General features: G+C 37.9%; 12 protein-coding genes and 1 non-coding gene across 25 annotated transcripts; 8 read left to right on the top strand and 5 right to left on the bottom strand.

Moving 5' to 3' along the window:
• The first annotated feature begins 8870 nt into the window (after positions 1-8870).
• LOC131329713 (scarecrow-like protein 18) lies at positions 8871-10579 on the top strand. Its single transcript, XM_058363055.1, has one exon. It carries the CDS (start codon positions 8914-8916, stop codon positions 10228-10230), a length of 1317 nt encoding a protein of 438 aa, XP_058219038.1. The 5' UTR covers positions 8871-8913; the 3' UTR covers positions 10231-10579.
• A 27497-nt stretch (positions 10580-38076) lies between these two features.
• On the top strand, positions 38077-43205 carry LOC131329668 (receptor-like protein kinase BRI1-like 3). Of its 2 annotated transcripts, none has more exons than XM_058362946.1 (2): positions 38077-38371; positions 38954-43205. In XM_058362946.1, the coding sequence occupies exon 2, from the start codon at positions 39161-39163 to the stop codon at positions 42791-42793; it is 3633 nt and encodes a 1210-aa protein (XP_058218929.1). In that variant the 5' UTR covers positions 38077-38371; positions 38954-39160; the 3' UTR covers positions 42794-43205. The 2 variants fall into 2 exon arrangements, with proteins under 2 accessions (XP_058218929.1, XP_058218928.1); XM_058362945.1 differs by lacking the exon at positions 38077-38371 and adding an exon at positions 38441-38720.
• A 7983-nt stretch (positions 43206-51188) lies between these two features.
• Positions 51189-56413, top strand: LOC131329688 (probable WRKY transcription factor 2). 5 transcript variants are annotated; one of them, XM_058362991.1, is made up of 6 exons: positions 51189-51571; positions 52497-53014; positions 53834-54040; positions 54523-55295; positions 55392-55550; positions 55686-56413. In XM_058362991.1, exons 2-6 carry the CDS (start codon positions 52580-52582, stop codon positions 56260-56262), a joined length of 2151 nt encoding a protein of 716 aa, XP_058218974.1. In that variant the 5' UTR covers positions 51189-51571; positions 52497-52579; the 3' UTR covers positions 56263-56413. The 5 variants fall into 5 exon arrangements, with proteins under 5 accessions (XP_058218974.1, XP_058218979.1, XP_058218975.1 ...); XM_058362996.1 differs by having other exon boundaries at positions 51216-51514; positions 53840-54040; XM_058362992.1 differs by having other exon boundaries at positions 51218-51502.
• A 2231-nt stretch (positions 56414-58644) lies between these two features.
• LOC131329682 (uncharacterized protein At4g26450) lies at positions 58645-63713 on the top strand. The gene is made up of 4 exons (XM_058362985.1): positions 58645-61401; positions 61832-62024; positions 62223-62277; positions 63454-63713. The coding sequence occupies exons 1-4, from the start codon at positions 59441-59443 to the stop codon at positions 63504-63506; spliced, it is 2262 nt and encodes a 753-aa protein (XP_058218968.1). The 5' UTR covers positions 58645-59440; the 3' UTR covers positions 63507-63713.
• Positions 63714-76935: 13222 nt separating this feature from the next.
• Positions 76936-84017, top strand: LOC131329666 (uncharacterized). 5 transcript variants are annotated; one of them, XM_058362942.1, is made up of 4 exons: positions 76936-77145; positions 78563-78962; positions 79493-80624; positions 81057-84017. In XM_058362942.1, exons 2-4 carry the CDS (start codon positions 78748-78750, stop codon positions 83646-83648), a joined length of 3939 nt encoding a protein of 1312 aa, XP_058218925.1. In that variant the 5' UTR covers positions 76936-77145; positions 78563-78747; the 3' UTR covers positions 83649-84017. The 5 variants fall into 5 exon arrangements, with proteins under 5 accessions (XP_058218925.1, XP_058218924.1, XP_058218923.1 ...); XM_058362941.1 differs by having other exon boundaries at positions 76997-77067; XM_058362940.1 differs by having other exon boundaries at positions 77005-77293.
• Positions 84018-89044: 5027 nt separating this feature from the next.
• LOC131329765 (PRA1 family protein G2) lies at positions 89045-89824 on the top strand. The gene has a single exon (XM_058363145.1). It carries the CDS (start codon positions 89045-89047, stop codon positions 89648-89650), a length of 606 nt encoding a protein of 201 aa, XP_058219128.1. The 3' UTR covers positions 89651-89824.
• A 516-nt stretch (positions 89825-90340) lies between these two features.
• LOC131329675 (uncharacterized) lies at positions 90341-94382 on the bottom strand. The gene has a single exon (XM_058362975.1). It carries the CDS (start codon positions 93453-93455, stop codon positions 90465-90467), a length of 2991 nt encoding a protein of 996 aa, XP_058218958.1. The 5' UTR covers positions 93456-94382; the 3' UTR covers positions 90341-90464.
• A 4716-nt stretch (positions 94383-99098) lies between these two features.
• Positions 99099-102165, top strand: LOC131329698 (WPP domain-interacting protein 2-like). Of its 2 annotated transcripts, XM_058363017.1 has the most exons (3): positions 99173-99411; positions 99585-100834; positions 101281-102165. In XM_058363017.1, the coding sequence occupies exons 2-3, from the start codon at positions 99778-99780 to the stop codon at positions 101958-101960; spliced, it is 1737 nt and encodes a 578-aa protein (XP_058219000.1). In that variant the 5' UTR covers positions 99173-99411; positions 99585-99777; the 3' UTR covers positions 101961-102165. The 2 variants fall into 2 exon arrangements, with proteins under 2 accessions (XP_058218999.1, XP_058219000.1); XM_058363016.1 differs by having other exon boundaries at positions 99099-100834.
• A 7017-nt stretch (positions 102166-109182) lies between these two features.
• On the bottom strand, positions 109183-111275 carry LOC131329703 (zinc finger protein ZAT4-like). The gene has a single exon (XM_058363029.1). The coding sequence runs from the start codon at positions 110924-110926 to the stop codon at positions 109367-109369; it is 1560 nt and encodes a 519-aa protein (XP_058219012.1). The 5' UTR covers positions 110927-111275; the 3' UTR covers positions 109183-109366.
• Positions 111276-117262: 5987 nt separating this feature from the next.
• On the top strand, positions 117263-117334 carry TRNAW-CCA (transfer RNA tryptophan (anticodon CCA)). Its single transcript has one exon. It is a non-coding gene; the product is annotated as a tRNA-Trp (tRNA).
• Positions 117335-117844: 510 nt separating this feature from the next.
• On the bottom strand, positions 117845-124470 carry LOC131329712 (uncharacterized WD repeat-containing protein C2A9.03-like). 2 transcript variants are annotated; one of them, XM_058363054.1, is made up of 11 exons: positions 124279-124470; positions 124043-124120; positions 122718-122875; positions 122355-122522; positions 122142-122228; positions 121075-121209; positions 120818-120928; positions 120217-120308; positions 119492-119597; positions 118815-118901; positions 117845-118711 (listed from the first exon to the last, which is right to left on the bottom strand). In XM_058363054.1, exons 3-11 carry the CDS (start codon positions 122856-122858, stop codon positions 118298-118300), a joined length of 1341 nt encoding a protein of 446 aa, XP_058219037.1. In that variant the 5' UTR covers positions 122859-122875; positions 124043-124120; positions 124279-124470; the 3' UTR covers positions 117845-118297. The 2 variants fall into 2 exon arrangements, with proteins under 2 accessions (XP_058219037.1, XP_058219036.1); XM_058363053.1 differs by lacking the exon at positions 124043-124120.
• A 2145-nt stretch (positions 124471-126615) lies between these two features.
• On the bottom strand, positions 126616-129353 carry LOC131329768 (GPI-anchored protein LLG1-like). The gene is made up of 3 exons (XM_058363148.1): positions 129105-129353; positions 128919-128975; positions 126616-127275 (listed from the first exon to the last, which is right to left on the bottom strand). Exons 1-3 carry the CDS (start codon positions 129205-129207, stop codon positions 126908-126910), a joined length of 528 nt encoding a protein of 175 aa, XP_058219131.1. The 5' UTR covers positions 129208-129353; the 3' UTR covers positions 126616-126907.
• Positions 129354-131633: 2280 nt separating this feature from the next.
• On the bottom strand, positions 131634-138768 carry LOC131329694 (phosphatidylinositol/phosphatidylcholine transfer protein SFH13). 2 transcript variants are annotated; one of them, XM_058363005.1, is made up of 15 exons: positions 138444-138768; positions 137331-137428; positions 136881-137184; positions 136131-136230; positions 135715-135981; positions 134760-134837; positions 134462-134566; positions 134324-134373; positions 134139-134238; positions 133873-133971; positions 133677-133790; positions 133334-133496; positions 132718-133109; positions 132563-132637; positions 131634-131959 (listed from the first exon to the last, which is right to left on the bottom strand). In XM_058363005.1, the coding sequence occupies exons 2-15, from the start codon at positions 137335-137337 to the stop codon at positions 131939-131941; spliced, it is 1875 nt and encodes a 624-aa protein (XP_058218988.1). In that variant the 5' UTR covers positions 137338-137428; positions 138444-138768; the 3' UTR covers positions 131634-131938. The 2 variants fall into 2 exon arrangements, with proteins under 2 accessions (XP_058218988.1, XP_058218990.1); XM_058363007.1 differs by having other exon boundaries at positions 132718-133103.
• Positions 138769-140651: the final 1883 nt, after the last annotated feature.

Raw genomic sequence — 140651 nt, 5'->3', positions numbered from 1 at the left:
AATGAGGGCTCGTTCCAGAACCGAAATAAGAATTTATTTTTTGTCTAATAAGAAGCCTTGTTCCGAAAAATAAGAAGGTTGGTACTTATTTTGGAAGAATTTATATAGGTACCGATCGGCTGGGGATGAAAATCGTACCGACGGCCGCGTCGGGCCGTCTCCGGCCACCGGACGGCTGATCCGAGCTGTCCAAAAATTCTATAAAAAAAAACCGAGGTGTGTAGGGTGCCTGATCCGAGCATCATTTTTTCGTGTGAAATCATCATATACACGAAAAATGAATGCTCGGATCAAGCACCCTACACACCTCAGATGCCGTTAATTCCCGCGTAAGCCCCCTCAGTTTTTTTTTATAGAATTTTTGGACGGCTTGGATCGGCTGTCCGGTGGCCGGAGACGGCCCGGCGCGGCCGTCGGTATGATTTCCCTCCGCCGGCGCCCATTCTCATAGCAACAGTCTTATTTTTTGTATAAGGCAACTTCAAGCTCAAAAATCATGTGTTTACGCAAATAATTTTCTTATCACTATGGATCTTGTTTGATAGATTTTATTGAGATCTTTAATACGGTGCAAAAAAATTTGAATTTTTTTTTCATTTACATTATTTTTGAGTTTGAAAATGTGAAATGAACTTTTTATTTGGGTTTTGTAAAATGACCCTTCTTATTTTTGAATGAGAAATTCCAAAATAAATACTTATTTTTTAGTCAGATTTTAGTTGAGTCAATGACTGGACAAAATCTAAGATCAACGAACAATAGTTTTCATATAAAATTCCCAGAAACATTTTATAAATTGTATTAAGATTTGGGATCATATAATTTTAATTAATCAAATTGACGTCACAGTGAGCAAAATCGGACTCTATTAATTAGGTAGCTCAAGTAACAACAAGAATAAGCTATAAGTCCAGACACTTTGACACTTTGGGTTCGAACTCAGGCCATAAGCAACAAATCTATTGCAAATTTTCTAGTTCTGGCATGGACGGCCTACTTTGACCAGAGACCCAGAAAAAAATTCTTCAGATTTGCGTAAACTGGTTCGTACATCCCTTACCTTTTCTTTTTTTTCCCTCTCTCTCTACTACTCCCTCCGTCTCTTTTTAAGTGTCCTGTTTCGTAACTCCAACTTATTAAAAAGACATCATCATTACATCTTTCACATCAACTTTTTCCTCTATTTTCCCTACTTACCCATCATCATTACACTTTTACTCACTAACTTTTCAAAATAAAATCTACTTTTAGGAACAAAATAGATAATACACCAACTTTTACTCCCCTAACTTTACAAAATGGACACTTATTAAGGAACAGTCCAAAATAAAATACTGAAAAAAAAAAGGGACGGAGGAAGTATATAACACCCATGATTCAGCAAAGGGGGAAAAGAGAGGTGGACTTTTGAGCAACGTCAAATCACATAAACACATGTGAAGATGTGCAGCTTTTCAATACTTGCACTCCAAATCCTAAGAAGGGGGAAAAAAATGACAAATTTAAGGCACTCCATTTTTTTATAATGGTATTTTCAAATTTATTTTTTATTATAAAAATTATACATGGCTAGACACATAAAAAGAAAAATTTTAAACGACATCATAAAAAAATCGAGTACCAAAATTATTTTCCAAAAAAATTCTCAAAAGGAACAGAAGGTGTCCATAAAAGTATACTATGGTAAATATGGCACTGAAATTGGGATTGCAGCTTTAATAGCAGGATTTTTGGGATCTAAAATATGCTGTAGTACAAGAAAAATTAATGCTGCTAAGTAATTAATGCTAGTACTATAAAACTACAAAAAGAATCAATCGATACGAACATGAGAGTCCTGTTTGGTTTAAATTTTAAGAAAAAAATTTAAAAGAAATAAGTGTAGAGAGATAGATATAAAAAAATTATTAAGAACTATGCACATGAGTTTTGAATACTCCAAACGATCGAACAAGCCCGAAAAAACCAAATTCAGCAGGTATTGACAGGGGGAAAAGAGAGGGGGAGATTCATTTGGTAGCAACAAGACTCAAAACCAACCTGTTGGATTGACTGTGTTGGGTTTGAGACTGTGACTCAATCGGCTCAAATTGCCAGGTCGTTGATTATATGACGGGGTTCAACGTGTCTGGTCGGGTCACGAAGGTCTGTCCAGGGGCAGCGCCCACACGGAAGCTCAGGGCTGCGCCTCCCGAACCTAAATAAGAGTATTACATTAATTGGTTTTGTAAACCCATAGCATAATGTGGTACACGCAACCGATATAATTCATACATTCTTCTTCATTAGATACATAGTGAAAAAATGGTGCGAGTCTTGGATTTACACAATTCTCGTGCGTTTCTCTTTGCGTTCTTGCTTGATTTGTTCTTCATGCAATTGTGTGTGCGCGTTGATTTGGGCGATCCCACAACATGCTTTATTTTATTTTATTTTTTTGATCGAGAAGCAACATACTTAATCAAATTCATGTGTATGAGAATATCATTATTCATAAAATGAAGCGGAAGGAAATGGAATCATATAAACTCGTTGAGTTGAGAAGATCCAGAAATCCTATTGGTACCGACGGTACCCATAGGGAAAATGCACCGACGGCCACCGGACGGCCGTCTCCGGTCACCGGACGGCCGATCCGAGCCGTCCAAAAATTTTAAAAAATAAAACCGAGTGGCCTTACGCGAGAATCAATGGCATCCGAGGTGTGTAGGGTACTTGATCCGAGTACCCCTTTTTCGTGTATATACACGTATATACAAATATACACGAAAAATGGGTGCTCGGATCAAGTACCCTACACACCTCGGATGCCATTGATTCTCGCGTAAGGCCACTCGGTTTTATTTTTTAAAATTTTTGGACGGCTCGGATCGGCCGTCCGGTGACCGGAGACGGCCGTCCGGTGGCCGTCGGTGCATTTTCCCTATGGGTACCGTCGGTACCCATAGCAGTACTCGAGAAGATCTCACTTAGAAGTTAGAATAAAAGAAAATACATATTCCTTGAGGACATCCCCACAGAAACTAAGGAAACCAATAAAATTGTTCAAGTATATAATTTCCCATGGGTCGATTAACCCGAAGGGTTGACTTGGTGGTCAAAATTTAGGACTTAGAGATTTTGTTTTTGTTTTTGGTAACGGAGGAATAGCCGTACAGCCAGGCCACTAAATGGACCTGAATACGCAATCCAAACCTCCGGCGGAGCTAGTGCGGCCACACCAGTCAGGGTACTTCCCATGTGTTACTAATTTTTATGTCCCAGTCGATAATGAATTTTGTCCCGACTTTAGATCTCACTCAAGGTGGGGTGCCAAGTTGGAATCTCGGTCTAACTAAAGATTTTAATTTTATGGTTTCGGAGGATCCAGCTACATTGCACTCTTGGTCCACTGGTACTGGAGTGGTATTGGGTCCCCAGAGATTAATCGAAATGTGTCTAAACTCGTTCAAACACCCAAATTATGAAGAAAAAGGGGTGTGAGCTAGTTTTCATCATTTGTGTTTTGTAGATTGGAAAGTATGGAATTGACAAGTAGCTAGGGTTAACAAAAGTATGAAACACATCGTTTTTCTTGTGAGAGTTGGCAAAGGGATCTTCATTATAACCTGAGATAGCTAGAGAGCTCACCATAACTAATTACCACAAATAGGTAGGAAAGTGGAGGGAGGGGGCTAGGGGGGGTTCTCTCTTTTGGCCCTTTTCCATAACATTCTAATTGTTTTCTTGTGGTTTGCATGCATCAAAGATGGACATACCCTTTTTATCTTTTTGTTCATGATGCCAAGTAACATTGAAAAAGCAATCAAATGGGGATTGAAATGTGGGATTTATTTTCATGATCAATCTCTCTATGATAGATGCTGTTTCTAGTTACTCTTATTCATAAGAAAAGGAAATTTGAAAAGAAAGCAAGCAAAGTAGGAATTGATGTGCCAGCAATGTAAAAACAAAAGAGTGAGTTGATCAAGGGATTGCTTGTTCCAATCAACAACACACACACACACACATATATCCCTGCTTCCACTGTGTGACAGGAGGAGGGTATAGTACTAATTGCATCACCACCCCCAAATTACTTGGTCGCATACATTTAAATATCGGGCGTTGCGTAGGGGTTTTTCGCCCCTCCGATACCAGTACAATTTGGTATACACTGTTAGCCAAAATTCACACCTATAACAACCGATTCCCGATACATATCGGCTTTGAGTTCGATTTTTTGACTGCTTCTTGGCCGCTACAGGTGCTCAAGTGCCAAAAATTACAAAAATAAAATAAAATTCATGATTGCTAACCCGATTGCCGCTAAGTATCATTCGACACTGGCTAGTCTAGTACCACTATTTAAAACCTTGGTTCCAATTTAAGTTAGGAGAATCAAATTAATTTTAGAAGAGAATGTTGGATAATGCTAACTACTTATCACCTCTTTTATCTGTCTATGTTTGATTTGGATGCAAGTCACTAAATTTTTTTTAGTGAAAAATTACGTAATGCTGCCCGCTTAGTTATTATCTCTTCATAGGCGATATTGTGGTTCGGATTCAAGTCACAATAATGAAATTTTTTTTTGGTGCAATGAAAATACTCCGATACAAGAATGATTTATTAAGAGAGAAGAGTTGAGCCTAGCTGAATTTTGAATTATTTTATGCTCGGCTCGTATACGAAACGAGCCCAAAACTCGAGTTGCCTGCAAGCAGTTCGTTTGCAGCCCTATATGACATCCAACATGACTTAATCACAGTGTATGTGAAATCAATTAGGTGATGTGATTAGTATCACATACATTGGCACATCAAATGTAACCACAATGAGGTTACATGCCTATGATTTTCATAGCTCTATTGATTTAATTATCTCAACTATATATAATATCATCGAATTGCTTTTTTCTTTGCCATAGCTTTGGACCAAGCTACAACTTTTTCGGGACCGCTGTTCCTTAAGGACAACAACATTCAGTAGCGCTCGATCAATCTCATTGTTTAAAAGTAGTTTGGACGATTCGAATTTTAAAATAACTCTTATATGGAAGAGTTAGACTCTTCTTCCTCGAATGAGGGAAAAAAAAATTTTAAATTTAAATCATTAATTATCGAGATAGACATAAAATAAAACGCTGCTGAATCCTGCTATTCTTAAAGGACAGCAGACAGCAGCCCCCTGGGTCGAACTTTTTCAGGGTTGGAGTATGGAAGGTCATCAGTGTTTGATGCCAAGTTCCTACCCCCACGTGGGAGAGGCAGTCATATATTTTCCTATGCATATTTTCTATATACTCCTCTGAGATTGTAGTAATGAAAAGCCAAAAAAGAGAATCCAACAATGGGACAAACAAGGCAAAAGTAAATGGGTGGGGGTCGGGGTGGGGTACCCTTTGTTAAAGCCCAAGGTTGGGTTGTGTAGGCTGTAGGAATGCATGTAGTTTTCGACTCATTTAAGGCTTTGCGTGTGATTGCTGTAGTGGGTGAAAAACTGAACAGTACTGCTGTCACTGCACAAACCTATATCTATCCCATGTGATATAAGTATACATATAAATTTATATGAAGAGGAATTTTCAAGTGAGGGATCCCTCATTTTGTTAAAATGAGGGACTTTCATTTTCCGATCAAATTTTGAAAATCCGAACCGTTCAATGTGTGCAGAACGTAATTTTAAGGGTCCTCGCGAGAAATCAGCAAAAAAAATAACCGGGAAGGGCGTCATCTGAGCAATTTTTTTTGAACCGTTCAATGAAAACTGCTCGGATGAAGCCCTTCCCGGTCATTTTTTTTGCTGATTTCTCATGGGGATCCTTAAAATCACGTTCTGATCACTTTGAGCAGCTCGGATCATCGAAATTCAATTGGGAAGGGGAGTCCCACATTTTAATAAAATGAGGGATCCCTCACCGGAACCTAACTCTTTATATGATATATATATATATATATTTATTTATTTATTTATTTATTGTATACATATGTACATATATATGACTAATCTAAGTCGCATAATTAGTATACGACTATATGTGTGGGAGCGTGAACGTGAAAGTATCTTCAAAACAAATCGTAAGCTACTAAAATCCGCAATAGCACGATGCGAGAATTGAGGAAGCGAAGCGACTGTAGGACATTTCGAATTATTATGTGACTAAGAGTCTAACATATATACACTTTCCACATAATGAAGCATGAAGAGAATAATTCAGACATTCTCCGCAGTTCTTTATATTTTTTTGACTCTACTAATTAGAGGCTAATGCTCCATATCAATTAAGTTGGCTCAATTTCAATAGGCTATGTGGTAGGACTAGCTAGTTAATTTATACTGGTATATATAATTTTCAAGAAGCAAGTGAAAGGATGTATTCTGGTGAGATTATCGTTGTTTTTTTTTTTTTCCCTCGGCAAATTATCGTTGTTTTTAACATTTGAAAGGGTTTAACTTTTCAACATTAGAATACTCGGTGTATTTAACTTTTTTTATTTGTATATTCCTGATCAACTACAAGTACTAATTAAAGCAAATGTGTTATCTTTCAAAAGGTTTAAAATCTTTTGTATCGAATTTTGCTGGTACATGTATTTTTGTGCATTTCCAATTATTAGTTAAATTACATGAGAATTATCTCGCTTTCTCGTTATGTGATTCGATGACCGAAAATATACTGGAAAATTTAGGTGAAGAAGAAAAGGTGGATATTGCAGATATAAAATAAAAAATAAAAAAACCCACTTCCCATTGTGGTGTATTGTAGTATTTGTGCTTTGAGATAGACTATATAGATTAGCAGCTGATCTGGGTGTTGTTCCAATTTAGTGGAGACCTAATTTTGCTCTGTTGCTCCTCTTTGCTTTTGGTAGCACCTAACCGACAGTTAATGATAGTTAATTATTTTTTATAGAATGAAGTGACTGTCAACTTCTATATATAGTAGTACAATAGTATATATAAAGAATTTCATGAGAAGGCTAATATGATGAATCCCATTAATTAATTATCTTCATTTAATCTTTGCTTTTGCCTTCAAAAGCCAACTAGGAATCTTTGCTAGAGGTTGTTAAATGTTGCTGTCCTCTTTACAAGGCGAAATCATCAGTATCTTTACTTCCATTCTGAACTTCGTAAAACTGCTTCCCACTTGCGAATATTCTCTCTCTCTCTCTCTCTCTCTCTCTCTCTCTGTGCGTGTGTGTGAGTGTGTTAATGGAACACTAGCATCTTGAACGGACTGAAAGATGAACACATACTGTAACTAAAGAAATTAAAGTGCGCGCCTCATTAAATCATGTATGCGAATACGTATACAGCCATTTATTGCATAAGTATTTACACAAGGAATTTTTTCCTAAGCAGACTAGATTTCCCTCTCTTATTTTTCAAGATTCTGACAATGGAATGTGGGGTAAGTTGAATTTCAACTCATACATAGTACTTAATTTCCTGCATTTTTTGTTTGTTCAATTAGCAGAAAAAATAGAGGTCCAAGTCTTGAACTTTTTCCATTAGAATTAATTTTTCTTCACACCTTGTCTCGAAAAAAAACAAAAGATTACTGGAAAATATTATCACTTTAAATTAATTCCAAATATTATTGAACTACTAATTTCCAATTTTTATTAGGAAATTATTTTGTCAAGTGAACATGTATGGCAAAACACGTTTCGTTTTTTGTTTACATCACTTGACAACATTTTCCCTGAGAATAGCAATTTTTTTTTGCCTCATTCTTGACAACTGAACGGAGAGGTGCGTGCGCTGACACATATATGCATCCATATTAAATCATAATTACATGCTAAAAATTTGGAGAAGTTTTATCCTGAAAAAGACAAAAGTAATATATCATCCTCTCTCAAATCATCAACTAATAACTACTGAGAAGAAAAACATACACCAACTTTGAAGATTCATAGAGACAATAAATTAAATACATTGGGGTCACCCAAGTGGTGATCATGAAGAATTAGTTGGCAGACGTGAGGTCAACTGAGTATGAGTACCCTAACCCTAAAAAGTTTGTATGCTTTTGGGTCCAATTTTTAGATTAGGTGGGGCATACAATTCAAATGTGGACCACACATTAGTAGCTATAATCAAATGATACTTTTACCAATAACAGTTTATGAACAAATTCAAACTATTGCTATTTTCAACAATGAATGATCAAAATTTAAACTGTTTAGATTTAAACTATCCCGTCTCATCCCGTTCAAATTAAGGGGGGAGAGGATCATGGAAGTGTAGAAATGGTTATGTATACATGTGTAGGATATTTGTCTTGTTTAAAAAGGGGTTTGCCTTTTGTGGGGAAAGTGAACAGGCCAGGGGCAAGGGAATTAATACTGTACTACTGCTACTACAACTACTAGGCATAAATAATAACACTTGGGGATCGCATATGATGAGTGAGTGAATACAAATTATAATGAGCTCAGCAGCGTCTGTGTCTCTCTATTGCAGATCATAATATTGATCATGAGTGAGTCCATATATACCCCTGGCCCTGGCCTGATCTGAATCATCTGATGAAGCCAGCCACCCAATTAATCATCCACCATTATACACTTCCCATTTAATTAATGCTCTATACCAACTGCAAATTCTGTCCAGGCCGCCACTGTGTTCTTGATCTCTCCTCTTCTTCATCTCCATATCCCTTCTTTCTTCCTCATCCATATATATATAAGCATCTCTATTCTAGCCCCCTCCCTCCATATCCCCTTCTCCTATTCCCCCATTGCCCTATATACTCTCTCTCTCTCTCTCTCTCTCTCTCTCTCTCTAGAAAAACAAGCATCTACATACACATAGTGTTCCTTTCTCTCTCTAGGGTTTTTTTTGGGACACATCCACTTTGGGGGTTTTCCCACTTATGCTGCTAGCTAACTAGTGGGTGACATAAACATTAGAGAGAGAGAGATGTTGGGTTCATTTGGTTCACCCCAAGAGGAAGATCAAGAAGGCCCATCTTCATCAGAAACCCACCACTACCCCCACCTACACCACCACCACCAGCAGATCCAACCCCCAACACCACCGCCCCCACGTGGCTTCGCCACCTCCTCAATCCACGCGCGCCAGCTCCTCATCAGCATCGCCGACCTAATCCAACGCTCAGACTTCGCCGCCGCCCACCGCCTCACCGCCATCCTCTCCTCCAACTCCGCCTCCCCCTACGGCGACTCCACGGAACGCCTCGTCCACCAGTTCACCCAATCCCTCTCCCTCCGCCTCTCCGCCACGTATCCCCCCAATCCCTTCCTTTCCCACCCAAACATACCCAATCCCATTACTGCCCCTCCACTCCCTCCAAATAACCTCATTGACATCGAACCAGACCAAAACCTCCTCCACTCGGCCTACCTAATCCTAAACCAGGTAACCCCATTCATCAGATTCGGCCACTTAACGGCCAACCAAGCCATTCTCGAAGCCGTCGACGGAACCCCCTCCGTCCACATCATCGACTTCGACATCATGCACGGCTTCCAATGGCCGCTGTTAATGCAATCGCTAGCGGAGCGCTACCCTCCGCCGACGGTGCGCATCACCGGTACCGGCACGAACCTAGAGCTCCTCAGACGGACCGGCGACCACCTCTCCAAGTTCGCACACTCTTTAGGCCTCAGATTCCAGTTCCACCCCCTCTTACTGCACTGCAACCAGAGCGATCCTGTAACCGCCCTCGTAGCAGCACAAATCCCGATATTGCCTGATGAAACCCTAGCAGTCAACTGTGTGTTGTATTTACACCAGCTGCTCAGCGATCGAGAAAGGATTGGTCTGTTTTTAAGAAGGATCAAGGGGATGAACCCTAGAGTGGTGACGGTTGTGGAGAGAGAAGCCAACCACAACCACCCAGTTTTTCTAAACCGGGTGGTTGAGGCTGTGGAGCACTACGCGGCGGTTTTTGAGTCTTTGGAAGCGACTCTTCCACCGAGTAGCAAGGAGAGGATGGATTTGGAAGTCGTCTGGTTTGGGAGGGAGATTAGGGATATCGTGGTGGGGGAGGGAAGTAATCGGAGAGAGCGGCACGAGAAGTTTCCGGCGTGGGAAATGCTGCTGAGAAGTTCGGGGTTTTCTAATGTTGACCTCAGCCATTTTGCGCTGTCTCAAGCGAAGCTCCTTCTGAGACTCCATTATCCTTCAGAAGGGTACCAGCTTCGGAATCTCGGTGATTGTTTCGTCTTAGGGTGGCAGAATCGACCCCTTTTCTCTGTTTCTTCTTGGCGCTAAATATAAAAATGGAGACTAATATATTTCTAATTTTCTTTATATTTGTATTTATTAAGTCTAATAATTATCCCAGAAACCTCCCTAAACCCTAGTTTCTGCTCTTAAGCTTGCATGTATTTGCATGAGAAAAAGAAAAAGAAAAACGAAACCTGAAACTTCATGGGTTTGCATCAAACTTCAGTAGAGTTTTTCTTAGGGAGCTGAAAGTGAATGTTTTGTTCTTATAGTGTATTTTTATTAGTGCTAGACGGGATGGTTGGTTGATAAAGATTTTAAGATTTGTAAGTGCACGTAATTCTTATTGTAATTTATAGTATGTATGACGAATTGAAGATAAGATACCCACCAAATCCACTTTTGATCAGCCTTTGAGGAGGCAAGATATGTTTTTTGTCGAGAAATATTAATTCGAGCACTAATTTATACTCCATATGGTTCCTTTTTTTAGTATTTATTTAATGCGGGTTCAAACCACATAATCCTAATTCTAGAGGGCTAGCTGTTTGTCATTTTGTATTTGTGGGTTGGTTTTCCTTCTGTTTTTTAATGCTAATGATGCCTCACTACTTTCTGCTTAATGCCAACTTTTGTTCTCTTGATCATGAACGACTTTTTATATTACTAGCAATTAGCAGTACAATAAACATGATTATCACGCACACACGGTATCTTTCAACCCAAATAATCGATCTTTCTTCCTCTATTGAGATGCAATTTTAGCGATAAATTGTATTTCAAGATTAGTTTGGCTTATTGTAGCCATAGATTGTAGGTGCCAGGACCGTTACCATTATGTATCCCGCTAGTTATCTAAAATCTTGTTGGGATTGCCTTGGAACAGATGGAAGACATATAATTATCAAGCACACATTGAGGCCTAAGACTTTGCGTAGATGCGATTATGGCTGGCCAAAAATTCCTTTGTCTCCCTTTAATTTAGTTAATGAGTGGTGTTTTCAAGAAGGGATGCACGAGGGTTCTTGTTTTCTGCACGAATTAAGTAGAGAGCCCTATAATCCTGTTTAGCTGTCTATAGACTCTATACACAATAGCACAACTTGTTACACCATAATTTCAGCGTTTTTGTCCCCCTCAACAAAACCATGAAAGTTCTCAAATAGAGCTTCCTTGATGCCCACCTTGCCCCCCTATAACCCTAGAATTTCCTTCTGGAAACCCCCCCTCCCTCCTATACAACAAATACGCAAAGGATCTCTCTCTCTCTCTTCCCTTTTGTCCCTTGTTCTTGTTGATACTTGATAGCTTAGCTTCTCAAGCCAGCCGAAAATGATCCTTTTTTCCTCACTTTGCGTGGACGTGTTTCTCTCTCTCTCTCTCTCTCTCTCTCTCTCTCTCTCTCTCTCTCTCTCTCTCTGTGCCTGCTGTGCGTGTGCGTGTGGTATAAGGTCAAGTGGTGATGATTTTGTGAAGTCAAATGAAGCCTCATGATGAAATTAACCAGCTTCCCTAAAAAGTTCCATTAATCATAACAGTCCTATAAGCATAAACAATCTCCAACAACTTGTTTAATGATGAGACGCAAACTTGTTTTTCTACTATCCATTATTCATGAGTACTGTAGTACAAACAAACACTGTGTCGTCCCATAACTTGTTATTCAGTCGAAAGATGTAACAGAGGGGGGGTGTGTGTGTGAGAGAGAGAGAGAGAGAGAGAGAGAGAGAGAGAGAGAGAGATTTATAGGGGGTGTAGGCTCTGTAGGGTAGTAGGATAGGGAGTAGCTATATATATATAGCTGACAGTGATAAGATGGTTACTAGTGGAGACGCCCCACGCAAGTAAGCTAGGTCACTCAAGCATGTATCTATACATGTATGTATGAATGTACGTACGTATAACCCCTTGCTAGTTTTTTTTTTTTTTTGAAAAGGTTCCTTGCTAGTGTAGAGTTTTGAGTTATAACTTACAACTTCTTGATTGTATTCTTTTTTTTCTTCTTATAATTAGTTTACACGCTCTTTAACTAGTTTTAGAACATTATAAAATTAACAATCACAAATTTTCAGCAAGTTCAAGGGAATTTTACTCCTGATGTATGTCGAATTTGCTCTATTCAGATAATCTATTCATTTATTCTTATTATGCTCTTATTCTTTTTTTTTCCATGTACTTTGGAATAACCTGTACTTTGGAATATTGCTCTTATTCAACCAATCCCTTAAGATTTCTTGTATACATGTGCACTTGTGCAGTATAGCTATAAGCTCTTGCTCATATCCTTACTCATATATAATTCTTCAAAATTGTCAGTGCTCCTATTCTCAATTTTCCTACCGCACTCGCGATTTCAATTATCGCTCTTGCAAATTTTAATAATCTAGAGTGCTTTAGAAACGTTTTTACGCTCATGCTTTGACATGCAGATTATGTGACTTAGTTAGTATCCATTGAGATATTTTGGTGTATAGAAATGTACTGTATATGATACTACTATACAATACTATTAGGTTAAGGATGATGCATGCTGTCGTGAGAGAATCAACATCAACTCACCCATCCATCTGATTTGGACCTAACTCCTGTGGGCCTAATTAATTCCTTTCTCTTTGAGGAAAGGTTGGATGAATTTTCAAAGTGCTACCATATACATCCTTTGTGCTTAGCAGGAGAATGGAAGTATATCCTTGCTGATTTCATTGATAAATCTTTCAGTCGAATAGAATCATGTGAAAGCAATGATAGTAAACGAAAATGATAGGTCCTGTACAATAATGCACACACTTTATGCCTTTTCAGTTCTATTGGCACAGTGAAACGATCATGTCTTCAACAATGCAACTACTCAAGCTTGGGAGGTGGGAAATTTAATCAAAACAAGGGAGGCGATGTGGATGAAGGCTAAATTCGACATCATAGTCTACACAGTGGAGAATTTTAGTGGTTTTTTAGATGATATTCGAAAAGTGAGATTGTAATGTAATTTTGAGGTATTTTGTCCAATTGTTGGTTGGATGTTTTCTTAGGTTTTCTTTTTCTTTCGATGTACCCTTTTTGAGATTTATAAAATATTTCGTTTGTCGAGAAAAAAGAAAGTACTACTACTTGTCTTAAAATCTCATTAAATGTAAATGAGTAGCAATTGTTTAGGTTCCTACATATTAGAATATATACTGAGGCCCGTTTCGTTAAGGTTCTTAATTTTAAGTACTTCTTTTTTTATTTTACGAGACACGTCATTCTCTCATAATACATTATTTTTAATTTTAGTGGAACACACTCTGATTCTATAGATTCATGTATTTAGTACTTAGCTCCACAGAAATGTATAGCGGTGAAGAGTGTTAGGACATCAAGTGACAGCACCCCAAGACCACCAAATAATTTTTTTTGCTTCAAAGAGCTCTCCCTCTTTCATATCTTGTCAAGTTTCAACTCCATGAAAGTGACAAATATTTGAAGTAATTAAGATTAATTTGATACCAAAAGAAGAAGAAGAAGTAATTAAGATATAGTGAGAATGGATGTTTTTGTCTTTATTTTGTTGACCTAGAGTTTGGTGTGGGAAGGAATCCAGGGGCAATGCTGGAACAATGTTGGGAGTGAGATGCGAGTGGTCCAATAACCCTGTTTCCTTTTAATAAAGCAGTCCCTAATATAATATAATATAATACCCGAGGTTTAGATGACAGGTTTAGGGAATCAAACAAGTTGGAATCTTCCTAATTAGGAGTAAACGATTTTCTTTAATTATAGTACTCCCCTTTCTCACACTTTATTGTTATAATTCATTCATTAATTAAATTAAATTAACATAATGCCCGTTAAAGCAGAAGTTAATGCTCGCAATTGGCTGCCTTTGTCAACTGCACTATCTATCTGGTGATTAGTGGGTATCTTCTTCGATCCCTCTCATAGTATATACTGCCTAGTGCATGCCTCTTGGCTAGCTAGCTAGCTGCTCATAAACCCCACTTGTAGCCTAATATTCATGTTATTCCTATGTGAATTTGTATTTAGATCTTTTTTATAACTCGATCAGCTGTCCAGATAAGCTTACGCGCATGCACTTTGACTAGTCTTTGGGGATCAATCTCATTGTCGACTTGTGGGCTTGGATCTTAATTCAAGCTCCAACAAAACTTGATGTGGATTGGTCCCAAAGGAATTGATAGCACTTGAGAGATTTCGAATGTGCATGAGATCTTAGAAACATATTGGAGTGCTATAGTTAATTCAGTGTATGTGATGGTTGTATGCTGGGAGACTAGCGTCCAAGAACTCAAAGCACCTTGGGAGCTAGAGACGAAAATTAGTCTTAAGGAAAGCGTGGTTTACGTGCCTCGATCGAACCTCTGTGATTTGTTGTCGAAGTACTGTATGTTCATTTACACCTTCTTTCTGATTGCTTTAGACTCTAGTTGATTCTTAATTAACATGTCATTCGTATGTGAAATTGTGTTCGATTCTTTCATTTAATAGTTGAAAAGCAATGCTACGTACCCAGATAAATTAAGTGTTAAGTATTCTGTAGAATGGTTTCGGTGCGTTTAGAAGATGCACACACAATTTCAGCATCGAATATGTACCTTTCTTCCTTAAAAGTGATGTTTAAATTATGTACTGTTTCAATTCCAAGTGGCCTGGATTCAAAAAAAAATGGAGTTTGATTGGTTGGTTTTTCCCCAAAAGAAGGACGTACAGGAGCATAAAGTTACGGAACATTCCAGTACTAATCCCACATCACTTCAATCAAAGGCTTCATATCACAAGGCCCATACATAGGGTACTAGTAATAATTAATGAGCACCTTTGCAGAAAATAAACAAACTTTTTGATCTCTTTGTTGGATAGCCTTATTAATGGAGCACTTATAATTTGTATCAATAATAATCTTTTTAATGCAACTCCAAATGTCGGATCCATCCAACCCCAATGGTTATAGTCTGGTGGTCAAGATCTAAAACTTCGATATTTGCTCCTTTCCAAGATTCCATGCTCGAAGTCTCTCGCCTCTCAAGTACTGCAATCCATGCAAAGTTTTGTTCCAACTTTAACTAAGTCCCATATGTGTCTCATACTACAAATGCAAATCCATATATATAGCGTTAGCCCAAAACCCACATACAGATGTCACCCATAAATGGATACCCAATGAAAGGGTCAACAAACAGATTTAACTGGCAGCCCTCAACAGAAACCAAAAGTCATACTGTGTGGATTGATGTATGCAATTAACGTATTGTTTATTCCCAATAGTACTCAATTGTTTGGAAGGTAATAGTGGGGGTACCAATTAAGTCCTAAACTATCAATACGCACCCTTCTCCCTTGGAAGCTATATAGCATCATTTCCATCTTTATCAGTGCATGTTTGGATACAACATGCTCATTTAAAGGCACCTAGTCACCTGCACTGATTTAAAGGTCTGTACGTCTATTCTCGTACAGTTTTAATTGGAGAATTGCACAAAGAGACTCTTACCGGTCAAAGTCGTCGTTGCATTTTGATACAAGTAATTGAATCAGCTAGCTAGCAAATATGTTACGTACTCATGTCTAAATACCTGAGGAGTATTAGGAATAGCCAAACCATAAATAGATCTCCTCTACGAAAGCATGCATCTTCAAGAGTTACAAATTCAAATATATAAGCCATACATAATATTCATACATTGGAGACTTGGATTTATTGCTTTCAAATGAAATTGCTCATTAGAGAGACTACTATCAAAACGCTATTATCGTATTATTTAGTCTATAAGTTTTGATCCACCATCTTTTTATGTGTATGTCATTGGAACAACATCTCAAATTCCATCCTTTCTGTACGTACTCATAATTGATGTACAAGTGCTTTAAGATAAATTTGTTAGAGATCTCTACGAAGTTATATAATATTACTATCATATAATGCATGCACTTTTTTTTTTATGAAAAATGTACTAACATATTAACAAGTAAACAAAATCCTCAGAAGATGGAAAAATTATTCAATTCCACTGCAGCTATACCGTTAATTAAGCTTTAAATAGATCAGTTTTATTGATTAAATGACACATTGAATAATGTGAATTGTGTGAAACAATACTCTAGAATCTAGCTAGACCACCAAATAACCTACAGATGATAATAATGACCACAGGCTGGTGCAACTTTAGCGTTATTTTTAATGAATGAATGGTTGGGGTGAACTCTCAATTCTTCATAGGATCCATAACCCATCATCTATAAAGCTTTTCAAGACATGAAATAGATTCGCTCGATCTTGAGAGAGAGAGAGAGAGAGAGAGAGAGAGAGAGAGGGGTTGACATGGGGGTAGTGTATATACAATAGTAAAAAGGGAAGAATTGGGATCTGTTAGACTCTGGAAAAGAAAAGAATGGCATGGTAGACAACATTGAGTCTACAATTAATTCAAAAGGAGGAAACCAATTGGGTTTAGCCAAATGAATATGAGAAAGTAGCTAAAAAACATAAATTAAGAAGTTGCATATTCGAATTCAACAAATTCCAAATATTTCAAATTTTAGGCCACTAGAGATTTGTCCGATCATTAAGTTGATCAGAATATCCGGTTGAAATCGAAAGTAGTACTCCCTCCGTCCCAAAATGTTTGTCCGGTCCGCAAAACAGAGTGTTAAAAATAATACAATTTTTGCAAGAAAAAATCAAAAAAATTTTAACAACTTACTAGATATCAATGAGTATTTTTAATTTATAAAAAAAGTTTGAATTTTTTCTTGAAAAAATCGCATTATTTTTATCACTCTATTTTGCGGACCGGACAATCATTTTGGGACGGAGGGAGTATATAATACTCCTATATACTGTATATATATGTTCGTGTAGGAAAAAGTTTTCAAGTACATGATGATACATCTAGGGTATAGGCATGTAGTAGGTATGTATATGTAGAGGTATGACATAGGTAGGGACATGCCAAAAAGGTTTTCTGAAAGAATGCATGTGGCCAGTGGCCGTGCGCGAGAAGTAAAACCAAAACAAAGAAAAAAAAAAAAAAAAAAGCAGAGCAGTACGTGTCTGTATTTATATCACGAATCTTCTCCTAAGGACCCCTTGGAGTGGGTTATTTGTGAACGTCGATTTCAGCAGTTGAATTGTGTTTTGGATGGTTTGGATTTGCATGCAATTTATTCGAGTGAATAGATATCTCTTAGTGCGAATAGATTATCCGTGCATTCGGATCATTCAAAACACAATTCAACGGCTGAAATCGACGTCCGTAAATAACTAAAATAAGAGCGTTCGTATAAGATGCGGACGGGTATTTATATACTCCTACTTCGTTTTTGTTTTTATTTTTATTTTCCTTTTGTTGATGTTATATACTGTAAAAGCTAGTAGTTTGATTGTACATACCACTTTCACCCATCCACAAATGTTATCCGAATACCCACGATTAGAGAGAGAGAGTATAGGTTTGTGTCGACCTAAGTCACATAATTTGCGTATTCGTGCTTGTACGTAAGCGCGTGCGTCAAAATATCTTTGAATTTATTAAAATTTCGCATACGAAAATTAAGAACAAAAGCGCGGAACATTCAAAAGATTACGTGACTAAGTTGTGGATCCAAAACCTTTCGTGGTTTCTGTTTTGCGTCCGTTGTTCAAATAATAATGGAACTCCTGCAGAGTCCCAGACACCCAACCACCCCTCTAAACATGCCTTGTACCAATTGCCATATTTATTACTACACCCCCCACCACCTGGGTACTCTTTGTGCATCATTCCTTCTACAAAACAAAAGATTTTCTAGAAAACGATAGTATTTGGTTTATTTTTCTATAAATAAAAATATGGGGATTGAATTTCGCACTTAATTTTTTTGATATCCTCACTTCTTTTTTTTTAGTGTTGAAAGTGTTTTTTTTTTTTTTTTGACAAAAGACGAGAGGGATTGTAGGTATAAAAAAAAAAGGGGGGGGGGGGGGGGGGGGGGGGGGGGGGGGGGAGGAATGTGAAAATTACTTCCCTAAAAAATATTTGGGTAGTATTTTTTTTTAAATTTTCATTGAACATCAATATATACTTTCTAGTTCCAAAAAAAAAAAGAAGAGAGAGAGAGTATATAATTTGTGTCATTGTTAAAAGAAAAAATGGGCATCTTATCTGCCTCCACTCCACATGTGATGTGATCCCTTTAATTAGGTGATCGAGATGGAAAATATATATATATCCTTCACCTCTCTGAAGGCAGAAGTAATTTTTCCTCTTTTTTTTGGGTAGTGATTCGACCCTTATAATTAAATGAAATGTTGATAATTTATTTTCTCTTTTGCTATACATAGAAACAAATATCCCTGCCCTTCCTCTAATTTGTTTTCATAAATTCGAGTATTCAGACCAGATTACACGCATCTTAGATTACCTTTGCCGACCTTAATTTACTCTTAATTTGCATCTGGATTAGTGGCCAAATCCAATTCTATAGAGAATCCACTAGATTCTGGGAAGTCACGAAAGCCTCCAGCATGTCATTTTGGGGAGCACGGGCCACGTGGTGCCGAGCACGATCTCGGCCGTCTAAACGTGTTTTGAACGGCCCAAATTTGTTTGGGTAATTTTTTAGTGTAAAATTATCAAAACACCCTCTCAAACCCAAGCAGATATGGACTGTTCACAATATATTTGGACGGCCGAGATACATGCTTGGCACCCTTGGCCTGTCCCCACCCGGCACTGAAAATTTTCTCCATTTTGGGAACCAACATGTGATAGCAGCAAGCAAGCCTGCAAAGAGGAGAGAGAAACAAAAGGAGTCATTTCTTGCCACCGATTTCTCTCTTTCTTCTTTTCTTCTTTCGGGGCCCATTACCTTTGGGCTTTGACTTGGATTGGGCCTTCCATTTGGAAAGGGGTTCGTTACAAAGGTGTTATTTGTATTATTGGGTTTTATATTTGGGGCCCCAAAATATATTTCAATTCTTGTAGTTTTGAGAAATCAAGTCTGAACCGTAAAAATGTTACTAATAATAAAATCAGGCTTCATAACATACAGTTGAACCATTGACAATTCAAAGTAGTACCTGAATTACTTATAAAAAAAAAAAAGTCAAGACCCCATGGAACTCCATCTATTTTCAGCAACGGGTCCTTGTATACTGATAAGAACGACCTGTTTCGATATATCAAAACTAGGTGAGGGCTGGTGTTTCCGGTAGACAAAAACTTAAGGATCACTTGATGTTGTTGAAAGTTGTCTCCACTGATCAATAAGTTGTTGAAAAATGTCAAATTATTTCCGTTAACCAATAAGTTGTTGAAAATTTAACGTTTGTTGAGAGAGAGAGTTGTTGAAAAATATCAAATTGTTTCACTAACCAATAAGTTATAGATGGGATGCAAAACTCGTTTCTTAGTATGAATAACAAACTAAAAGGTCATAACTTTTTGCCCAAAATTGTTAATGGAAGCATACTTTCTCCGCTTACACTCAAATTAATCGTAAAGTTTCACAATATATAGAGGTCAAACGATAGACAATAAATGCGAGTAATAAAGCAATATAATAATTTGAAGCTACGTGACTATAAACAGTCCAATGTTTGAAAAAATTGTGATTTGTTTACACATTTATAAATGTACGATGAATGTACCTAACTGCAAGTTCTATGAGATGAGCCGTTCTGATTCTCAATATCGGCTATTCTCCTTACACTCATAAGGAGAATATGAACAAGTATGGAGAGATGGAGTACGGGGGTTGAAATAGCACTGGCCAAGTGCATTCCATGGGGAGAAATAGTATTTGGCCCAAAAAGATAAATTTGTGGACTTCATCTTCTTCTTTTTTTTTGGTAGAAGCTTCTACATCTTCTACATGTTGTTTCTACATCTTTGTGGACATGTTTGGAACATGGGTGTGGGAGCCTATTTAGCTTCTCTTGGAAGCTACTCCCTCCCTCCCAAATTATTTGTCCAGTCTGCAAAACGATAACTTAAAAATAATGTAATTTTGTGAAGAAAAAATTTAAACTTTTTTCACAAATTAGAAGAACTCATTAATATCTTGTACGTAGTTAAAAAACTTTTGAATTTTTCTTGCAAAAATTGTATTATTTTTAAGACTTCGTTTTGTAGACCGGACAAATATTTTGGGACGGAGGAAGTAATAAGGTGGGGAGTCTCCTGGAAAAAGGAAAAACAGAGAGAGCAATGTGTGTGTGCTGCGGCGATAAAGAAAAAGGCACCAAAATTAGGGCACAAAGCCTGTAATCATCGGTTAATGCTCCAGTTTCTTAAAATATGAACTTTTAGAAAAAGAAGCTCAAAAATCATGTATTTACGCAAATAATTTTTCTGTCAATATGGATCTTGTTTGATAGATCTCATTAAGATCTTTTAAACGGTGCAAAAAAAAATTGACATATTATTTTTGATTTTCGTTATATTTAAGTTTGAAATTACCTTCTTTTTGAAAAAGAGGATTTAGGAAGAAAGCGAAACGGGGCCTAACAACACTAACAAAGATCTAGCATAAGTCTTTTGAAAGTAGATAACATAATCTTGTGAGGTTTGTGGTCATTTTGTTCTTTTTCTTATCTCTACTGCTTTTATGGTTTGATTTTCTGTTATCGATCTTGTTTAGATGTAGTCTCAAGCTATTGATGTGCCCTTAACTCTCACTTCTCCTTCCTTAGGTGTACATATATTCCAGCAGCAGCAAATTTGCACGAAGACTCTTCTTTGGCAACAAGGATTATGGGGACTCAAGAAAATACTTGTGTGGATTTTGTGATACTGTAGTGGGGTATTATTATACACTCTTTGAAATCAATTCTCTGCTTCAATATCCTTTTCTATTATCCTTTGATTCACTTCTATTTCATGCAGTAACAAGAAAGAAACAAGCAGTTACATTGTGATCTCAGAATTTTTAGACATTGATAAGCCCTCGGATCGATGTCTTATTTTTATAGCTGCCAATTCAATTATTGCAATTCATTTCAATGTTTTAATTTTGGCTTTTGCGGTTCTCTTTTGCTGATTCATGCCAACGGTAATTTTTTTTTTTTTTGCTCGGCAAAAGAAATTTTTTATTAATCTCGAAGGGGTACATCGAGAAAAAAGCAAAAATTACAAAGCACTATAAGCAAAAAATTATATTCAACCAAAGTTGGATAAAACACCTCAATTAGCCAATCTACACTTCCACTTTTTGAATCCCATCCAAATACCCATTGAAATCCTCCATTGAGTAGATCTTTGATACGGAGTATTAAACTTAGCCGTTATCCATATATCTACTCTTGTTTTAACCATATCCGCCACTTCCGAAGCCTGGGTGGTTGCCCCATTGAATTTATACCCATTCCTCATTAACCAGATGGACCAGAGTGTTGCAAAAAAGCATACTTCCCATATGTCTTTCTCCAAGTTTCGAAACATATTCCCAAACCACCAAAGTGCTAACTCTACTAAAGAGGATGGCCAAACCCACTGGATGTTCCACCAAGCCAAAATTTCTGACCACACCACCCACGAAAATCGACAATGAAGGAACAAATGTTGAGGTGTTTCCATATGCAAATCAAACAGGGGGCACATAGCCAATTAAATCTCATAAATTAAATTTCTATCAAAAAGTACCGACCTTGTAGCAACCTTATTTTGAAGGGTCATCCATGAGAAAATTTCCACTTTTTTTTTTTTTTTGGGGGGGGGGGGGGGAGGGGGGGCGGGGGGGACTCAGATTCTTCCACAATGAGCCGAGTAGAGTATTCTGTGGCTGTGATTGGGCTTCCCATTGCCTATAAACCGATTATACAGAGAAAACTTTGTCGGTTGTCCAAATCTACTGTAATAGATCAGACTTTGAAGGATCTAGTGTCACACCATCCAATCTTTGTTTCAGAACCTCGAACTGCTGATAATTTCCGAGTCCTTAGTGTACCCTTAAACAGCAAATTCCACTCACCATTGCCCCCTAATCCACAAAAACTGCTCAGGACCTTCTCCTGTTGTGTTGACCGCCTATACAACCCGGAAAATTCATCTTTAAGCGCTATTGTACCCAACCATGTATGCTCCCAGAAAAGAGTATCTCGACCGAAGTTTACCTGCACCTTGAACCCCTCCCGAATAGAAAACCCGACGTGAATCTACAATAGGCAGGTTGAAACGAATCACTTTTAATAAATCATTAAGAACGTGAGTTACACCAAAAATTTTGTCGATCAAAAATTTTGTCAATCAAATCAGTGTTGCAAAACAGTTTTATGAGTTTCGAGAAAACTGGCAAAACCATTGCAGTGTAGCGGTAGGTACTAGAGAATGAGTGAGGTGGGTAAGAGCATGGGGCTAGGTGCGGTAACGGCAGTATCTTAGCAAGAAATTAATTATCATCGTTCTCCCCGTAAGTAAAATGTTATGAATGAATCATACAATAGGTGCATATGGTACACTTTTAAGGGATGTGTATTGTAGACTTTTCCCGTAAAAAAATGTCTCAATTCCAATTGCTCAAGCTTTTGAGCACCTTATTTAGCAAAATTGATGCCTTATCTGCATGCTTGAGATTATAGAATTTGGGAATTCCTACTTCCTAGAATGTTAGTATTAGGGTATCCACAATGCTATAATAAAAAATTGATAATCAAAAATTGTCAAATCGGTTTTTGATTATTCATTTAAGAGATTGCTAATGTTAGCAATGTAGATGTTTACAATGGCATAATCAAAATTAGATAATCAAACTTATCACATCATATTTTCAAACTACAAAAAACTAAAAACTATGAACAGTAAAAATAGTTTTTCTAAAAATACTTTTGAAACTAATAAAAACTATTTACTAGAATATAAAATAGTTTTTGAAACTCTTTTTGGAAAAAAAAAAAACTATTTCTAAAAGACTGTTTTCTAAAAAAAAAACATTTTTTAAGTAAAATATTTTTTTTTGAAAATATTGTTTGAGAGAGAGAGAGAGAGAGAGAGAGAGAGAGAGAGAGGAAAAGGGAAAAGAGATAAATCATTTTTGTATAATGATTGGTGTATTTGATTGAGAATATGTAGAGTCTATTAAATTTGGTTATTGTCCAAAGATTGTTAGTTTTGATTATCCAAAGCCTAAAATTTGATTATTTCCAAAGAGGTTATTAAATTTGATTATAGTATTGTGAGTCATATTTTACATCAACATTATTAACTTTAAAAACCTTTTTACTTTTGATTATAGTATTGTGAATACTCTTAGTCTCGCAGTTCAACAATCCCATTCAGTGGATTAATTATATCTATTTAGCTTTTCGTGTTATTGTATCGTGTCATATTCGTGTTCCGTGTCAGAAATAGCCGATCATAACCCGCTAACTTCGTGTCGTGTTATCGTGTCATTTTATTAATTTCCACTCCGCATCGTGTTATGTCCTATTCGTGGCGTGTCATCTCGTGTTATCTCTACATTAACACCGAATTATTGGCCATATTAAATAGAGATTTCCCAACATTTACCTCAGCACATCATAGCGTTTTTCCTCTGTCGATATATGAGAGCTATTGTAAGCATTCAGGAGGATTCAGGAGGATTCTTTTCATTTGGAGTCTCAAAATCATCACCCTTATGTTAATGGATACAAATTTTCTCCAACAACAGTAATTAAGCGAATGCAGCTTCTATGTGCGTTTCAGGTACACTCTGACTTACAACAAGGAATTGCTGGTGCCGTACCAATCCCTTCTAAGTATGCAGGAAAAAGAGGGGCTCATTGCAGCCTTGGTTACTAACGTGCGAGCAATGGTTAGAGCTAACCGGGAGATCACTGCCTTGAAAAAATTGCTGGTGAGAACCATGAAACTTGTAGTGAAAATGTCTTCTCTTATTCTGGCTGCTGACATTTTAAGGATTCAAGTTGATACTGTGGTGACTGGACTCCAGAATCATGAAATAGAGATGCAGGTTTTTCATGATGTACCTAAAGCTCTTAAAAAGTGGCATGCTTCGGGCATCAAGGTCAGTTTTACATTCTTCCTTTTCTTTTATTACTTGTTTCCTCCATGATATATATACTTCCAACCTGTTTACGGTTTACAGCTTTATTTTCTACTAGCTGTGCTTCTGTTCCCTTGCTCCTCATGGAAAAATCTGGAAGATCGCAATCGTTTAGTTTCCTACCATAAAGTACTAATCGAAATGCTTACTCTAATACTCTTAGGTCCAATATTCAGAATCGGCATTACGCATAAATGAATGGAGCTATCCTTTGTTGAATAACTCCTCTTATAAGTTGTCTCTTTAAAGGCACATGTTGCCATTGAAACTGTGCAAGTCTTTGAATTTTTGTTTGGCAATATAAAAGGGTGAGTTTCTTAGTGACGCATTGATCTCCTTCTCCAAAAGTCCCTATAGTGTTCAACTTTTCATGCAGTGTTGGTTTTATTAGCCAAGAGTGCCTTATGATAGTGTCACCTCATGGTTCTAGAACAATTGCTCTCCATTTGATTGATTATCATGTTGACAAGGTTGAATGTCAATTGTTCGATCTGTGGAAGGGGAAAAAAGGACCATCGATAGTTATAGCTTCATTCGACACATTATTTTTTTGTTATGTAGTAAGTAACTACATTATGAAAGGCACCAAAATTAGGGCACAAAGCCTGTAATCATCGGTCATGAATCACACTTAACTCTCACTTCTCCTTCCTCAGGTGTACATATATTCCAGCCAAAGTAGATTTGCACAAAAGCAATTCTTTGCCAACACAGATTGTGGAGACTTGAGGAAATACCTCTGTGGATTTTTTTTATTTTGTAGTTGGGTACAAGCAAGAAACAACCAGTTACCTTCAAATTTCAAAATTTTTAGGTGTTGATAAGCCATCAGACATATTATTTGTGATGGACGAGTACTATGAAGAAGCCATAGCCGCCGAGGCAGGAGGTATTATTCTGCGTTGTTTATATATTAGCTGAAATTCGAACCGTTAGTTGTTCGGCTTAAAATTAACGAAAAATTAACAAATACAAAAAAAAATTGAATAAGGACAAAAAAAAAAAAAACCAGTTGTCTTATTAAGCTGACAAAAGTCAGGTTCAATAATTCCCCAATCGCATTGCTCTCATCTGAATTTTCATCCACTTTTCAAGTTTTGAGGTGATCCTTTCTGTGTGGCTTGGAAATGGACCGCTACCGGAGAATCACTTCAAGACAGTCAACTCTTTCTTAGAAATCTAAACATGTAATTTTTCAGTTGTAAACTTCAGTTGTAATTTTTCATTTCCAGCTTAGTCATTACAGCTTCATATTGGGTTTGTGTCGTGTTGGAAATTTCCACCCTGTCGTCAAAGTATCTCTACAGTACCGAATTATTTTCCATATGGGTCCGTTTGATTAGTGAAATAATGATAGAAAGTGCAAAGAAAAAATTATACTATTTTGGTGTTCTTTAAAAAGTTAGGAAGTGTGCTTGAAATCACCCCCTCTCTCTCTCTCTCTCTCTCTCTCTCTGCATTATTACTCTAATCTATCTATCTCAATTTATTACCCCAAAAATTTTCTTCCAAAATCTTTACCAAACAACCCTGCCACTAGTCATCATCTCCTTTCGGATTTTCAATGGGGATTAAATTTTGGTCTACTTTCCTGCCCTAGATGGAAAGCGAATTTTCCACCCTATTCTCGAATTTGTTTTGCCATTCTAATTTATTTTTATGTTGCTATTTTGGCTTTTCATAGAAAAATTAATAAGCTGATGCAATTTACAAGTAATAAATCACTCATCAATCTTTTAAAAATGCATATCAGAATGAGATATCACCATCAATCATAATTATCGGTAATGTCTAGGGGCGTATGAAAGGATGAATTAATGTTGCTATACAGTTAGTGTTTTTTTTAATCATAGCCATAATTATAAATTCATGATAATTATTCTCTTGCTGGGTTCATGACGTATAATGGTAGGGTGGAGTTGCATGGTACAAACAACCCCAACTCAAAATCCAAACAAAAATATTATTTCTTCCACAAACTCAATTCAAAAATAAAATCTGGAAATCATGCTAATTGGACGAATACATGGTGAAATTGAATTGAGCCGGAACGAAGTAGATCGTCATCCCTAAAATATCACAACAACCATTCTTTTGTAGATTTGATTGTATGTTGATTGGCTATCTGGTTGCTATCGGTTTTTCAGGTTTTTTCTTGAATATTTCACAGATTATGTGTAAAAGTTATAATTTTTTACTTTTCTGATTTCTCTCGTCATAAAAATTTGGTACAAAACTAACAAACGCAGGAAAAAATTGATAAGGACGAAACCAAAAAAAACTGATCTATAACTAATTAGGGGGTGTTTCCGGTAGCGAAAAATTTGTATACTTTTATTTGTGGTTGAGAAGTTGTTAGGTGTTTCTGGTAGTGAATAAGTTGTTGAGAAATGTCAAGTTGTTTCCGTTAATGAATAAGTTGTTGACGGGTTTGTGAGTAGAGTTACTGTAGCAAAAAAAAATTTTATTGACAACTTTTTTGTTAGTGGAAACGATATGGTAAAATGCTAAAAAAATTTTGTTAGTGAAAAGGAAATGGTAAAATGCGTTAAATTTTTTATGATTTTTGTTTTGAGAAACACCCCCTTATTGCTTAATGAAAACGCCCAGTATTTAGAATTAACTTTCCAATATAGAATTCAAAACACAATAACGAAAAAAATTTGTTAGGTGACAAGACTTGCAAATGATATTCAACAGCTACTTGCAGTAGAAAAGAAGCCAATGCGCATAGCAGGGGATGCTTGTGGGCCGAAATGGAGGATTGGAAAATCCTGTCGTGAAGGCCCTGCAAGGTATTCTGTAGAGCGCACATGAGTTATCCATCTTGATAATGAATGGTTGAAATATAATTTTTAATTATGATTGATTTACTGGTCATAATTGATTTTTGGAAGTGGACCAGCCCCATCTATTATTCCGTTTGATTGATTTGTTTGCTCCCCACATAGTTTACTAGAGTTTGATTGTTGGAGTCAGACCGAACGAATTGAAATAGGGTGTTTACGCTAGTGATTAATTTATACAGAATAATTTTTGATTTTGTCTTTACTGAATTTTTTTTTGTATTCGTTAGTTTTACGTCAAACTTTTATGTGATATGAATGAGTAAGGACAAGAGAAATTGAAAAAGTAAAAAAATTTAACTTTTATACAAGTATTTTGAGAAATATCCAAATAAAAGCTCAAAAAGTTAATTTTTGGACTTTTTCTCGAATATTTCTCAAAATACGTGTATAAAAGTCAATTTTTTTTTACTTTTTCAATTCCTCTCGTCCTTACTCACCCATATCATATAAAAATTTGGCGTAACACTAACACTAAAAATTGGTATAACTAATTTCAAGATTCATATGATTCAGACACCCTCAATAAGAAAAAAAGAAAGAAAACGATTCATATAATTTCATTAATTTTTCCATGGATGCCACATGTTCTCCTATTTACAGCCTTAACCGTATTTTCCTAATCCTTTTGAAAATACTAGTTCGGCAATAAATGAGTACTAGTAGTATTCTCGACGAGTTCTAAACATAATCTATAACCAAAACTGTTTAGCAAAATTGAAAAAACAGTTTTGTGAGTTTCAAAAAAATTGGCGAAACCTTTGCAGTGGAGTGGTAGGTACGAGAGAGAGAGGTGTGTAAGGGCATGGGGCTAGCTAGGTGTGGTACTGGCAGTATTTTAGCAAGAAATTAACATTAATTATCATCGTTCTCTTCGTAAAAAAAATGCCTCAACTCCAGTTGCTCAAGCTTTTGAGTACCTGACAAAATTGATGCCTTAGATCTGTATGCTTGAGATTATGGAATTTGGGGCTTCCTAGAATGTTAGTATTAGACTGGCCGGCAGTTCAATAATCCCATTGAGTGGATTAATTACATTTATCAAGCCTGAATATTAATTTGCATGTTTGATAATCCCCGGCCCAAAGAACTTTATTATCTAGGGGGAGGAGATTGGGAGTGATTATTGCCTTTGGGTTATGATTTGGTCGGGGTAGAAATGTCAAAAAGCAGAGATAAAAAGATTTCTCAATAGGGCACATCACATGAGTGGGTTCAAGCCTTCAAGGTAAAAGAGAAATGAGCCAATCCAACTTTTACAAAAGAAAATTAAACGTGGTGGCCATGACTCGTCTAATTAACCTTTTCCAAAAGTGTTTTGTTTGTAGCTCCCCAATGAACACAAATCCCCATTTTCAAAGTTAAATCTCAATAAAGTACACTTTAGCCACACCCAAAAAATAGTTTAAGAAAAAAAAAAAAAACAATTATTCTACGCGACCAGACCACACAAATAATTATTTTAAAATTGTTGAACGCATCAGATTATTTGTATAGAACTCCAAAATAAGCCACACGTGACAATTCATAACCTAAGAGAGAGAGAGGGAGAGCAAAAGGGTAAAGTCGCCGGGTAACTTGGCCCCAAACGGTGTCGCTTTTTGGGGCTGCAAATTGCAACAAGGATACCTCATTGCAAGGACCTAGCCTCCGGAAAAGGGGAGGGATATGAGTGGGCATCATGTCGTGTCGTGTCGTATTTGTTTCAAAATTTTCTCAACTCTAGCCCGATCTATTTAACTTTTCGTGTTATCGTATCGTGTCATATTCATATTTTGTGTCGGAAATAGCTGATCTTAACATATTAACTTCGTATCGTGTCGGAAATTCTCACCACGACGGCGAGGTATCTCTACCACACCGAATTATTGGCCATATTAACTAGAGATTTGTCCACGGCGTGCCGTACGGGAGAGCCGTGTGAGCTAGAGCTATGGGAAACGTCTACTGCAAGTTAAACCAAAAAATTCTCAACTCAACTAACCCCACGGTTTATAAGGGCACGTTCATTGCAAAGTCAAGGTCAGGTGGCTGAAGTCCAAGATTTAGATATATACTACTAGCTAGGGGGGCCCACCCCACTCGTGGGAGGCCCAAGGCCCACCAACCCATCTTCCTTTCCCACACACAACTGGCAAAGAGAGAGATTGAAGAGTTGTTTGTTTTTTACGGAAGTTTCTTTCTTGGGTGATAATAAGTGAAAGAGAGATATACACAGTATATAAATAAATAAAAAGATAGCTGTAAGCCTATGAATAATCCGTGGAAAAAAACCAAATCGAACCTTATGTCCCAATTACTTGATGTTGGCTACATAAATACGGAACATGGCTTTCTTGATCGTTCAAAGTACTCTCTCTCTCTCAAACTCAGGATTTGTAATAAATTTTTTCAATAATTATTACTCTAATCTATCCATCTCCATTTTTATTACCCCAAAATCTCCCTCTAAATCTTTACCAAACAACCCTATCGCTCATCACTCATCATTTCCTTTCGGATCTACAATCGGTATTAAATTTTGGTCTACATTCCCGCCCTTGATAGAAAGTGAAAAATTTCCCCCCATTCTCGAATCCGTTTCGCCATTCTATTTATTTTCATGCTGCTATTTTTGCTTTCCGAAGAAAAATTAATATGCTGATGAATTTACAAGTAACAAATCACTCATCAATCTTTTAAAAATGAAATATCAGAATGAAATATCACCATCAATCATAATTATCGGTAATGTCTAGGGGCGTCTGAAAGGATGAATTATTGTTGCTATACAGTTTTTTTTTTTTATCATTGCTACAATTATAAATTCATGATAAGTATTCTTGCTGGGTTCATGACGGATAATGGCGGGGTGGAGTTGCATGGTACAAACAACCCCAACTCAAAATCGAAACAAAAATATTTATTCGTTTCACAAACTCAATTCACCCTGCACACTCAAAAATAAAGTCTAGAAATAATCCTATTTGGACGAATAAATGGTGAAATTGAGACGGAACGAAATAGATTGTCATCCCCAAATATCACAACCACCATTCTTTTTGTAGATTTGAGTGTATGTTGATTTGCTATTTGGTTGCTCTAAGTTTTTCAGACTTTTTCTTGGATATTTCACAATTACTTGTGTAAAAGTCGTAATTTTTTACTTTTTCGTTTCTTCTCATCGAGACAAACTCATAATATAGAAAAATTTGGCTAAAACTAACAGACACGAACAAAATTTGAATAAAGACAAAATTATAAAAATTTGATCCACGACTTATTGCCTAGACCTTGCTCCAATAGGAACTTTTAGGACTTTGTTCAATTTTGTCCTTATTTGAATTTTTTTTGCGTTTGTTAGTTTTGCGCCTCATTTTTTTACTTTTCCGATTCATCTCAAAAAAGTGAGGCGCAAAACTAACAAACGCGATTTTTTTCGAATAAGGACAAAATCAAAAAATGTAGAAAAAGTGTTAATAGAATGGGGTCTACTGTTAAGAAAAACTTTCCAATATAGGAGTAGAATTCAAAACACGATAAGGAAAAAAATATGTTAAGGTGACAAGACTTGCAAATGATATTCAACGGCTACTTGCAGTAGAAAAGAAGCCAATGCGCATAGCAGGGGATGCTTGTGGGCCGAAATGGAAGTGGGCCAGCCCCATCTATTATTCCGTCTGGTTGGTTTGTTTGCTCCCTAGACAGTTGACAAGAGTTCGATTGTTAGGATCAAATCGAAAGAAATTAATTTATTGTGAATTCTCTTATCTCGGCGTGGTTGGCTTGACTGTGATCGGACTGAAGAGATGATTAGTCAAGATGTGCGTAAGCTGGTCCGGACACCCAAAAGACAAAAAAAAAGAGAGAAGAGAAGTGGGCCCCATTTGTGGTACGAGTCGACTCTTTAGTCCAATAACTTGGTAGGTCCCTTCTTGATCTCCTTGATTAGTGCTTTTATTACAAGTAAATCCTCTTTCTTCAAAAGGTCTCAAAAAAGAAAGAAGACTTGTAAAGGACGGCCAAAATCAGCCCTGGTTTCTTTGCGAGGATTCCGGTGCGATAGAAACAGATCTTAACCCTATATTCAAAATATCTTTTCCCATCAATATCCAGTGGTATAAAGCTGACCATAGAAAAGGACTAGCCCAATTAGTTTCGGCTCACTTTGAGTTTAAAAACCGTTCGCATCTGGCTTTCTTTCGAAAAAATCGTGTATATAAAACTCAGGTTGATCGAATATCGATAGCTATAACGAATAATTCATTTCATGAACGATTGTTGAAGTTTTAGGTCATATCTGTCCGTCCATTTTTCTCGAACAAGTTTGATTTGTTCGCGAATCCATTAACATCAAATGAAGCTTCTGGAGAGGACTATAAAATAAACAGCTTCGGTTGCTATTTATGAGACTAAGGCTCCGTTCCAGAAATCTTCTTAAAAAATAAGCAGCTTATTTCACATTTTCAAATTCAAAATTAATGTAAATAAAAAATATTTTTTCAATTTTTTTTACATCGTATAAAATATCTCAATGAGATCTTTCAAACAAGATCCATATTGCATATTTTTAGATTTTTCTAAGTCCATAATTTTTAAGCTTAAAATTGCCTTTTTAAAAAATAAGGGCTTATTTTGCGTTGCGGAACGGAACCTAATAAAGGTAAAGTCGCAAAGGAAGAAATATGGACGGAATTGAACAATAAAGTCATATTTAGTGTGCAAATTAATTAAAGTAGGTTAATTAATTTGGTGGATAGTAGATTGGGAATCTAGTGTAGTGGTGAAAAGGGCTTTTCGGAGTCCCGTATGGGAATAGGATGCGCTCGTGGATAGTGCATGCTTACAAATTGCATCCCAACACGCAAACAATATTTCGTCAATGATAGTGATACATTTTACATTTGTAGATATCTATTATATTAAAACAAGTACTATCATAACAAAAACTCTACACTTGACCGCTCGGTATACCGCACGCCTGCGTGGGGCTTACTTCGAACCCTATAAAATACATTAAAATATTTATAAATTTTAAAATATTTTTTATGAGATTCTGTAAAAAAAATCGACTAAATCGCATATTGGTGCATATATTTTCTGAATTCGTAGAGGTGAAACTGAGTAGTTGTTATCATAATAAGGAAATACTAGGGGCATCGCAAAAAATTTAGTGAATTTTTGGTGAAGCTCATGTCACATTTTCTTGTCACAAGTCCAAAACAATATGATATTTACTCTGTTATGCAAGTTCCCTAATTATTGTAACTCTTAAAAAATTCCAAATATGGAAAATGACTTGTTATTTTAATTCAAAAAATACAAGAATATAAATTAACACGTCATATCAAGTAGTAGCTTCAAAAAGTCCCACGTTCGGCGTTGGAAGCCCAATTTTGCCAGCCTCATGTTTATCTTTAAATACTTTTTCTTTTTCAACTAACCTTATCTTTGATTAGCAGCTTAGAGCATTTTTGGTAGATATTCCATTATTTATCATCACAAGTTTGTTTAAATATTTTTACTGTCCAATTCAAAGAATAGGAATTTATAATAAACTCAAGCAGACTCTTCAAAGTTTATTCTTATATTGTTCTTTGTTTTATTATTTTACTTGTGTACCCCAGAAAATTGTTTGAATACAAAATCACCTTACTTGTTGGTATTGCATGGGGTGACAAAGATGCCTCTTTGTCTCCCCTCCTTTAATTTCTTTTTTTCTTTTTACATATATAAGAAGGCCTAGGAGCCTAGCTAGGCTTTAAGAAACAAAAATACTTGACACAGTGGCCCGATGAACTCCATGATCATCACTTACCAAAAAAAAAACCATGACCATCGCGGTCATTGCGCAAAGTCTCCAACACAATTGATGGAGCTTAATCAAACACTTGATCTCCTCAGTCTAACTGAAGACCCAAACTTACTAGATTATAATTAAGCGCAATCATTAACCTCTCTCCAACCAAAGATTAATTCACATGTTCAGCCCATATTATGTTACTCATTGATCATCAACATGATCATGTTGTAATTAATATAACTCTAACAAAAAAAATTGGTATAACTAGCTATATAATTTCAAGATTCATATGCATGATTTCGGACACCCTTAATAAGCACCAAAAAAAAAAAATCATATAATTTCATTAATTGTTCCATGGATGCCACGTGTTCCCCTATTTTCAGCCTTAACCTTATTTGTTTCTTGTCCTTTTGAAAAAAGTTCGGCATTAAATGAGTACTGGTTTTGGGTAGCATGTCTTAAGTTATGCAGCTACCTTAACAAATTATGCACACCCATTAAATTGCATGAGAGAGAGAGAGAGAGAGAGAGAGAGAGTTTGTTATGCACACCCATTAAATTGCAAGAGAGAGAGAGAGTGAGAGAGAGAGAGAGAGAGACCACGCCTAAGCTGCAAAGCTCAATGTCCCGCGCCCCGTGCCTAGTGTCATCATGTTTTATACAGTAGGAGTATTTTATTATTATAAGTAAGAAACATTAGTGGCACCCACTTTCCTGGATATTTTAGAATGGCTTTTTACCTTGAAAGGAGTAAAATTGCCTTATTTCCGGCCGGCAGCTTAGGTTGATTTTTCATAATCTACTTTTTCACCGCATTTATGTGTGGGCCTGTGTGGCTTGACTTGGGAGTCCACCAAACTTTAGTGATTTGGTTGCACCATTTTCTCCGTATCATCCCAATTTTATCCGGTGCTCCTGAAGAAACGTTTGCTATCATCCCAATTTTATCGGGTGTTCCTAAATAAACGTTTGCACCAAAAGTCGTAGTGTATTTCGGCGGAACTTTTAATATACAATAATATCACTTTCTTCGCAATTTGCATGGTTCATTTTATATTATTTGTCGAGCGACTGTATTTTGCACAAAAAAGTAATTTGTATGATATTGTAATTTGTTTCACAATCTACATTATCAGATAACCTTTTTTTTTCTTCTCAAAGGAATAGCTAATGTGATTCAAAGAACGAATTTCAAGATAAATCTTTTCAAATCACAGAATTATGAATATAATTAGACTGATTCTATTGATTTTTTTTTTTACCAGCAATGAATAACGTGATGATGATATCTTGAAAAATCACACATAAATCCCATGGTGCATTGAGTGCACGAAAAAAACCATAGATCTGATATATGTAACCATACTTGCCATACATTTTAATCTTAATTTTCGCGCTCCCCAAAGTTAATAATTTGAAGAGTGCGGAAATAACTCAATATTGATTTGTGCACTCCTCTTGGTGAAAGTTTCGATTAACAATTTGGGGGTTACGATTAACAATTTGGGGAGTGTGAAAATCACTCCCGGCCCCTTCTCCAATGGATCGAGTTGCAAATTCATCTTTTCGATCAGAAAATCATTCTAGTAAGAGTTAATTCCGACTGGATCAGAAAATCATTCTAGTAAGAGTTAATTCCGACTGGACCGTAATGCGTTCAAGAAAATTCAATAAATACGTGTAGAAGGCAACAAGAAGCATATAACAAATATCCAGAAGACTCACAATGACGACAGTTCAAACTCCAATCCAAAGCTATTGAAACACCTGTATCACCTTGTCTTTTACTTCTATATATATCTCAGAGCAAAAAAAAAAAAGAAAATCACTTACTATTAGTGCAATATTTTAAAGCGACTGTTGACTATTTTTTTATAACCAGGTTTCCGGACCAGCTCAATGCGCACCTTAACTAATCATGGGTGAGCATCCCCAATGTCCACTAGTGGGAGCAATAGCATAACTAGGATTTCGTAAACGCGGGGCTGAATTATGAACAACAAGATTTTGAAATTTCAAGGTTCAGGAATCTAATGGTTTGTTTGGTTTAGGTTTTGAGGAAGTTTTTTTTGGGTAATTAGTGGAGAAAGATAAAAGGAAAATTTATATTAATTAAGAGAGGAAAAACTTATGAGAGACCGTCTGCTGAGAGAAATTGGGTTTTGGAACCCAAAACGAACACATTCTAGGAATTCTTAACAAACATAAAAACAACTAATTTTAATATTAAATTTTGAAAAAAGAAATCCAGAAACGACGCGGGGGCAGTGGCTCCCACACGCCCATACGTGAATCCGTCTTTGAGCGGGAGCCATTTAAAATCAGAGCAGAACTTTATATAGAATGGCCCAAAATGATTTAATAGCAACAGAGAAGTTTCGATCACCAAACCTTAAGACTCCGTTTAAGGGTTTTGGATTTTAAATTATAATCATTATCATATTTTTTTTCAATTATTACTTTCATTTTTTTCTCTATCGATCGCTCTCCAATTACTATCTTATTTTTTTCTACACTCATTACCTACAAATCTAAATTCAAAATCCCAAAACGAAGGAGAACCATTTGGCACGTACAAAATTCAAGATATTGCGGAGGAAATTCACTAGAGACATTTTTGGGCATGATAGTCACATCACTAGAAATTAAAATGGTGATGATACTGCATGATCATCTTCTTAAAAATCATAGTACTTTAGGTAGGGATTTATTCGGAGACAGGAAAACACATACGCACAAAAAAATATATATATATATCCAACATTTAGCATCATGACATCACATGACTTACTATTAGATTATTCCAAAAGCTGCCACCTAATGTGTAACATATTCATCAATTTTGAATAAAACTTTTATTTAATCCCATCAATATTATTACTAGCTACTTGAGAACATTAGAAATGGATTGAAAAATATTTACATTGTGTAATTTCATCTCATGTTGTGGAGGCTGGATTTCTTTTTAATAAGCTTGTAAAATTTAAAAAGAACGCACGGACCTCATTAAACAAAAGTCCCAGAGTTTGTCAATGTTCCCACATTATATATATATACATAGGGCGGTTCAATGGACAATTATTTAAACATCTAAAAAAACACTTAATAGTTTCCGATCAAATTTTGATGATTTGAGCCGATCAATGTGATCAGAACGTGATTTTAAGGGTACTCGCAAAAAATCAGCTTAAAAAAAGACCGAAAAAGGCTTGATCTGAGCAGTTTTTAGCTTAGATTTAATGAACGGTTCAATTAAAAACTGCTTAAAACAAGCACTTCTCGATCATTTTTTTTTACTAATTTCTCTCGGGCACCCTTAAAATCATATTTTGCACATATTAAACGGTTCGGATCATAAAAATTTGATCCGGAACTATGTGATTGAGATTTGGGGTGTTTTTTTAGGTGTCTAAATAGTTGTCCATTGAACCGCCCGACTAAGAGCATCCACATTGTAATAAACAAATTGGTATGGATAAGTAAACTTAACAACAATGCTAAAAAAAATACCTCACATTGTAATAAGCAAAATTACAAGTCTTTTAGCAAATAATCAAATTCCACCAATTCCATAACCAAATTTAACAACTTTTACCAATAACAAAAACTCAATAATCAAACCCAATAACCAAATTCAAAACTAAAAAAATCGTCTCATCGAGAATAATAATTTGGTGTGGTCGGGTGCGTGATTAGAACTCGTTTGTAATTGGACATAGGTGCATTGCGTATTGTGGGGTTTTTTTTTATAGAGATGCAGAAATAATCAATGTGAAGGTAAAGTTTGTTGAGTTTGATTATGAACTAAATGGATAATCAAATGCTGACGTAGCACATTTTGATTATTGATTTTGATTATTCCCATTGCAGATGCTCTAACAAAAGAGGTGAAAGAGGTAGCGATCATCTATTACTAACATTTTTTTTCAATATGATCATAGAAAGTCGCGTTGCGTCCTGTGACCGTGAGGGATAAATTTCTCATACTATATTTTTACTGTCCGAACGAGAATTACTACTAGTAAAAACTCAAACGCTGTGGTCTTTCATGACCCGACCCCTCCGGTGGTTATCAAGAATTACTGGAGTTGCCTGTCGTGCACTCAAAAACCTTGAAAATGTGGTCACAAAAAAAGTCGCGGAAAGATGTAGACGTTCCGTAACCCGATAATTTTTTTTTGTTAATATTGTATACATCAGCGAAGAGTTAGCGAAAGAATTATTGTGTTAACAACCTAAAGTGTTCGATGCCTCTCCATAGACTCGAATTATAGACCTCTCTTTTGCAAGACGAGGGGTACAATCCGATCCTTACGGATTCAGGAATTTTCTTTGCGTTTAATTGTTGAAAATGTGGGATCTTCATTCTTTAACACCAACTATCCTACTAGAGAAATACTCCATCCGTCCCTGTTTGTTTGTTCTCTTTTCGATTTTTTGAGAGCTTTTGACCTCTCAAAGAATTGTCTATAATTTTCAATTTGTATTGTTTTTAATATGCAATATGAATCTTGTTTGATAGATCTCAATTAATTTTATTATACAAAATCTTAAAAATCATTATAAAATGTAAGATATAAGTATATTTTTAAAATACACGAATTTCGATAATTGAACAAACAAATTGGGACGGAAGGAGTACTTTACTACATACTCCATCATGTTAAAAAGCAGAAATTTTAGGAGTGTTTTGATTTAATAATTAAGCCGGATTACATTTGTTCTTATTCAATTTTTTTGTTATTTTTTGTGCCAATTTTTGTTTTGTATCGACGACAAGAGGAATTAAAATGTTAAAATTATTAACCAAACTATTTTTTTTAAATAAAGACAAAAATAATTTAAAAAGTCTACTTGTTGGATTATTCTTGTCTTTAGTGAACTCTTTAAAAAAATTATTTAGATTCTTATCCTCGAGACAAATCAATAATTCACAAAAAATTGACGCAAAACTACTCTAACAAAAACAAAATTTTTTACTAAAAAACCAAAAGTACTCCCGCAGAATTATAATGCCCAAACGGTCTCCTCCTTTACAAAAATCATTATCAACAGATATACATATAAGAAAAATCAGGATTATTTTTTTTGCTTTCCTTTTTTTCTGTGGGTACAGGCACAGCGCGAGTTGGTTTAGAGAGAGAATCAGATTTCCCCCCAACTTTGACTGGACCCAGAAATTGAGAAAGACGCCCATCTCTCTCTCTCTCTCTCTCTCTCTCTCACTCTCTCTTCCACAGAAGCGCACAAAATTAACCCACACCCACTAATCACTCCTCCTCCTCTCTCTCTAGACTTAAAATTATACTCTACTTGTTTGTTGTTTTCTGTTCTACTTTGCCCCGTACGTCACTTTACTAGCTCCCTTCTCTCCCTTCTTCACAACTTCCTCGCCTTCTTCTCTCTCATTCACATCACACAATCTACTGTAAGTACCGAATCCTTTACCCTGCTGCTGTCCTCTTGATGCCCATCCAGTAAAATCTTTCACCCAGAAGTCCAGATTAGTTTCAGAAGCAATAAAACCCTTTTCACGGTATGCAAAATTTACAGCTTTAATTTTTTTTTTTTTTACAGTACATCATACTAGATGGAGTATTAAACATGCATAGATTCGCTTCACCCGTTTCTTGTGACAAAGCCCGACAAATCTGAACATCGTACCCGTACAAAGTTATTTCCTTTGCAGTGTAGCATTAACGACGAACGAAGTTACTAGTACTTTCTAGTACTCTGTTTGGTTCCCATTAACGGTGTAGTATATACAAACAGCTGCAGCTACTCCCTCCATTGTTGCTTTTTTACTACCTTATTCCACCTAATACATCTAGAGAAAGACTCAAAAGGGAAAACCTGATAGTGATTCTGTTCTTTGATTTTAAATGGTGGGTTTTGCATGTGCTACGTATATTAATTTATTTTTGATTAAGTGAGCAGGTTTTGAAGCTCCTTGTTCTTGGGCCTCAAAGAATCAGGGGCGTCAAAACCTCACTTTATTAATTTAGACTAAGGACATAGAAATTTGGTCTTTAAAGAAGAACTTGGTCTTTAAATAAGATTTTTTTCTTGAAATTTCTTCCCAAATTTAAACTAGTAATTTGTTTTGTTAAATGAGCAGGTTTTGGGACGGCTGAAGTTGCAGTCACGAATGTAGAGAGAGAGAGAGAGAGAGAGGAAGCTGTATGTGGAGACCACGGAGAAAAGATTCTTCAACCCACCAAACAAAACAGGCGCAACAAAAGAAATAGTAATAAAGAGCGTATCTTTAGCCCATTGTGTTTTTATGCAGTTGTTGGGTGGTGTTTAACATCACGATTCGAGGGAAATGAGGAGAGAATGGAGGAGGGCAGTAATGGAACCGATTTCCTCTCTATTTTTCATCATCCCCATCATCACTCTTTCCTGTACAAACGCGGTAGAACTATCTTCCCAAAGCGAAGATGTATCGGGCTTACTCGCATTCAAGAAGTCCTCAGTCGATTCCGACCCATACGGTTCGTTAACCGGTTGGGTCCCCACTTCCTCTGCCCCATGCTCGTGGACCGGTGTGACCTGCGTTAACGGCCGAGCCACCGTGCTTGACCTCACAAACGCAGGTCTCGTTGGCCCCCTTCACCTAGACATACTCGCTGCCTTACCTTACCTAATCCATATCCGTCTTGGTGGCAACTATTTCTCCGGCAATCTTACCTTTCAACCGTTTGTTTGCCGCCTCGAAACCCTCGATTTATCTCTGAACAAGTTCTCATTACCATTGGATTTGTCCCAATCCTGTGACCCCCTTGTGTATCTTAATCTCTCTGGAAATTCAATCCCTGGTGGTAGTCTTAGCATTGGACCTAACCTTTTGCAGCTTGACCTCTCTCGGAATCATATTTCGAAAACATCTCTCTTGGTTGATTCCCTTTCCAACTGTCAGAACTTGAATCTCCTAAATTTCTCAAATAACCAAATGACTGGAAATCTGAGTTCCATTTCATTTTCTTGTAAAAATCTTGGTACTCTAGACCTATCTAGTAATCTCTTGACTGGGGAGATACCACGGTCTTTTCTGGCTCAATCTCTCCAAGTCTTCGATCTCTCGAACAATAGCTTTACTGGAGACTTCTCTAGTCTTGAATTCGGTAGCTGCTTGAATTTGACAATGCTCGACTTGTCCCATAACATCCTGTTTGGAACCGATTTCCCGGTTAGTTTGAGAAACTGCCAGCTTCTTGAGACGGTTGATGTGGGTTACAATGAGATGAAGTTAACGATAGCAGGGTTTTTTTTGGGGAGCTTTAAACGATTGAGGCAGCTGTATTTGCCTCACAATGGGATTTCTGGAGAGATTCCACCGGAATTGGGACAGATTTGTGGGAGTCTAGAGGTTCTTGATCTTTCTGGGAACAATCTTAGTGGTGGGCTGCCTTCAACTATCGCTGCTTGTTCTTCGTTGTTCAGCCTTAACCTCGGCTACAATCAGCTTTCAGGCAATTTCCTTGGACTAATAAGTCGTCTCCCAAGTCTCAAGTATCTATATCTCCCCTTCAACAATATAACTGGTCCTGTGCCGCTGTCATTGGCAAATATCACTCAGCTTCAAGTGTTGGACCTCGGTGCTAATGCTTTAACAGGGAATCTACCTTCTGGGTTTTGCTCGTCTACATCGTCATCCACCACCTTGGAAAGGCTTTACCTTTCAAACAATTATCTAACAGGAAAGGTGCCATCCGAGCTCGGAAAATGCAGGAACTTGAAAACAATTGATCTTAGTTTCAATAACCTTGTTGGTGAAATTCCTTTCGAAATATGGAGTCTGCCAAATCTTTCAGAGTTGGTTATGTGGGCTAATAACCTCGAAGGGGAAATCCCAGAAGTCATTTGCAACATTGGAGGAAATCTCCAGACTCTGATTCTCAACAACAATCTTATTTCGGGAACCCTTCCACTTTCCATTGGCAACTGTACAAACCTACTTTGGGTTTCCCTCTCAAATAACCACTTGACTGGAGAAATACCATCTGGTATTGGAAATCTTGTTAACCTCGCTATCCTTCAAATGGCTATCAATAATCTCACTGGAGAGATCCCAAAGGCATTAGGAAATTGCCGTAGCCTCATCTGGCTGGATTTGTTTAGCAATGACCTAACTGGTCCAATCCCACTAGAGCTTGCGGACAATTCTGGCCTTATTGTCCCTGGATTTGTTTCAGGGAAGCAGTTTGCATTCGTGAGAAATGAAGGTGGGACATCTTGCCTAGGTGCTGGAGGACTAGTTGAATTCAAGGGTATTAGGGCAAACACACTGGAAAACTATCGTGTTGTACATTCTTGCCCATCGACTAGAATCTACACTGGGGTGACGGTTTACACGTTCCAAAGCAATGGCACCATAATGTACCTTGATCTCTCCTACAATTCCCTTTCAGGAACTATACCAGAGAATTTGGGGTCATTGACCTTTCTGCAGGTCTTGAATTTAGGACACAACAAGCTAACTGGAACCATCCCATCCAGCTTAGGAAACTTAAAGGCTGTTGGGGTTCTCGATCTCTCTCATAACCATCTAGAGGGATTCATTCCAGGGTCATTAGGCGGTCTGTCATTTGTAACTGACCTTGATGTATCAAACAACAATCTCACAGGGTCTATCCCTTCAGGCGGTCAGTTAACTACTTTTCCAGCTTCCAGGTATGCCAACAATTCCGGTCTTTGTGGTCTTCCTTTGCCTCTTTGTGGATCCCGAAGTGATACCGACCATCCACCTGGGGTCTCTCACCATCGAGAACACAAGCAAGTAGTGACTGCAGAGATGGTAATTGGAATTGGGGGCTCTGTTTTATGTATCATCGCGCTTCTAGTTGCTCTTTACAGGACAAAGAAGCATCAGAAAGAGAAGGAGAAGAGGGAGAAGTACATCGAAAGCCTTCCAACTTCTGGTAGCAGCAGCTGGAAATTATCAGCTGTTCCTGAGCCACTGAGTATCAATGTTGCGACCTTTGAGAAGCCTTTGAGGAAGTTGACTTTTGCGCATTTGCTTGAAGCTACCAACGGATTCAGTAACGACAGCTTGATTGGTTCTGGAGGGTTTGGTGTGGTGTACAGAGCACAGTTGGGAGACGGCTGTGTTGTTGCAATCAAGAAACTTATTCATGCGACAGATCAAGGAGATCGAGAGTTTATGGCGGAAATGGAAACAATAGGGAAGATCAAACACCGAAATTTGGTACCCTTATTGGGTTACTGCAAAATAGGAGAGGAAAGGCTTCTTGTTTATGAGTACATGAAATGGGGAAGTTTGGAGTCTGTTCTTCACGAGAAGGTGAAAAATGGGGAATCAAAACTTGATTGGGCGGCAAGAAAGAAGATTGCCATTGGGTCCGCTAGAGGATTAGCATTCCTTCACCATAGCTGTATTCCTCACATCATCCACCGCGACATGAAATCTAGCAATGTGCTTTTGGATGAGGATTTTGAAGCCAGGGTGTCTGATTTTGGTATGGCGAGATTGGTGAATGCACTTGACACTCATCTCAGTGTGAGCACTCTCGCGGGGACCCCAGGTTATGTTCCGCCGGAGTACTACCAAAGTTTTAGGTGCACAACTAAGGGAGATGTCTACAGTTATGGTGTCATATTATTGGAACTTCTCTCTGGAAAGAGACCTATCGATCCGTTGGTGTTTGGTGATGACAACAATCTGGTTGGGTGGGCAAAGCAGCTTCATAAAGAGAAGAGAAGTCATGAGATACTGGACCCTGAATTGAATTCACACGAATCTTCTCGTGCTGCTGAATTGTATCAGTGTCTAAGGATTGCTTTTGAGTGTCTAGATGACAGGCCTTTCCGGAGGCCCACAATGATTCAGGTGATGGCCATGTTTAAAGATCTTCAGACCGATTCAGAAAGTGATGTTCTTGATGGTATCTCACTGAAAAATACAGTAATTGAGGAACGCCAAGAGAAACAGCCTTAGTTGATGGCATTTGAGTCTAATTGGACTGAGAAAGTTTTGTTCACGCCAGTTCGGCCGCTCATGAACTGCTATTGCAGCGATGGTTACGGAGATTTGAACATCTGAAATTGAAGATGGGTGTTTTTGTGTTCTTCAGATTTTGTGTACTGTAAATAATAATGCACTGAAGGAGGTAGAAGTAATGGAAAAGGGTAGGGTGAACAAACAATTGGGAGCTTCTCTGTTTCTCAAACTGGATTTGCTTCATCTTTTTACTTTCTCCAGTCATCTTGTCTAGTGGTAAGACTTGGAAAATTTGTTCTGTTTCCATTGGCTTCTGTTTCCTGTCACAATTTTGCTAGCTGTATCCAGAACTTTGTTTGTCAATTGTTTTAGATTGCTAATGTTAGTACAGAGCTGTGAATTTGAGAAATCGTAATACCTCTACTTGTGTAATGTTTTTATTCTTTTAGGCAAGGCAGCCTTTGCAGGTAGATTACTTGTGCAATTTGTGATTGTGCTGATCATTGAAAATCATTGTAAAGGCTTAGGTGATTGGTTCAAGAGTACGATTTTCAACCATGTTCCACAATTTCTGCCATTTTTTAGATTGTAGATTGGCAAATTCCTGCATTAAATTCCTCTTCATGGTTGTGGTTATTAGCCATTGTACGTACTTGGTCACCTATTGTTCTCATGGTAGATTAATCATCTCTGCGAAATATCCTCTCCGAGTTGTTTTTGTGCTTCAATTCCTTTTCCATGATTGTGGTAGTTAGCTATCATGCAGTCATCCCTTGCTCTTGTGGTACAAAAATCATGCTAACAGCAAAGTCTCCTCTCAGTGTCGTGCAATCACAGTAGGCCTCCGTCGACTGCCATGAACACAAGAAGTATGCTCTATGGAATGCAATTTGGCCATCGTAGAACATGGCCGAAATGCCATCGTAGAACATGGCCAAAATGGTGTCATTGAGGTGGACTCAGGTTTGTAATCTCTGTGGAGTTTAGTCATCAATTCAGGTCTGTGATCAGAATGATTCACATTATTTGTTGAAAGCTCTTTTTTCATTTTTCCATTTAGTGATTTCTGCTGTTCGATACCCTAGTGCCAATAAAGTACACTCTGTTGTCCGTCAATAGAAGCGGAAGATGGGGAAACCGTCTTGCAAAAATAAGTTGCGCATAATGTATAACGGTGTGAAGTTTTCTCAAATTTTGATTTTTGCGTACTTGTGGTGGAATGTCTTGCTTGCTAAACCTTGTGTTACGTTAAGAGATGTGTTACGTTAAATGTTACTTTGCGTGTTTTTTCTTTCCTTTCTACTATTTTTCATGATGTTTTTGCGGTAATGATAGGTTATAATTTCGTAGATGATAGGTTATAATTTCGTAGATCGGTAAGATCAGTTTCGTTTACCCTGCTAATTATGCTGATAAGATGGCACAACTTTTTTTTTCTTTTGCGCAATCATAATGTGCTTGGTTTCTTTTTCTTTGTTTTGTAATCATATTCTAGGAATTGTGTAGGCTTTAGCCATTAGTCAAAATCTACATTATCACGAGTGTTCATCATGTTCTTCAATCATAATGTTCTTTTCTGTTATTGACATTTTGTGTTTGCTCATTTGGACTACTACTATCCTGGACACCTTTTTTAGGTGCATAAATGGTTTCATTTACTCCACCATCTAAGCATAATAGGGCATTCATGACATATTGGACCAAATTTTACGGTTGGTGATGAAACGACACGACAAATAATCGTTCTAGCTAGTTGTGTTTTACAGTACTAGATTGCAGAACTATATAGAACTTTTCTTTTCTTTTCTTTTTGTGCTCACTTTGGCGGCCTGTAGTTTGTCTTGCGCTTTCAGTAGATTGGGCCTTCCTTTCTGGACCATTTTCGTATCTTTCGCAGACAATCGGCCTACCTACCTTATTGGGCCGACTTGTAATTTATCCATGACCCAATGCTTGCAACAGGTGCATGCTGTTTTTTTTTTTATTTAATCCGAAAAAAGGGTGGGAGGACGCGACTAGCATAGTAACCCCCTTGGGCGTGACCATAGGGGCTCCCTATCCGCTGTGGAATGTCCAGTTCGAGCCATAGCTACTGTTCATGAGGACAAACCATCATCATAGCACTACCTAGGTCCCCCTTTGGGCGTGACCATAGGAGCTCCCTACCCTGTGTGGAATGTCCAGTTCGAGCCATAACTATTGTCCGTGAGGACAGGCCGTCACCATAGCACTACCTAGGTCCCCCCTTGGGCGTGACCATAGGGGCTTCCTACCCGCTGTGGAATGTTTGGTTTTAGCCATAGCTACTGTCCGTGAGGACAGGCCATCACCACAGCACTACCTAGATACAAGATGGCAAGGGAACAAATGTCTCATTTCCTTGCCATTTGTTCCCTTGCCATCGACAAGACTCAAACTTGAGTCTTGTTTGGGAATGAAGGAGGATTTTGCCGTCACCACAGCACTACCTAGGCACAAGATGACAAGGGAACAAATGTCTCATTTCCTTGCCACTGACAAGACTCGAACTTGAGTCTTGTTTGGGAATGAAGGAGGCTTTTGCCATCCAGGCGCATGCTGTTGGTCACAAACTTGCATTACCGAGTTCACAAACTTGCATTACCGAGTTTTGGCGTAGAGTGCAAATGAGTCGAGCACAGAACCGAGCTTTAGGGTACTTGAGCTCGGCTTGTTTAGAGTTCGATGAACGAACTTGGCTCTTGCTTGAATCAAGCCCAAATATTTGACCTCGATCTTGATATAAGTATTTGAGAGTTCAAGTTCGATTCTATGGGCCAGCCTTGGGCTAAAACCCGAGGTGCGACCGCTTTAAGCCTTAAAATTTGAGCAAAAATTAGGGCCTCATTTTCCATAAAAAAACGTACATATATCATAAATAAAATGTTCCTTGTTTCAACGCAGCAAGGGATCTAAGTAAGTCCTAGAGGGACCTCTTGGTCATGTTATTTTTTGCCTTATTCTACTGTTGGATTACTTACGGTAGATAAAATGAAACTCTTGTACCACTTTCGCATACTATATAAGTTTTTGAGAAATTTTTGTTATTTTCTTTTGTTTGTTGTAATCTTACTTTTAATATCAAATCCACAAATAAATCACTATTGACAATAAATAAACCAAAATAATTTGTTTTCACTCAACAAACTTTGAGAGAGAGAGAGAGAGAGAGAGAGAGAGAGAGAGAGAGAGGGGTTAAAATTAATTATTTTTTATTTCTAAAAATAGTATTATTACAAAAGTAAAATTAATAACATGATTAGCTAGAGAAAACGAACAGTGTAAGTAATACTTCATTGTGTTTGTTTTATTTTTTTCTAATTGTAAAAGAAGTTTAAAGTTTATTTGAGTTAGAAACTAAAAATACCATGTTTTATTTTTTATCTGTATTAGTCACCTGTAATGTTTTTTTTTTTTTTTACAATAACCTAGGGCCTCCATTAAAAATTCGTCTTAGGTTTCGAAAATATCAAGGCCGGTCCTGTCAATTCTAATAACTAACCAGTCAAGTTCATACATCACGAGCCGAGCTTCGAGCTACTAGCAAATATACAATTGATCATCTATGAAACAATTTTTGAATGAATAAACATATCATGAAAAACTTTGTTTTTGATTTCTCTAAAAGTTGTTTTTTTTTTTTTTTGTTTCGAAATGCTTTAAAAGTTGAACACTGGCGTCTTTTTCCTTTACCTTTTCTCTTCTTTTCATTAATCGCTGTTTCAGTTTTGTTTTTTCCGTTAATCAAACGCAGGAAATAAAAAAGACTGGGTCAAGGAAATCTTTTTTGACTGGGTCGGGATCTAACCGAAAATCCTATTGGTACCGATGGTACCGTAGGGAAAATGCACCGACGGTCACCGGACGGCCATCTCCGGCCACCAGACAGCCAATCCGAACCGTCCAAAAATTTTAAAAAATAAAACCGAGGGGGCTTGCATGAAAATCAACGGCATCCGAGGTGTGTAGGGTACTTGATCCGAGCACCCATTTTTCGTTTATATATGTATATACGTGTATATACACGAAAAAGGGGTTCTCAGATCAAGTACTCTATACACCTCGGATGCTGTTGATTCTCACGTAAACCCACTCAATTTTGTTTTTTAAAATTTTTGGACGGTTCGGATCGGCCGTCCGGTGGCCGGAAACGGCCGTCAGTGCATTTTCTCTACGGTACCATCGGTACCAATAGCAGTACTCGGATCTAACCTCTGCTGTGGTAGATGTAGAGGATTGTATACGTACAGATTTTGTCGGCTTCTGTTTTTCGGCCATATGTTAGCTTTTTTGGTAGAGAATAAATTCTTTACACAACATTTGTTTCCTCCAAATCAATTGCATCGCGACACGTGTCAAAACAGTGGTCCCAATTAATAAAACATGGCGACGTGACGCAATGCAATTGATTTGGAGGAAACAAATGTTTACACCGGCAGTGTAAAGAATTTATTCTCTTTTTGGTAATGCAAAGTATCGTGAATCAGCTTGTGCGCACTTGAGATGAATCCTATAGCTCTTCCGAGTCATTTCACATCTTTACGCGTGGATTCTGTTGGGCGGGGATTTTGGCTAGGTCAGGTAGGATTTGCTTAATTTCATGAACCAATAATCAAGCTATCTGATTTAGACTCCTCTTCGCGGATTTTTTATTTTTTATTTTTGGTAGAATAATCTTTAAGGTAAGCAAATCAAATTTGAAAAAACCTTTTACGAGTTCTTGGTTTTTAATATCAGCTTGAGACGTTTACAAATTCTCTGAAATTATATGAGAGCCAAACTCTGTTCTCCTGAAATTCATTTAATAGCTAAAACTACAAGAGTAATCAATCCAAACTCTAGTAGAATTATATATCTTTAGAAATCATTTAACCATAATTCCCATCTCAAACTCAAATTCTTAACCTCCCTAATACCAACGACAAATCTAATAATATAACCCTAACCACTCAAATGTTATAAACTCATTTGAAGCCAATCCATTTATACAGAGGTTTGCTCTCGTTTTAATTGGGACCTCCGCAATTGAGCGGTATAATTAATCCTCTAGGATTAGTCGAGATACATTTAAGATGGGCCCGAAACATTTGAGTTATCAGAAAAAACTGCAAACCTTCCCATTGGAAATATATAGCAGACTTTTTTTGGTAAGTTACAAAAATCATTAGTCAATGATCATACCGGGAATAAGTTTACAGGGTGGGAATCAGGAAAAAACGAAGAAAACAACAGACGAATGGAATAAAATAGTACTCAATGCATGATAAGACTAGTACTCCATTAGAAACGTGGAAGCAACCCATTTTCATCGGCAGAATAACTACATAGAAATTAAACGAATTGGTCCATTTCAAGCTTGTAATTAGATCCCTTAAGATAGAGTAGATTAGGTTTAACAAATAACAAAAAAAACCTTAAAAATGGCCTCAATTGATTTTGTTTCCGGTTACACGTTCTCTCTCTCTCTCTCTCTCTCTCACAACTTTGTTGGTTGTTACAACTTCTTCTACCTCCTCCAAATAGTAAGGTTCAATGAACTACGAACCACCTACATCATCCCAATTCAAGAACTTCACCGGGCCCAAAAAAATGGTTGAAATACTCATAAAAAGACAAGTACTTATCACAGAACTAAACTAAGCAAGACGTGACACGACATGTGCTTGTTACTGAACTAAGCAAGGCATGGCATGACTTTTGCTCACATTGTGTGGAGTCTGTGGACACTTTACACGGCTTTCGTTACTTCCATGAGTCTCTCTCTCTCTCTCTTTCGTTACTTCCATCACACACACACACACTCTCTCTCTCTCTCTCTCTCTCATTATGTGGCAGCCTGGTAGGACTTGGGGACTCCAAATAGTTTAGAAGTTGGAATTTAGCACCATCTAAAGGTTAATGTCAGAGCCCATCCTGAAGATGCTATCATTAAAAGAAGGCGCGTGCTCCGCCTTCAATTGAAATTTATGCTAAATTTCTTTATGCAATTATGCAACCAGTGACTTTTCGAGACAAGCCTAGCTCTGAAATATACAATAGATGTGAATTTCTTCTTATGTATAGCACGATATACCACTCCGGTAGAAATTTGAATTTATGAGAGTTAGAATAAAATAAAATAACTCCGCTAGAGTGTCCATTGGTTTGTTGGAAAATGAAAGGTATTAGTTTAGGTGTAAAAAGGGCAAAGTCCACTTTGACCTCTTGTGGTTATCGTCATGTGCGGATACCCCCCCATGATTTAAAACTGAGCATATAACCTATCCGTGGTTTTGAAAATGTTGGGATAGACCCTCTGCTATCATGTTTTTCATCCATATTAATGAACACAACATTAAAAGACCAACATACCCTCATCATGTCCCTTGATTTCTTTTTTTTTCTAAATCTAACAATATCCTCCCCTATACCAAAATTGAATCAAAACCGTTGATATTGTAAATTTTGACGAGTACTACATCTATGTCAAAATTCAAGTCAATCAAAAAATGAAAAGCTCATGGTCGAATTGATTTTGTTATGAAATTAAAATTTCAAATTTGAATTTACTAAAAATTAGATCACTGGGTTATTAATGCATGATCGAGATGATTTTTTTACGGAGATACTCTATTCTTTATTTAATACATTATGAATGACTCAGATTATATTTTAGAGGCGTGTGAGATATACCTCCGTTAATATGAATGGAAAACATGAGGGCAGGGTGTTTATCCGCACATTTTCAAAACCATAAGTAGATTATGTGTTCAATTTTGAACTATGAGATGGTATTCGCACATTGCGATAACGATAGGGGATGAAAATGGACTTAACCCTAAAAACAAACAAATATTTTTCTTTCAAAGTAACTTTTCTCTTTTTTGAAAAAGTAGCAAGGAATAGACTTGGCACTTGACACCGTTTGTCAAATTTAGATAACATTATTCTAAGATTTGATTTATTATTATGAAATGTTTACTAATAAAACAGCGTAAGAAAATAATATTCTTACCATGTACTCCAACAGGGTCTCGGTTCGGTTTGGGTTTTGAAAGAAGTTTGTAAGAGTAATGAATGGAGAGAGATAGATAGAAAAAAATTATTGAAACGGTCTTGCTATTGTTAGTTCACTGAGCTAATTTTAGAATTTTCCTTATTGAAAATTGTGTCCATAGGCTTTGAAATCCCAAAACGAACAAGGCAGGACCACCACCTATTAGAGGGTGAATAATATGTTTATAATGACAAAAAAGTTAAAATTTCAATACGCATTTCACAAATATCTTTATACTATTCACAAATATCGATATATTTTTATGCATTATCCACTCTGTAAAGGTCTGTGGTAGCATTTTTCAAATTCTAAACTCTAGAATTATTAAATTGGTGAAAAAAACTGATGATATATGGTAATGTATTGATTTAAGAAAATAAAAGTATTTCCTTCAGGCAATGAAGTTTTGGCATTATCATTACTTATAATTAATGCACTAATTAAATCACTTACAAATGGGATTAACACGTATGCCATATATGAAACCAAACTAATTACTCACAAAACCGTTACTAAGACAAAACCACGCTTGTAACTTTGTAAGTCAAACGTTAAGGGACCACATGGCCTGTTCTGGTTGGCCAGTCAAAGTGGGCCTGTGGCCTTTTATGGCCTTTACCTTACTGGCTTTGGTGGATTACTAGCTAAATTGGAGTTAATTATTGGAAATGATAATGCCATAACTCATTTATATACACCTTTTCCATTTCGTAAGGCCAGTTTACAAAAAAGAAAAAGAAAAAGAAAAAGTACCTTTATTTTTGTAATATGAAATGGTTTTGCACTCACATGTTGGAGTTATTGAGAATTAATTATATGCCTTTTCTTTTATATTTTATTTATCATGGAAGATAGTGTTTTAGTTTTTACAACGCCATACAAAATATTTTGCACCCCCATGCGTAAGCATGTAAAACGGTTGTAAGATGGACTGTGAGGATTAGTCCAATGTGCAAGCGAACTAACCCAAAACATTCCTGCATTACCAAAAATAAAAAAAATAAAAATTTTGTATATAGTTTTTCTTTATATTTCTACACGAATTTTAAAAACTATTTTTTCCCACGAAAGTGTTTTATCTTCTGATTGAAATGGGGTAATTACTCAGTGCTCCGAGAGTATAGAGTATACTCCCGGGAGTATTGAATAATTTTCCTTAAAAATGACGATTTTTATAGGCCGTTGATTTTCTCATTCTCTTTTTTATTAATGTCATTTCTCTGCAAGTGTAGTATTTTTGTTACACTTGCAGGAAAATGTAGTTAACAAAAAAGAGAGTGACAAAATAATTTCCCTTTTTATATACACTCAACTACTAAAATTAGGAGGATGAATACAGAAGAACATAATAGACCTCGCGTTCACTATCCCCTACTCTCCTTCAAATACTCTCCGGATACTACATGCATTTCTTCTGCTCCACCATAACAAACTATACGAACCCACTTTTAATTCTCTTTATCCCGCTTATCTGTGATTGATTCTATCTTCTTCAGTCATCATCATCATCATCATCAATTTTGTGATAAGCTGTCTAGAGAGAGTGAAGTGGGAGAGAGGAAATTGACAGCAAGATGAGATGCTTTCACTTTTTACATTCAAATTAGAATCCGAGAGTGAAGAAACTCATTAATCAGAATTTATCAGAGAAGGTCAGAAAAAAGGTCTCCTTCGTACCATCTTCTTTTTAACTGCCCCCAAGTTTTATGCGTGGTTATCAGGTACTTACCTCATAATTGTGCTCATCATTCATTAAAGATTGAATCTTTTGTTGGGTTTTTCTTGATTCCCTTTTTTCTCTCAATTTGGTTCTTAAATTGGGAAATTCTTGTCTGGGTCATCTACAGATAATCTCTCCCATTTTAGGTGCTTCCCTTTCATGCTTCATGGTCTTGTAAAGCCAAATTTGCTTATTTTGATTCTAATTTATTTAGTGAAATCGACTCATTTCCTTGTACTAGATCTTGATGAGCTCTAGGATTAAGATTTGTTTTCCTTAATAAGTGTCGAATAAACTGACAATCGATTTTTTTTTTTTTTTCCAGTTTTCAGATTTTGTTTGATTATTTCCAGTTAAGTATCTATAGAATCGAGAAGATAAATAATTAGTTGTTCTTCATGGGATTGGCCTGAATTAATATATCATGAATCGATCTTGTCCTTCTGAACGGTTCTCATCAGTTTCCCATCGTCGATGATAAGTATTTTTTTATTTTTCTTATTTTTTTTGGGTTAAATTATTCGGTTCTACTAAATACTAATCCACACAAAATGTAAAAAATGCTAAAGTTTCAATGTACTTTTCACCTATATCAATGCACTTTCACGTATATCTATCTATATAAGATGCACATTTTGCACATTTACACTGTCGACGGACTGTGATTATCATTTTCCCAGGTTAGTTTTTAGTTTGCACTTATTGTTGTACGGTTGCTTCTAGAACTTGGGTCATTCTATGATTTACTAGAAATGGAGTTTTGTAAAAGTTCTTGTACGCGGTCTCCTAATGACATGTTTGCAGCTGTCACTATCTCTAAATGAATTTTTTTTTTTCATGTATGCGTATTTAATTTAGACGCGGTTCTTCTATCTCTGGACTCAAAGGATGTGTCAACTTTTTGTTTTGCATATGGTGTAAATCAGGTATTGTTCTATTGCAATCCTGGCCTTCATTCGGACTTGACTTGATTTCAAGCTGATACTAGAAAAGGAGGCTCAGGATTATCATGGGTGCGTTTGATGACAATGTTGCTATTATGGGAGATTGGGTGCCTCCTCCTAGTCCAAGCCCAAGAGCTTTCTTCTCTGCTCTGTTGGGCGATGAGTTCGGCTCACGGTCAATTCCAGAACCCTCTATTCAAAACAAGAGTGGGGGGATCTTTCCATGGTCTCATGGGCAAATCATATCACAGAAAACAGATGACAAGGATCAATTGACCAATTCAAGTTTATCCTCGGCGCAGAAAATGAATTCACGTGGAGGGCTTTTGGAAAGGATGGCTGCTAGAGCTGGCTTTAATGCTCCAAGGTTGAATACTGAAAGCATTAGACCAGCTTGCTTTTCTCAGAACCAAGATGTTCGTTCTCCTTATATTACGATTCCGCCTGGTCTCAGTCCGACGACGCTTTTAGAATCTCCAGTTTTCCTCTCCAATTCACAGGTAAGCCAAAAGCCTGGGTAGAATCTCATTAACTTTTTTTCCAAGTACTTCTCTTTGCTTTTGAGAGGATACAATAACTGTCCCTCGATTGATATCGTGGAACCTTGTTTCAAGTCTCTGTCATGTTGCTTCTGAATGGTTGGCAATAAATATGTTCCATTGTGGTCAATACCATTTTCATCTAGGGAAACAGCGAAAATGCAACTTATTGCCAGATAGGATCAAGAGTTAATGGGCTACGTAAGGTTTTGTTCCTGCTAGCGGTGCATTATCAATATAAAAGCACAAGAAACTGGTGGCATAATCCCTAGTTATTTATTTGTTATTTTGTTTAGTATTATAGAGACATCCTCTTTCAATCTCTTCATTTGATATCCAACTTTCTGTCGGGGGAGAAAGAAATAAGATAAAGGTGTCTAACTTTTACAGTGATTGATTAGTAAGAAAAAGTTGCCGAAGATAACTATATTTATCTTGCTCTTTTCTCTAGAGTATCCTTTTTGCTAAGTGGCATTGATTTTCCATTAGCTTTATGTGGACTAGACAACTTAGATTTGCAAGGTTGAAAGTTATGAGCCAATTATTAGGTGTCTGCTTTGTGGTTTATGACACGACTATAAGTTACTGATGCGTCTAATAATGTTTTCTTGTGTGGTCCTATTCTATAACCTAGACTGTGGCATAGTGCTCCTTAAATCTCGTGTCAACGTGTTTTGCTTGACCTTAGATGAAATTTGCATTAGCTTGAATGTGCTAGTAGTCTTGTAATGTAGCTTCTAGCTACTGTACGTTTTACTTTCCTCACCTGATTAATTTTAGGTTCAGCCATCTCCAACGACCGGAAAGCTTTCATTTGCTCCAAGTGCGAGTGGAAGAAACTTCATGTTGGGTACTGAGGCCCCTAGTAGAAGCAAAGATGATTTCTTTGAAGACATCAGTACCATTACCTCATCATTTGCATTGAAACATGTTGCAGAAACAGGCCCCCATCTTTCACTCAGTAATACAAGCGGTCATTCAAGCAAAGTAAGCATGCTCTGAAAATTCTCTTCTACATTCTAAACTGAGAAAAGGATTTCTTAGTCATCTTAGAAAACTCCTCTCTCTCACACACACATAGGCGTGCATGCATAGAGTACACCATGGTTTACACACTCGAACAGCTTTGGTCTATCGTTTGCAAATCCCTGATGCTTGAATACATGCTTTCCTTTCTCCGTGATCAGGAGGAGCAGAGAGTAAATTAGCATTAACAGCCCCTTTGGATGGAGGGGCTTAGTCAGAAAAGGAAAGAAATGAGATGAGAATCATCTCACTCTTTTGGATGAATAATTGTGGAGAGATGAAGAGAAATTGTATACATGTATATAAGGTCCATTTTGTTTCTAACAAAAAATGGTGAGAATTTGTAAGAATCCATAATGCTCTTTTTACCTCAATGTCTGTCATCATCCAAAGGGTTGTCTAGTTCTGTTCTTTTTTACTATGTCTTGCCTTTCTGCATGCAGATAACTTTGTCAAATCTTCCTCAACAAAATTTTCCTACAATTGAGGTTCCTGCTCAGCCAGAAAACTCTATTTGGTCTCAAAATATTGAACCTGCTGAAGTGGAATCTCTGAATAGAACCACACTCCGCCATCTTCGGGATTCCTCTAGAAAGGATGCAGAACATTCACCACCACCCAGTGAGCAGCAAGACGAGGAATCAGATCAACAAGGTGGTGGAGATGACACCGTGGTTGGTGGTGGCCCAACCGAGGATGGGTATAATTGGAGAAAATACGGACAAAAACAAGTAAAAGGCAGTGAGTATCCACGAAGTTATTTCAAATGCACGCATACAAATTGTCCGGTCAAAAAGAAGGTGGAGCAAGCCCGTGACGGCCAGATCACAAAAATCATATACAAGGGCACCCACAATCATGCCATACCAACACCTAATCGGAGATTAGTCATTGGATCTGACTTGCAACTCGATATTGATGATCAATCAGAAGCACATACTGTTGCTGATGGTAATCCAAGATGGACAACAGTTCAAAATGGAACGACTGGCGGAGCCTGCGAGTGGAGGCAGCCCAACCTTGAGGTGGCATCTTCTGTTTCAAGGGGTGCTGAATATTGCAATACACCAACGAATGGCACTCACTCTGAATCTGGTGAAGCAGTGGATGCTTGTTCTACTTTTTCCAATGATGAAGAAGAAGACGATCGTGGGACACGTGGCAGCACGCCATTGGACTATGATGGGGAGGGAGATGAGTCCGAGTCAAAGAAAAGGTTATTAACATTTCTTCGTCTTAATGATCTATTGATCTCTATGATGTGATTCCGGTGTTTGATCAACGGAATCCCCACTTCTTTTTTTTGTTTTAGGAAAATGGAAGCTTATGCAACAGAAATGAGTGGGGCCACTAGAGCCCTAAGGGAGCCAAGAGTTGTGGTTCAAACAACTAGTGAGGTGGATATTCTTGATGATGGGTATCGTTGGCGAAAGTATGGGCAGAAAGTTGTGAAAGGCAATCCAAATCCAAGGTCATTTTAATCTTCATCTTTGTTGCTTTTATCTTAGCAAACACACACACACATACACAAGAATGTTCATATCAGTTACTCCTACTTGCATTGCTCAAGAAACTGGAGACATTCTCTGTTTCTGTGTTGTTGCAGGAGTTACTATAAGTGCACAAGTACTGGCTGCACGGTGAGGAAGCACGTGGAGAGGGCATCGCATGACCTCAAATCAGTGATCACTACTTACGAGGGGAAGCACAACCACAATGTTCCTGCTGCTCGTAATGGTCACTCCATCGCCCCTAATAATGGACCGGCCCAAGGTGCCACTGCTGCTGCTGGTTCTGGTTATGTTTCTGCCCATCTTCATAGGCCTGAGCCGTCTCAACCTCACAACGGCATGGCCAGATTTGATCGGCCCACTGGGCTGAGTTCACTGGGCCTACCTGCAAGGCAGCAGCTGGGGTTGGGACCTCACAACGGGTTCAGTTTTGGAATGAACCAACTGGGCCTTTCCGATTTGGCAATGGCCGGGTTGGGCCAAGGCCAGGGTAAACTGCATGTTACGCCATATTTAGGGCAACAACTTCTAGGGAGTGAAATGGGGTTCTTGTTGCCAAAAGAAGAACCAAAGGTGGAACCTCATTCAGAACCTCCCCTGAATTTTCCCCGCGGGGGGTCATCAGTTTATCATCAAATTATGAATAGGTTACCTCTTGGACCACAGATGTAAAATTTCCGTTTCCGTTTTTCATTTTCTTTCCTTCTTAATAAAGAAAGTGAAGGTCTAAAGATATAAGGTTCCGTTGGGGTATATGTGGATTTTCAAACGACGGGATTGGACATTCCTATTCAATGAGAATGGAGAAGATTTATATTCGACACATAGATTTCGCCTTAGTCGCGATGGCGATGAAATTTTGGTCTTGATTATTTAGATTTTTATTCTGCAAATGACTTCCATTCTAGTTTGTGAGAAGAATACTGCAACTCTGTCTCATGATATGCAACCAATGCATTCCAAGCATCAAATAGAATCAACAATAAATAAACGTACAACTAAAAATTAAGGCCTCAACCATCACTCACCTACCCTTCTGTTGCTTTTTGAAGCAAAATGACAGCCAGGTGATGTACCTCAAAACTTTCTATTTTTTGGAAGAACAAAAACAGCAAGGCATCTTTTACTGGCAATAATTAAGGAGACCAGAGTTAGCACTAGATGCAAAATAACTCTCCCAACCAATTTTTTTTTTTGCGTAAAGCTACAGTTCCCGACGGCCAAAATCCCGGTCGGAATCCCGACGCTCCACCGGGCACATTCCGGCCACCGGACAGCCGATCCGAGCCGTCCAAAAATTCTAAAAAAAAAACGAGTGGGTCCTAGGGGGAATAAACAACATCCGACGTGTGTAGGTGGCCGATCCAAGTACTCCATTTTTTGCCGATCCAAACACTCCATTTTTGGCCAATCCAAACACAAAAATGGATTGTTTGGATCGGCCATCTACACCAGTCGGATGCCGTTTATTCCCACGAAGGCCCACTCGGTTTTTTTTTGTAGAATTTTTGGACGGCTCGGATCGGCGGTCTGGTGACCGGAGTGTGCCCGGCAGGGCATTGGGATTCCGATCGGGATTTTGGGTCGGTAAGGGTAGACTTTCCGTTTGTTTTTAGTGTAAGTCTCTTCCAATTAATTTTAATTGGCTTCACGCAAGTGGCGGCGGAATTGGCTTCTCAATTAGTCATGGTAAGTGTAAGCCGGCCCCAGCACATGAGTTATAAAACAAAACCCATCAGCCATAAAAGTAAATGACAACCTGTGAGTCCGAGACAGTTCCATATATTGAACCCTAATATAGATTACCAATAATTCTTAGCTCTCTTATCTTTTTTCGAAATCTTTTCCACCGATTGCTTTCACTCCCTTGGCCCACCATATTAGCATCTTCAACTCTCATGGCCAAATTCAGCATCTGGATCACAAATTTTGACCATATTACACTAGCATCTTTTATTCCTTGGTCCTCCACACTGAATTTGCCTTTGAAGGAGAGACAGTTCTGAATGTGAAAATTTGTTTATCCAGACATGTTCAGCCAAGGTTACACGGCTAGTCTTGTTGCCATTGTCATATTTAAAAAAATGTCAGGGAAAAAAAAGTCAGCCAGGATCTTTTTTTCATTAAAATTTACTTTAAATGTTAAAACTTGTCGTGAAAACATAAAAAATGCTAGAAGAACGTCATCTTTAACTATATTTGTTTACAGAATAAAATAACCACATTCAATTTTCTTACGAAATTCTTTTGATTAATAAATACAATAAAATAAAAATTCATGTTTGGTAGAAGTACATTTTAGGAGTTGAGTAACATTATCCTCGTTCCTATAGGTTGAAACTTAAAATAGTGTGAATCCCATCACAAAATGATGTCATGCTTATTAAAAAATGTATTGCACATGTAAGACCTATACTATTTCAACCAATAAGAGAGAGGGTAATATTGGGTGAACAAAATTGTACTCTTTTTTTAGAATCAAGCCCCGTTTTCACTTACAAAAAGCACTAAAAAAAATTTAATGTATTTTACAATCTCGTTTTTCAATAATAAAAAAACACTTAAGAATTAACGCATTTTACCAACTGGTTTCCAATGACAAATTTTTTTTTACCTACTCAATAACTTTTTCACTCACATATCCAGCAAAAACTTTTTCACTGAAAAAAACTTGACATTTCTCAATAACTTATTCATTATCAAAAATACTTAACAATTTTTCAACTACAAATAAAAATTTACAAATTTTTTACTACCAAAAACCACTCTCTCAGACATTTTTGCAATCCAAAGTTGGTCCGTGAACAGTTTCTGTAAATCTCGACCGTTCAAATATGCTTTTTAGGTAGCAGTTCAACTTCTTTGAATTCTAAAGAGAGACGATCAAGATGCGATATTTTAATGTTCTTTTTGGAATATATAAATGGTGCCGGGGACGGAACAAACACAAAAAGCAAGTTTGAAAAAAAAGAAAAAAAGGATACCTAACCCTAAGGAGATGCCACGCGCGCGTGTCACGCAAAACCTAACCTTTGACGTGTAAAAATGTGATTCTTTTTTTGTTGGGTGCGTTTTGGGAGGAGAGAGAGAGAGAGAGAGATGATGAAGAGAATCTGAACTGATGGAAGCACACACATGAGACATACAGCGGCACTTCATTATTCTCTTCTCCCCGAGAAAAATAAACACAAAAGAAAATTGAAAATAAATCCTGTGCTGTACTCTTCGCCGGGAAACGTCTACAAGATCGTGATTGTTGATCACAGATCTTTATCTTGGACCTTAATCTGATCTGATTATTTTGGACAGAACATGTATGAATCTGTATGTATGCACGGAGGGGGTGGTGGATTTATGTGGGTGTTGATTGCTTTGGGAGGTGCAAAGCTTGACTGGATCTGAAACCCTAATGGAACTGGAACAATCATCGTGAATCAGTCGAAGGTAAACTCCTCCTGATTCTGATTAAAATCGCCAGATCTGTTCGAAAAGGCCTTGATTTTCACTGTTTTGAGACTTACCTTGTATTTGGACTCGAAAAGATCGTTTCTTGACTTTAAGATCCGTCGATTTAGGGTTTATCTGGCACAGGAAATAACCCTAGGCTCTCTTGGACTTGTAGTTTTCGTTGGGAATTTTGACTGGAGATTTCGGATATATTTGTGGGATTAATTTTTTTTTTACTTTGTGTTGACTTTTGAGGTATCTGAACGAAGAACATAGAGATCATTTCTAACTTGCAAGAAGTTGTTCTTCAAGGGCAAAAAAGGAGGGTCGTCTTCTTTCTTTTTTTGGGTAGTTTACTGGATTTCTAGTATTATCCTATACTGCTATAGATTGTTGTTGAGAGATGCATCCGAGGCATCGTAGTCCTGGAAATGGATACAGGTCTAGTCCCATGGGAATAGGTGGTGTAGCGGCAGCCTCTCGGATTTCACCGGAAAGTTCGATGAGAGGTCATGGGATGTATAATTCCGATTACAGGGGTTATAATCGAGGTTTTGGGCGAGGCCAACCAAAACCATTCCAAGCGGCACAGCCTCCACCGCGGCCACTGCCTCCGCCACCCCGTAGAACAGACATTTTTATGGAGGCTGGTCGGCTAGCGACTGAATATTTGGTCTCTAAGGGATTGCTTCCCCCAAATGTTGTTTCAGGGAGGTTGCAAAATGGCAGTTTAAAGAACCAGGTAGGTGAGTTTCAGGGTTTTAGGCCACAAGAAGGAGATAGTATGAACCTTACTCCAGATGGTCGCTCTTCGGCTCTTGCTCGTTTGGGGAATGCTTCTGATGCAGGGTCAGGTAGGAGAAGGTTTGGTGATGAATATAATAATCCAACTGGGTCAAGAAGTTATATGCGAGGTAGGAGGAGGACAGGATCCTTCAAAAATTATGGTTCTGATTGGGGTCAAGGAATGGGAAGGAGTGGGCCCTTCCCTGATAAAGCCAGGACTCCTTCAGATGTGGAAGGTGATGTTGATTCTTTGTCGGGATATCCAGAACAACAGTCTGGTAATGGTGTTGTTAATGATGAGCAGATGTCGGAATCAGCACCTAAAATTGATGGTGCAGGTGATTCCGAGTCTGGTTTGGAGAAATCTCAGTTACAGGATGACACAAGTACAAAGGTAAGTTCTGATATTGGGAAAGACCTCCCTCCTGAAAATAATGTGGAACTTGCTAAGATGTCTGATGATGTTTTGAGACTCTCCAATGAAGATACTATTGAGCTTATGGATGCGACTGGTAGTGATCAAGTTGAGAATCGAAGTGAGATGAAGAATGCACCCATTGAGCATTTTGCAGTGGAAGGTGATTGCATAAACAAGAATGGTGGTAGTTTGTTAAGTCTCTGCAGATTTGCCAAAATCCCTACCAAAACCCGGTCTTCCTTGACAGCCAGGGGATTGAAGGTTGATCCAGTTCCAGCTACCGAGGAGATAAAAAATTGTGACAAAGGACAAGAGGAAAACAATTCCGATGTGGGACCTCTGATGGAAACTGAAGTCCCGGTTAAAGATGTTTCGGTTGATGCCTCCTCAGTTGATGCTTCATCAAATCAAATTCCACATCCAAAATACCTTGATTCTGATATTATAGATGCACCTGTTATTATGTCTGTTGAGGATGCAGGAGAATTAGCTCCTGTGTACGATAATCAGGAAAAATTCTTGAGGTCTCAATCTTTTCCAGATGGGTCTTTCGTGAACAAACAAGAGTCAAGTGAGGAGCCTCCTGGGTTTGGAAGCTGCAGCTCCGTGATTATGGTGGAAAGAGGTGAGAAACGAACTGCAGAACAGACTGATAGCAGGGAGGGAACAAAGAAACCAAGAGAATGGGTCCCGTCAGTAGGTACCCAGACTGATGAATATTCGCATCTTCCTCACGCAAAGGGAAAGCAGCTAGTTTCACAAGAAGGAAGGAAATTACCTGATGACGAAATGATATTGGCCGAGGAACAAGAGAGGCCCGTAGATATGTCTCTGTATCAGAGTGGTGATGCTGGACCATGCATTGACTATTCAGAAGAGAAGCAACTCTTCCCCAGTTCATTTAAGATTTGTGACCTTAATCTTATGGAGGTTTCTGAAGTGAGCGAGAGACCTCATTGTGATCCAATGATTATTTTCCCTTCTATTCCAGAAATCAAAGCTGAAGCAACACCGGTAGATGTTGATTTGTCGATTAGCAATACTTGCAATGTAGCTGGTAAATATGGCATACGTGGTGCTGATGGCAAAGAGGTTGAGGTGATAGACTTGGAAAATGATACCCTACAAGAAGATAATGCCTTCAATGATACGGAGAGGAAGTACGTTTCTCTTACTTGTTATTATACCATAAAAAAAGAAGTTTCTCTTATTGTTATTTCCAAGCTAATTCAATGGTTTTCATAGCTTGTAAAATCAGCTGCAATTATCATTTCAAGTTTTTGATCATCTAAATTTTTGTATCGGCAATTTTCATATCAAGTTTGATTGCTTTTTCTATTCCATTTAAGTGCTTTATAGAGCATATAGAGTGATATTAGGAATATGATTGGGAACCAAATGTCCAGACAGAGATGTGTTCAGAGTCGTCCATCATGTGTGGGTCCCCCATGCAACTTATGGGGTCCATGTTGATCGGATGACTTCGAATACAATTGTGTCTAGACATTTGTGTCCGCGTCATTCCTCTTGATATTATTGTTACATTTTTTCCTAAAATCTCACCTAATTTCAAAAATTTCCATGATGCAGGGAAGAAACTGAATTTGCAGGCTTGGAGAGCTTTCCTAATCACGATGCACAGGGTACGAATGACATTTCTGATGCTCAGGATGGTTATGGGCTTATGTTCTCGGAGTTGCTTGGAACAGATATCTCCAATTGTTCTTCTGTACCAGCAGACATTGATTCTCTGCACAATGACATGGCCCTTCATAATGGAGAGGTATCATCACTAACTGCTGGAATGTATGTGGATTTTTTATCATGTGATGTGTAATCCAATGTTGGTGTGTATGTGGGCACCAGAAAGGGCCAAAGTATTACATGCAGTCTCCGTACATGTCTTGAAGTTTTCTAGTACATTTCTCATTTACCTTTACTGTGGTTGATTAATAATGAATTTTTGAATTGATCATTTCAGGGGATTCTCGGTGATGATGAATCAATATATATGTCCCTGGAAGAAATTCCAATAAGTATGCCTAAACTTTAAATTTCACGGTATTATTGTATTTGATTATTCTACTGTTTGAGATTGATCTGCCAAAGGTGGTTGGATAGCACGTTAATGTGCATGCAGGCATGTGATTATGTGTTGTTTTACAGTCGACATAGTACGCAATATTTAACAATTGCTTTTGTGGGGGATTTCTTGTTGTTTTGTTGGTTTATAGGACAAAGAATTGTCTAATACAACTTGTTTGAACTCTAGTATTCCATCTGTTCGAAGTTTGATGAAGTTCCTTTCCTTGGAAAATTTTCGAGGCTTTTGATGTTTTATGCTCACGGAGTACGAGTAACAAATGGAAGCATTGCCTGAAGTAAAAAGAAGCATGGACTCCTCCTCCATTTCTAATTATTTCGTGGTTTGGAAGAATTACTGAATTGAATGTGGTTGGTTACAGAACGGACATAAACAATAGGGAAAATTTGAAAGGGTTGAGATCAGATCTTTTTATTCCTAAAAAAAGGAATCATAAATGAGTGAGAAAGTCCATAGGCAAGGAAGCACGCTATATTGCATGGCAAGGGGCAAAGGGCCACTCCAAACAAGGGGTCAACGCAAATAGCAGCCATTAGACTCGTGTCCTTCTATAATTGTGTTAATAGCGACGCTTTGAGAATAATCAACTATTTAGTTTTTGAAGAGAAGGACAATTTGATCGTGATAAATACCTTTGAGAGTAATCAACTATTTAGTTTTTGGAGATAAGGACAATACGGTAGTGATATATATACCAACTCTTCTAATTTGCATTGGTTCCCTGTAATTGCATTTCTAGGCCATGTAGTTCCTTTCAGGCATTAATTTGAACTGTGATAGAGTTTTGGCTAGCTCTCTTGGGCCACTGACTTTAGCTTCAGTCCTAGGGCTTTTCAGTTACTTTTCAATGTGTTGTACCTAAATGAATGTCTAAGCTCCTCTATGTTGCCAATACATAATGCGGTTTTCGGTTACTGTTGGAATGTGGACTTCTCCAAACTGTGAAAGAATTTTGGTGCATATTATCAAGTGAATGGCATACTGCTCTAGAGTAGTTGTAGCGTTAATGACTATACGAGTTTGATCAGTTAAGGAATTGTATCTTTTACCACACTCTCATTATTTTTTGGTTTTGTATGCTAAGTGTGTTGAGATGGCATTGTTGTAGGCTTTATGCGGGGCTGGGAGCAGCCAGGCCAGGAATATGATAAGCCCTTTTGAACTGTTTTTGTCCAGATATCAAGTCTGTTGGGGGTTGGTATGCTTATTATTCATGATCAAGATTCGTTAGCTAAAACTCTAGCTCTTACTGTATCTCTTTTTTGTTGTTGTTGCTGTTAGCTCTTACTGTATCTTTCTTTCCCCTCTTATGTTTGGTTTGACTGGCTTTGAATTCAAGAAAATGTGCTTCCATTTTGAGGTTTCAAAGTTGTCACGAGTGCTTTCCTTGTTTTTCTTCTTGTTTCTTTTCATCATCGTGTGAGAAGTACGTGAAACTAGTTGAAGCGGAAGAAGTGGCTTAGTGATCCGTTTGTTTCTTGTACCCTCTGTGGACCATACAGCAAAAATAGGAGTACTCCTAAAGATTGTAAGAATGAAGTGGAGAAAATCATGGAACAATGAAGTTGTTTATCACCTTACAGCCAAGGCATAGAATAATTCAGAGAGTAGTTACCCGTTTGTGGAGTATGACATTAGATTTTCAGGCAATAAATCCAGGGGCATAGCTTTAGTTGAAACAAATGCTACATTATCGTCCGTTATCATCTCAACCAGCGTAATGATCGACTATCTTCCTCTTACTTTAGGATTATCATTAATATCGATCATGTAAAGTTTTCTCACTGATGCTGTTGTGGATCTCCTTTGCATATGCGAAACTATTATCTTGTTTCTGTTATCTCTGAGAAGGGCTATTTTACCATCTCCCAAGTTTGGGTCATTTCATTTGTATAGTCGGTGGAAAAACTACACGTTTGGGGAATGTGCGTACCTTTTACTGAAACACTATCAGCGCAAATAGGCACTATGGCAAAAGCATATTCAATCAAACACTGCATTTCTCGTATATAGGAACAACCAAAATGCGGAAAAGTGGCAGTGGCATGAAACCACAGCTGAATGGTCTTTTTGGTTAAAATCCACATTGGCCTCTATTTTCAGCAGTCGAGAGCTTTGGCACCCCATTAAAACTTTCTTTGCAGGGCTGTTGAGTTTTTCTTGTTTGGTTGATAAACTGTGGGAGTGGGAGTGTGAGTTGAGTTTGAAGGTTCTCTAAGGTGGTCACATTTCTGGGGCAAGGTTCATTCCATATACATAGTTTGAAAAACTTGGTGGCAGACCTCAAAATCTTGCATCTTCGAGTTGGTTTATTCTACAATTGGTAGTGGGTGAAACTTGTAGTTGTGCTATATACTACTGTCATCTGTGTGACACTGGATCTTCCCTATCGTGCGGTTGAGAGAAGGCCCTGGACGTGGATTCTCAGGGATTTCCGGGCTGAAGATCCGAGATGAGTGAATCTATGAGCATTACATCCCATCTAGCTGTCTGGCTTTACGATTAGGGGTGATAAACTACCCAAGCAGTTAGGTTTTTTCAAATTTGACAAGCTAACGAGCTTCAAACCATGTTCAAGCTTAAGCTTGTTTTTGAGACAAGTTGATCTCGGATGTGTTTTAATCGAACCGAATATGACCCGATGTCGAGTAGCTTGAATATTTTATGCATCATAAGATGAACAAGCTAAGTAGTAGCTTGACCAAGCTTGATTCGAAAGCCTAGCGAGTTTCAAAAAAAAAATGTTAAAAGCCTGAATTGTTCGTGTAGCAAACCGATCTTGAACGAGCTTTTAACGAAACGAATGAACACGAGCTCGAACACTTTACGATAACCCTTTCTTTGTTTCCAGTTTCTGTTGCGAGTTCTGATATGCATGCCGGCATTGCCTCAAGTTGCGTGGGCCTATTCCAATGTGTGGCAGCCCCAACCCCATTATGTCGACAAGTAAACCCAAGCCCAGCTGCCCCTTTACTGGTTTGCACGGGTATGGTATTTGACTAAATTGCTGGCAATTGAGATTTTACAAGCGAGTAATTATTCTGTGTTCATTTCGGGTTTCAAAACTCAACTCCACAAAACCTCCCCTTAAAATCCAAACTCAACAAACCCAGTGCGTTGACGAAAAAACAAACCCAGTGGTTTTGGGCATGATGCCCCGATATTTTTATCCTCCACACATCCTATTGGAATTCATATAGTACTTAATACTAGACTCGCAAAAATATGTGGTGGATAAAAGCGTTAGGGCACCACATGGCAATCCTTGACGTTACTCTAGAGGCATACTGAATTTTTTTGTAAAGTACATGATTACAATAAGTTCCAAAAACACATGATTACAATCGGTTCAAAAAAACAGTACTAGTACATGATTACAAGGCCATACTTCCTTGTACTATTTCTCGGCCCATTGAATATGAAGAATTTAGCGAAAATAATTTTTGGAATTCACTTTCTTATATTTCACTCTAAAATTTTTTCTTATAAGAAAGTGAAGTGCAAAAATGATCACTCTTTTTTCTTTAAATTACACGTAGAAAACCTAATCTGACTAGTTCAGGAAGGACGACAGGAAAATATTAGAAAAAACACCCTAAATTTTTGAATGTTTTTACAAACTCTCTCACAAGTGGTGATGGAGCCCAAAAAAATAGTAAAAGAAGTCGTCAACAAGAGCATAATCTTGGGGGAACACCTAAGGTATCCCCCTCTTACGGTGTTAATTTCTATATTATGCCTTCAAATGGTTAATGGTTATGCTTTCGAGTAGTTATGTTGCGCCATTTTTAGAGGACACCATAATAATAAAAATATTATTCCATTTTAAAAGTGTTAATAGAGTGGTGATAATACTAAAACTGTTTTTGTTAATGCCAAAATTTCAGTGCATAAAAGTCTTGTATATTGCACATGGTATAATTCTTTTGTGCACTAGAGTTTTGGCACCAACAAAAACAGTTTTGGCATTATCATTTCCCTAATAGTAAAAGTGTTATACCATTTGTGGAAAAGTGTTATGCTTTCGAATGGTTTAATGTTATGTCTTCTAATGATTATGTTATATGGGTGATACGGTGTCCCTCAAACAAGAGGGGATACCCTAGCATTATCCTAATCTTGGAGATGGTTATAGTCAATATTGGAGGGAAATTTTTGCTGATGACTTCTTTAGATGATCCCTGGAACCTTTCAATTGGAAGAACTTAGGAGGGTATAAACTGAGAATTACGAAAATGAAGTCATAACAAAACAGCACCCCACGTGTAGAGGCAGGAAAAAAAGGAGCATATGACATAAGAGAGCATTAACACATGACTACTACGACAAAGGGCGCAACTAGTAAAGACATTTTACGTGCACGCTGAGTTTGAATTTTTGGAAGCTACCCGCAAGGATTGGATTTGACATGCATCACTTATAAAGCGAGAAACCTAAGGAAACTGACCGGGCGCACCGACAAGGATTTCTTATAAAGTGATTAATTGTAGAAATGTAATTTGCATACAAAATCCGGATACAAATGTGTCCAAAAAATATTCTCGATTTGTGTGAACTCCACGTATTCCACGTGCATCGTGTAGGAGTCACATGCATCAAACGATTTTCGAGTATATGTGTTCATAGCATCGTTCTAAGTGATACGACGTCCATTTTGACGTACGTATGCCTAATGACCCATATGAAATTTCCTTTTATAGAGGCACTAGCACTACACGTTAACGTTCCAGCAATCAAAATTAGAGAAACTTACGGCTAGTATCTCGTATGAATTGGCTGGGCAATTTTCAAGTTCGTCCTAAATTCCATTAATGCTTGTTCTCGTGGAAACGCACGTCGTTCTCCACAATAATACATAGGACGAGGCTTTCCTGTAAAAATAGGCTTGGAAGAAAGCAAGTCACCCATGAGAGATATACGTCTCGATCTCGAAAACTGTCGTGCACTTTTTTTTTCCAGGTAATGCAGGGTGTCTCAGGCCAGTTTGCCCGCACCTCGCACTAATTCCTACAGCTTCACCCAGAGCCGTTTCACACATTTACGTGTAGGGGTGAGATAGATCCAAGAGCTGTTAGCAAGGAGAATTGAACATGAGACCTTAAGATGAGCAAACACCTAAATCTCAAGTAAAAACCACTTGGTCAACTCTTGGGTTGCTTTTTTTTTTTGGTTTTGATCAGGACTGTTGTGCGTTTGATCCAACTTTTATTGCAAGTGCATGCATGTACGTTTTTATGATGTTCCACTGGCTACTATACTTAAAACGGTTTTTTTAGCTTTTCTCCTTTTTATGCATGTGCTCGAGTCCGCTGCAAAAGAACCGAGCAACTCAAGACTCGTTTTAGCTCATTTAGCAATTGAGCCAAGCTCGAATTCGAGTTCTAGGCTCATGTACTAAACGAGTTAAGCTTGACACTTTAAAACTCGGTTCGGCTTGAAAAAATTGGGCTCATTGAGTAAGCAATCCGAACTCGAATACTAGAAAGCTCGGCTTGGCTCATTTGGAGCACCACTAGTCATACGCAATACGCCACGAAGCAACCAGGTAACGTTGGTGGATGAGATACGTCTTTAAAATTGGTTGCTAGTGCATTTGTTTCTGACTCATTTTCAACTGCACGACATGACATCATTAGGGTGGGTTTTCTCAAAAAAAAAATGATATATTTGTCTATAGCTTAACAAAAGTGGGTATCAAAAAAATATACCCCGAAAAGATTTTTAAAGATATTTATGACCATTAATAGATTTTTATTAGCGATAAAAAATATCTGTTCGGAATATTTTCGGGGTATATTTTTCGGAGTACCTAGCGGCTAGCATTGCTCATAGCTTAAAGACTTTGGACGAGTTATTTCTGCTAAATAAACTTTTAATTTATGTAGGAGTATGTGAGAAGAATTGGCTGTCTCAATATCTGTGGGATTTTTTTCTTTACCCAGTTTAGATACTAGGGCAAATTTGATAAAATGAGCGGCTCGGACCATTTTTTTGGGATCCGATATGGGTTCAGTATATGTACGCGATGCATGTACCTATGTGTATGTACTCGTAGACTTTTTGGTTTCCGTCCTAGTGTAATTGATCACTGATAATCGAATCATCTTCTCTCGATCAATTATTGATCATTAAAGAAGTAGCTTACACGCACATTTAACTAATTTCCTTTCCGGTTCGGTTAAAAGCAGATCATCCATGCCAGAACTCGAAAACTCACAAGAAATTATTTTCTTAGGACCCCTAACCTCAATAATCGAACCTAATCAATTATGTGACGAACAAACTCATCAATCAACCGGACTAACTCTTGAGATCACTTTAAATAAGTTGGTACTCCTTATACTCCATACAGGGGTAATTAACTTTTTTTCCATTATTACTCGATTTACTTCTTTGCAACAACGCATTCAGCACCTACACAATACGAACTGGGATATATGGCTCTAGTTACTTTCCATTCGGTTCGAGCAAGTACTGATTTGCCCGGTTCCGCTTTTTCCCAAAATCTTCTTTTTAAAAAAAAAGATAATTTCAAATTCAAATATAACGAAAATAAAAAATAATTTTTTTTTGCACCATTTAAAAGATCTCAATGAGATCTATTAAACAAAATCCTTATTGGTAGGAAAATTATTTACGTCAACACATAATTTTTGACCTTGAAATTACCTTCTTTTTTCTAAAACCTTCTTTTTTAAAAAGTGAAACGCCTAAGTCGATCATAATGGGCACACAGACATCTTCACAAAACAAGTTAACAACTATATGTGCAAATTAAAAGGCTCCGTTCGGCTAGGTCTCTCATTTTTGAAGTACTTATTTTTTGTTTTATGAAACAAGTCATTCTGTCACAATGCATTACATTTAATTCAAAAAAAAGTACTTATTTGCACTAAGAGATCCGCGCACTTGTTTCCTTCCCTCATGACATGCCAAAAAAGATGTTTCTCATTTGGACGTAGAAAGCAAGGGTGGGTTTGCCTCAAGAAATTCACTATAGCTTAAGAACAATAGATAAATTGTTTCCGCCGAACGAACTTTCATTTGATGTATCTAAGGAGCTCGAACTTTCATTTGATGTATGTAAGGAGCTCGTTTAAATCCGTTTAGATAATAGGAAAAATCCAACGTCCATAGATAGACAGAAAGAGTAAGTGGGGGTGCAGTTTAGTAGTACCAGTAACTTTTTTACTCCGAATAGATGGCCCGGGTTATTGGGTTAATAGGGTTGCGTAACCCAAACCAAATTGCTCCCCAGTACTGAAATGCCATAAATAAAATTGGGAGGGGATTTAGGTTTTTGTTTGAAAGAAAAAGCAAGAAACGTGAATTATTGGTTTTTTTAGGGATGCGCAATCCGTACAATAATCTAACCTGCAAATATTTGCACACACGTATTTCATGTAAGCGAATAAATTTTATCCACCGTCGGTGTAAAACTTCACTTTTTTACCATCGCCTATTATGGGCATCACTGAGTGCTTCTTATTGTAATCTGAACCGTTCATATTTTAAGACCCACAATATAATATTGTCATGCAAAAAATCAGCTTGATCGAAAGTCGATGAGTATATCAAAATTTGAATTTTGGTTTATAAAATACACGATATGATTTCTGTCAATAATAATAAATATAAACTATCTATTTTACACAGCAAAATTCAATTTTTGATACTCCTATCGATATCCGATCAAGTTTATTTTTTTTGCATGGATACACTATTATGTGTGGTCTATAAAATGAACAGTTCAGATTAACAATAAACACATAATAGGACCGAAAAAAGTGACGGTGAAAAAGTGAAATTTCCAAAACGTAAGTCAAATATCACGCTTGCGTTGTGAACGAAAACAAAAGTGAGAGAGTGGAAGTATTGTTTCGGAGATTTTTTTATACTATGACAATTGATGAAAATAAAGACCAAAAAATGAGTTTTGCACTTCACTTTGTTATAATGCACTGCAAAATTTGTTTTTAGTATTATTATTGCGTATGATTTTAGGTACTGACAACTGTGAGTTTTTTTGTTTTTGTTTTTGAAGGGAAAGACAATATTATAGCAAGAGCAAGAATGCAAAGCGACAATTACGAGTATGTGGAGCTAGGTAGGAAACTTAGTCATGTAATCCTACAAAAGATTTTGCGCTCCTACTCTTAATTCCCGTAATACGCTCGAGCTTCCGAAGAGGATTTGAGTAGTATAATATGTGATGATCCAAAAATGCTTTAACACTTTCGTTTTCACACATTCTCATTAGAATTACTAGCAAATAGCGATTTAGCCAGGGAGTGGCCTTGGTTGGCTAGCTGGCCCAAGAAGATCCAAACCCAATTGCTGAGCCAAAAAAAGGATCCAAACCCAATGAGAGAGAGAAGAAAGAGAAAAGTGATAGAGAGAGAATCCAGTAGGCAAGAAATGATGGTCTTCAGCAGAAAATACTATTGCTTGCTAAGATAGATCTCATACGGGGAGGGGGCATCGAGTGCTGCTCAGAGTCAGACTTACAGTACCCTCCGTACACGTGTCCACGGGATGACGTTTTTGTCAGTCCGTCTGGGACCCACTGCGTACGGAAAGTCGTCTTACCGTTAAATTCCTCCCTCCAGGCTGCTTGGGCCTTGGATGCTCCAACGAGAATGAAATCCAGACCTCCCTTGTTTAAATTTTCTGAACAGTCTTGCTATTGTTAGTTCACTAGGCTGACGATAATCACATTAGAAGACAAAAAAAATACGTATTTTTGTGTACTTTTTATATCTTTTAATACACATTCACACACTCATTATTGTCAGCCCATTAGGCTGATTTTAGAATTTTCCCTTTCCGAAATCGTCGTCCATTTTGATCAGAGAATTTTTAAGAAAAGTAGTAAAAGAGAATTTGAAAAGAAAAAAGAAGAAAATTACTGTGTATGATCGAAAGCCGAACAAATTTGGCATTAGCAATAGTTTTTGGAATACTTTCGTCATTGAAGTTGACTTGGATCACATGTTTAATTCGGATCGAATACGTAACAATTAATTAATATTGGACCTGAGTAATTTGAATTCGATACGTTAACAAGCCTTTAGAAGCGTTGTAATAAACAAGTTTCGTCGAACGAAAAAAACTGTATTTGCGGGATTAACAAGCCTTTGCGTTCTCTTGAACTTAACTTTAAATTTGAAAATTTTGTCCTTATTTGAATTTTATTCGCATTTGTTAATTTTGCACTAAATTTTTATGAGTTATTGATTTGTCTCAATAAGACGAATCGGAAAAGTAAATTTTTTTTTACTTTTACCCAAGTATTTTAAAAAATAACCACTTTTTAGTCAAAAATGTTACTATACTTTTTTTTTCCCTAAAAAATAATTATTTCTCAAAATACTTGTGGAAAAGTAAAAAAAAATTACATTTCTGATTCCTCTCGTCGAGACGAATCAATAACCCACAAAAGTTTATCACAAAACTAACAAATGCGAAAAAAATTTAAATAAAAACAAAATTCACAAATTTAAATTAAGTTTAAATTGAGTTCAGGAGAACTCAGAAAGAAGAATAATAGGAGTAGTACAAAACAAAATATTTAAATAAGAAGTGATGGAGATAAGTTGTTGATATAGTATTTACTGATAAATCATTGAACTACTTTTTATTTTTTAATAACTTTCTTGATTTTCTTTGGACTCGATCATAGCTCAAATAAACTTTATTGCCAAGTGGGGTGGGGTCTGTTGTTAAAAGAAGCCCTAGTTTTTTAATTATATAGTATAGAAATTTGAGCAAAGTTACAAGCTATATTCCAAAATAATCAGCATATAGTATATGTAGCAAGACTTTAAACTCTGTTGTTTAATTTATTTTGGGGGGTTGAACAGAACAGCAATATGGACTTATCTGCAACAATTAAAGTTGTCATGCCAAGTATTATAATAATACATACATTGGACATCATAATTAATTAAACAGAAAGAGGTGAAAAATGGAACTTGGTGTTTGTGAATTTCTTTCCCTCTTTTGATATATTTCAAAAAGTGTTTTGGACGGTCCAGATGTTAATGTAACTTTTCAGTCGGGGAAGAGTTAAACTTTTTTTCGGAAAAGTTCTATAAAATCCGGATCGTTCAGAACACTTTTGGACAGTCTCGATTGGTTGCTGCTGTAAAAAACTTGTTCATAACTGAGCCGCGAATAAGCTTCTCTCTTTCAAGAATGGTCATATTGTATTTTTTGAATTTTTACACTCTCATGCTTCCAACATCTCTAAACATACATGGATCAAATGTTTAATGGGTCCGTGGAAAAAAAAAAAATTTGTTTAATGGGTCTTTTCCTTCCTCAATCAACGATTGTAATTTTCTTGGAATGCTATTGTTTTTCTCTTCTACCTACCAACTTAATGGTGTACAAAACCCCAAGAGGTGTGGCTAACTAGTGGACATGAGAAAAACTAATAATGGAGTGTCTGTCCTTTCAAGAAATTCCATGTTCGAATCTCACAAAGACAAGTATTTCAAACTTTAGAATCGTTGGAGTCGGCTTGTTCGGTCGTTCACTTTAGGGTCTCAGAATCAGTCGAGGTGCACGCAACCTACCTCAGACATGTGGTCATAAAAAAGAAACTTAATATTCGCATGCGCTAGGAAATTAAATAATGTGCACTTGTTCGATTACTCTTGACTAAGTTTTTATTAGGAGGATAAATTCTGTCCGGATGAGTCGGACAGAATGGGTTTTCCGCCAGTGCCCCTCATGGGTGTCTTCGCGTATTTTTTTAGGTAATTCAAACCGTGCATTTTGCAGGGTCTGTAAAATAATATATCTACGCAAAAGAAAAAACAGCTTGTCCAGACATTGATAGATATGTCAAAAGTTGAGTTCTAAACAAAAAAATGGATGGCCCGCCTCTGTCAACTATTTTTTAAGTTAAACTATCCACACCCGTTCATTTTTTCATCTAAAAACTCTACTTTTAACATACCTATCAATGTCCAGGCAAGCTGATTTTTTGCACAGATACATTATTTTACAGGTCCTATAAAATGAACGGTTTGGATTATCCAAAAAAAATATGCGAATGGGGCCCACAGAGGTGGCGGAAAACCCCCATTTTCCTCCTCATCGGGACAGAATTTACACTCTTTTATTAATCCAAACATGGTTTAGTGATTCTACCAGATCGAAATTCAAACAATACATTAATCCTTTTGAAATGTCTAAATGTAAAGAAGTTTTCATGATATGACAGCAACTTCAAATTATAGTATTGGTTTTTGGAAAACCATTTTTTGCAACTACTAAAAGAAAAAAGAATAATCAAATTCATACTCATATATAAAAGGGAGATCTAATTTTATATAACGTAGCTATTAATAATTCTATAGAACCGGTGTATTTAACTAGTTACAATATTCATTCGTGCTTCATGCTTTGGCTCTCTTAATTAGGAGTACTAATTATTTTAATTGCTTTAAATACACTGGTCAGACGTTGAAACTATAGTGATCATCCCACCGAAAAAGAAACCAAATATCTCATGCATTACAATAAAGAACAAAAGTCCACGACACCCAAATACAATTGTGTGTTCTTGTAAATTAACTTATAGTAATTTGAAACTTATTTTGGTATTTCTTATTTTTCGCAACTTTTTGTTTAGTTTTTCGACGTAATTTTTAGGATTAATCGTTCGTTTCAATGAGACAAATTGGAAAAGTATAAAAATATGGACCGATGTTAAAAAATTCAAATAAGACAGTATTTTAGACAAATAAAATACTCCCTCCATCCCAAATTCTTTGTCCGGTTCGCAAAACGGAGTGTTAAAAATAATGCAATTTTTTCAAGAAAAAATTCACACTTTTTTCACAAATTAAAATTACTCATTGATATCTAGTAAGTTGTTAAAAAACTTTTAATTTTTTCTCGTAAAAATTGTATTATTTTTAACACTCCGTTTTGCGGACCTGACAAAGAATTTGGGATGGAGGGAGTAGTTGTTTGATACAATTTTGTTTTTGTTTTTAGTGATTTTGTTTTTGTTTTTAGTGATTTTTTTTTTGCTTGTTCATAATTTTGTATTTTTTAGACTCCTCTCGTCGAGACGAACGATTAATATCAAAAATTACGATGAAAAGCTAAACAAAAAATTATGCAAAGTAAAAAAAATACCGAAATAAGTTTCAGATTATAAGTTTACAAAAACGCAAACAGGTTATATTTCTCTCAGTTTGTTATGACAACAAAATTGGTTATGATCATTACTGGAACATGCCAAAATTGGTTATGAAAATAGAGGTAAAAAGGCTTTTTCAGATTAAATTCGTCGTTCCTTAAATTTTAGATGAGCTAAAAGCCTAAATGGCTTAAATAACTCTCCTTTCATGGCGCGACTCATCACCTGGGTTTTGCTAACATCCCATAACATCTCAAAAATGTTTAGACGGCCCGAACGTGCTGCACGGATACACGTGATTTGCAATGTGAAGAAGAAGGGAGGGGCCAGTGCGGAAGAAACAAGAAAGAAACCAAATTGGTTCTGTGATTCCTAGTAATTTAACTGGTTGTGAAAAGTCAAATCAGGGGAGCGATTCAAAAACAAATTCATTAGATGTGGGCCCGATTTTGTTTATACTCCATGTTCTGTGCTTCACTGGAGTAAAAAAAAAAAAATTCACTGTTGTTCTTGTGAAGTACTTATATCACATTAATTTTCTTTGCGGATAAAAAAAAAACATTAATTTTCTTTCTTATGTTTTTTATGCACTGAGCAGGTATCATGTGATATTTGCTCAGCACTGAAAAATTTCTCCTAATGCTGTTATGTGTTTGGGATGTTTAAAAATAACTTTAATAAATTAGTTATATAGTGTCATTTTAATTTATTTTTATGTCTTGTTTCGAAAATTGAATTCAGTCATTAGGCCAACGAGCTGATTTTTCCATAAATTATTGGGTTATTCTATGGTAATATTTTTTACTAAAATACAAGCAGTTGAATTTGTTTAAGAATTAAAAGGGGAAAAGAAATTGGGGAATCCTTATTAGTATTTGTTTCTCTAATTTTGAGATAAATACTATACCGTCCCCGTAGGTTCTAAATAGTTCGGGCCAGGTCCTTAAAATTTTGTTTTATCTACCTTTTTGTCCCTAAAAAAATTCGTCGCTATAATTTTAGGAGTCAATTACGTCAAATACTTTAGAACGCAAACCATTTTGGTCCTTCCCTTCAACCATATAACAAAATCTGCAGACGTGACTGACGGAATACCCCATGGCGTTTATGTCGACACAAGCACGCAGCCACTAAACCAAAAGCTGTGCTTATGTGGACAAAATGGAACCCCCTCACTCGCATGACTGTTTCCCCTTTCTCAAAACTGGGCAATTTTTGAGGATGAAATGGGGTTCATCCAAAACCTTTGTTTCCTTGGAGATTTGTTGAAAATTTTCATCCGATAAACCATCAATATTATAGATTTGCATTTATAAAACAAATACCGCTTGGTTCATAAATGCCATTTTGATCTTTCATGACTTCATTTTTTCACATATGAATGGACAATGTTTTAAATTCACACGAATAAAACAAAATGAGGCGTGCGAATGGGAAACAGAGGAGTGCAAAAATCAATAACCATTGAAAAATGGTAACGATGCATGAGAAGTAAAATTGTACTTTCAGTAATTCCTTGTATTGGTATCATGAATTTCTTTTAACACACTTTGTATTTTTAACACATTAAAAGCATCTCAAACTTTCGTTACAAATTTTGGGTGTCATTTGTTGAACTAAGATTTGTCAAAGCAACTGAAAGAATATAGATTGTATTTGAGATGTAGAGAAAACCAATCTTTTGTGGGTGAAAATGGGGGTAAATTTTAATCAAGTTTTTGGGCATAGTGGGGATGAACAAATAAAAACTTAAAATGTATGGGGTAAGTTCAATCTTTTCAATGTGGTGTGTTAAATAGCTAAAATAAATATGACAAACGGGAAAGTGTTTTGTGTTAGGGGGTGATTTCACAAATAAAAAACTTGTAGAAAATTTTTTACTATTGAAAAATTGTTATGTGTTTTCGGTAGTAAATAAATTAAAAAATATCAAATTATTTTCACTAGTAAATAAATTGTTAATGAACATATAAGTGAAAAAGTTATTGAAAATTACAATTACTGCAAGCAAAGTGTTAAAATGGAATAACCTTTTTTATTAGCGTGAACAATATAGTAAATTTTTAGCGATTTTTGTTGGCGAAAACTGGAAACAACGGGGGCCTTTGTTGTTGCAAAAACAAACCCACCTAAGGTAGCTGTGCCAAACAGCATTAACGCTAAGACAAGTAGTACAGTAGATAAAAGCAAATCATAAATTTGAACTTGATTATATTGGAATAGGAGTAGTATTTTATCAGGTACTGGTAAAATCCCATAATTTCAAAATTGTCAGCATCCCAATTTTGTCGCCTTCCGCGAGAGTCCGACGTCCCAATCACGTAATTTGCCAAAAGGAAAGAGGATAAAAGTGGTATTTCCGGAGGTCACGATAAAAATCAACAATAAATAATGGAAGAAAAAAGGGGGCTGTAGGGTAGGTGTCTGATAGGACAGCTTCGTAGGGTAACACACCCCTCCCTTTCTCTCTCTTATCTCTTTCTTTCTCTTCTTTTCTTTTCTTTTCTTTCCTTTCTCTCACGCATATTCACATATGGGAGGTGAATCGTGCTGCTGTTAATGGTACAATTACTTGTACAAAACTGCTTTTTAGTGGAGAGAAGAACCTGATGCCATGCCCCCCTTTTGATGTATCAGTGGGTGGTGCTCTTTCCTCTTCTCTCTCTCTCTCTCTCTCTCTCTCTTTGTTTTCTAGTCTCCCTATATCTGATACTCACAGTATTTCCTCCCTCTCTGCTAATTTTCTCTTCCATTTCCTTCCCCAACCAATCAAGCTCGCAAGATGAAGGTCTGTACCGCGCGTTAGTAATTTTTTGGATTTGTGGGTCTCTTCTTATTGCTCCAAAGCTGCTCTCTTTCTCTCTCCTTTTCAGAGATTTTTCCTTCTTTCTTGGGTTTCCTCCAGTTTTTCTCTATCTTTTGTGGGTTTTTTTTTCTTCTCTAGAACCAGTTTGATTCACCTATCTTTGGTATTCTTCTTGAAAATTTGCTACTTCTGTTTCCTACTTCTATTTTGGTATTCTTCGTGAAAATTTCTTGTGATAATTTATTCGGTTTTGTATTGTGGGTTTTCTTCTTTTTTATTGCTCCTAAGGACGAAAGCTGCTCTCTTTCTCTCCCCTTTTCTGATTTTTTTTCTTTTTTCTTTCTTGGGTTTTCTTCAGATTTTCTCTCTCTTTTCTGTTGGTTTTTCTAGACCCAGTTTGATTCGCCTACCGTTGGTATTCTTCTTGAAAATTTCATAACTAGATATGTACATACATGTTTCTTGTACGTATGTGTACATTTTGGAGTGGGAATGGGCACTGAGGAAGTTTGAATGGTGAAGTTTTCGCGTGATTTCATGATCTATTCTCTCACCGTGTTTCTTGTGTTTGGCTCTTCAAGTCTTTTGACGGACTTCGCTTTTGGGAGTCTTTTTTTCCCCCTATTTACTTTCCATTATGTGAATAAACAAAGAAATCTGGTCTTTGTTATCTAGGGTCATTTCCACTGTTCACTCAGACGACCAAAGCATTTTTAGGCGTTTTCGCCTCCTCCTCTCTCAGTCCCCTCCCTCTCTCTAAATCTCTCACCTTTGAGATTTTCTTTTACCCATGTATGCGTTCAAACTTCTTGAAAATCTATTGATTATACATGTCTTGATTTAGTACCATCATTTTTCACTTTTTATGGATTTTGATTCCGTTTGATTACTACAAACAAGTATGTGAGCAAGCAAATACTGAGTTTAATTTCGATCTGCTCTGCAATTAAATCATGTAGCTTTTTTCCTGAGTTTTGTTTGGTCACATAAAATAACGGTTCCTGGGCTGTGATCTTTAATCCCTTATTTCCTTGTGGCTTTTAATCCTTTGGCCAATTTTTGTTCTTTCCTTGTTCAATCAGATGCTTCAAACACACTCTCCCCAAGCACATAAAATAACGTTCTCTAGAGGGGTCTAGAACCTCCTCTCTTTCTCTCTCTTTGTTTGTCTTCTATTATTTCTGTTTTTCTGGATCTGCGTACAAAGTTACAAACACTTGATCTGATGTTCTTGCTCTTCTTTTTTTGCAGATTGATGGGTGAAAAGTTTGATTAATCTTTAGCAGCTATTTTCAGTCAGTTGTGGTGGGTGGGCCTTTGGCTATTTCACAATCTGTTATGCTGAGGAAGGCTAGTTGTGGAGGAGAGACAAGTAGTAGTAGTTCTTGTGGCTGTTGGGAAGACAGCAGCACAAGAAGGGGGAAGTTTATCATCAGATGTTATCCACTGAAAACCCTCCACCATCAGCAGATGATTCAGATCCCCCCACATGTAGTACTCCTCTTCCTTGTGAAGAAATCTCACAGCTGATCAAAAGTGGTGGAGATGAGAGGGCTTCTTCTGATGATAAGGTTCCCTTGCAAGAAGAGGTGGATCTGTTCAAATCTGGCCTTGATTATGACAACAACCCACTTCCCAAATTCTCCATAAGGTAATAAAAGATTTTAAATACCCACGTCTTTCTCATCTCTCTTCTGTCTTGCTTTTACTTTTTGATTGTTTTGTGAAAAAACCCATCTCACTAGTCACTGGTCTTTCCTGTTCCTCTCTTGGGTTGGGTCAGATCCACTGTTTTATGTTGTTGGTTTTACGTAATTTTTACCTGATTTTAGCTCATAGGGGATACCCTCAACAGGTTTTGAGTTGTGGACTTGTGGGCCTTGCGGCTTTGGGTTGGATTTGAAATTTCAGTGCCTAATTGAAGCTCTTAAATTTGTTTGTATTTTGTAACCAACCTTGATTTAGTCAAAAAAGTTATTTTCTCCTCTCTTCTTTGATCATCCGTTTCTGTGATTTCATGCCTTCATGATTTCACCTCTCTTTACATTCTCGTTGCTTTTTCCAGAGTACTAATGTACTACTGAGCTAAGGACTTTTTGTCTTGTTTATATTTGTGGGGTTTGAGTATAGTTGGAACTGTGGTCTCAATCATCTGAAAAGAAGTTGCATTTTGTGCTGCAGAGATTATGTGTTTAGCACCCGGAGCAAGGATATCAACACCAACTGGCCATTTTCTCAGAAAAATCTGCAACTTTGTTTGAAACATGGCGTGAAGGATTTGCTGCCTCCATTCCAGCCTCTTGAATCCCTAAGAAACCGGTCTATAGAGAGATGCACGGTAGAAACTAGTCTCATTAACAACCTAAACATAACTGATTTGGATGGGAAGCCATCTATCAGTCCTAGTATGGCGAGTGATCATCACTTTGTGTCCACAGCGTCTGATAATCCCGGCTCATGTACACAGAATCTAGCGTTTGATTGTGTAGATATTGGTTTGGAGGAATCCAAAGGAGAGAAGAAGAGGGATAGCGAAGTTCAAGTGACTGCAACTAGTCAATCTCTTTGTGAGATAGATCCAGCTGACAAGTACAAGAGCAAAAACCAATCTCCAGTTAAGAAGTGTAGACTGATAGTGAAAGTGGGGAGTGGTGCTGCTGATCCCAGCTCGAACGAAGATCATATGTCAAAAAGTGTGGCGGTTTCGGAAACAATGGCTTCGAATGTTTGCCCGGTTTGCAAGATCTTTTCCTCCTCTTCCAACACAACATTGAACGCTCACATCGATCAGTGCCTTTCTCCTGAGTCGAATATGACGTGGACGCCCAATTCTCGGGTTGTTAAGCATAGGATAAAGCCCAGAAAGATGAGACTGATGACGGATATCTATGTAACAGCTCGACACTGCACGCTTGAAGAGCTTGACAGAAGAAATGGGACGAATTGGGCATTGAACACTAGCTTCCCTGCTCAAGAAAATGTGGAGGATTGTGTTGAAGAGGAAGAGGAAGAGGAAGAGGAAGAGGAAAGAGTGGCGTCAGTGGATTTGAAGGAGAAGGGTGATGAAGGAGCGGTATATATTGATGCTAATGGCACGAAAGTTCGTATTTTGTCAAAGTTTAATGATGCATCATCATCAGTACCGAAAAGAGAAGCAGATATCGGAACCCGGAAGATTTTGAAAGGAGGTAGAGGAAGCAAATTGGACTCAAGCTCCAAGAAAAGGCATCATGCCCAGAAACATCAGAAGTACCTGGAACTTGCTCTGCAAAGCAAGCAATTTTGCTCTTCCAAACCTCGACGTACTACTGAGGTATACCACTTTCTCAGTTGTATTGATTGCAGTTGTTTAGCTTTCCTTCAAACCGTAACTAAAGGATTTACTCCAGCTGCCTTGTGGGAATCACAAAGAGATATTTTCATACAATAATCTTTGAAAGCATTTCTGTTTTACATGCTCCCATTAGTCTTTGGTAGGCCCCGGCACATATGCTTTTTTCTTTGAGTTTTATCTTTCTTTCTTTTAGTTGTTAATTGTTTTGCGAGTCTTATCAAGTTGAAGTTACAATGATGCTGGAATCCCAAACACATAGAGAGTTTTGAAGCTTAAAATTTTGTTGCGTGTTGATTCTTTTCAGCACTCAGAAGTTGAATATTATATGCTGATCTTGCAATTTCAGTTGTGTGATGAGGTTACAAACTTACAATCGTATGGTTAGGTGGTTAATAAACTGTTGTTAAACAGGTAAATGGAAATGGAGAAAGAAATTTTTCGCTGGTAGAAAATTGCGGGAAAGCGGGAAGCCTGCCACAGCCCTTGAAAGCTCAAGAACAGATCAAACCCAATGGTTCAGGAACCATGATGAAATGGGCATGCTCTAAACGAACCGTTCTATTCAAGAAGCGCAACCTTAAGGAAGACCTTCATGACGTGGCGCATAACTTTAGGAAGGAACATCCAGCTGAAAGTGATCAACCTTCTTTAGGTGATTCTTATGCGGGAAGAAGTTGCGTTAAAAAAACCCCAAACATGTATGAGAGCCCACTCTCTTCTCCTGAAAACAGAAAGAGATTTAGGAACTCATCGTTCAAAATGCCCTTTAGTGAATGCAATGACAAACCTTGTATGGCCGAGAAAGTTGGGTTTACCTCATTTGGGTCTCAAACGGAAAGGTTTCTAGAATCACCACAGCGCAGTGTGAAGCAGTTTAGAATAGACAGCACATCTGCAAATGCAAGTTCCAAGGGTTTTGCAAATAACGGAGAACAGTATGTTCCTTATCTTGGCAAGCAAACAGTGGAGATAAATGCCAATCTTCGCTCAAATCCCTCACGTAATCATCATGTACTCTCATCAAAAGCACCAAAGTTTTCTTCTTTAAAGAAGCACGTGTTGTCAGCCGGTCAGTCAGTTGTGACTAAATCCAAGTGTAAGGTGAAGATGAAGTTTACATCCAATAAGAAGTCTGGAATGCGTTGTGCAGCAGAATCCACAGAGGAGATTATGCCATTGCCCTCAATGGTGGTTGAAAAACATGACTCTAAGAAGAAGCATTCTGAAAATCCAACTCACGTCCCTGGCAATGCTTCTCTTGGCAGAAGTGGTGTTCTGAAACTCAGAAAAAAGAGGGGAGCATTTGGTATCTCCCACAATGAGGACTCTAGGCCCTTGAATTCCGCAGCCGAGTGTCACAGCCATGAAGTAGGCAAAAATATAGATTCTTCTGTTAGAGTTTGTGGCGATATCACGGATACATTTGGTGATAGAGTGATTTCACCTTCCTTGGGAGTGGATCTTGGGGACAATGCTATGAGTTTGAGCAGATCATTATCTCCAGAGTTCCACAAACTGGGGAGTCCAAGTTTGGGTGATGAACAGGAGATGTTTTGTGTAGATAAAGCTGTCAACAATTTGATAGCTGAAAACACCGATATGGGGGAAGGAGGAATGGATTCTAAAGATGGGCAAGGAAATTACTTCTCTGAGGTTGATCCTATATCTATTCCCGGACCACCTGGATCGTTCTTGCCGAGTCCTAGGGACATGGGTTCAGAAGATCTCCAAGGAAATTCGTCCATAACCACGAGCCGGGTTCACTCCTCTGAAGATCACCATGATCTAGTTGATAGAGATTCATCAGATTCTCCTATTTCTGCAACATCAACCGTATCCAACTCTATGATGGCAAGATCCGATTCGAAATCTTCTGAGAGTATGTTTACTAAAGATGAGATTCATTTGGGCATATCTGTTGCCAGTAGCTATGATGCTGTTGCACAGAATAATACTGCCCCAGTTTTACAGGCAGCAACCATGCTATCAGAAAGAGCCAATCTAAATGATAAGGGATTCACCAGTTTCAGAAATGACCAGCCGTGTTGTTGCTCACGGAAGGAGGGGATATCTCAGGGTGTTTCTTTAAATTATCAGGAGTCACAGCTTCTGAGGAGGAGGACCATGGCGTCAGTGCCCACGGGGAAACAACCGAGTTGTGATTCAAACAGGAGATCACCCAACAGTTTGAACTCAATGCCCGAAATGATTCCTATGGACAATTTCCCTGGCATGAAGTCGGCTGTGGGTCCTGTTTCCGTAAAAGTTTCCACTGATTCTGCTCTAAATTGCCCAGCTTTTGGCGATTGTGATTCTGCTAGTCCATCTCCATCTGCTTCCAATTCTATGATCAGGCTCATGGGGAGAAACTTAATGGTGGTAAACAAAGATGAAAATGCCTCCCAGCAATTTAAGCCATTAGTACCCCAGTCAGTTTCTCCCCATCACCATCCAAATCAACATTTTCAAAAGCTTTCTGGTTTTTCCTCTGGGAATACTCAAACTGAGGACTTTCCTTCGTTTTATCGCATGGTGCATCAACACCCTAACATGGGTTTCCCACAAGCATCATCATCCCCTCTTGCTTCTTCGGGCGTCCTTTTCAGCAAAAATGTGGGTGGATACCATTTTCCTAATGATCCGTACAGATCCTGGAAGAGAAATGCAAATTCTACTGCCAAATCCATGAAGGAGATCATTGTAGTTGATGAGACTCTTCCCGCCAGGAAAGCTGATTCAGCCGCTGATATTGCACCATTTCCTGAAAACATGATGGAAAATCGGGTAAGTTCAGCTGGGATTCCTATTCTAATGGCTGCTAATTACAACTCAAGGTACATGAATCCTTTGTATAGTTATCAGCCACCGGATTATACTCCCAACAGTGAATCCAAATCTCACATGACACAAAGTGCTAGCTTTCAAAATCCCCCTCACAGTAGAGCCAGCACAAGTTCTAGTAATCTGAGGTCTTCATCGTACTATTCTCCAAGCTTTTCATAACCACCAACTTTGCTACCGGACTGAACTTCACAACGGTGACGTTGAGAGCTGAACATTGAGTAATGTTGGAGACTGACTACCGGGAAATCTGATGTTTGGAATCAATAACTCATGGCAAAAGTGCTGTGGTTTCATCATCAAAGCCTTCGAAAGTTCAGCAGATGAGTTTCTCAAATTTGGGTTGTCTTTTATAAGAGGCTGCTAAGTTATATGTACTCAAAACTTATGGTAGTTTTAAGCACTTTTTGAGGTTTCTGATCGGGCAGTGACAAAAGCTTTCTGCAGACTAATGTATAAGCAAAGTTCTAATAAGTTACTCTGAGAAACTTTTTCTCTGATAAATGAAGAATGTTATATCTTTCCACACAATGGTTGGTTCTCTCATTTTCAAGCATTTTTAAATTCTAGCATTTGAATTTGATAAACCATTCTGATGTTGAGGTTTAGTAAACATTCTAGATTGGTTTAAATGGTTGATTCTCAAGTGTATTTTTCAAAAGAAATAAGTACTGGTTATGTAGGTATACGGTCACATTCTTCTTCTCCCTCCTGCTTAGCTGAAGGTGGCATATTATTGCATGTAGTGAAAGGTGACAAGTTCAGACTCAACCATCCCCTGATCTATATGCGAATCGTATGAACGCAAAAAATGATGATGATCTAGTGGTTTGGGATCAATGCTTGAAACGTTTATAATACACGAACTGGCAGTCAATCCCGTGTGATACGCGGGATTTTCTCAATTTAGTACTCTGGCAATGTAATCAATGACGACATCAGATTTTCATAGATGTGTGGCTAAAGAGCAAATATAATGGTTTTCCACGAGTAATTTCTCTTAAATTAGGAGCCTCAAGAAAACCCATGAATAGTTTTATTTTTACTATTAAATTTCTCTGAAGTTTTTTCTTGCCCTTGCTATTTCATTTCCCCCTTCTTTAGGTTTCTTCCAAAGAATGCTCAATAACCCCACCTTGCATGAAACAATCATAACCACTACATGAAATATAACCGTTACCAGACAAAGTTTTGAATACAAATTGCTTTGCATGTGTTTACTGAGTGCCTCTGCGCGCGTGTGTGTGAGAGAGAGAGAGAGAGAGTGGAGGGAGTGGTCAAAAAGACAGAGATGGGGTACAAACAAAGGCCGTTGGATTGCCAAAATCTTCTCGTACAATAAATAGAACAGGGCCACAGGGGAAGAAGGGGATCAAACATCCATATGAATATGATCCCATAGTTTTGCCACTTTAATAACTCCTTTTTTATACTTTGAGATTATCAAACTCTACTTTGTGGAAAAATTCTTCTTTACTGAACACTGAAAGCTTCTTGAGGGCAGAAAGTAATTATTAGAATCGTGGTTGGCATTTTAATTAGGCTGATATTTTGGGGAGAGGGGGGCAATGGGTGATGGGAACGTGTATGGTGGAGTTTGCATGGTGAAAGCTCGACAGCTCAAAATTTTAATCTTAATTATAGTACAGAGAGAGAGAGAGACTTTGAGATGCTGCTCCCCTTCCAAAGTGGGGCCAGTCTTTGTCCTTTACGTCATCCTCCATTACCCCCAACTCATGCCAAAACATTAAATTAGTGAAAAGTTGTTGCCTCTGTGACAACGACCACTTTTGCTTTTATAATTTACGTGTATTCAGATCAATTTATGCGTAATTATTTAATCAAACAATAATTTAGGAGCGATTTGATTTATTTGAGAATATTAAAGTTAAAGACCCATGAACCTCCCAAAGGCTTTTTCTGCTTGTTGTAATGGTCCAACTTGAGATCTTGAAAACCAAATCTTATATGGTTGAGAAGTCATACCCTCAATCGACTACCCAAATCCGTCGGCATTAACCATTAGAAAAGCCCTTTAGAAGTCTCTTGGATTCCTTTTGCAATATCAGAAGATGCCCACAAAGATCTTAAGATTTGGTCCCGTGCACTATCCGATTGGTCCGTTCGGCAATTCAACGGTCTAAATCTCATCTCGACAATAAATAACTCGTATGCGTCACGGTGGAGATGAAACTTGGACCAGTGGATTGCCGAACAAACCGCTCGGAATGCTGTACAACACCAACCCCGTTTAAGCAACCCTACTACTCCGTTGACCGTTATGCTATTTAGTAATGTGTATTTTGAATCATTTTAGCGTTACCTTAGTCAAACAAACTATTATGTTGTGCTTATTCTTAATCCACTGGTCTCTTAGTGGATGATATTTTAACTTCTCGTCTAAGTTAAGAAATAACAAGGTGCAAAGTCCTGTTAACATGCGTGCTAATAATGCTCTGGATTTCTTTTCAAGTGGTGGAATAAGCATAACATGCATGTTCCTCTAAGGTAATATTAGTCCTCTTTAAACAAAATATATGGATTTGTTTTTGATGCAGCAGAGGTGTGTTTTTACAATCGAGTGCTGGGGTTTTGAAATTAACGACCGTAAACAATTTTTGTAGCCCTGATCATTTTCTTGTTGGTTACGAAAATAAGAGCGAACTTGAGAACTCAGAATAATAAACCCCCCTAATTACTTGCCAAACAGTTTTCTAAAAACATTTTCTTGTTGGTCACGAAAATAAGAGCGAACTTGAGAACTCAGAATAATAAACCCCCTATATTACTTGCCAAACAGTTTTCTAAAAAAACCAAATTTTGTCTCATATCTTTGTTATTTGCGCAAATTAATATATCGTGTTGTGACATTTGACAATGAATAATAGTGCCACTCTCATTTCAAATAGTACTAGCTTTAATAACTAATCTTGGTTCAGTGCATAAACTGTGCATGGATTGTGCTACCTCATTTTAATAAGACCACATCAAATAATGTGCATTAAATTGCAGATCCATTTTAGACTTGGGTTAGTTCCACAGTTTGGGCCAAACCCATATCAAAAACTTAGTTACCAAGATTAACCAAAATCAACCTGATCCTCAGCCCAAAGCCGGCGAACTTAGCATTAGAGACCATTCGGCCTAAAATTTTGCCTGTTTGGCCGGTTCTGTCTGAGTGAAAGAATAGCCCACTAGGTTCTATCCAAAGAGCCCATAGTCCAGTAGGTCCTCTTCATTATTTTGTTGACAAAAATACTCCTTGCAAAAAAAAGGCGATTTGAGAGAGACGATCAAGATAATCCAGCCACCACCATCACCACCACACCACCACCACATCGCCGCCACCACCACCACTCCACTACTCCCACCACTACCGCCGCCGCCACCGCCGCCGCCACCGCGGCCACCACCACCATCACCACCACAACGCCGCCGCCGCTGCCCCCACCACCACTCCACCACCACAATTAATAGTGTTAATACCCTGATTAACAGTGTTAATCCGCCATGATTAACAATGTTAAATTCTGTTTGGAGCACGATCAAAGAGCACAATCGGATGCGGTTTTCGTGCGTCCCAAAGAGTCGTCGCCATGGAGGCGGCAAGAACGGTGATTGCAGTTCCAGAAGGAGGCGGCGGGACAGAGGTGGCGACGGAAGCATCGACGTCCATGGAGGCGGCGAGAGTGGAATGCTGGAGGAGGAGTAACTGGCGGCGGAGTTGAGACCGGTGGAGGAGTGGCCGGTGGCTAGGCTGAGACCGGCGGAGGAGTAGCCGATGGTGGCGGGTTGACTGGAGGAGAGAGAGAGGGGGACTACATTCATTTAAAACCCTAAATGATGAGTTGTGTTCATTTGTTACTATTTAAAGTGGGGTAAATAAATAAAATCACATCCATAGGACTTAGTGAGCATTGCACTTTTATCCCATAGGCCTTGGTGGACTATGGAATCTAATATTAGGATCGGTCCAGAATTAACTCCATTTTTGTCATTTTTGTTGGATTCTTGATAAATATTTTAGAATAATCAATGGTCTCGACAAAGAGAATTCTAACAATAAAAAATTATAATGAAAAGCAAAAAAAAAAATCACTGGAAGAAGAAAAAAAAGTTTTAAACACTTGTCTTTTTTTGTCCTTAATGTTAGCTCACTCAATATTTTAAATCTCACTCCATTAACGTTGTCTCCATTGGCTAAGAGGTTTGCTTCTACTTTGAAGATTTGATTCGATTCTTGGCGAGTAGGCCAACCAGTTAGAAGGTGAAAGTTCATGTGTGTCGTCTCGTGAGCGCGTTCAGTAGTTTCTTCATCTAGTTGGTTCTCACAGCTTTCTATGAGTGTTGGTTTTTTGCGACTGGCCCTAGAAGAATTAGTCACATTTCGTTTGAGTGTGAGAGTACCTCCTATGTTGTCAAAACAAAATCTCTACTTTTTAGTTGCCTCTCGTTGACACTACTGATTGCCTCGACAAAAAAGAAATAAAGGATCACTAAAGCCTTGATCCGCTAAGAGCATCTCCAATCCAATACTCTATTTTTGCCTTCATTTCTTCATTTGAGAGTATCAAAATAATATATTTTATTACAAAAGTAATTTTGGAGGAAATCTAACTCCAACCCAATACTCTATTTCTACTTCTATTTCTTTAAAAACTCATCCCAAATCTCAAACTTCCCCACTTTCCCTCCAAAATTCAAATTTTCATTTTTCTAACTTCATTAAAAAAAATACCCAATATGGGTCTTATTTTGAAGATATTGTACATATCTTTTGATTGGTACCAATTTTATAAAGGATTAGTGTATCAAAACTATTTTGATGAACAAAATGGGATTTGGTGAGGGTGAATAGTGAAATGGAGGACATCCTCCATTTTTTTCTCCATCCTCCATATTTGGAGTACCAAACTTGATCCTCTTAAATGGAGGAGAAAATAGAGGATGGGTTGGAATGGTATTTCTTCCAAAAATAATCCTCTCAAATGGAGAAATAGAGGAATGGAGGGTGCATTGGAGATGCTCTAAGGGCTGTAGGGGATTTTTGTGGTTTTGTTTTTATTTATTAAAAAAAATGCGTTTGGTAGTTTTGCGCTAAATGCAAAAAAATGTATTTTTTTAATTCCTCTGACAAATAAATAATTCATGAAAGAGCAAAATTACGAATTTTATGTATAGAAATAAAATGCCAAAAAGTCAAAGCCTTTAGCAAAACAAGGTCCAAAAATATCCGGTCGTATATTCAAATTTCACGGAGGTTAAATATTTCAAACTTTGAGTTCACATGTGATTTTGTGCGATTGTTATCATTAAGGCTCCGAAATTAATCGATGTGTACACAAATTAGTCAGGATATCTGATAATTAAAAAAAAAAAAACTCAGAGACAAATTTAATATCGGCCAATCGCGTAAGGCAACAACAGACGATCTAAACTTCCACCCGAAACATCATGTTAACCAAATCAACCAACTAGTCACGGGATACATTCGACGACTTTGAACGATTGTTCCCGGTCAAACCTGTCAAAAACAGGAAGGAAAAAAAAAAAAAAAAATGCAATCACCGTCCACAACCACCGCCGCCACCTACACCACCATCCCCATCTCCGGCAGTGACGTCATCTCCCGATCAATCCAAAACCTCTCCACCTCCCTCTCCCGCCACCGCCCATGGCCTGAATTCCTCTCCGCCGCCGCACTCGACGCCCCCGCCTCCATCTCCGCCGCCCTCACCCGCCTCCGTCAAAACGCCAAGTACTTCACCACCAACTACGCCATCCTCGTCTCCATCTGCTCCGCCGCCTCCCTAATCGGCTCCCTCGTGGCTCTGATCCTCTACGCCGCTGTCTTTGGCCTCTGGCTGGTCCTCTACTTCTACCGCGAGGATCCGATGGCCGCCTGGGGCCGCCACGTGGACGATCGGGTTGTGATCTTGGGCCTGGTTTTGGTGTCCTTCGCGGTGTTGTGGATCGTCGGAAAGGTCAATGTTTTGTTGATTGGCGTGGCGGTCGGGCTTTTAATCTGCGCCGCACACGCCGTGGTGAGGAATCCGCAGGGGCTTTTCCTCGATGAGGACGACGCCGTTTCGAGCGGGCTGATTGGGCCGCCGCTGCCGGCACCGCTGGCTTCAAGCTCTCGCACGAAGGATTTCGCCAACTAGTATCCGATTTGTTCTCGTTTTAGGGCTATTTTTTTGACTCGTGATTTCCTAAATTAAAATTTGATTGGAAAAAACTGATTGTTTGGTCTCAGACTCTCAGGGCGTGTGATTTTGTAATTTCTGTGTAGTGTTGTTTGTTTTTGTTGTTTGTGAATCAAGAGCTGTTTCTGTTCATGTTTTTGAGGTTTTGTTGATGTGACCTGATGATTTGGATTGCAGCACTAATCTGATAATTTGAACTAATAGGAACTATTCTGAGATGTATATTTTGATGTCCATTTAGAAAAAAAATACTGCAAAATTTGCCAATTATGTTTGAGTTCGATGCATTAACAGATCGTAGGGGCGCTGGGAGGGCGACTTTCTCTCCAAAATTACAAGAAAAATCTTGTTTTACATTAACCTAAGGAAACATATTCGCGAAACTAAATGGGTTCTCACCCCTCAAATTACAGTGTACTTGGAACCCTCAAAGTTGGAATTCTGAATTGTCCATGCATCAGACCATGCTAGTTAGGTTGCAAAGAAACCGTGTAATGCAGCCGCGCATGTTGGCCTAATCTGTCTACTCCTCTGGAAACAACTGATTAAACGGCAAGATAATGCCATCAAGAAAGAAGAGAGATTACAACCAAGACTAGTGTGACTAAATTTGAGTAGCGTTTGGAAGGAGATATCTGCTTTCGTATCTAGCGGAATTTTTTTTCTCATTTAACTGGAACTAGTGGAACAGCCTAGAATGGTTACAGACTGAACAAAATTGAGCTACTCAGATACAGAACTAGCTGTTGTCAAAAGAGATTATCATCGTTCATCATACCTTACTTCTCAACCTGACTAACTTTGCTAATGTTTCTTGAGCAGCCAAAGTTTGAGCATGGTTATGTCCCAGCATCACTGTCCTGATACTAATACAAGTCCTGCACAGCTCTTCCCCGCTGTCGAAATGCCCTCCTCGGAGCAACAACTTGGCTCTGGTCTCCAGCAACGTGGCTTTCAACAAGGTCACGTCTTGCCATACATACTCGTCCACCCTCTGGTTCGATTGTAGCCTCTTCTTCCAGCAAAGCGACCCGTGGCACCAATCCTGTATCTGTGAAACAAACGACTTCTCCACTTCCTCCAGCACATTCGTGCATACCTTTAGTAGCTCCAAAGCGGAGTTGCACCTTGAAAAGGTCGTGAAGGCCCTGATTGCTAGAGGGAGAGCGGTTTTCTTTATAAAGAGAACCATGTCAATGGCCTTGAGTTGGACCAGTGGAGGCTCAGATTTGAATCCAAAGACGAGAAACGCAGAAGCCCAAAGGTGGTCTGAATTCACCCATGGGTTTCCTGTTTTCCTTACGCCTTGAACCGTTGCCTTGGTAGCGAGTAAACTACCATCTTTTCTTCTAGCAAATATTTGAGTTATGGGGTGGAACTGGATCCAGCACCCCGGTTGCTGCTGCCTGTTGGCTCTTCGCGCTAAACCGAGTTTAACTAAGAGAAGGGCTGATTCTTCTTCACTCTTCAGTGTTTGGTTTGCCAAGGAACAACCGGAGCAGCAAAAACATGCAAGACTGAGGCATTTGGTCCACTTGCTGAATCGGTTTCTTGTTGCGGGTATACCCTTAGCTGCTGCTGCTAGTAAACTGGCTGAAATGGGTGCTGGTGCAAACCAAGCCCCCACGAGGAGCATTCTTGAGGCTTGTATATTGTTCCTTCTCCCATCAGTTTGCTGCAAAATGGCGTCGCAAAAAGCCAGGAGTTTCATTAGAAAACGATTGGATCGACAGAATTGTTCATCAGCACTGCTCAAATTAGAGCTAGTTGAACTTTCCTCTATTGGCAGTTGGTTTACAGCCTCGAAGAGAACGGATGGTGAAATTGCAAGTTCAGAAAGTATTGAACCAACCACCCACAGCCCAAAACTTGACCTTCCCAATTCCTTATCAAGTTTTGCAAGAAACTCTACCTCCTCAGCTGGGTAATCTCTCTTCCTTCTTCCTTTAATCAAAACCATTGCATCTGGTGAGGGCAACGGCTGGAGCATAATCGGATCAAAGTTCATCACTCTTGGTAGCCTAGTTGTAACAATCACATGAGACCCTCCGGTGTTTCTTGGTATTAGATCATGCAGATCTTTCCCTTCCCACCATTCCTTCTCGGTCTCCAGATTATCGATTATCAGTAAATAAGGCATGTCGCGAAACAGCTCCCTTTTAACTCTCTTGAATGCCTCTGCTTCCTGCTCTTCAAAGCTTCGGATTCTCCCTCTTTCCTTCTCCGCATCAGCACTTACATCCAACCCTAAATTCATCGAAAGGTTTAATATATTCTGCCTGAAGAACCTAGCTTCGCCTCCCACCCACAAAACCATCTTATACCTCTGAGCATTCTTGGAAGCAAACTCCAATGCAAGCTCCGTCTTCCCAACACCCGCGCCTCCACTTATGCACACAACACTGCTGCCAAAGCTCTTGTATTTCCCACTTTTCGACTTCTTGACCTTAGTCCTCTTTGTTGAACTTCTTGCTATCACTGGTTCGACCCAAGCCTCTAACTTTGGTTCTTTACACTTGCCCATCTCCAAATTTATAAATCTTCCCCCTCTAGTTGCATCCACTTCGCGATCCTCGTCTGCTAACCCATCTGATTGCCCCGGTGTTCCTCCTTTATTGATTGGCACACAACATTCTTGGTCTAAATAGTCCCCACACCCAAAGAATGCGGTTTCTATCTCCATCATCTCTTTCTCCCTCCCCACAAAATGTCTGTTTCTGGAAAATGGCAACTCCTCAAATCCTTCAACCTCCTTGTCAGCAACACTCCTCCTCCCAAGCTTTGATGTTAAGATTCCGGCAGCTTTCGATACACAGCTTCTCCAGTTACCCTCATTTGCTTCAAGCTTAAATTCATGACACTTCATTAGTCCGTCAACTGCTTCCTTGCATTCTTTATCATCCGAATTCCTGTTTAGACCCGTGATCTCACTAAGGTCTGTGTCGAAAAGCAGAGGGATTAAGTTCTTCTTTTGGGCAAAGAATCTGACCTCCTCCAAACTCAGACGGTTCAGAAGGCTGTAACTAGTGACAACCACAACACCAAATGTCACTGAGCAAATAACGCGGTCAGCGATTTCGTGGCTTTGAGTCTCTGAATACTTCGCTCTATCCGCAACAAAGCAAGCGATTCCTTGGAGTTCTAGCTCTGATTTGAGCCACTTACAGAAGCGGACCAAATTGGGGTTTTGGCCATGGAACCCTATGTACACATCACAGCTCCTGAGTTTGGTATTGGAAGCAGGGGAAACAGTGCTTTTTGCAAAGGAAATCCGGGGGACAGGAAACGAAAAGGAGATACGAGGGGCGGTATCAGGGCCTGGGATTGGGACACAGGTTACTATTTTGAGCTTCTGACTGGTTGGATCATCTGAAAAATCGTATAGCTCGGGCGGGGGAGTGTAGGAAGAGCTCGGGATGTCGTCGGATAGGGAGCCGCAGTAGGATGCTGGAGGTGAAGGAGGGTGGGTGAGTGGAGGAGTTGGGGCTTGTGGGGTTTCTTGACATGGGTTTGGGACTATATTGGTGGCTCTAGGAGATATGTAAGGTGATTGTAGAGCTGAAACAAATGCTGATGATGGAGGAGATATGAGAGAAGGAGAGTTGTATTGGGACGAATTTGTTGTTAAATATGGGGATTGTGAACCTGAATTTGCAGAAACCATGTTTGTTTGATTTTCCTTGCTGGGTTTTTGGCAGGAACTAGCTGTCTTGATGGTGAGGAGGGGCTTGGTATCAAAAGGGATTGGTGCTGCTTCTTCCATTTTCACAAAGATGAGTATTTTTCAAGAAAATCAAGAAGAGATTTAGGTGCTACGAGAATGTATGTAAAGAACTCATTTTTTTCAGATCAATAGCTGTCAAAATTCACAACATCCATTTCTAATGGGGATAGAAAGACTGAACTTTCTCATGGGATACTTTGCTCTAATGAAAGGGAAAATGACAAAGGAAATCGAGTGCGTGGCTGTGACTGAAAAGACTTTCAGGAGATGAATGAATGTAACAGTACTGAGACTTTCTGAACGGGAGGAAGTCTTACATGTGATTGAATATATCACCTTCTTCCATTTGTGGGCCTCCCCTAAGTCAAAAAGATACCAGACACCCTTTATATCTGCTCAGGACTGGATCAGAACCAGGGTGCAAAAACAGCATAAAATCGAAAGCGAAGGCACAAATCTATTGGAAAAGGAGGAGGTTATGGTTTTATTGATCTGTCGTTATTAGAACAGAAGCAAGAGTGTCATGGATTATAAGAAAATAAACTTATTATCCAAAAGGTAAAAGAACACGAGTTCTAGCTCATTCACTTTACCTCGTGGTTTATTTCATTGGAGTAGAGAAGCCAAGGAAGACCCTCCTTTTTGCATCCCCAGACATCTCTCTCTCTCTCTCTCTCTGATGAACAAGCTGGGAAGATGTGGGAATCAAATGTATAGGTTGGATCTGCAGGAATTTGAACATAGAATATTGAATTAAGTGCTTGAAAAGGTGTTGCAAAGGGTAATGGGGTTATACTATTACGTATTTGCTACTTTAATCATTTGTCTCGGGCTTCTTAGACTCTTTCTTTTTGTTTTATGTGTTGTTTGAATTTTAACAATTTCAAAGTCTAAAATCAGGTTTAATCTAACAGGGGTTTTCTCTCCTTTCTTCACAGAAGCCAAAGATGGGTCAGGGGAAAAAAAAAACTCAAAGCAAATGGGCATTGGGAGAGGAACCATGGACTCAGACCTTATTGGTAATGGTCCTCTTATTAAGTTCAATTTGGCTTAGGAGATAAAACAAACTCCATTAATATTGTAGTTATCAAAGCAGGGTTCTCTCTGTATGTGTACTCCATCTGACACAGCTTGTGACTATTTTGCACTGGAAAATGGACCAAAGACCAGACCGGGTGAGGACTGACCCATTTCATTATTGAGAAGCAAAAAATTGTAGGAAAAATGGGAAATAAGCTCAACCACACCACCACTCTTTGACATGGGGAGGCATGAAGAAGCCCATCCCTCTTTTCAATAAGGAGATGCTGCCAATTAAAGTCCTTGTAAATCTTGGCATTTCTATGTCTTTTTCTGAAAGTATGTGTGTCAATTTAACCAAAGTAATTTTGAAATTTTTCTACCCACTCGACCAGCCAAAGGGGTACCCTTTCAATATTGAGTATCCCGACCCCTCACATGTTAAAAAAACTTCAAAATTTATTAATTCGAAGTTATCAAATTTGGCATTTTCAAAGAGAGACCATTTTGCCATATTAGAAATAAGCATTTCTGGCTATTTTTCCTTTCACAAATGCATCAGAAAAGCCACATATGAATGCACTGCTTTTAGAACTGACTTGCGATTATTAAGTTGACCAGAATCCGTGAACAAAACCAAACTCGTCAATCTTTGTTTGGAGAGGATTAGTAAAGGAAATAAATTTGCAAGCAAGGAGAAGTGAAAAGTAGTAGTTTTCTACTTTTCTTCTTTACTTTGTAAAATAAAATGACAAGTTACTCTTAATGGATGTTTCTTTGGAACTTTCTTAATAATGATTTGATGCAGCAGGGTCACTCATTCATGCATCCTTACAGTTCAACATGGACCCCAACAAATCAGAAGGTATGTATATCATAGAGCTGGCCATGTAAGCAAAATTAAATTGCATTGAAGTATCCCATGTTCCACATACAAGATTCTGCCTTTTCCCCACATTATAGTATCCTTCTATGGAGCTGGAAAAAGCCAAGCTGACTCAGAAAATTTGAAAACCCAGGAACAATTTGTCCTTTCCTTTTTCTTTTTTTTTATAATCAAAAACGCCCTCAGGGCGGAACAATTTGTCCTTTGGTTCCTTTTTCTCCATCACACTTAGAACCTTTTCATTCACTTGTTTATTAGTACCTACTTAGTTATTAAGACTTACTTTGATTGTTTAGTAATCTTAATGCAAATACATGAACCCTGGCAGCATGTGGCTCGTGGACTTTAGCTGAGTTTAAGGGGCTTTGGGATTTATTTAGTTTTTGGTTTAGTAAAAGCTCTTTATAATGAACCTGCACACGTGTCAGTCTCAACCTTTTCAAGTCAATATGTGGGTAAACTATTTTTTTTCCTTCCCCTTTTCTACATGGGTATTGCTAATCACCTCCTATTAGGTGGTGGATAATATGCATATTATCATTTATCCGCCATGCTTAGCATTTTTCTTCTATCGAAGCACAATACAGTGTCCTTTCAGATGTGTTAAGGGTTACAAACCATCGCCACTTTTATAGTTTGTCTAATAGTGATCAATTCACTTACATAAAAATCTGTGATTTTAGTTAATTATCCACTACTTCTATTGTATGTTTTTTTTTTTTATAAGTCAAGATGTCGAGGCCAGTGTAAGTGCACCACGACTAATTCATAAGATCCAATATATTCTACCGTCCACTAGCGAGGAGTCCGGTAAAAGGAGATTATTGAGTTTATGCACGAACAAAGATATTATATCGTATGGACTATTTTAGATTTAGAAATAAATGGTGTCATGCACTCGATACTCGGATAGTTTGTCCACCGAGGATGGTTTGGACATCCACTCGAACGCATATTGGATGAAACTTTGATGAAATACCCTATTTGCAACTTGTAAACATGGTAAATAATAAAAAAAGGCGAAACTCCATTCTAGTCCAATATCATTGGCACGGACAAAGCTTGAATGAATGGATCAACTTTATCTGGAAGTAAACAACACTAAAGTAGTGGAGAAATTCTGAAGTTCCACCAGACTTGGTTCATTGCTACATTTATCAAATACAGAGCTTTACTCTGTGATATCCACTTCTTTGGAGTTAATTTATACGAAACTTTGTTCGGCCTTTAATTGGAATCCGCAAGTGGATGGTGAAATTCGTTTCCAAAATTAGTTAAAGTGTACGTAAGCTCACCCAGACAACTAAGTTATCAAAAAACCTTTAACAAATACAACGCATAAACACCACCAGAGGGTTTATAATTCACTTTTGCATGCGGCTTTGATTTTGGTTTTACACCGACAGTGGATATAATTTATTTTCCTTCCTATAAGCCAATCTCACAGTAATGATGCACCATTTGCGGGCAAATCAATAACAAGACGACAGGTAAGCTAAACACCCACAACTAGCAAGAGCAATCAATTATAGAGATTTTTTATGCATTAATAATAGCAATCAATCAATTATAGCAAGCAATTTGGGAGCTTACCTCTGGTGCAGGCCCTTTGGGCCCTCTGTCGTGGTATCATTTTTTAGTGGCGAGACTCTTGGATCTGCGTCAGTTGGGCTGGTTCCCACATTGGGAGTTTGGGTATTGTGTGTGTGTGTTTAAATGGTCCATTATGCCTCTCTTTAGTCAGCAATTGCCTAGGTGAATTGGTATGTGGAATTACCCACTCGCCCTCTTCCAAAAGAACAAGTGCCAGAAAAATGGTGTACAGATTTGGATTTTCTTGTCCTCAATAACATGGGTTTGAGAACGGTAAAACCAGTTCAAATAGGCCCACCGTATAAAACCCAGAAGATACACACAGGCTGTCAAATCCAAGCCCAAACTTGGCCACCAACCTTCTCCTTTTGTTTATTTGTATCTCCAGCAACATAAATGCTGGGGAAAATGATGGTCAATGACGTGTTTTAATAATTAATATCCGTCAAAGATATTTTCAGAATTAATAAATGTTCTTAGCATGTCCTTGACGGATAGTATTAATTATCAAAACACGTTCTGGGCCGTCATTTTCCCAATGTTGCATCTAGCCAGGCTGTGAATAATGTCTAAAGGGCCAGCCCACTAATCCAGAGTCCGGCCCTCAAATTTTGTTGGAGAGAGAGAGGGCATTTTCATTTTCCTGCAGGCTTTTCAACAATTGGTTTTATTCTTGCATAATTTTTTTCGGGGAGTCAAGAAAATGCATTACTTTCTCTAGCTTTCAATGAAAGAACAAATCTAAATTATGGCTAAAGTGATTTTTTTCGAAAATTTTAGTAAATAAACATGTATCATTAGGAAAAACTGTAACCCCAAAGTGAGATGCGGAAGCCAAGATTCTTTCTATTGTAATAATTTTTTTAATAATTGAATATTGATTAGCTTACCACATATCGACTAATTTGTAGACGCTGAAGTTAAGACGATCGAACAAACCTCTAGAGGACCAAGAAACTTTTGCTGACAGTAGGGTTGCAAACAAACCGAACTGCTCGCAAGGAACTTGACTCGTAAACAAGCAGAGCTCGAGTTTTAGGCTCGTGTATTAAACGAGCCTAGCTTGACACTCTAAAGTTTGGCTAGGCTCGAAAAAGCTACACTCATTCAGAGTATCCACACTAGAGTAGTTAAACTACCATGTACTTCATTTTAACAAGCAAAATGGAAGAAACACTCTCACATCAGCCTCTTTACTAGTAGGGATCACTTGCCAAAGTTTTAGTTTTGCAACAGTTCCTCTTTATCTTAAGAGAGGCATTGTTCATCTATTAAAGGTTTTTATATTAATTTACTTTGTCTCGCCCACCCCTTTTATTTGTTTTCAATCCAGCACTATTCATCCGTGGGGACAATTTTATTAATATTTAATTGAATAGAGAGTGAGAGTAAAGAGTTTGATGTAATAAACATTTGAAAAATGAGTAGCTAAAGTAATAAAGTGAGTTTTTAAGATGTAATTTGGTCCAAAATTTATAAAGGCTGATGCGGATGCCCTCATAAATGTTCAACTTGGTTATGGAGGTTGGTTTAGTAAATGAACTGAACTCAACACGTTTATTCGAGCTCGAGTTTTAGGCTCGTTCAATAAATGAGTCGAGCTCAAACACTGTAAAGGTCAACTCGACTCATTTGCCCCGTAGCTTATAGCGACAGTCGAATCTGCAAGTTTGGATAGTAAACTCCTTACTTTCTTGCTTTCATACTTCCACTCAACTACACTCTTTGGATTTTCACTATTGTGTTTAGGCAATTGAATCTCAATTGTAAATGTTTTCAACGCTATCCGTAGCCAAATTCAGTAAAACCATTCGCTAAAATTGAGACCTTAAAAGAAGTATGAGGTGAAATTAATGGAATAAACCGACAAAATGGGTTAGGAATACATCAGGGGCATTTTAGGGATGAGGGGAAAAAATGGAAACATAGGAGTAGGGCTGTGAACGAAGCGAGCAGCTCGCGAGCTCAGCTCATTAAGATTCGTTTACTAAAGAAGCCGAGTTCTACTCGGTTCGTTTGAGAACTTGGCTCGTTCGAAAAAACTCGACTTGTTAAGGGTGGTTGCCCTCGATTAAAAAGGCTCGTTTAGCAAAAAATTAGCTTGACTTGTTAAGAACTCGAGTTTGAATTTTTAACTCGTTCTCGTGCTCAACAAAGCTCGGCTTTTTTACGGCCATACCGAGGAGTGCCATGTCGAAAGAGACCTGAATTTCGGTGATCTTTTATTTTCAGTGGGTGGGTGCGGAGAGAAAAGAGAATGATTGTGTACCAACCGACTTTGTCAGATGTCAATTGTGTTCCGCTTTACACTGTACAATCAGTACGGCTTTTCATGTGGCGAATCTGATCCTCCCACGTTCGATCCAATACCCAACTAAAATTATCCATTTGCTTAATGATATGATATCAACTCCAGATCCAACCCGAGTTCAGTGCTTCGATTCAGAGCTCACTTCTCTACTACCCCCCAATTAAGCTTCATCTATGGCGGAAAAGGTACACTAACTATGATACTAGTAATTTCAATTCTACGCTTGTTTGTCTTTAATTATACTTACAATTCGCGTTCTTGGGTGGGTTTCCTTCTCCACTCTGAAATTTTCTTCAATTCGAAAATTCCAATACAACTTGGGGGCAATCAAAATCACATTTTTCTGGGAATCGCCCAGACAGAGTAATTGGTTTTCTCAGAATTTTTCTAGAATTGCGCTCCATGAGCTGGAATGATGGTTGTTTGTTCTCGATCTTGATCTGAACTTGGGGCCAATCAAAATCACATTTTTTTAATGCCCGAGTAGTGGGTTTTGTATTTGGGGGCAATCAAGATCACATTTTTTGAAGGCCCGAAATTTTGGTTTTGTAATGGATTTGGAAAGTGAGTGTTTGGGGCTTGAATCTGGGGAAGATAATGAAGTGATGATAACTTCAGAAAGATTGTTGAATTTCGATGGAAGTAAGATTGCAAGTAATGGGTATTGTGGTAGTGAACACAAGTATGATCGCTCTTCGACCACTACGAAATCAGAGGACATTGAGGTTAAGCCTTCTGAAGGGTCATCACCACCGGCTGCAACTAAAGGGTACGGGCTGAAGAAATGGAGGCGAATTAGGAGGGAATTTAGCAAAGATGGGAGTGGCAATTTAGATCCTAGTAAGATATTGAAGCGGGGTTTGTCTGCATCCATGGCAAATTCGGTTAGACCTCAGGAGTTATCTATTGAGACGAGGCGAAAAAGTGATAGCTCTCTATCATCTGCAAAGGCAGTGGTGAAAATTTTGGGTGTTGGCTCTAGCTTGGAATCTAAGTGGCCGGGGGGACCTAATTTTGCAGCTTGGACAGATTCTGAGAACAGCGAGGATAGGATTAGCAAATCTTCCACTGCTGCTAGTGTTCCAAAGTCTAGGTATGAGATACCTTTGTTGGTGGGTAATGTGCGCAATAAGAACAGGATGAATGGTTTTAGTGGGAAGAGTGCGGTTGATTCGGTTCAAAGTGGTGAAAAAGGAAAGAACTGGACTGAGGCCAGTAAGAAGCTGAGAGGAGAACGGGTCAAAATCGAGAAGGAAAACTCTCATTCCAGCGTGGAACCTGACTTGCGAAGCTCCAACTTTGTCTTTGTGCAGGGCACCGGTTCTGTGACCAGTAATGGAAGACAAAGTGGGATGTCAACGAATAGCAACGGAGAAAATAGTGATGAGGATCGGGGTGGTGAACAATGCTACGATGCGGAACTTCAAACTGGTTACAACAGCAAAGAAATTGTGGGAGAATTAGAAGATCTTGCTCAAGAAGATTTAGTTCATGGTTCTTGGGAGGTTGATGGAGAAAACATAGAGAATTTTAGTTCGTCGAAGGATATAGATCCCCTAGTCGAGTCTATCGTCACCCTGCAGTCTGCACAGGAGGCACTTGAAAGAGGTTGGCAAACCTTCCTTCCCAACCAGCTTTAATATATGCTGTTTTTTAATGTCTTGTATGCAGCCATCTGATTAATACCACTAATATATTCTTTGAAAGTAAATGTTCTCTCCCAACTAATGGGTTTCTTTTCCTAACATTTCTTTGAAAGGTATTAGAGTAAATCAGTTGCGAGTATCAGATAAGTTTGTCATTTTCATTCTGTGTAAATATGCGAGCATGGAGAGTGTATAGATTGTCCTGCTATATACCTGATTACTAAATATACTTTGTTGAATCCTAGGTGAATATGCTTCATCTGTGATCATGACTGTATCCTCTAGAATTGGATAGCTGTAGGTTCTTGTTATGTGTTATTCTGTTAGTGAAACAGTGAACGGATTGTAGTGCTTTAATTTTTTATTTTTCTTTGTTCTTTAATAAGAGGCATCTGTGTCCTGCTGCAGAAGTTCAGAAATTAAGGAGGATAGGAGAAATTGCAATTTTCGACAGTTTGAACCATGGGAGTAATTTACCTTCAGAATTTGCTTCCCTCGATCAAAAAATCTACAAGACAAGTTCTTCTGACATGTTGCACCCTGGGGAGATTACACAAAATTCATCTCATTTCCTGGGGAAACAGGTCAAAAGCTTAAAGCAGAATGTTGGTCACTTGGAAAGCAAGATTGAAGAGGCAAATGCTTTGCTCAAAGTGAAGGACGCCAAGGTTATTGAACTTGAATGTGCTGTAAAGAGTAATGAGTCCCCAAAGGAAGAAAAGAGGAGCACCATAGAGTCGCGGAAAGAATATATAGAGATGGAGGCAGAGCTGGAGGATCTCTTCAAGCAAAAAATTGAAGCTGAGGTCGAGTATCTGGCTATTTCAAGAACAATCCCGAAGGTGAGAGTTGCCGCAGCGGATCACATTGCAATGCTACCACCTCAGATATTTAATGAGCTTGGGGATGCCGAAAGCAAGTCTGAAAGGCTAAAGAGAGAAGCTGAGACTGATCAAGTTTTGAAGCTGCAAAAGAGGGTATGCAAGGTTACTTCTTTCTTTTTCGTACAGTTTATGTTGTTGTTTATAGTATTTTTATTGTTTTTGTTGCAGCTGTCACCCCATTATGTAGGGGTTGTACCCACCTAATGTTTTAGAACAGGTAGCCCTTTCTGTGTATTATTCCATCTCTCTAAGTTAGTGTTTGAGTGTTACGTTTTGTTCTCTATTAGAAGATGATAGAGAGACTTGATTCGAGCACGTTCCTAGTAGTTTACTCTTTGGATCTTGGAGAAAGAACTGCAGAAGAATGTTTTAGTCGAATGTTTGAAAGTTCGAACGGTGGTTTTCTTTTGGTTCTGTTGTCGATAGATTGATGTAACCTCGCACAGTTGTTTTGGTATCCACACCTCCTTCCACCAACAGTTGTCACCTCTTCCCCCTCATCCACTGCCACCGCACCAACAATCGCCATCCCTGTTGAAGGGGGATCTGCTCTGGTGGTGGTTGTTTGTATGGACGGCGACAGGAGTGTTAAGCGGAGCAAAATTGTTTGGCTATCCGAATCAGCTGAACCATTTCATTTTGCTCGGCACTCATCCGAACAATCTGAAGATATGCGCAATGAACTATTCTAAAGATATTTGGAACTATAGGATAGGATTGCACGGAATGGTAAAGAGCAAGTTGAATACGAGTCGGGTTTTGGTTCTCTGGTACCTCTGAAATGGAGGACATGTTCATTAACCAATACTGAGACAAACTAGTGTTTGAGGGAGGATAACCAAATTTTATGTGCTGGGTTTCGTTATGGTGGTGGTTACTGGTTATGGGGAGGGGACGGAAGAGGTGGGATTGAAGAAAATTTGTTCTGTTATCGGTGTCCGAACCATCATTCAACATTTGAACAGACCAAGAATATTCGGAACTCAAGATCCGAGCAATCTGAAGATGTTCACAACATCCAAACGGAATGGTGAACAAAGCCGGTAATGACGGCTACCTATATATGGACACAAACTTAGATCTACCAAGAAATATGAAATATAATTTTTGTCAACCCTATATAACAAGTGGTTCGGCTCCCTAGTAAATACAAATCTTGCATTCACCGCGGGTGGTAATATCATAATTGTAAACATATTTGCTTGGTAAATTAAGGTCAAGATTCTAGTCGGTACGAATTGAATATTTATTTTACAAATTTGGGCGCTAACATAAAATCATGCCGTCATTTTGCATCCATTTTTCTAAACGTCATTCGAATTGTGAATAAAAATATTGCAAATTTATGTGTCTTGTATAAAATGAATCAAAATCCTTTCATGTAACTAACACTTATGTGGTTCCTTTATATGATGCAAAATGGGAACGATTAAAGGGCAATTTGACGATCAGAATATATAGTTCATTTTGCAGGTCTTGTCCATGCAAAAAATCAAGTTTATTGGACTTCGGTATCCAACTGAATCATACTTGTTACAAGAGAGATAGCGACAATCAACCATTTATTTCTCTCCAAACATATATGGTTAATTATATTCAACACTTCAACCAAGTTTTTACCAATCTCCGATCCACTTGCTATTTTGGATGGATCTCAAACACACTGAGCCTGTTTTGCATCACATGAGGAACACATGAGGGATCATCACATGAGAGAATCTCGATTCATAGGATAACAACTTCTTAATTTATTTTAGAATGAAATAAGATGTAGATCGGATTGGAATAGATAAAATCTTCACAGTTACATTTTGCAAATACATTTTATAAAATATTTCTAGACCCTGAGATTTCTATCGAGCAATGAACATTCCTTTTATCGGACATGGCCAGGAGCTGCAAATTCGAGTCGATACAACATTTAGTTTGTTTGGTAAATACATTAATGCAACCTAGCAACAAAAATAATGGCATTCATGCCTTTCATTAACCATAAACGACCTTGTGCATAGTATAAATATAAGGTACGATATATAATGGCATGTCTGGTGATGTTAAATCACAATCGTCTATTGAGATTTCAGAGTGCAGGAAAATAAAAGCAGAGTGGGCCTACTTTTGACAGAATCGGAAAGAGAAATAGTTGAGGTGCTCGTGAGCTGGCCCGAACATCTATTATCGTTGGGAAAAAAAAATTAATGAAGTGGGGAATAGCACTGTTTGGAAGTAAAGCAAATGGCGCGAGAAAAGTAGAAATATTGTATGTAAAGTCAATAATGATCATTTTATGTCGTAAAAGTGTTGCTTTCATTTGGTCACAACAATTCGTCAAGAAAACAGTTGAGCTTTCTTTTTTCACATCACCACTGTGTATTATAGTATGTCTCTCTCTCTCTCTCTCTCTCTCTGCCTTTTTTTCTTTCCAACAACTCAAGAGTAAGGCTTCTCATATCGAGAAGTTAATTTGGGTGTGTTTATACAACTATAGGGCCATGGGAACCTCTCTAGTCATTGCTTAGATGTGTTTTTTTCTCATGCATAGTACTCTCATGTTCAAAAAATCATTAAACCCATGTGTGAGCCCGTACACGTTGTGGCGCCCGTCATCTTCTAAGGTCTGCTAGCCTCTTTGTGGCACCCGTCGTCTTATGGGGTCTGATAGCCTATTTGAGGCGCCCGTCCTCTTATGGGTCTACTAGCCTCTTCAGCCTATGACATGAGGCTGACTTCCCCACCTCGAGAAGTTTGGATATATACGTGTGCGCATACGAATTTACAAGGACCATATTAAAAAATTTCTCTTCACCTATTGTCGAAATGTAATTTTTTTATGCGTTCACCTTATGTTATACTCCTTCCGTTCCAATTTGTGATTCCCTTTTGGCAATCCAACTATTTTAGAAAACATCGTTATCGCATTGACAAGTTTTCTAGTTTCCAATTTTGCCCTTAAGTGGTTTCCAATTCTTTAATATGTTTTAAATTGCCTCTGCAATTTCGGCTAGTCACATTTCCCAAGGAGAAAGTCAAATTCGTTTCTATACTATTGGCGCCAATTATGCCTTTTTAAAATTGTCATTTCACATCATTATTTAATGAATATTTAAGTTTGGATAAGAAAGGGAAAAATGGAAAAGTTATAGCTTTTTGGGTGTTAACTTTTCAAATGAGATACTCATTTTAGAACGTCCAAAAAATAAAAGATGGACCCTCAAATTGTAACGGAGGAAGCACAAAACATGAAATATTAGGCTTGAAGCCTTCCGGAGGAGACTGAGGGACTCTGTAGTGCATGGTCTGCAACATAGGGTCTCCGGTTTGGGCTGGAGGCCGTGACGGCTTCAGAGCGTTTTTCCTTTTTGACTCGGTCATGACTCACGAGTAAAGACCTGAACAGAGGGACTACGTTTGAACCGGCCCAGGAAACCTCAAGACAAAACCAATACATTCTCATTTTGATCCAACAAAAGATTACTTTAAGAAGACTTTAAGTTAACAGTGGAGGCGCGTTCAATTACTTCTAGACCAGAGACCAATGGTTGCTTTAACTTGTAATTCTTTCCGTCCATATAATAACAAGCGCTTGGAACTTCCACTCTTTGTTGTTAATGGAGAAGAATTTGGTTTTCTTTTGTTGAAAAAATTTTAAAATGGCACCTGAACTTTTACTCTAATGTCACCGAAACACTTGAACTTCACTTTATTTCAATTAAACACCGGGACTTTCAAAGTTCCCAAATTGAGGCACCTGCCGTTAGCCTCCATCCATTTTCCTCACAAATCGGCTGATATGGCTCATTTCTGGCGTTAAAGGGCCCTACTAGATATGTTAGAAAGTGAACTCAACGCACACAATCACAACCCATGCCAACCCTACTTCACTTTTGGGTTGTGATTGTATGCATTGAGTTCACTTTCTAACATATCTAGTGGAGCCCTTTAACGCCAGAAATGAGCAACATCAGCCAATTTGGAAAGGAAGTGGATGGAGGCTAACGACAGGTGCTTCAATTTGGAGATTTTGAAAGTCCAGGTGTTTAATTGAAATAAAGTGAAGTTTCAGGTGTTTCAGTGACATTGGAGTGAAAGTTCATGTGCCATTTTGAAATTTTCTCTTTTTCTGCAGTCTCAATTTGAACTGCAGAAGATAGTACTGCGAGCATGACGATCGTTCGAAAGTATTATTTTTATGGCTCATATTTGTTTAAAGTCTCGAGTGGTAAGATTTTTTTAACAAATCTAAACTATTGATCACCGAAATGAATGGTCAAGATATAACGGCATTCAAGCCGGGTTTAGGCTACATGGAAGCCCGGTCCTATGAAGGAAATCAGCTTGAATAAGCTAATAGTGGTATTAAAATCCTATTTTGATGCTTTTACCTTTTGCTTTTTCCAAATTACTGTGTATTATATTCTATGTTCGTACAACGAACTCTCTTACCTACTAATCTTCTTGTTATGAGCATTCAAACCGTCTTGTTATGAGCATTTGTAGGTCCTTCTCAGGTCCTTTACGAAAATGGGAGACTTCTATTTTGTAGAGCTCGTCAAAAATTTTTAACACAACAAAATTTATATCAATCGGAAAATCATCGATTTGATTTCGACACACATTTGTCTCGAGATAAAATGAGTTCAGATCTACTTCAATATGTTTAAGTTTTAGGACAAATGTCTAACGAAATTTTACAGAAACATGATTGATGTGCTGGATGAGCTATACAACCTCTACCCACTTAAAATCTACCCACAAAAACCCAAAATGTAATTTATAATGTTTTAGGTGATTTTAAAAACATTGTATTATAGAACAAATCGAGATCTATCAAACAAGATCCATATTGGATATAAAATTCATTACCAATTTAAAGATATAACTAGTTTTTTTATCCGGTTAGAATAGAACTGAGACAAGTAAATTGGGACGGAGGGAGTATTATTTTTATGGCTCATATTTGTTTAAAGTCTCTGAGTGGTAAGATTTTTTTAACAAATCTGAACTATTGATCACCGAAATGAATGGTCAAGATATAACGGCATTCAAGCCGGGTTTAGGCTACGTGGAAGCCCGGTCCTATGAAGGAAATCAGCTTGAATAAGCTAATAGTGGTATTAAAATCCTATTTTGATGCTTTTACCTTTTGCTTTTTCCAAATTACTGTGTATTATATTCTATGTTCGTACAACGAACTCTCTTACCTACTAATCTTCTTGTTATGAGCATTCAAACCGTCTTGTTATGAGCATTTGTGGGTCCTTTTCAGGTCCTTTACGAAGATCGGAGACTTCTATTTTGTAGAGCTCGTCGAAATTTTTTAACACAACAAAATTTATATCAATCGGAAAACCATCGATTTGATTTCGACACACATTTGTCTCGAGATAAAATGAGTTCAGATCTACTCCAATATGTTTAAGTTTTAGGACAAATGTCTAACGAAATTTTACAGAAACATGATTGATGTGCTGGATGAGCTATACAACGTCTACCCACTTAAAATCTACCCACAAAAACCCAAAACAAATTAAACAGTAAGGCCTTGTTCTTCTTAATTTTTTGGGCTTCTTTCTTGTTGGCCTTATTTATTTATTTTTCACATTTGTTAGTTGAGTAAACTATCGTTAACCCCCTCTAACTAAGCCTCGCGTGCACTTTGCCCCCTCTAACTTCTTTTTTTGGCACTCAACCCCCTCTAACTAACTGAAATTCAAACGGTCATAACTTCAAACGGTAATAACTTCTTCGTCCGAAATCGAAAACATGCAAATTATATATCAATTTCGAGGTCTTGAAGTCAGCTTTCTAATGACACCAAAATCACATCACGATTCAAAGCACACAGAAAGTTATGATCATAAGAGTAAGGGCTGGTAAACAGAAAGACCGTTTTGATCATAACTTTCTGTGTGCTTTGAATCGTGATATGATTTTGGCGTCATTAGAAAGCTGACTTCAAGACCTCAAAATCGATATACAATTTGCATGTTTTTGATTTCAGACGAAAAAGTTATGACCGTTTGAAATTATGACCGTTTGAATTTCAGTTAGTTAGAGGGGGTTGAGTGTCAAAACAAAAAGTTAGAGGGGGCAAAGTGCACGTGAAGCTTAGTTAGAGGGGGTTAACTGTAGTTTACCCTTGTTAGTTTTATGCTAAATTTTTTTAGTTTATTGATTCATCTCAAAGAGAGAAATCGAAAAAATAAAAAAATTTACATTTATCCAAATATTTTTTAAAATATCTAAGATAAAATTCAAAAAAGCCATTTTTTTTACTTTTAAAAGTAAAATATTTGGATAAAAATTTGACACAAAATCAATAAATGTAAATATTTTTAAATAAATAAAAAATTCTAAAAAAAACTAAGGAGAACAACGCCTAAATCACGGGATAAGATCTAAATTCCTACCATCTTTTGGTCTACCCACCAAACCTTTTCAATTGACCCCACATTTTGGCCTCTGTGGAATATGCACTAGTTCTAAGTCTTCACAAGGACAAGTAGCTTTGGAGGGAGCTTCATGTTTGGCTTTTAGCCTTTTGAGTAATAAAGTATGGGAGAAAAATAGAATCAAGACAAGAGATGATACTTGCAAAGAAAGTTAAGAGGGGTGAGGTCTTGCTGATGGAAGGCTTCTTGACTTTTGACCCATTCTCTTTCTCCTTCTTATATTACCCACTTGTTGGCAATATCTTTCTTGACCTCCACTCCCAGTTTTGGTGCTGTTTTCTTCGGTCTGTGTTTGGACCACAGATACGGTTTATGTATAATCTCAATCGTTCAATAGTATTTTTCATGGTTAGATTTGTTGAAAAGCTTTTGTTGGAAAGAGTCTTTTTAAGATTCAGACCTTTAATTGCTAAGATGAACGCTCGAGATGGGACTGCAGAGGCTTTTCGATCCTTGTCTAATTACTCTCACAACTTAAAAATATGGATCACCAACCAAACTAAATGTACAGGCATAGACTACCAAAGCGCAGAGCTTTTCAATAGTCAGCAATCTATCTGACATCCAAAAATCCACATTCAAGCTGAAATGCATGCCACAAACAGCAAGAAAGAAACCAGATAAAAAAAAACAGCAAAATAGATAGCTGAGTGAGAAGTAAATTGAACGAAGAAATTCAAATAAAATCCCAAAAGGCCAAATTGTATATGCATCTTCTTTACATCATCAAATCCTACCCAAGAAACAATCAAAATCCTTTTTGGATATTTTCTTCACAGCAAACTCTTGTTGGACTATCATATGCTTTCCATGAAGACAAATAAACACAAAAGTAACAAGACCCTAATGACCCTATAATTAGTGAAAAAAGGAACGAACCGAGTTGATTCGTCAAGACTGTGTTTGGATTAAGAATATACGAAGCGATTAATTCACAAAGGCGATGAAAACAATAGAAAAAACAAAGAAATTTAAAGTCACTTGTAATCCAAACAGTAGTCCTAGTTTCCACCACTGTCATCAGTGAGCAGAACATAACTTAATCAGCTGAGATACCAACAAGCAAAAATTTGAGGTACTCACCTCTCACTAATAACAAAAGTTCAACTCCTAGCAATAGAAGCTGCAAAATGACTTGAAACTCAGCTGACTTGATCACTAACCAACTGAAGCATGAGAAGAATTAGATGCATAATAGTCATACCCATCTTCTTCATCCTCCATAGCAGGGAGCTCATTCAGATCAATCTCCAGAATTTTTCTATGACCCGTCTGGCTCGCCTCTCCAGGCGAACCGGCTTGGTTCGGCACACCAGCCTGATCAGCTGATCCGGTCCAGTGGCACCTCTTGTGACCCCCTAGAGCCTGACCTGTAGAAAAAATCTTGTTACAAATCTTGCATTGGTGATTGCTCTCTCCCACCAGTACCGGCTTCGAGCTGCCGGCACCTTCGTCTTCCTTTTTCGCCTCGGCTCGGATCATTGGGTTTGCTTCCAACTCACCAGTACCCTCACCAGCTGCAATTGAAGACTCATCCATGTTTTGACTAATAATCCTGACTTTGTTGTGGCTTGACCTATGCCCACCCAATGCTTGGTGCGTTGGGAAACACTTGCTACATGTGCTGCATTTGTACTTATCTGGTGGCGCCGCCGCCGCCACTATCTCCACCGTCCGATTAACCTGATCATCAACCGGAATCAGATTGCTCTCTCTCACAGATTCCACATCCCTCAACTTCAGCTTCTTCCTCTTCTTCTTAGTATTAGTGCTCTCACAGTATTTGTAACTCACAATCAGCTGCTCTTCACAAGGAATAGTACTATCACTGCCACCTGATTTTCCCCCATCCGATTCGTCAACTGATTTTTCCATGTATTCTTTTTCCAGCACAGGAGCTTTTCCTTTGCCTAATTTCTCCATTTTTTTCACCTCATGAGTGGGCCCTCTTTCATCCATCCTCAGTTTCTTCACAGGGTGACAACAATCCCTCTCCTGAATCCTCCGCTTCTTCGATTCAATTTCGATCAAAGAATTGCTTTTTTCAGCCTTAAAATCATACCCATCAACCCTGTTCTTATGTGTCAATCCGGACTCCAATGAATCACCACGAGCTAGCCTCATCAAATCTTCCACAGCATCAAATAAATTCTCCTCCTCCGTTACAAGCCCTTTTCGGCCTCGCTTGGCCTTCACACACCAACTCGGTAACGACTCGGTCAAATCAGTCACCGAGTCTTCATCAGCCATATGTTGGAATTGTTCAGACTCGGGATCGGAAACCGAGGACGATATCGGGCTGTTTTTCGCCTGTGGAGGCGGCTGAATTCCCCTCCATTCCCTCTCCGGGTGGCACCTCATGTGCCCGAACAACGATTTCATCGACGGGAAATCTTTCCCACAAATGGAGCAAATGGTTTTACCACCACCAACACCGCTCGAGCGGCCATTATTAGTACTGCTAGAATTGGTTTTGAGCTCTTTGTCGGCTTGGACGTGAACTCTCATGTGACCCCCCAATGCTTTACCGGAGCCGAACCCTTTGTTGCACACGTTGCATACCCGAGGCTCGTCGTTTCTCTGGGGCCCAATCCGATGATCCTCAGCATTGGCTTGGGCCCCATCTTGCTCGAACTTGACCGGATTTACCTTCAGCTTTATCCACAGCTTTCCCTCCCCCGATGACCTGGGTACCGGAGTTTTCTTATCTCTATCCATTGGAGAAGAAACAAAACCCAGCTCTATATCTTCTAAATCGAGATGATCTTGATCAGTCGTCTGTATCGATGGAATGAAGAAGAGGGGGGTTCCTTAGCTCAAAAGAAACTGAACACAGCTCGAAAAATCAGCTAGTCAATTAGCCCTAATGAGATGAAACTGTGTGTTTAGCCCTATGTAACTGCAGTATATGTATATGTATGTGTATAAAAACAGATTAGTTATGGAATCAAGAAAGAAAAAAAAAAAGGGAAAGAGGAGAAGAGCAAAGGAAGCTCAAGGGTAAGGAAGAGTCATTCTTCTTGTTAACTGCTATGTGGAAATTGACTGTCACGTTCTTCCACCCTTTGCCTCTTATATTCTCTCTTTCTTCCACAAGCATACGTCTACGACCCAAGATTTTCTTTCTATTGGGAAAAAGATGGGAAAAGGAAAAGATTTTGCCTGCTCTTTATTTATAGCCCAATTAATCAATTTGACCTTGTTGAATAGTTCTTTGCTTGCCTAAAAATCACTGGCGGTAATTGAGTATCAAGATTTGCATCTATATATTTTCCTAAAATAATTATTTGGGTTTTTTGGGTTTTGGTTGGTTATAATATTATCTATTAGTAAGAAACCTTATGGTGTGAAAACTCTTTTTAAGTTTTAAATTAGTTTCTATCCCTATCATAACTAAGTTTTATTCTCTACTTCTTATCTACTTATTCTTTACTATTTTTTTTTTATACAGATGAACAATCCTACAAGTAGGTCACTAAATGGATCTAACTACACAAGCCAAATCTCCGAAGAGCTAGCCCGGCCACACCAGTATGTCACGGCCTCCCACTTATTTTAGGGTACTCATCCTGTGAGAAATCGAACCTCATACTTTGAAAAGTACTCTCAAAATTTGGGCATCTGCCGAACCACTTGGGTAACTCCCGGGTGTGATCTACTTCTTTATCTTGTTTGTTTGCCTCCATTCTATTTTATCATCAAAAAAATTCTAGTCCATCGGCCAATCAGGTGTTGCTAATCGAACGGTCATGATTTGCTCAAACACGTACGTATTCGAGGAGAAAATATGCGGTGGGTCTCTGAAGTTTGAAGTGATATATTTGAATCCTATTCACTTAATGGTAGGTCTCACATATTTACATTGCTTTTAATTATCTCATGGAACTATTGCCACGGAATAATTTATCGCATTTAAACGGTGCATTAATGTTCCTTTAACATGCCAAAAATTAATTGCCTAGTAAAATTCGTAATTAACTCCCACCTCTTCCACATCCACGCGTTTTTCAACTTTGTTTCTCTGTTCAATTCTAGTTTTGGACTTGAATTTACGAACCGAATGAGTAGACAACGAAGTGAGTACGTGACAGATATGTATATCCTACAAACATTAATATGCAAATTGTAATATTCAATACCTGTAAATGGTTACAAATGTCACAAAATTACACTCTATATGATATATATTGCATTTATTTTTACAATTTGATTCATGTATGTGGGATGAGCAGCTGAGATTAATTATTATCGCCATTCGTCCAGGTACCAATACCACGTCACATAAATATATATCTTCCTAAATACAGTACTTGTTGCATGCTATTAAGTAGTATTAAGTCACGTACCAATTGAACCCGGCCTGCAAGATATCTTATTATACGAATACTATAAGAAGAAGAAGAAATAGCATGAAATCGGTTTAACGTCCTAGTAGCAAGTTAAGGTGTGATAATTAAGTGCAGGCGTACAAAGAGGTCATGGCAATGAATGAGTACATAATTATTTCAAGTTTCTACATAATTGGAATATCCGTGTATCATTAATTTTAGAGATTTATTCTATTTTTTTTATTTCTATTGACGAAAGAAACCAAAAAAAAAAAAGATTGACTAAATTTAAAAGAAAAATGTGGTCAAAATGTTTTACTATTCTCTAGACTACGAAAGTTAAAAAATTTAATCCAACTTGCAAAAGGTTCACTAAAGATGGAAAAAGTTTGAAAAAAAATGAAAAATGCTTGTTTAGCAGATCTCAAATTTTGGGCTGAACTGGAAACAATTTCATTTCTAAGGGCAGAGATATAATATTTGAACTTTGAGGTGGAGTGTATAACAAGGGATCTGGGTGCGGTAAAATGAGGGGTAGTTGAGGAACACACGGAATTCTACTAGGGTAGTTATATAAATATTCAGTAGCCGCCACGGCTACCCATTAAAACTCTTTCAAAAGCTTCTCATATAGGAGTAATTCTTTTTTTAAATAATCGGATGTCTGAATCAGCTTTCGCACATCTCGATTAATTCTGGTATTCTGAAGTTAGCAACTAGAGAGGTAGCTCCTAGCCCATCTGGTTGTACCCCTTGGCTTCTAAGAAGGAGGTCTAGGGTACAAGTCTATAGAAAAATGTCGAACCTCTTTGGTTATTGACATATTAATTTCCCGCTAACTTATTTACAAAAATAAAAAATCCCGCTAACTCTCCATTGGTGTATGCAATATTGGGAAAAAAAAATTAACAACTGGGCAAAACCCTTTAGTGGCCCAAACGTTTAAAATGGTTGATGTTCGTGAGATTCAAATATCCAACTTTTTTTTGAGGATGAACCCTTATTTTCTTTTTTATACACATCCGGTCAAACCCTTGGTTACCTTAGCTTGTCATTGAATTTCTTGGAGAACTTTAATTTATGACTCCATTGTGATTGGCTTGTGTGGGGAATACGTAAATGGCATCTATGCCGTTCAAAACAGCGTTCAAAAAATGCTGCTTCTTATTGATTAAAATTGGTAATTAATTTTGGCACTCCACGTTTTGATATTCACACTTCAATACTTGTCTTCTAATGTTCAATCCACACATGGCTAGAACACTAAAAGATAAATATTAAAGTGTTGTTATCAAAAAGTAGAATGCCAAAATCATAGTCCTAAAATTAATTCATAAGTAACTCGTTCTACATTGTGATACATGGAACTACAAGACTTGCATTGAAGATCAATTTTTGTCACTCTTCAATCTGGATGAGTATTAGTCCCCCAAAAGTGGAAATTTTTTCGTGGCTGGCGCTGCAGGATCGAGTAGCAACCAGGTCGGTACTCCTCTCTCGAAACTTGATCTCTGAGGGCCAATCGGTGGTGTGCCCCCGCTATTCTTTTCTCTTAGAAACTCTAGAGTACCTTTTCCTTCAATGTCAATTTTCTTGGCTTGTGTGGTCTTTGATTTTGGATTGGTGGCATGTTAGTTGGGTGTGCCTTGCTTCATTGTGTGACTTGTTTTCTTGGTGGCTTGGGTTCGGTTTCAAAAATTTGGAGAAGTTTTTGTGGGAAACAACTTTCCAAGCTACAATTTGGTCATTATGGTTGGTTAGGAATGATATTGTGTTCAACAACGCTTCTTGGCATGTGGAGGATCTTGGGGAGTTAATTAAAACTAGAGTAGCTACGTGGGTTAAGGTGAAATTCGATATAAAGGTGCATTCGGTGGAGGACTTTAAGGACTATCTTGACGGTATAAGGAAGGTGAAAGTTTGATTGCCTGTGAGAGGAGTGGGTGGTCCAATTATCTGTTGGATGTGTCCTCTCCTCCTTTTCGTCTTCTTTTTTCCTTGTAATCTTGTTTTCCGTTGCTCGTAAGCGCCTGTGCTTTGTGAGCTTCATCTCGATGTACCCAATTTCGAGTTAATAAATTTCTTCGTTTTGCTGAGAAAAAAAAAAACCTTATTCACTTTTGATGAGGTAAGTTGCCGCGCTTTGATGACGAGAACTACTCATTTTGAGCGAATTGTTTTGCTAAGAGCTCGTGTAGAAATGTAGCTAAATCGGATATTGGTACAAGTAATTCAAAATATCGAATTTTGCTTTATCTTGTTATGGACTATAGAATTAGATTTTCTGTTCAAGTAGTTACTAATATTGGATTGAGCTAAATTTTTGTACGGTCTCCTAACAAATTAATTCATAACAAAATAACTGATTTTGATCATCGAAGCAAAACTCTCTCAGCATACCTCACCAAATTTGGGTGAGGTTATGCTCACAAAATGGGAGCTAGTGAGCAAAACTGATCTCATTTGCAGTGGGAAGTCATCTTTGACCACCAATCTGTTATTCCATTTTCCTTCTTTAAATATATAGCACTTTATTCATGAAATTAAATGAGTATTTCCAAGTGCCGAACCTTAATTATAATTTCATGAGAGATGTATAAATGCAGAATCAGGAAGATATCGATGCAAGATTTCCAGACATCCCGTGCACCTCAATTATATACTTCCTTTCCTTAATCCTTATATAAATCGATCCCTACCTTATTTTCTCCTTCTACAATTGTTCCTATTAACCAAAAAATTCTGCCCTGCTTGATCCCTATGTGACCAAATAATTAGACAGAATATAAATGGAAATGTGGGTCATTGCTAACGCTTGAGGTTTGGAAAAGTCCATGAACACACTTTCCGGACACAACTTTGTCTGAAACGTCCGTTAGATGTATGTAGACTAGCATTCATTGAAAGGCTCTGGATGCAGTTACGTTGGGAGCTGTATTTTAAAATTGTGTTTGAATCATTTTTTGGGGTAATGCAGGTATCCCGAAGCAGCTTACGCACACCTCGGACTAATCTCTACAGCCCCTCCCACAACGTTTCAAGCCCTTCATTTCCTGCAAGCAACTTGGAATGAAATTCTGGAACTGAGGTTATTAGTGTATCATTTTTTATTTTGAAAAATTAAATAACCTCTTCTCCCTCAACTCAAACACCAAATCCACCTTAATTTTGGATTCCATACTAGGACTAGGAGTAGTAGTTTTCATCATCCATTTTGATGACTAGCTAATCAGTACATGATCATGGGCTCGATTTGGAAATAACCCACAAAGTTTCACTATATATTCTAAAAGATGAAGAGACAGATGGGCGCTTTGAATACCAGTACCAACGTTCATTAATTTCCAAATTAAGGCAAGAATGACAAAATCATCAAAAGTGTGTGTTAATTGACCCGCGAGGAGTTACTAATCCTAATCGAACGTACACTAATGACTTTCTCATTACTCATTACAAGTTTTTTCATTAGAAAAGGCTAGGATTCGGAAACGCCGCAGTGCACTCCATGTAGTGATAAATGTCACGGGTGCACCGTAAATGTACCTCTCTAGCAGTTTGGGCAAACACATATATTTTTGCACGGAGAGAGAGGAGAGGAGGAGACACGGAGGAGAGAGAGAGGATCATGCGGTTTGGTAACTGCCACGTCAATTTTTATATTTGCCCATGAATTTTTAAACATTTTGAATTCACACATTTGATGGGTATTTTTGGAAATGAAAATACATAACAGGGAGACACCAAACTGGTGCTCTCCCTTTATACATTATTATATATTATATATATTAAAATAGATATCAGAATAGATGATCACGAAATAGCTAGCTAGTTTCACTATATTCATTTGTTTCACAAAAGAATGAATAAAAACTGATCAAACGGGCAGTTAGTAGTTTAGCATATAGGTCATACGCAGGGGCGGACCGAGTAAGGGGCACGTGCCCCCACCCCAACCCCTTTTTTTTTTAAAATTTATAGTTTATTTTTTTTATGCAAAAATGAGTGGGAGAACAAAAAATCCACACAGAAAATTCGACGGGGAGAACTCGCTCGACACTTGATTTACTTTGTCGTTGCCGGTCGCTCATCTCTGTGGTCGTCACCCGTCACCTCACCGTTTTCCTCACCAATCATCAATTAAATTTGGGACTACACGGCAAAAGTAACATTTTATTGAAAGGACTTTTAATTTGGGACTACATAATTTAGGACTTTTTATTCTTTTCTTTTAAGGTTTGTAATATATATCTTGATTGTTTGGAAAACTTTGGCCTTCATTTCTTTACTTAGTTTTTACCTAATGAATGAAATTTACAATTCAATTTTTCATAATTTATGCGCTTAATTTTAATTTTTGCTTAATGTTATTAGTATAATGTGCCCCCACGTGAGACAAATTATGGATCCGCCACTGGTCATACGTGTGGTAGACCAATTGAATTATGTTTTCTCCTCAAGAATTCCTTTCATTCCCCTCTATTTTAAGAGATGTGAGTGTTCATACCTTTTTTTTGGATAAGGTGTTCGATGAATCAAGTACGATAACTCTAAATATAAGGATTTGCACCTTTTTTAAGAAGTGTTTAGTGTTAGAGAGACTTGACCATTGATCTTGTGCATGAGAGCATATGGTAAATCGAGGCGACAGCTATTGGTCATTCTGGGTAAAACGGATTTCACGCTAACTGCCTATTTATATTTTATCGAGCAAATATCAACCAAAAGGGGATCCGTGGCGCAATGGTAGCGCGTCTGACTCCAGATCAGAAGGTTGCGTGTTCGATTCACGTCGGGTTCAATACCTTTTCTTTGTTCCTTTTTTCCCAGTTGAGCAATAATACATTGACCCCCCCTTTACAATCTACCAAAAAATGTAAACTTTTTCCAAAGCAAGTACTAGTTTGATGATATTTGATAGACTTTATCTCATATCACTCATCTAAATCACTCAAGCACAACTCCATGATCTCCATCTATCGTCAATTGATTTTAGGTCAAAACCCTCCAAGAAATCTAACTGATATCAGAACTAGATGTTGAGTGGCCTAACCTCACATAGTTGAGCCTCCGTTGCTTGAGTGAGACAAATCTCCTTGTCTTCTCAATTCGTACATCCACATGCATCCAAACTACACGTAAAGGGAAGTGTTTAGACATTTTTTACATCGTTCATCTAAACCACTCAAGCTTGATTAATATATTCTAAAAGTTACACCACCTACTACCAATTGATTTTAGGTTAAAGCGTTCCAAAACAAATCTAACACTATTAAAGAGGCAAGAACACATGCCATGATGCCAACATTGATTCATGGAACAGTCATTCAACACCCTTCATTTGAAAGAAAGACGAGAAGAAGAAGCTCTCTTCCAGCAGTAGTACAAAAGAGAGAACAAGTTGCTCAAATTACATGACTTTTCCCCAGTTCAGATAAAGGAAGTGAAAAGATAAGTTCCCAAAATAAATCAGGGTTCACAAAGACGCGCAAAAACAGGACTCGCATGAAATAACACATCTACGAGAATCCCAGTTAAAAGTTTCTCTGTTTGCATGACCAACGCTTCTTAGCCTTCTGTACAAACCTCCCTCCGACGACTCATGATCACTCCAAACAGAACACTCCAACTAAAAGAACACTAACAACCTAAATCCCACAACACATTAATTACATTTTTACGCCAAACTAAGATGGTAGAATGAGAGAGCCCCCCTTCGCACACTTATTTGCACACTTATTTGCAGAGAGGTCCAATCACCCACTCAGAAGATAGAATCAAGGTACGAGTTATTCCTTCGTCGGCCAAACTCAAGAAGGCTACCATATGTACGGTCCCACACTCCAATAAAGAGCGACTCCGTATCAGGACTGAAAGACATGCCAGATATCTCGCCAAAGAAATCGATCTCTTGTTCCTTCTCATATCCACTTTTGGCATCGAAAACATGGACGAAATCGGCAGGCTCTGCCATTGCCATGAAACGACCGTCAGATGAGTAGCGAATCGATCGGATGGCTCCGAGATTTCCCTTCAAAGCCGCAACTGACTTGGATAGGTTTCGGACATCCCAAATCCGGCAGGTTTTGTCCTGATTCCCAGTAGCAAAGGTGAGGCCATCAGGGTGCCATGCTGATGCAAATGAGAAATCCAAGTGACCAACCAAAGACGTGACCATCTGCAAAAATATAAAAATTAAAATTATACCAACTTTTCAGGCTTCACTGCTTACTAAAAAATTTCAGAAGATGGAGAGGGTGAAAGCAATAACGACAAATTACCTTCCCAGTCCTGGAGTCCACCAACATACCCTCTGGGTTATCTCCAACAATTATAAGAAGCTTACCATCAGGACTCAAGGAAGTGTGCTGCAAAAAAAAAAAATCTAAATTGCAAATTCAAAATTACCACTTCAATGTGGCCTTATCACCAGCACTGAAGCAAGATGCAAGCAGCTGCCTAGTAATGCCAGGATTCCCACCCCCACACCAGAAGACAAAATAAAAAGTGATTGTTCTAGTGTTGTTTAAGATACACCTTTAGCTGCAAAAAATTAAGCATAAAATCGCTTATTTTTATATCAAATTCTCCTTTTACATTTTCAACTCAGCCCCGTAGTGAAGACGCATCTCGGGGATGAGGGAGATGAAAAGAAGAAGAAACAAATCCATCTTCTTTAGTTTCTCTTTCCCATATCTAAAATTATCCCACCTTATACAAATAGGCTGTGCCACGATGCAAAACTGTAACCTCAAAGTTCAAATAAGCGGATAATCATTTGACAGAATTTGCAGGTGGCAGTTCATATTGTCATAATCCAAACATAAATCACAACAATGAAATGATGGAAACTACTGCCACCAAAAAGATGAGAACTTTTTAACATGTCTAAACTGTACTGAGAGAAAGACAGAGGGAGGAGGGAGCAGGAGAGAGGGAGAGAGGGAGAGAGGCTTACATTCACTGGCCAAGGAAACCTGAAATGTTTAGAAAGCTGAAATTTTTCCATATCAAAGTCTCTAACTCCACAATCATTGTTGGAAGCCGTGAAATGAACTGCACCACTGTTAGGCAAAAGGGGGGGAAAAGTACCATAAGATTCATCCTCAGTACGTGAATAGATCCCGACACCACCAAGTTCTAGGGCTGCACATACATCGGGCAAGGCCAGGTTTGGGCCCGGCTTGAACTAGATAATAATGAGACTTGCGCATGCCCAAGCCCGGCCCGTTAATAATCGGGCTTCATTTAATATTCCCAAGCCCAGCTCTCTTAAAGTGTCCTTTCCCAAGCCCGTCCAACTAGCCCATTTATTTTTCTAAAGTACAGTGTCCAAGTATAAGTTAATCATCCCCACTATTATAAATTAGAGTTTACAATCATAATAATTATATTTATTCGAAGACCAAGGACTATATGTATATATATACATTAAAAAAACCGGTATTATATACTATATATACAGGTATAGTAGTAGCCTCTTTTTTTCCTTCTTAATTTTTTTTATAGCATAAATATATAATGCACGTCATTGTCATTATATTATCAAGTCGGGCCGAGCTTGATTTTAAGAGATTCCCAAGGCCATCCCATTAACTAAACCCTTGAAAAAAGGGGCTGGGTTGGGCAGGCTAGCAGGCCGGTGTGCACCCCTAACACCAACACGGGCACAAAAGAAAATACCTTGGAGCGGTGTAGATCTCCACTGCATTAGTAATTGCATTATCATCGTATGTTGTCCTCGTGCAGAAGCAAACTCCAGGTCTATCTAAATTCTGCAGCAAAAAAGGAGTGATTCGTCAATGCCCGTATTCAGACTAACACAAAACTGACGACTTCTAAAAAAGGTATAAACATAATTTTTCCATATCAATATACAAATCCCTACACCATTCTGAAAAAGTTCCCTCTTCTTCAGTAGTTACTTTCATGATACTTCATACAGTTCACAGGTTTTTACACAGAGTACTACTTATCAGGCCTGTGAGAAGGCGAGTTTGACGTACAAAAAACAAGAGGTAAAGCAGAAAATCAACTTAATTTCATTAAGTTAAACATTTTAAAGAGAAACGTATCAGGCTCGTGAGAAGGCAAGAGATTTAATTACGAAAAACTAGAGGTGAATTTGAAAACAATAAATTCTCATACATCAAGTGCAATAACACAGAGACCAAAATTCTGTCTCTGACATCAAAAGTGGGAATGCAAGCAACATACGAAGGCTAACTAATTTCTGAACTCTCTCACTTTCAGTAAATATCACGAGTAAACTCAACTAACTTACCTTGCAAATGAGTTCTCCCTGAAATCCCCCGGCAACAAGCAACCTATCTCTTACTGCAAGTGTGCTTACTTGGGTCTGCGTAAATCCTTCCAGTAGACTTCCTGGATGTTTCTATATGGAGCAAAGACATTGAGTTAATTCGTAGAAAGACCAATATACAAAAATACAAGTTTTTTCATCAAGACACACGCACACAACACAGAGAGATCGAGATAGAAATGCAAGCAAGCCAAAAAAGAGGGAATCATGAGAATCACCTCATGTGGTGCGACATGACCAGAAACATTGAGAACCTCAGTCTTGTTACAAGTTAATGCAGACCAATGAGTAACAGAAAAATGCGACATAAGGTAAACATCATGCTTTGACGTAGCCCAAACCAAGTTCCTCAACTGCAACGCCAAGCACAAAATTTCTGTCAGTCAACTATGCTAAACAATATTCGCTTCTAGGTAATGCCATAAACTTACAGTATCAGTTAACCCAAGTCCATCACCAACACGATTTAAGGGCTTGGGTAAGTCATATGCAGCACATAATATCAATAAACAAGAATGACAAAGGTAATGTAAGAACAAGCATTAGTTCTTAAAAGGTCCAAAACTATGCAATACAATGTTAATGAATTTCAAAAGTAACGGGCTTCTCATTGATCAGCCTCTCTCCCTTATGAAACTAAGGTATTATCATTCATGGTATAATACGTTGTATCTTTCTCCCAATCGTACTAACGACTCTCTTCTACGATTGAAGTACACCATTGGACTGTAAACCAACATTCGTCCCATATCTCTCACAACTTCTACAAAGCCGGCATATGATTGGTGGTATGCGGCACATACACATCACTTTCCAAGGCATTGCGGACAGCGTTCAACTAGTTTTTACAATTCATGCTTACTCCTCCAAGAAACTCTAACGTCATTCAGCATTTACATCCTGGCTGTCATGGGTTTCAGATTTGGATCACTAAATCAACATAAAGGTTAACCAGAGAAAGTAAGGGTAGATACTTCACCTAAACACAAGGGATATGGAGGCAGGTATTGGTTTGCACCAAAACCAATTCAGAAAAGCACAAAACCAAAGGCTTGACACATTGGACCTAAAGCTAGGAAGCAATTAGTAATTTTCAATACCATTGCAGGTCACATTCCAAATGTGATGAAAGTTTTGCAACTCGAAAATAGAAGAAGAATAGTTTGAAAATGCAATATGGATCCTTATAGAAGGAGAGAAAAATAAGATGACATTCCATCATTCCATGCATAATACAATCAAATTCTGCAGCTGATACTAATTGAGAAAGAGAGTGTCATCCAACCTGGAAATGAAGTATCGTTGATTTCACAGATCTTGAATTACGTCTGAAGTCATAATACATACCCCCTTTCATTGTAACTTTGCATTCCTATTCACAAAATAAACATGAGGAGTTAATGAGTTTACATCAGCATGGCAACCAAACATTAAAGCATCTGAGATACTTTGTCGTAAAAAAGCAACAGCAGCTGAGAAAAATGACCAATGGGCTTACTTTCTCTGACCCCTCACCAGATTGAGGGATGTTCTCATAATTCTTGTACTGTTCTAACCTAGTTTGCCTATACTTCTCCCTTGTGATATTAAGCCTCTCCCAAGGAATTCCTTGGATATCTTTGCCCTTCCTAGCTTGAGCAGCAGAAGTGTCTGCCATTTTGTTGTTCTAAACAGTACCAAAAAAGTTAGCCATTCACATATCCTAAGCTTGACTGAAAAGACATTTGAACATTAATCCAAACAGAGCCACCAGTAAAGAGGAAATAACGAAATATTGAACACTAGGAGGTAAAATTTGCAGTTGTCAAGTGTATAACAATGAAAAACTAGAGTTCAAACAATATAAAGTAAAATCACAAACCAAGTAGTCATGTTCATCCACTTCAGAGTCTGAGCCGGCCATCTCTCTGCCACGGAACTCTTCATCCATGTCGTCATCTACATCCTCCATTTCGTATTCATCTGCCATGTGTTCAGCGTCTTCCGCTTGTTCATAGGACATGGTCTGTGACTAGAATCCTGGACCACATGATTCAAGAAGGAATCAGCAAAAACAACGAGATAAAAATTCAACTCGCACTTAGTGCCACTCAGTACCGGACAAAACACAATGATGGAAATCTGGAGATCATGAGTAAGCAAACAATAGAAGACTCACTCCAAACAATTTGACGTACATTACAAAACTGGGCTGCTGCACTAATATGGAAGAGATGGATGTTAAAGAACTTTCAACATAAACAATTTTCAAACTAGATGATCCAATTCTCCATTCAACATCATAAGGATGAACCCCAACATCACATCTTGACATTTAGGAGCAGATTTTAGTAGAATTAGGCGTTATGTGCACGTAAATGGAAGGTTTTTCCTTGATCCTCCGTGTTTGTTTGGTAAAATTTAACAAAAAAAAAAAAAGGTTCGACACTTAGTCTCCAAGAGTAAAACCAGTTCCAGGGCTCAACATTCATCCAATGCTACCAAGTTCCAGTGCTCAACATTCAGCCAAAGCGATAAAAGTCTAACTACAAAACATGGGGCATCACAAAAAGTTCGAATGTTTTCGAACTACTGTAGTTCTTGATAAGAAGAAGCCCATCCTAGCTGCAAAACCATTCACTATTCCTTACTTAACCTGGTAGAAAGATAGCTGGTCCTACTTCAACCATTGAACTATAAAAACAAGGTAAAGTCGGCTTCAACTGTCATTCACATTTTCTGATCGCCGCTATGCTCACAGGATAAAGAAGACTGCGTGTCTGGAGATATTGATGGTAAAGACTCATTCTTTCATCCCCACGTGGCCACGCCTAATTACATGCACACGGCGTGCCTAGTACGACAAAGCCAACCTTAAACTATCATGTGTTCCCTTACTGGTGACTGGTGAGCATACTGAAGAACTTCTGGGGTTAGTAAGCATGTGTAAACATGGGCTTTAGTCCAATTAGTTTAGCGGAAGCGCTACAGAACCGTGCATTTAGTGATAAAAACAAATCACAAAATCGAGGCTCGTCGAAACGAAATGTCAAGAAAGATCAAGCGGGGCTCCAAACACGTGCATGCAACAACCAAAAACCTAGATTTTACAAGAGTACAAGAAGGGAAATGCATATTAATTACACACCAAAGAGGAATAATCACGAATCTCATAAGACATAACAAAACGATCAATTAACTCCACACCTAAAATCAATTACACTTCGTTCACAGCGTAATTCGACATATTCCAATACAACTCACAACTGAATACTTCCTCCAAAACTAGAAAATTCAAGAAACGAGAGAGAGAGAGAGAGAGAGAGAGAGAGAGAGAGAGAGAGAGATTCATGCGTAGATGAAAAAGGTCCGGCTTTCGCAAAACATAAAGACGCACAAAAAATAAGCGAGAGAAAACCAATAAAATTAGCGGAATTTCTGACCTGTGTATAAAAGAGCGGATCCAAAAGCTGCGATCGAGCTCGTACGACCTCGATCGATCTGGTATTACTACTAGTATGGGAAATCAATCACTCGTTATTGAAGACGAATGATTTTAGGGTGAGAAGATCGCGATGAATCTCGAAGAGAGAGAGAGAGAGAGAGAGAGAGAGAGAGGAATATATATCTATATTGTTTAATGGTTTTAATATGTCCTATCTAACTTTATTCAGCGTCATGATCAAGAAACAGATGAAACGAAAGGGACAGGTTTTAGCGCAAAAATACAAGTCGGTTGCAACAATACAAGGAGATAACTGCGTTGGTGGGGTCCCGGCTATTTTCACACCTTTTGCTGTTATGGTATGGTGTAATAATAATAATTCAAATATTTGGGTTAGCTAACGCGTGCTGTCGTTAAATTTATTGGAACCAGTCTCACTCATCAATTCAAAGCTTGAGCAAAATTTTGTATGAATTTATTGGAACCAATCTCACTTCTCAATTTAAAACTTGAGCAAAGCTTTGAAGTAGGGTGCTGCTAAATACAACTGCGAATTTACTACATGTAGCCAATTCATAAAAGGAAATTTTTGGAATTTCCTTTTATGAATTGGCTACATGTAGTAAATTCGCAGTTGTATTTAGCCGGGCCTTGTAGTATGAGTTAACAAGAAGATTCATGCATGAGACATGCCTTAATCACCATATGGGTTAAGATTTTGAGTGTAAATTCTGTCTGACTCATCCAGACAGAGGGGGTTTTCCGCCAGTACCCCACGTGGGTTTTCTTGGTGCATTTTTTTGAATAATTCAAATCATGTATGTTGTAAGACTTATAAAATAATGTATCTACGTAAAAAATCAACTTATTCGGACATCGATAGATATGTTAAAAGTTGTGTTTTTAGACGAAAAAATGAACGGTTGTGAACAGTTTAACTTAAAAAACAGTTGACAGATCCAGGCAATCCATTTTTTCGTCTAGAAATCAATTTTTGACATAGCTATCAATGTCCAGACAAGCTGATTTTTCCGTAGATATATTATTTTTACAGGTCTTACAAGATACACGGTTTGAATTACCCAAAAAAATGCGTGAATAAGACCCACAGGGATACTGCAGAAAACCCCCTCTGTCCGGCAGAATTTATTCTCTAAAGATTTTTAGTCTTTCCTATTCAAGAAATGTACATTCTTTAGTTATTTTATTTAGTAAGGTAAATTGTACTAGTATTTAAAAAATACACATAAAGCATGTGTTCACCAAAATGGAGACTTTTATATACTTAAAAAAAAGAAAGTGGAGAATGTGAAAACTGAAAACCACTCACCTATTTTGTAACTATCGAGTGGGCATGGTGCATTTTCACTAAATTAAATGGACTAAATAGACTAAAGCTTATGTTTTTACGAATTTATAGGCGTCATTCTCCTCACATACATTAACTAAAATACTACTTGACTTTTGTCTTTAGCCTACTGTCCATTTAGTTTAGCAGAACAATTCTAGTCCATTCATCTTACAAGTGTCATGAATTTGCACGGCTTTGATTACTCACCTCAAAATAGGCATTACTCCCCAGTCCCAAAATAATAGTAGATCTTTATGAAAAAACGTGCACTTTTCAAAACAAAAAATAAAGTACTTCCGTTCATAATTTTTAATTTTTTTTTGCACCAAATAAAAGAACTAATCTAGATATTTCATTTGGTGCGAAAAAACTCAAAAAATCACATACAAAAGTACTTTGTTTATTTATCTAAAAGTTACATGTCTTTTCATAAAGGACTATAAAAAATGGGACAGATAGAGTATTTTATAACCGATGTTATAAAAACGACGTAATGCATGTTGCATTCCAAACACCACCATTGAATCTGCAACATAAATAAACCGAATGTAGATTGGAGGGAGGCCAATCCTGATTACAAATACTCTTGTTTGGAGAACCTCCAAAGTGACATTTTTTTTTTACTTTTCCGATTTGCCTTCTTTTCAAGAACTGTCTATCATCGACAACTTTCGGTTTGTCTATGTTGTGCGTAACATCCTCCCCCTTTTGAACTACTTCAGCGTGATAGTTCATTAGCAACTTCAAAAATGAAAAGCTTCCATTCTCCAGTAAGCAAGGGTTGCCTACAAAGCTACAAACCATAACTTCTCTTGCACAAAACCCATATAGAACCTTAAATGGACTTTCGTTGTTTGGTGGCTCCCCTTTAGAGCCAGAAATTCTAAATGGATTCTACCAAGTATGATCAAACACACAGCCTTTGCACCCCAATCCCAGAAGTATATATTTACATACTTTGCGTCTACTTATATAACACGAGAATCAAGATAAACCACCTTCGGAAAGGAGGAAAATTTACAAAATAACTTCCCAAGTCCAGAATCTTAAACACAGTATCAGCCTAATCTCTACACAAGTCTTTGTGTTAATAAATTACTCAGGTAATCAACAAATCAAAGCAAATACTAGCTCTTAGCACCATTGAAAAAGGGCAATCCCGGCAGATATGGCCAGTGAAAGGGAAAATCGTGGCCTAGACATTCATTTGGAAGCAGCGATTTCTACAAGGGTAACAAAACAGAACAATGTATGGAGAAAATAACATGATAAGCCTTCAGAAGAATCGCAATAGCAGTAGGAGGAAGCCTGTTGTTAGCACAACCAAAGGGGATGGAGTATATATGATCTTCGTCCCACTGTCATTAGCTGTTTGTGTTGGCGCAGTTGCAGGGCACATAACACCGACCTTGGAGTTGGTATCCTGGCACTCGCTGGAAAAGAGGCCGGGTGGGTAATTTCCATTGAGATTGATGTAGCTGAACATGATTGTGGCACAATTATTAGTTAAATCATTCAGTTCAGCAGCATAAGGGCAAGCCAATTCTAGAAATGCTGCACAACAGACATTTGCGGGGTACAGCGGTCCTTTGCACTGGCTTGTGATGATAGTGTAGTTCAAATACTCAAAATTTGAAGGGCAAGCTGCAAATCAAGCAACGCCAGATAGTATTAGATCATTCTTTAGAGATGCTAACTTCTCCAACAGATTACAACAGTTGCAACCCAAATCAACCAAGTTCTATCAAGTTTACAAACATATGCAAAAGATCTAGATACGAATTCTTCATATGGTTATGTTGACATGTTAGCAACTTAGGATATACCAAGAGACTTATCATTTGCAAGAGAACATTCACAGCCATGTAATAAAAATCCAATCAATTTATAGGTCGTACTAAACATAGGGGGGGGAAAAAAATCAACTGATTGCTCTCCACTTTAAATAACAAACTTTTTACCAACGAGCTACAATGGCTTTGGCAAAACGTTGTAAGCAAGTTATGGTATATTTCGCAATAGAAAACACAAAAATAGTGGAGCGAAGGAGTTGGTCTTGTTGCTCAAATTGATGGCCGGTATTCTTGGAATTCAATTCCTTCTCACTTCGCATCAGTGATTTCATAGTATAAGGTTCGTTTAATCTCATGATTCCACACAAAGATGGTATAATAAAGGTTACATGATGTCAATTACAAATCCAGAGTACTACCAATTTTGCACACAAGAACATGTAACAACATATTCCAGTACATACCCGATAAGGTGTCGTGTGGATTTCAGAATAAGATACAGGACATTTTATTTGCAAAAACCTCTAATCACCAAAATTGCATGCATAAATAGGAAATTTGCATACAGTCCTGGTAAATTCGTAGCCCAACTACACAACAAAGTCCATAGCGGAAGTGAAAAATGACACCAAACACCAATTCAAGAAGTCGGTGCAAGGAAACCAACAAAGAGGGTCACAATGTCATTCTTAACGAGATATGTTTTCTTTATTTCTTCGGTTTTTCTTGAAGGAATATTTTGGAATCATCGCCAAGAGTTTGGACCAGAAAAAGGCAACACAAAACAAGGAGTCAATTTGCAAGTGGTAGCCCAATGGTTGGCACCATAGGATTCTAACCTCACTAACTACAACCAACACTACTGACCTTAGTAGCAAGATTCTTCTAAAATGGGTGCGCTCCCAAGATGGGAGCTTGACGGGAGCTCACTCCGAACTAAGATGGTAGCTTATCGGGCCTTTAAGGCAGTTATACTCCTACTTTTAAGAGTGTTATGCCATTGTAGAATTAAGAATATGAAAATCATATCAGTCAAGAACTTTTGCAAATTGAAATATCTAACTTCCAATAATTATAATTACCAATTAATATAGGGAAGATTCTGAATAACTATCATTTTTCCTTCAATGGTTAATTATTCAAAGATATTTTATATGCGTATTTATATGTAATTTGTATACCCTCCTTAGGCGCCCCCCAACCTTAGGAGCTTCTAGGTGCCTCCGCTCATGCTTCGTGCTACTAAGCTACTGACTTTCGCTGAGGGGGAAAAAAAACCAAGGAGTCAATTTACCCTATCTGAAAACAAAACTAAGTACCTATGCATACAGAAGCAGGAGCAAAACAGGTTATCTTTGACCATACAACTAAATATCTAACCATTGATCAACGGCAAAATAGAAGTCAGGATTAAGATTTAAGTCAAAGAATTATATGGTCATGTACATATCAACCCTTTAATCGATGAGAATGTAAAAAGAAAAGGAAAATTACGTGTCTTGGTCTGAAGGAGGCTCCGACCGATTGAAGCTCCATCCCCAAATACATCATCTGCATTATAAACCCACATACCAGTAAATACAGACATTATAAAATAAATCACAAAATACTGCTAGTAAGAACAATTACTGAGTGCTATGAATAATGCGATTGAAGATATCAGTATCTGAATATACACACCTGAAATGGAAGCAGAAGCAGAGAGCCAGATCGAAAGGACGAAGACAAGTAGGAGGAGACTAGTTCGATAACTAGAAAAGCAAAACCGATTGTTGTGCTCCATTTTTGAGCTGGGTAGAAAACAAAACGGAGAAAAGGAGCACAGATCTCTTCCTCCTCCTCCCCAGAAAATATAATTAACGATACAGCTTTTCTGTGAGCTGGATATTAAAAATATAACGCGGAAACAGGTTTTCCTCACCTAGAGCCGAGAGGTGCTACTGGTACATATTTCATATCTTTATCTGTACCAATGAGTACATCTCTTTTAGGTCCGTTTTGGGTCCTTAAAAAATGATCGAAATCGTTCATTTTGTTTATGCACCTTACAAAAAATAAGCTCAATCCAGTATCAATTAGAATGTGTACGAAACATCCAACTTTGTCCCATAATTCAAGATTGAATTCTAAAGCAAAGTTGGAAGTTTAGTAAACATTCTTATCGATACTGGATTAAGCTTATTTGAAAGGACTGTTAGCAAATTATTTTAAACAAAATGAGCGGCTCTGATAATTTATTTGAGACCCGAAACGGACCCAAAAGACGTATGTACGTGATGAATGTACATAAACATATGTACTCATAGACTTTCTGCCCAGAGCCAGCTATTTGATTTGAGAACGCTGCTACTCGCACACCATATATATACACAGATTGTGTGCACAGATCCAGTGTGGGGTCCACTATGGATCACACACAAATACTCCGAGCCGTTCATTAAATGTAATAAATTTTTTCAAGGGTACCCGCAAAAATTCAGCTAATTCCGATACCTATAGTGTGTTTGATCCTATCATCTAAGTTTTTATTCAAATTTCAGAGTAATGAAAAGTTAGAAGGTTTGATCAAGTACTTATAGTTATCAGATTAATCTAATTTTTCACGGAAATCCTTGAAAAAATATTTTACATTTAATAAACAGCTCGAATTGTTTGTGTGGAACCCATGGCCCCAAACAGTGATTTGTACAAGATCTGTGTGTGTCAAAAGTTTGTGTCAACAGACTTAATGTGATTTGATTTATGGTTTCCGCCAATTTTTTTTACAATCGGGCGAGTTTGATCGCGCCTCGATTAATTTTGGGACTCCAAAATTAATGACAGGATATACTTTCATTGATAATCAAAACTTATAAGATTTACGTAATTTTGTTTTTTCATCAAACCATGAGGTGTTAGCATTTATATTTAGTAGAGTTAGATTATTATGGCAGGTCAAAGTCATTTTTATCGGCAAACCTCGTATATTGACACTTAAGTGCTCACTCACGACTGCTTAAACAGTATCTAAGCATGTACGAATCAAAATTACAAAATCCAAGTAGCGGATAAAATAAATATGAAAATGCAAAATAGTAATTTTGTTTCAATTAAAGTTGCTACTTGTTTTATTTATTGAATTCTAAAAGGGAATAAAAATGAAAATGCAAAAAAGTAGTAATTTTGTTTCAAAGTTGCTACTTGTTTTATTTATTGAATTCTAAAAGGGAAATAATTTTAACACACCTCTTTTATCCATTGGCACTCCCTTTTTTTTATCCTTATTCACATGCAAGTACCAAATGGCCATTCACATGCAAAAGTGACTCAAGATGTTAGGGTGCGTAATTTAGTAATTTCACATGAATAAAAGGGAAAAATGAGTACCAATGGATAAAAGGGATGTGAAAATCATTTCCCTTATAAAACCGATACCATGAAAAGGCCGAGAAAATTATGAATTATACTACTTGAAGGTTATATAAACTTTTTCATGGTAATTATACCCATTGGCCAAACTCCTTGGTTGGTCGTTCTCTTCTTCTTCGATCCTCTTCTTTAGGAGTACACTATAGTTTTTATAGTTCTTATTCTCTCGTGTGACGATAACTCATTTGATCTTTCATCACGTAATTGAAAAACAAACATCACGTAACTGAAAAACAAACACTACCAAAATTTTAATTGATGGTTCGAATATATAGTAGTAATTCATAAAGAGAAACACGGCCTCTTTAAACCTTTCTTTTTCTCCTTTTGTCTATTTGCATGCAACTTGCCCTAGAATAGTTGTAACGTTTTCATGTGGGAAAGCAGTACCAGTAGATGCAAGGTATGGTCCCGCTTCAAGAAGATGAACATTAATGCCAATTTCGTACCTGATTGTCAGCTATTGAACTCATCATTGAACATGCCCAGACTGGAAAGCCGTGTAATGCTAGAGTTTTGCCCTAGTACTAATGTAATTAGTTCACCTTTTTTGATAACCGAATGTCCGGACCATCTTACGTGCACCTCGACTAATTTAGAGGTTCTAAAATTAACAACCGGACCAACCCTTCTGTGAAATGTTATTAGTTCACCTTACATTGGTCCATTAAGAAAAACATTCATATGCTCTACAATAGCAAAATATCCGCAAGTCCATACAAGATTTATAGTCACTGGTAACGATGGGGGATATGCCGCGTAGTAAAACTTTGCATTAACAGGGAAAGGAGAGAACGAATATGCCGCATGGTAAAACTTTGCATTAACCTATTTTCATTTTCTCTACAATGTCTCAAATCTGAGTAGCAGAAGAACCCATGAAAACTATAGCTGTAGGTCCTTTCAAGCACTAACGGTAAGGCGTAACCAGAGAGGAATAATGAAAATTACAGAGGGATCAAAATAAAAAGGGTTCCCTGCAGTTTTTCCAAGTATTTACTAGTACTACTCCACGTTTTTCAGGAAAGCATTGCTCCATGTATTGTACTCGCGTATTGCCAATCAACACGTGTAGTTATCTTCCTATTCCAATCATCTTCGAGAATTCAACAGAATAGCCTCCGTTGCTGCAATAACAAACCTCAACATTATCAAGGCTGTTTATATTTTTTAAAGCAAAGGATTATATTAACAAAAGGCATTAAGGGAATGCCGCCCGTATACAAAAGAGACCACAGTACAAAAAGGCCCTATACACTCTCCTATGATAGGAGAAGCTCAAAATTATCACGGCTTTTCCACAATTACTAGCGCCAGTGGAGTGTCAATACATTCAAAACATTCTATGAGTGTGTGTGTGTGTGTGTCTGAGAGAGAGAGAGAGAGAGAGAGAGAGAGAGAGAGAGAGAGAGAGAGAGAGTCTCCAAAGCATGTCTAAACCACATCTTCTCCATGGTATAACCATCTGAAGTAGCTTTTAGTTTCCCTTGTATCTTAACGTTGTCAAGGCTTTTCCAGGACAACTAGAGTTAAAGACCATTCGTAGGGGTTAAACTCTTCTAGGCTTAAATTGAACCACAAAGGTTGCTCTATATATGAAAATCAAAATATGCATATATAAATAGCGATATTCTACAGAACGTCTACTTGACCTCAAGCCAAAACTACTAATGAATACACTAGCATATATCATGGACAAAATATACAAACACTACTGCTACGCAACTTACATGGCATTTTGACTGCTGCAAATTTTCCAACAACTGAGCAATCTCAAGTTGCTTCACTACCGTAGCATGCAATACCTGAGACAAACAATTTCACAAGTTAAGAATAACTAAGCTCCAACATTACCAACATGTCAACCAGATAGGACAAGACGTACCCTCTTCGTTTTGTCAAGGTCGATCTCAACGCACTTGATCCGATCCAACGATTGGTGAAGCATTTGCTCCTTCTCCAAAGGAATTTCAGCAGGCTTCTTGTTCAGTTCTTCAAATAATTCTTCTAGTTTTTGGAGGCGCTGTACACATGGAAGGATCCGGCCTTCTTCGCTGACAGCTTCAGCATTCGGTGGACAGCGCTCTGTTGGGCCTTCCATCACATTAGATGGATAAATATTGTTCTGCCTTCTCCAAGATTCCAAAGGTAGGCTACGAATAAATGCCAGCATCTTGGCCATGAATGACATTAGTACTCTTGGCACAAAACGGAAGCTAATTTTTTCAACATTTTCCAGGACCGTGTCATACCAATGGACCACTGGAGTACCTGGAATCGGAATGGCCAATCCATGTCGGAATGAAAACCAATGTTGGGAGGTCAATATCAGAATGACTATCAGTATGATTAAAAGAAATACTTGAACAAAAGCACAATAAAATCGAGCCTTTCAACTTCTACCCTGGTTCATATTACAACAGCTAGGAAAAATAAGTCAATTAGGATATGCTCTTAAAAAAGGGATAGATATGACGCAAAAAAATATGGTTGAGATATACCTTGTGAATTGAGTGTTGCCTCACTAGATGAATTTCCCCTATCATTGAATCTAAGTGATTGATCAGAACAATGTCCCATTCCTTGGTCAATGTCACTAGCTTTATCAATCTCGCTAAAATCTTCACTGCAGCTGTAGTAGGCTGTAGGATCTGATGCCCTGCCCTGGAGAAATCAAATTCATGTCATAAGTGTGCATGGGAATGTCCAAGCACACACAGAGGGAGACAAATGTGTAATAGGAGTAAGTCATATTTCCTCATAATTCAACATGGTTTCCTTTCATCTGCGATATTAGAATTCAGCAAATCATAAAGTTGTGAACCAAAAGGTTCCAGAACTCACTTCTTCATGTACTGGTGCCAGACGCGGAAATCTAGAGCTACTTTGTCTGGTTGGAGAGCATGAATCGTCAACATCTGACCCTGATTCCGCTGTTGAGGTATCACTACTTCTCCCCTGGTACATTATAGATCCAATGAGAAAAGAGAACATTGTATGGAAACATTATGAACACCGGTATATCAAAACAGAAACTTGCCTTCAATGGCCGCAGTTGAATATAAGGGTTAATTTTCTGTTGGTCAGTAGACACTCTGGTGATTTGCCTCACAAATGTGCCTTCTGCATTATGTACAATCTACACATGGAACAAAGAATTTCTGCTCAGAATCGCCTTCATCAATATTCACAAATCACAATATAATGCAATACGGTCTAACATACAAAAATAAACATTACGATGAGGGTTTGTCTAGAACCAAAAGATTCAAGAAACCAAACGACAGTAAAGCCCCAGAAGGGTACCTTCATTATCGCAGGATCATTCCATGGGCCCATGTTAGACCGAAGGCACCCTCCCTCAGCGGAACATGTGCATGAGCCACCCAAGAAGTCCGGCAACTGACTGAAAGAGGTCAAAAAGAAATGCCAATGAGCCAGATGGTCAAGTCAATGAAATAAAATGAGGCCTAATCAGGAGAAAAACAAACCTTGAGTCAACGGCTTCAAGTAGTTTGGATAAGGATTTAGGATCCAGGACCTTAAAATTCAGAAAATGACTTTGTAGTCAGCTAACAATGGTCCAGATGAAGAAAACAGGTGTGGATATTTATATAAATGCCCTTTACCTGTATTTTTGCAATTGTCTTTGGATCAAGGAATTTCTGTGAAGCAGGCCAAAGCATCTTCTTGAAGCCAGGACCAGCATTGACTATGAACATTCGATGTAGTGTCTAAATATAAATGAAGAGGACAAAATGAATAGATATGAACAAATTAATACAATGGTGTCAAACAAGAGGCTATAGCCCTTGAATGCAAGAGCTACAAAAACCAAATTCCATAAGCAAAACAACGCATAGGGAATTGAAGGTGAAAACACACATTAAATAGAAAATTATCACTGAAAAGTGAAAAATAAGATACCTCAGGGTAGTAACTGTTGTCAAGTTTTGACATGGCTGCCAGGAGACTTGCAGCTGTCTTTGTGAAATTCTTGATGCCCTGCACATCAAATTGAAATGTTATATATGGAATTGTTGACCACCAACCCACCTAAAAGCCTAAAGTCTAAGCGGTTAGAGAAAGGACAACTTTATCATTGATATCCTTAAGACCTTACTTTCCAGAATTCTGAACACATGCAATAGCAAACACCTGGGTATATAAATTTCAATAATCCATTCATAAACAATAGAATCAAGCAATGATGTAATACACCACGCTACAACTGATTTTTATTGACAAATCACGACAACTGAAAGCCAGAACTCATTATCACTATTGAGAGACGTGGCATATGGGCTACAAAAACCATAACAATTGAAGGATTTAGGAAACTCAAATTTCTTTCTTTTTACTATATATTTACTTGGTTAGTCTAAAACTCTTAATTTATCTGAGCACCACTAAAAATTTATGCCAGAAAATTAATTGAACTTCTTTTTTTGCAGCCTACTCAACATAGACAATTTACGAATCATATCATTTCAGTAGTTTAAGTTTCTAATATCAAAGGCAGAAAAGCAACGAATCGCAATATTAATATTCTTGTAATTTATAGGTAACTTAAATGCTTTACATGTCAAGTAGCTTACAGAGGCATCTACATTTTGCATTAGATTTTAACAGACAGAACTTTATGTTCTCAAAAAACGTATTAGTTCAAACCACGTAAAAAATCTGTACATAGAGACGAATTCAACAAAACAGAATTAATGCAAAAAACGCTTCAAAAGCTGAAAGATAACATATACTTTCCAGTTTCAACTGCTCTATAAAACCCAAAAAAACACATTTCAACACAAGGAAGACACTTGCTTTTGTAGTAATATATCATGGTCGTCCAGGCAAAAGAACCTCCAGTAAAAGATCAACTTACCAGGCCTTGCACATCCAAAATTGTTGTTGTTGAATAGATGCATCTCTTTGCTGCAATCGAACATGCAGGAAATTTCTCATGCAGAGTCCTCTCAAATTCTTGTACATGGTATTTTAGGTACCGATCTATCGTGGTGATGCGCATGAGCTTGCCTGGGTGAGCTTTCCCAAGCTTCCCAATGTAAACAGGCCTTCCTTCCCTATCAACTCCATGGTAACCTTGAGGGTAGTATTGCAAAACTTCCTCCAGCTCTTCAAATTCGAAGTCCTGAGTATTCATGGGTTAATTGCAATACGAATTCATGTGTTCATTGCATCATAGACTTATCATGTGAGTCCCAATAACATCTAAGCTTTCAAGTGGCAAATATCTTCTTTTGAGATTATGGAGTTCATGCGTTATAGTACAGTTCATACCTCCAGTATGGCGTCTGCTCCATACTCCTTCCTCCAATTAAGCATTTCTTCCCACATGTGGATTGTCTTTTCAATGTTAAACTCCCTAGCTTTCAAGAATCTACATAACATACATGCATAAGTTAACTTTAGACAAGTGATTAACAGGAAGAAAGCACAAGACATAAGGTAACCTAGCTGAAATCCAAATATAACCGACAAGTCGACCACATCGTGAAGGTGAGCTCTCAAATAGAATAAACACCATACTAGAAGGGTGCCATTCACAGTACCATGGGACATACAAACCACACCCCATAGGAAGTCTAGGGACGATATCCTCTTGAAGAATGAGCATCAGATATAAGGTTATATGGCAGCAGTTGTAAAATTAAAACCATTTGCTGCTTCACTTCTCATACGATCATAACAATGCAAAACACTGAACGTATATTATATTGCATGGTACAAGCAGCTGTTTCTTTCAATTTACATGAGTCCGCCGAAACCCTAGTTAATTGTTTGACTAAATGAGCCAACACAGCTAGTCAAACCAGCAAAAATTTCTTGTCAATTGTAATCAATTTGACTGTTTTTCTGTTTTCTAAAAAACAAAACCTTATCAAATCATTCCATGCAGAACAATTTCTGTCAGTTTTAGATGGATCAGCCAAATGCCATTCAAGTGACAGAAAGTTTTCTGATGAAATACAGTTTTTTTTTTTCCCTGCATAGTTGTAAAGCTATTATGTGTCAAAAGAATCAACTGACCTCAACAAGGTATGATAGTCATCATGTTTAGGGGGCAACATATCCCTGTCATGGAGTTTTTGACGTAATTCCAGGACAGCACTTTCCTCTTTCGCATCCCGTATGTCCTCTATGGAAATTGAAGGAACCCTGTAGTCAATTTTTCTTTTTCCTCTTTTCTTGAGCGAATGGGTGAACTTATTGGAGGCATTTAACGCTTTCTTTTTAAGCGCCCCAATCTTAGATCGCCGTCTCTCGTCTTCAGAGTTCTCAAAATCAGATCTTCTTTCTCTTAATTCATCATGAGCCCCTAATCCCTCTAGACCTACAATATGACAAATAAAACTAACCAGTTACTCACGCTTTTATGTCACTCAAGGAACAATAGAATCTAGTGATCGTATTATGGCTCCGAAAGTCAAAGGAGCTAACAATGGATTCTGTTTTTGTAATACTGGGAAATGCACATACCTGACATTTTTTGTCAGGTGCAACAAGAGGAGTCTATATCCTTAGCTTCAGAAGACGGAGAGATTCTCACAGTATACTCATCAAGCATTAATGTTCATCTGCACGATGAAACAATTGGAAGAGTGACTAAAAATCCATATATAAACCATGTATGTAACGCTGCATAAGGTCTAAACCAAACCAACTTGAAGGAAAATGAGGTGAGAAAAATACATCTTTATGGCTGTTAACTAAATAAGAATGTCCTCACTTTTCACTGAAATCTCCACGGTAAATAAAGATTAAAGACTTCCCTGTAGAAGTACAAGGATTAAAGGACAAAAAATAACTCTCTTTCCCTTGCATTTTACCGAAAAAATCTCAGAGAAAGCTCTAACTTCCCCAACCAAGATTTTACAAGTACTTCTCTTCAGTTCAACTTATCTTTCATAACTCTCACACAACCAGAAGGTACCTCTACATCCACAGACAGTAACTCCAATTCGCAAAATCTTGAAAACCAGCAGATCTGAAGCTGCTGGTTGCAACAAATAGCACGCAAAATCTCGAAAACTCTTCTGTTAAATTGATTAAAAAAACGCGAGCCAAAAACATGGTATTGTTTTTATTACATTCATTCTAACTTTCATTAAGTTCACACCACACAGCTCTGTTATCAGATCAATTCAGCTAAAGGTGAAGATCGGTAGCCCTTGAAACATTGAACCCTTAGTCACATAATCATCCAGTAGACCCTTCGCTCGTGCTCACAAATTTCGGTACTTTGGAATGATTTTGAATGACTTTCACGCTCGCGCGCACACGTATTTATGTGACCAAGGTTTTACCTAGCTGCAGATACCTGGAACTCAGGATAACTCAGACAGCTCGGCAACTAGTTCCCCAAGCAACTCTTCATTTTTACACAACAGAAGCTTCAATCATACAAAAAGCATTCAATTTCAACAATGCCAGTTATCAATCCCTCAGATCTCACTTTTATTTTTCAATCCAAAAAAGAACTGCACAATTGAAATCTAAGCACACACACGCCATCTCCCATACACACGCCGACGACAATCCCAATATAAGGATTAAATTCAACTCAGATGAATAAGGAGACAAAAAACAAACCGTATGGAAACCCTGGCAAGAGAGAGCTGGATCGTCAGCGCTATTCGATTCGATTCGATTAACCAGCCGGCTGGCAAAGCGGCAACACGAAACGGATCACGTAACCTAAACACATACAACCGAGATCGAATTCCTCCGAGAAAACAACGAAATTTTCTCGAGAAAATTGTCGGTGAAGCCGAGAGAATTGTGGAATATATGAAGATCTGGCGTTTCTCTCTCTAAATCTTTCGTTGTTTTTACTCTCTCTCTCTCTCTATATATGTTTCTCTCTCACTCCAACAAAAGAATGCAAGGTTCCAGCGCTCCTTTTCTTTCTTTCTTTTCTTTGGTTATTTGTGACCGCTGTTCCCTATGTTTAGTGTTACGTGTCAACTTCCTCTTTTTTATTGTTTTTATTATTTATAATAATACAGCTCGTGAAAGGAAAAGCAGAAACATTTCACCACCGGACCTGATACCCCCCATAAAAGTAACGGCCTGACAATATTTTACCACTTTTTACTCTGTTTCAGAGAATCTCGTTTTCCTCTTTACGACTAACTACTACTCCGTAAAACAAAAAAGGTGCAGTGAAACTGTAAAAAGTGAGGTTTCTTGTGCAACCAGTTTGGTCAAGTTTTGGATCATTTGTGACCACATAATAATGATCGAAATCGTTCATTGTTGTAGAGTTTATCAAGAATATTGACGACGCCAAGCATCACGTTGATCATATATCGTTTGATATAATACTGAAATGTATAAAGTTTGTAAGAAAAATGTGTGCAACACTGGATTGCAATTTATTTGATACAATTATCTGAAGAAAATGTATTTCGCTATCATATCAAACGATATCCAATCAACGTGATTTTTGGCGTGGTTAATGTCCTCGACGAACTCTAATAAATGATTGATTTCGATCATTGTTGTGAGCCCGGAAAGGGCTCACGAATGGTCCAAAATTGGACCAAACTAGTTGGAAAGAAACTTGACTGGACCCTTGCCAGAAAATGGTTGGGAGATTAGGTCATAAACGAATCGAGTTAAGTCGAATTTTGAATTATTTAATTTGATTAAAGGAGCATTTGAGAAATTGAGATTGGTTGGAGTAATAATTAACTCTATAAAAACCATCGAGTCCTAACATATAAGCCAAGCTTATCTAGTAAATAAGCTTGAAAATTTTATTCAACCTCGACAAATGAGGGCCAAGCAGAGTTCTTAATGAGCTGAGCCGAGTCCTTGATGAAAATTGAGCCTAAAGCTTCTCGCGAACGATTCTTTTGTAGCCCTAGTCATGATTAATGTGTTTGGAGTCATTCGATATGTGTGAATTTCACATGTATCGTATGACTCACTTAAATTAGACGTAAGCATATATGTATGTATTCGGTTTTATATATAGAGAGACATATGTGCCTATGTAACACTGCTCCGAATAAAAAATTTCCGAATAGATATGGTGGTTCATTGCCAAAACCCATGAAGGTGTTTTGCGGCACTGTTCGAGCCGTCTGTTCGGCAATCCAACGGTTTAGATTTTATCTCGGCAATGAATGACTTAAATGATTGGATGGTGAAAATGAAATTTGAACCGTTAGACTTGCCGAACGGACGATCCAAATATGTACAACACCGTGCTACCTATCCCCAGTCGGCCAAGAATGGTTCGTTTTTTGAGAGTTATAGACTAACTACCAAAGATGACTAATCAACTCTGTCAGTGTCTATTTTTACTCCTTTACATTGCATAGGTCCACGTATTGATTATGGTTGCTTAATTACAAGCTAAATTAATGTTGTAAAACTTAATCATCCTCGTACCCTTTGACCCAATGGGTTTAAGTGACATCAAATGGAAGTGCGTGGAAGAAGTCGGGCCAAAGGGAGGCAGTAAAGAAAAAATATTTTTTCAAAATTTTCATCTATTTAAAGGCCGAAGTTTGCGATCCGGATATTTATTTAGAAACGGATGAAGTATTAGTGTGAAAGTTACTGAATGCGATGTGGGATTTTAAAATTATGCCCATCCCGGCGTGATTTGATGACAAATAAGACCAATTTACGTTTCATACTTTACCCTTAGGAGATTCTTGTAGAGATGTCAATTGATGATTATTGTCAAGCAAAACTCTAGAATAATCAATATTTTTTGGGGGGTAATTTGAAAACTTCTTACATTACTCATTACACGTATCATGTAAAGTCTACCAAGTAATTGTA

The sequence above is a fragment of the Rhododendron vialii genome, chromosome 6a (genome assembly GCF_030253575.1).
Source record: "Rhododendron vialii isolate Sample 1 chromosome 6a, ASM3025357v1".
Classification (NCBI taxonomy): Eukaryota; Viridiplantae; Streptophyta; class Magnoliopsida; order Ericales; family Ericaceae; genus Rhododendron; species Rhododendron vialii.
Note: the sequence above shows the minus strand (reverse complement) of the source record. Positions and strands in the feature narration are given on the sequence as shown.

Bases quoted from the DNA above. Each gene is read 5' to 3' on its own strand.
- LOC131329703 (XM_058363029.1), bottom strand. From the start codon at position 110,926: ATGGATAGAGATAAGAAAACTCCGGTACCCAGGTCATCGGGGGAGGGA.
- LOC131329668 (XM_058362946.1), top strand. From the start codon at position 39,161: ATGAGGAGAGAATGGAGGAGGGCAGTAATGGAACCGATTTCCTCTCTA.
- LOC131329768 (XM_058363148.1), bottom strand. From the start codon at position 129,207: ATGGAGCACAACAATCGGTTTTGCTTTTCTAGTTATCGAACTAGTCTC. The intron at 128,976-129,104 runs GTGTGTATATTC...TTTATAATGCAG, and splicing joins TGCTTCTGCTTCCATTTCAG to ATGATGTATTTGGGGATGGA. The intron at 127,276-128,918 runs GTAATTTTCCTT...CTTGATTTGCAG, and splicing joins CCTCCTTCAGACCAAGACAC to CTTGCCCTTCAAATTTTGAG.
- LOC131329765 (XM_058363145.1), top strand. From the start codon at position 89,045: ATGCAATCACCGTCCACAACCACCGCCGCCACCTACACCACCATCCCC.
- LOC131329682 (XM_058362985.1), top strand. From the start codon at position 59,441: ATGCATCCGAGGCATCGTAGTCCTGGAAATGGATACAGGTCTAGTCCC. The intron at 61,402-61,831 runs GTACGTTTCTCT...TCCATGATGCAG, and splicing joins TTCAATGATACGGAGAGGAA to GGAAGAAACTGAATTTGCAG. The intron at 62,278-63,453 runs GTATGCCTAAAC...GCATTGTTGTAG, and splicing joins CCTGGAAGAAATTCCAATAA to GCTTTATGCGGGGCTGGGAG.
- LOC131329688 (XM_058362991.1), top strand. From the start codon at position 52,580: ATGGGTGCGTTTGATGACAATGTTGCTATTATGGGAGATTGGGTGCCT. The intron at 53,015-53,833 runs GTAAGCCAAAAG...GATTAATTTTAG, and splicing joins TTTTCCTCTCCAATTCACAG to GTTCAGCCATCTCCAACGAC. The intron at 54,041-54,522 runs GTAAGCATGCTC...TTCTGCATGCAG, and splicing joins CAAGCGGTCATTCAAGCAAA to ATAACTTTGTCAAATCTTCC.
- LOC131329694 (XM_058363005.1), bottom strand. The intron at 133,791-133,872 runs GCAAGTTTCTGT...ATAATGTACCAG, and splicing joins TTCAACTGCGGCCATTGAAG to GGGAGAAGTAGTGATACCTC. The intron at 133,497-133,676 runs GTGAGTTCTGGA...TGATTTCTCCAG, and splicing joins TGGCACCAGTACATGAAGAA to GGCAGGGCATCAGATCCTAC.
- LOC131329675 (XM_058362975.1), bottom strand. From the start codon at position 93,455: ATGGAAGAAGCAGCACCAATCCCTTTTGATACCAAGCCCCTCCTCACC.
- LOC131329698 (XM_058363016.1), top strand. From the start codon at position 99,778: ATGGATTTGGAAAGTGAGTGTTTGGGGCTTGAATCTGGGGAAGATAAT. The intron at 100,835-101,280 runs GTTGGCAAACCT...GTCCTGCTGCAG, and splicing joins ACAGGAGGCACTTGAAAGAG to AAGTTCAGAAATTAAGGAGG.
- LOC131329712 (XM_058363054.1), bottom strand. From the start codon at position 122,858: ATGTCCTATGAACAAGCGGAAGACGCTGAACACATGGCAGATGAATAC. The intron at 120,929-121,074 runs GTGATTCTCATG...TGCTCCATATAG, and splicing joins GTCATGTCGCACCACATGAG to AAACATCCAGGAAGTCTACT. The intron at 118,712-118,814 runs GTAATTTGTCGT...ATATTTTTGCAG, and splicing joins TGGACTCCAGGACTGGGAAG to ATGGTCACGTCTTTGGTTGG.
- LOC131329666 (XM_058362942.1), top strand. From the start codon at position 78,748: ATGTTATCCACTGAAAACCCTCCACCATCAGCAGATGATTCAGATCCC. The intron at 78,963-79,492 runs GTAATAAAAGAT...TTTGTGCTGCAG, and splicing joins CTTCCCAAATTCTCCATAAG to AGATTATGTGTTTAGCACCC. The intron at 80,625-81,056 runs GTATACCACTTT...GTTGTTAAACAG, and splicing joins AACCTCGACGTACTACTGAG to GTAAATGGAAATGGAGAAAG.
- LOC131329713 (XM_058363055.1), top strand. From the start codon at position 8,914: ATGTTGGGTTCATTTGGTTCACCCCAAGAGGAAGATCAAGAAGGCCCA.